Here is a 144,179-nt window from a genome sequence, read left to right as displayed (position 1 = left end):
TTTAAAATTCTACAAATTTGAAAATAAATATACCATACATCTACTATTAATATTATATGAGAATTTACCGTAGGATTATTCAGATAAGAAATGATTAAAAACCATGTTTTTTCTAAAACGATTCTTTTTCGCTGTTAACTTTTTAACTTTGAGCTCTCAAAAACTAATAAACGAAAGTTAAATATTTGAAAAATATTTTCGTCGTTAAAAACAATGAGAAAAACTTAGTTGAAAAAATTATTTTACTAGATGATAAATTGAGGAAACATGGAGGACAGACACCTTGGCAACGCTGCTAGAGACAGCAGTTATTTGGCTCCAATTTTAAAAACATTAGAAATTATAAAAAAATTTTTTTTTAGTAGACTTGAGCGTTTATGTATGTTTACAAACATTTCGACACATATCTATCAAAGAGAACTGTTGCCATATTATTTTAAGTTCTTACTATGAAAGTATTTTAAATATTCTCATTTCTTAACCATGAAGACACGTGTGCAAATAAACTACAAATAATTTTTATGACTGAAAAAATGAATATTAATCATGTTTTTGTCGGCTGAAAAAATTAAAAAGCTTAGTGGCTTTTTTGAGACTTTTTCTAACGCTAGAATCTTCTTAATAACTCAATTTTCTAGCCGATTTTCGTATATATCTTATGTAGTATGAATGCAATTTAAAATATATATTAAAAAAATATCTAAGAATTTATAAAAAATATAATAATGGAAATGTAGAAAAAATATATTTTTACCCGTATATTGTTGTGCAGTATAAGATATATTTTTTAAATACTTCAATTACATTAAAAATATATAAAATATATCCGAGTCGTTCAAAGATTAGTTGATTGAAATTTTTTTTTATACATATTTATATATTTTTATGTTGAGTGGGGGGGGGGGGGCAAATCGGAGTACCTAAGGATATAGTAAGTTTTTGAGGACTAACATACGCTAAATCTTTTTTTTTTCATGATATTCAAGGTAAGTAGACAAGATTTTTAGCTGCCGTTAATAAATAAAATTTTCACTCCTGGCGGGCAAAATGGGGTACCCTGAAAAAAAAAGCTGAAAAATTAACATTTTTGAAATTTGATCAAATTTTATTAAATAAAATTTTTTTTTTATCTAAAATACATGAAGAAAAATTACATTTAACATCATTGGTGGAAACAAAGGCAAATAAATTTTTTTGTGGGACAGAGAGGCCTCCCTCCAAAAAAGTGATAAATTTTTTTTTTTTTTTTTTTTTTTGTAATTGAATTTTTATCAATTAAAAATTAAAATATTATTTTCGAATATTTTTAGTGACCGAATTTGCCCCAGCTACCAAAAATCAGCCAAAAAATGAATTAACACATCAATTGTTTTTAATTTGACGATAAAAATATGAAAGAATCATTTTTCAGGACTTTCGGCTGGTCCATTTTGTCCTAAATGTTATGGGCAGGGCTAAAAATGCGAAAATATATTCAATTTTTTTTTCAATTTAATAATAAAAATTTGAAAGAATTATTTTTTCGATTTTTCGGCTGGACCATTTTGCCCCAGGTGTCACGCGTAAGGCTTAAAATGCGCAAATATATCGGATATACAGTAATTAGACAAAAAAAAATTTTTTTTTGTTTTTTTAACATTTTGGGGGTACTCCGTTTTGCCCGCCTGCCCCGTTTTGCCCCTCCCTCCCCTATTTTCAACATATTTTTTTGGTGTGCAAGTACAATAAGACAATATCTAGGCAAAAAAAATATTTTCATAATACATTTTTATTTATTGTGTCTAAGGATCGGGGATGAGTTTGACGACGTCTGTCCGGTGCTGATTCTAAAACTTTATTTCTCAACTTGATGGATTTAAAATCTGAGTTTCAAGCTCTTCATTAGTAAAATTACTACTTTGAGTATATCTGATTACTATAAATATTTGTTTATGGATTTGAATAGCCGGGTTAATAAAAGGATTACCGATGAAACTACGAAAATACTTCAACTTAAAGAGATCCTAATGACTACAAAAGTACACAGAGATAATAGCAGAATACCTGAACAATACGGGTCAATAAACCTAGCACAACTAGCAAACAATTATAAAAGCAATCATCAGAGTCTAGACGATGGTGTAATAAACTAGAGTCTCGATATTTTAGACTTACTACTTAAAATTATTAACCAAGTCAAATTACTTAGAAATATTAAATAATAATTAACTTGTTTAAGGGTTGGGACTAAATGGAGTACTTACCTGAGTCAGAATATTAACACTACACGAGCCTGTATGGTATTTAACGGGTGTAAAAAAAAAATAGTTGAAAAATGTTGAAAAAGTGTTGACTATTCTAAATTTCAAAACTTTACATAATGATGAATTATTTTTAAACGTTTATTAAATTTTTGAAAATTCAAGAAAAAAATCAATACACATCCTAAAATAATTAAGATAAGGGAGAACGGGGCAAGGTGGCCCCCTAGGGCGAATATCCTCCCTTAAATTTCGATCAAAAAAAAAATTTTTTTTTTCATCTCATTACTATGAATCCGATATATTTGACATTTTTAACCCTACGCATGACGCCTGAGGCAAAATGGACAAGCCAAAACTTGTGAAAAAATAATTTTTTCATATTTTTCGGCTGATTCTCTGACTGGGGCAGATTTGATCACTAAAAATATTCAAAAATAAATTTTTTTTTCTTTGGTTAGTAAATTTTTTAAATAAAGTAAAACTATCTATGATATAAGAAATTAAAAACACGTTTTTGGGTTAAAAATAATGACAATTAATAAATATCGAATTATTTTTTTTTAATAACAACTAGTAATTAATATAATCATGGGGGAACGATTTATTACAATTTTAATAAATTTTTTGAGTAGTATAAAAGTAAGAATAGTTTTCAAAAAAAAAAGAAATACGATCTTAACGTTGAAAAAATTCTGCGAAAAAAAAAAAATATCATTTTTTGGATAAGGGCTTCCTTGTCGAAAAAAAAAAATGTTTTTTTTTTAGTCTCGGCAAAATGTCCATAAACTTGTTCAAAATATGGTAAAAGTAAAGCGATCTGATGTTTAAAAGCCACAAAAAGTAATAATCAACTTAGGAGGGCCGCCCTGCCCTTGTCTCCTCTATGCTTAAACGTAAAATGTTCAGAGATAGTTCAAAATTAATTTCTTTGTCATATCAACCGCGAAAGTTGAATTTTGAAGTAACATGCAAAGGGTGCAAACTATACGATTTCTGGAAATCTATAGTTTAATTAACTTTCCTCGAACTAGTATCGAAAAGTAACTTCTCTCTCCCTATCTGTCTCTACATTCCTACACGACTACTACGCTACTTTCAAGGATAATTTAAAAAAAATCATTTTAACTAGATAGAATAATTATAAAGGAGAATTTGATTTGAGGATTAATATAATAATTTGGAATTATTTGAATCATTTCAAATTAAATTGAATAAGAAAATAATATATTCAGAACTATCAAAAATAATTTAAACTCTCGAATCATATGAAATTAAAATTTGAATTGTACGAGGATCGAGAAATTGCGATATCACTTTCTAATTTGATATAATTCGAGAGTTCAAATCATTTCAAATAATTTCAATTTAGAAAGTAATATTATTTCGTTATTTATTTATTCAATATGATTTAAGATAATTCATTCCAAAATTTATACTCGAAAGCAATATAATTCAAATAATTTCAAACGATTCAAAATAATTAAGAAGTACGTAATCTCGAATCATTTAAAATCAAATTTCTTAATCAGGGCCTGATGAGAAAAGGTCTTATATAACTGTATACTGTTATATATAAATTATATACAATCGTATATAATTCTATATAATAATGCAAAAAAGAATGATAAAATCATATACAAATGTATATATTTGTATACAATTATATAGAATTATATACAAATTATATACACAATATATATAATCCTACCAAAAACAGATTCTCTGTATAAAGTCGCGCCAAGTACACGTTTAAAATTTTTTAAAAGTAAAGAAAAAAATTATTTATTTTTTACAAAAAAAAAAGTCAAATCGAAAAAATACCAAGTACTTAGTATGATGCAAAATCATAATAAACATTTTCATAATATTTAAAAAAAAAATTGTACAACAAAATTTCAATTTACTTGGTGCGCTTACAAAAGAGTAAAAAAAAACATATTTGATTTTATTAGAAATTAATTTTGCTTAAGTACATGTAGTAACGCACACCAAGTACATTAATATTTTGTTATACAATTTTTTTTTGAAATTTTATGAAAATGTTTGTTTTGAATTTGCATCATACTAGGTACTTGGTATTTTTTCGAATTGACTTTTTTTTTTTGTAAAAAATAATTTTTTTTTTTTTACTTTTAAAAAATTTTAAACGTATACTTGGCGCGACTCTATACAGAGAATCTGTTTTTGGTAGGATTCATTTCTTTTTATTGTAGTGTTATTATATTTTTCAATTTTTAGTATTATTTGACTCATAATTCATTGTTTGTCAATAATATAGTAGTAATTAGAGATTTATACATATTTTCAACGCAATTACTAAATAAATATGATAATTTAATTGATCTGTAGATAGCACTAAAATATATATATTTATATATACACTGTAGATCCCTTATTAGAGAGGTAATTTTTAAATATAGACATTGCGGGTAGCTAGATAGAACATAAGAAAGTTAATCACGGATTATATTTTGAAAATTTTTTAAATTATTTGATGCATCATTAATTGTTAGTCAATAATAATTACTGAATTAGAGATAATTATACGTATTTTTGACGCAATTACTACGTAATCATACTTCAACTGACCTACATATATATCTATACATACATATATATACATAGCACTAAGTTGTCCGATTTTCGTACTGTTTAGCGGATATAACTTTATATACAACAGAACGAAATTCAAAATTTTGACGTTATTATTGACTACAAGTTGTTACCAACATTCCTAGAAAGTTGACGATAATCGACTGCCGCAACCTGACGGCAACTTTCTGAGAAAATTGAAGTCAACTTTCTGTCAACCCTGTCAACTAAGAGAATGCCAACTGTTGGCACACATTTTCTCAGAAAATAGGCGACTAATTGCCGTCAACTTATAGAAATGCCAACAATCTATGCGGCCAACTTGATAACAAGGTGCTGTAGTTGGTTGCCACTAGCTCGCTTCCAACTTGATCATCAGAAATCGCTTATGGCTGAAGTTGTATATCTCAGCTCCACTTACTTAACTCCTCATTATAAACCAACTCGATGTAAACCGATCTGATTTATTCTGATTGCAATCGTTTTTTGGTCGTTTGTCGATCAATGTCGGTCTATCAAAGTTGTTTGAGAGTTAATTGCTTAATTATGAAAAAGTAAAGAAAAATTTGCCTTTATTTTTTTCCATTTGACCCCACTACTTCGATATTTTATTAATTTTTCCATTTAAATCACTAGGATATCGTTTGTCGATGATTGCCGGTTAAAACAAAGAAAACAGTAATTTATTTATAGCAAAAATGTAATTAAGAAACTAGATTTGCCATTAGTAGTCTTCAATAAAAATAATATTTTTTTTTTTTTGTATAACGATAATAAATCTTCCGATTAAAAATAATTATATGTTTCCATTCGTTAAAAACACGATTTTAAAATTTTGCTAATAAGGTATTGACAGGTAGCGCCACAATGTTAGATGTACGAAATAACCCTAAAAGCCACCTTAGTTTGAATTTGATAGTAATTTAATATTACTAATTAAAATTATCGAAGTTTCCTGCCCGAATTGGCCAACAATTTGATACCAAAACTTGGAAAAAAAAATTAGCGGTCGATTTTTCCTTAATTTACGGGTCATTTTTTGATTACTAGAAAAAAAACACTAATAAAAGTTCCCATGAAATTTCCGTCAAATGTCTGATAACTTCGGGTTTTTCTGTTTTTGACGGTATTTTGTATACGACTTTTAAAATAAATTTGGATTCGAATTCGGGTAGTAAGTTTACGTCAAATTGTATCGCGAATTTTATGCAAATTCTCGTCAATAACGGAAGAGCCCGAAGTTGACGGACATTTGACGAAAATTTCGAGGAAACTTTCGCAACTTAAATTTTGCTAAGTAAACTGTACAATTAGAGAATATCCTTACAATTAGCATTGATTTTTTATAATATTACTCGATTAATATTATTGTACGAATAATTATTACTGTACGGCTAAGTAAGTAGAGCTGATTTTGGTACGTCCTAGCAAAGATAACTGCAATATCAAAAAGTTTAAATATTTTAAATAGACACCCTAATACCACAATTTGTTTAGCAAAAGTTTCCTGGGAAATTTCATCAAATATCCGTCAACTTCGGACAATTCTGTTTTCGAGGACAATTGATATACAACTTGCTATACAATTTGACGTAAATTTACTACCCGAATTAAAATGCAAATTCATTTCGAAAGCTTACTAGAAAAATTTTTCGTCAATTTCCAGGTAAATTTTTACTCCAATTTATTGTTAATTTCACTTGAAAAATTGTAAACTATTTTTTTATATTCAAGTTGTAGACATTTTTGAGTAAAAATTTGATTGAAATAGTTGTCAAGTTTTTTCTTCTACTTATGACAATTCGCATGCAACTCACAACAATTTCAAGTAAAACTAAAGTAAGATGCATAGTTTTTTCTGTAGTATTTATGCAAAATCGGGAAAAATTGATTGAAATTATAATAATGAACACTGACGTCAAATAAAGAAAATTCATCTTAAATATCAAAACGGCTTTATTTATGAAACGTACTTATTTATGCTCATAAAAAATTTCCGTATGGCGCAATAATTAATCGTTGCTATAAAAAAATTTCAATGTTTTACTCGATCGTGGCTTTTCTTCTAACTTTTTATTCTCTGGCATTGCCCCTAACACATGAAAAAATTTATAAAAGTGTCTAAATTGGGGGTGCTATCCCTGTTTAGAAAATCTTATAGAATCCATTAGTTTCTTATAAATTCCCATAGACATTTTATAAGAATGAATAAGTTCTATGAAAAGTGCTATAGTTAAATATAGGGCCTTATACCTTGGCTATAAGAATCTATCGGATTTTTTAAGCAGGGATAGTTTATGCTGGCTTAATTTCATTATTTAAATTAGTTCTCATTACTAAAATGAATAAAGTTTTATAATTTTAAGACGAAAAATCAACTATCTTTCAAATAGAGAAGGAATTTTCTAAAAATTTATTATTTTAAAAAAGTTTTTAAAAATGAGAGCTAAAAACCACTATGTTTACGGTATAGATATGCGGTAGGCTCGCGCCATGACACTTCACACATATACATGTAATTGAACGTGTACTTGGCGCGAGACACTACCGTGTCTCCTGATTATATACGATTGTATACAATTGTATCGGGCTATTTTTTCTATCCAATTTTATGCAACTGTATAAAATCTTTTTTCATCGAGGGATTCGTCGTTGCGAGTCACGTTTTAAAGATTAAAATATAGTCAACACATTTTTGACCCTTTTTTAATCGATTTTTCCTTACACAAGAAATGATAAAAATCAATTGAGCCGACATTTCAATTCTTTGTTGTATGTAGAGATAAATAATTTTGTCTGTATCTTTTGCCATGACCATCATAAATAAAGAGGATATTCTAGTTTAAAATTATTGAGATGTTGAATTCCGATATTTTTTTTGTTTATCATCAAAAGTTGATACCTCCAAACGATATTTTATAATGGAACTTTAAATTACAATTATTTAAGAAATAATAAACTGCAAAGAAATTTTTTTGTTTTTAGTTTTATTCTCTGTTTTAGTAACTGTATTCTATTTATTAAGCTTTGAACTTTTCATTTTTCAAAACAACAAAGAATCGTAATGCAGGCAGAATTGATTATTTTTATTTATTCATTTATGAAATCGATTAAAAATCATCCTGTAGGGTTATGTAGGTTCATGTAAGCTTATGTAATCTCAATATCCTAATTCGGAAGGGGAATTCCAAGTTATCAGGACCGAAAATACGTTAAATATTTTTTTTTTTTCTGTTAATGATATTTACATAGAATAAAAAACATTTTCAGCCGTCATTAGAACGAAAGATCTGACTATCGGTTGACCCTGCGGCCCAGCCCTACACCGTAAAAAATATTATATATCTGTGTTAAAAACGGTCAGTGTTAAAATTTTTATGTTAATTATTTTGTATCAAATCAACACAATTCTTTGTGTTACTTTAACATTTTTAATCAATTTACTCTTCATCACTTTAAAAGTGTTACTTACACGGAGAGAATTTTATGCTAAAAGTTACCATCACACTCGCGCACACTTACCCACACACATGCGCATACGTGCGCCAAGTTACCCGCACACATACACACACTTACTCGCATACGTGCGTCCACTTATCCACACATTTACGCACACTTACCCACACACATACACACACGTACCCGAACTCATTCACACACACCCTCGCGCACACAAGTACACACCCGCGCACGCTTACCCCTACTTGAAATTCAACACAAATAATCTGTGTTAAAAAATAATACGAACATTGTGTTGATTTTAACACAATATTTTTTACTATGTATACCTTCCCGCCATTTTCGCGCTCCTTGAGCTCGAAAAAATTGTTGTGAATAGATATTCGAGCTCTTCAATTGAATATTTACAGAGCATGAATTTATACAGTTTTATTTTATTCTGTACCTATTGCGTGCGCAGTTTAACCAGTTACATTTGTTGTATTAATTTATAATATTTGTAGTTTCATGTATTTAAGGAATATTACTTGAGAGTATGTAAGTTTGTATTAGGTAAAAAATTTTATAAACAGCCCATGAGAACGTAATGCGCTGCCGATTTTTCATTTGAAAAAATTTTCTTTTTTTCTTTATTTTTTTTTATTTGTAATACAGGTTTTACAATGTTTGCATAGTTTTATTTTGTTCCCGTTTAATAAAAACTAACCAAATACATTTATGTTTTGAATTTTTAGTGTTGATTGATTTATTTTTTTTTTTTGTGATTTAAGGTCGGGTAAAAAATTTAAAAAAGCCCATATATATTTCTTTTATACTTAACATCTAACTTACACACTAACTTAAAACTATTATTTTTATTTACAATATTTACAGTATTTACATGTTTTCTGATATTCTTATAGTAGTAGACTATGAAGTAATTTATGTTTTATCTTAAATGGTGCCGAATTTTTGTCCCATATTCCTACGTTCTTCAGCATCTGGTGGGTTTTAATCCTAACGTTGTAGAAGGTGTTTGTTTGATCATATATGTCTTTTGAAATGTCTTGAATATTTAATTTTTTTTCTAATGCTTTCATTGGTTTCATCTGGTTTGGCTTGGCTTATACTTCCAAGGATTTTGTTTTGCACTGTTATTATTTTATTTATTGAGGTATTACAAGCATTGCTCCAGATGGAAGTTGCATAAAGTAGGATAGGTTTTATTATCATTTTGTACAGAAGTAATTTATTTTTAATTGGTAATTTACTTTCCTATACAAAGTTTGGAAATCGGCCCTGTATCGTGACATTACCGGGCCAAGAATGTCGATTAATGGCTCAGCAATGGCAATTTTTATTGGCCGATAAACGGCGTATAGTCAGAATGATAACCTCGGGCCATTAATGGCGCTCGACTATCGGCCGATTAATGGCAGCCATCAATCAGCCAAGCAAACGAATAAATTAGATTTAAAAAAAAATTTCTTTTTCTAATTTCTTAATAAAATTCATAATCATCAACGTTTAAACTATTCGAGTGGGGTAAATGATGTGAAAAAAACTTGGTGAAAATTCTGCTGGGCTCTGGGCGCAAACTGCCGTTCTTCTGATTGCTGGGCTTGAACGCTGGCTACTGGACAACCTGCTAATGTTAAACTGATACTTTTAAATGATCTACTTATTCATTTTACTACAACTACTCGGTTTTATGGAATGTAAAGAGTAATTCAATTAATATTATCGATTATTTAAAACAAAAATAATTTTGTACTATTTTTATTAAAATTAATAATTTTTTAAAAATAAAACTTACTAAATTTAATGGATTATTTATTCAGAACCCAATGGAATTATTTTGCTCTAGCACCATTATTAAAAATGACATTTACTTATAAAATATATGTCTTAGTTTTTAAGTAAATTAATTTTTATAAGTTAAGTTATAAAATAGCGGTTGTTGATTGCAAATAATAACGAATTAAAAAATGTTTTAATTGTTACTTGTAAATAATTTAAATCGGAAAATTAAAATATTTATTAATTAAGACTTAGTTTCATTAAAAAACAATTATTAATTAAATAAAACTGTAATAATTAGTTATTTGAATGATTAATAATTGATAAGTAGATTCTCTTATTTAACAAGAATCAATCATGGGCCACTGATTCACCAAATAGTGGCCTAACGTTGCGAACCGATAATCGGCCAGTTATAAGTAACCATTCATTGGCCAGCCATCGGCACCATCGTATGACTGTCGTTTCCGGTACGGGAAGTCATATACCGATATGAAGCCAGTAATACCATAACATATACAAATCGTACCAAAACATAACAATACAAATATAAATCGTAATAGTAATAAGAGATTTATAAATTTATTTTAATTTTCTTAGTATTTGAAACACTAATGCGCTTTCGTAATAAGATGTCCCAAGAATTTTTATGTTATCTCCTTGCTTAAAAAATCTGATCGATTCTTATAGCTGTATGTACATGGTCCTATACTTCACTATAGCACTTCTTATATAACTTATTCATTCTCAAAAAATTCTATGGAAATTTATGAGATCTACTGGATTTTATGGGATTTCCTAAATAGGACAAATGCCAAGAAATTTTCGATTTTATCCAGTAAATAAGAAATTTTTTTTTGACATTTTAAGAGTTATTCTATCACTTTATTTCAATGCTATAAATATTCAGTCAAGACAATTACAAATTAAGCTGTAAAACTTTCATTAACTGCCGACATTTTTAAACAAAAGATACTCAATGAATAGTAAACAAAACAAAATCAATTCTGTAACTAAATGTTTTTTTTTATAAATATTGCCGATAAATAAAAATTTTATAAGTCGACGATTTGATCCAGTTTTGTCTTTGCGAATTTTCAGATCTAAAATTTTTTAAAGTTCAAGAATTAATCTAGTTGTGTCTGCCTGTAACGCAATTGTTTTTTTAGAATAACAGGTCGAAAACAGCTTAAAATTATTGTAAAAGATCAAAAACAGGTCAAATAGTCTAAATAGACTGAAATCTGATCAAATTTTTCGAATGGAGTTAAATATAAAAAAAAAAAAAATCGGTCTGTCGATTGACCCTGTGGGCCAGCCCTACAACTTCCCGCCCATTTCGAGCTCCTTCAGATAAAAAAAAACGTGGATACATTTTCGAGTTCAAGAAGTTCGGAAATACTTTTGTATGCCTTTGTTTTCGAAAGATAACGTTTTTTAACATTTTTTCTACAACGATATCTTTCGAGAGAATAATCCGATTGAGACGCTTAAGTTGGCAATCGACGCGATCTATTGAATTCTACAACTGATCGAATTTTGAAATTGATGTATCGAGTTGTTTTTGAGAAATTTCCAAAATACTAGAAATTTTTTTTTTTTTTTTCAATTCTTCCGTTAACGGTTTCTCTTGAACGAATTAACCGATTTCGATTGTTAAGGCGGAATTCGATGCGGCTTACGAAGTTTGGGAGCTGATTAGATTTTGGAATCAATCCATCAAGCGAATTAAAAGTTATTAAAAAAAAAACATTTTCAAAAAAAATTTTATTTTTGAAATATCTCCGAATGTACCCGACCGATTGAGCTAAAATTTTCAGTGTTCATAGTAAATAACAAGCTGCGTCGAATGACACCACGAAAATCAAAATCGGTTTATCCGTTCAAAAGTTACAGAATATTCACATACGTACATACATACATACATACATACATATATACACTCGGACTTCACAAATTTTTGAAAATTTGCAATTTTCTTGGCGGGAAGTTAAAAAATAAAACTGAGTAAATATAAATTAAAATATTTAGTAGATTCAAAAGGAATCAAATTCTTCGAATATTTACTTTGAATATCATTAAAAAAAAGAAAAAAGATTTAGCACATTCAGTGAATTCATATTTTTGAATAAGTGGTGTGATTATTACCCTGAATTTTTAAATATCCACCAACTTTTAGTAATTTACTCTTAGAAATTATCTTTAGCTGAAAATAAAAAATAAATCAATGACAAATAAATAACAATAATAATAATAATAATAATAATGATAATAATGTAAAATTATTTCTCAACTTGAATAGTTGACATACGTTTTGATACATTTTTTGGCCCTGAAAAGGGCCGTTTGATTTTTTGGCTTGATAACTAAAATATTAACTTTTTTATGTGTGGGTTATTCATTTTTTTTGAGCAACATAAGAACGGTATTTTTTGATTTTTCGGGATGGTTTACGAGATTTTATCAGCAATATTTTCTTGCGCACTGCATGACAGCATCTTAATCTCTCCGTCAACGCTTGCGACCTCCACATACACGTCTTGCACTTTAGTTTGTCGTTGAGATGCTTCATGCTGTGGCGACGGAATAATAACTGATGAAAAAACACCCTCTGACATGGCTTAAACTGACACTTGTACTGCACTGGTTTTTGAAAAATATGATCTTGACGAGCCGGACCAGCACGTGAATCTTCCTCCGGTTTTGAAGAGCTACCACAATCGTCGCTATTAACGCTTCCTTCAAAAAAGCCTTCGACAACTTGATTGAACGACCAATCGTCCTCGAAGACTATTCCTGCACTTGGAAGTTCCGTAAAGTCTGTGGGTTCCATTCCCATGGTCTTCATGACATCGTCTACGCTCGCCATTTCAACAAATTCTTCACGTTCTTTTGCACTTTTAACTTTTAAAAATGAGCGTCCGTACTCTGCGGCTTGAGCTTGCACAATAATGTACTGTTACTGACCCTCAGGTATATATAGACATTTACGTAGGTTCTGCCGATAATTTTAGGTCTTAATTATTGTTGGACTGTGGCTTCACCTGATTGGTTCGCCTCAGCCGACATCAAGTGCACCATTGTAAAAACGTAAGTTTTATTTCCCACTTCAGGTATTCTTCTACTTTTCAAGAAAGGTTCATCGTATGCTTGTCTTTATGGAAGCATGAAATAATGATGTATCTAAATATTATATTCAGTTTTACCATCTTCTTTCGAATTTTCAATATTACTGTTTAAAGTAATTTCCATCTCCATATATAAATGTCTAGAAAACTTGATAAAACATAGTAATATAAAATATGTATAAAAAATATATTTTTAAGAAGGCTCACGCGCTCCTAATAGTTGTCAAAAATACCAGCTTTAAGATTTAAAATTCTACAAATTTGAAAATAAATATACCATACATCTACTATTAATATTATATGAGAATTTACCGTAGGATTATTCAGATAAGAAATGATTAAAAACCATGTTTTTTCTAAAACGATTCTTTTTCGCTGTTAACTTTTTAACTTTGAGCTCTCAAAAACTAATAAACGAAAGTTAAATATTTGAAAAATATTTTCGTCGTTAAAAACAATGAGAAAAACTTAGTTGAAAAAATTATTTTACTAGATGATAAATTGAGGAAACATGGAGGACAGACACCTTGGCAACGCTGCTAGAGACAGCAGTTATTTGGCTCCAATTTTAAAAACATTAGAAATTATAAAAAAATTTTTTTTTAGTAGACTTGAGCGTTTATGTATGTTTACAAACATTTCGACACATATCTATCAAAGAGAACTGTTGCCATATTATTTTAAGTTCTTACTATGAAAGTATTTTAAATATTCTCATTTCTTAACCATGAAGACACGTGTGCAAATAAACTACAAATAATTTTTATGACTGAAAAAATGAATATTAATCATGTTTTTGTCGGCTGAAAAAATTAAAAAGCTTAGTGGCTTTTTTGAGACTTTTTCTAACGCTAGAATCTTCTTAATAACTCAATTTTCTAGCCGATTTTCGTATATATCTTATGTAGTATGAATGCAATTTAAAATATATATTAAAAAAATATCTAAGAATTTATAAAAAATATAATAATGGAAATGTAGAAAAAATATATTTTTACCCGTATATTGTTGTGCAGTATAAGATATATTTTTTAAATACTTCAATTACATTAAAAATATATAAAATATATCCGAGTCGTTCAAAGATTAGTTGATTGAAATTTTTTTTTATACATATTTATATATTTTTATGTTGAGTGGGGGGGGGGGGCAAATCGGAGTACCTAAGGATATAGTAAGTTTTTGAGGACTAACATACGCTAAATCTTTTTTTTTTCATGATATTCAAGGTAAGTAGACAAGATTTTTAGCTGCCGTTAATAAATAAAATTTTCACTCCTGGCGGGCAAAATGGGGTACCCTGAAAAAAAAAGCTGAAAAATTAACATTTTTGAAATTTGATCAAATTTTATTAAATAAAATTTTTTTTTTATCTAAAATACATGAAGAAAAATTACATTTAACATCATTGGTGGAAACAAAGGCAAATAAATTTTTTTGTGGGACAGAGAGGCCTCCCTCCGAAAAAGTGTTAAATTTTTTTTTTTTTTTTTTTTTTTTTGTAATTGAATTTTTATCAATTAAAAATTAAAATATTATTTTCGAATATTTTTAGTGACCGAATTTGCCCCAGCTACCAAAAATCAGCCGAAAAATGAATTAACACATCAATTGTTTTTAATTTGACGATAAAAATATGAAAGAATCATTTTTCAGGACTTTCGGCTGGTCCATTTTGTCCTAAATGTTATGGGCAGGGCTAAAAATGCGAAAATATATTCAATTTTTTTTTCAATTTAATAATAAAAATTTGAAAGAATTATTTTTTCGATTTTTCGGCTGGACCATTTTGCCCCAGGTGTCACGCGTAAGGCTTAAAATGCGCAAATATATCGGATATACAGTAATTAGACAAAAAAAAATTTTTTTTTGTTTTTTTAACATTTTGGGGGTACTCCGTTTTGCCCGCCTGCCCCGTTTTGCCCCTCCCTCCCCTATTTTCAACATATTTTTTTGGTGTGCAAGTACAATAAGACAATATCTAGGCAAAAAAAATATTTTCATAATACATTTTTATTTATTGTGTCTAAGGATCGGGGATGAGTTTGACGACGTCTGTCCGGTGCTGATTCTAAAACTTTATTTCTCAACTTGATGGATTTAAAATCTGAGTTTCAAGCTCTTCATTAGTAAAATTACTACTTTGAGTATATCTGATTACTATAAATATTTGTTTATGGATTTGAATAGCCGGGTTAATAAAAGGATTACCGATGAAACTACGAAAATACTTCAACTTAAAGAGATCCTAATGACTACAAAAGTACACAGAGATAATAGCAGAATACCTGAACAATACGGGTCAATAAACCTAGCACAACTAGCAAACAATTATAAAAGCAATCATCAGAGTCTAGACGATGGTGTAATAAACTAGAGTCTCGATATTTTAGACTTACTACTTAAAATTATTAACCAAGTCAAATTACTTAGAAATATTAAATAATAATTAACTTGTTTAAGGGTTGGGACTAAATGGAGTACTTACCTGAGTCAGAATATTAACACTACACGAGCCTGTATGGTATTTAACGGGTGTAAAAAAAAAATAGTTGAAAAATGTTGAAAAAGTGTTGACTATTCTAAATTTCAAAACTTTACATAATGATGAATTATTTTTAAACGTTTATTAAATTTTTGAAAATTCAAGAAAAAAATCAATACACATCCTAAAATAATTAAGATAAGGGAGAACGGGGCAAGGTGGCCCCCTAGGGCGAATATCCTCCCTTAAATTTCGATCAAAAAAAAAATTTTTTTTTTCATCTCATTACTATGAATCCGATATATTTGACATTTTTAACCCTACGCATGACGCCTGAGGCAAAATGGACAAGCCAAAACTTGTGAAAAAATAATTTTTTCATATTTTTCGGCTGATTCTCTGACTGGGGCAGATTTGATCACTAAAAATATTCAAAAATAAATTTTTTTTTCTTTGGTTAGTAAATTTTTTAAATAAAGTAAAACTATCTATGATATAAGAAATTAAAAACACGTTTTTGGGTTAAAAATAATGACAATTAATAAATATCGAATTATTTTTTTTTAATAACAACTAGTAATTAATATAATCATGGGGGGACGATTTATTACAATTTTAATAAATTTTTTGAGTAGTATAAAAGTAAGAATAGTTTTCAAAAAAAAAAGAAATACGATCTTAACGTTGAAAAAATTCTGCGAAAAAAAAAAAATATCATTTTTTGGATAAGGGCTTCCTTGTCGAAAAAAAAAAATGTTTTTTTTTTAGTCTCGGCAAAATGTCCATAAACTTGTTCAAAATATGGTAAAAGTAAAGCGATCTGATGTTTAAAAGCCACAAAAAGTAATAATCAACTTAGGAGGGCCGCCCTGCCCTTGTCTCCTCTATGCTTAAACGTAAAATGTTCAGAGATAGTTCAAAATTAATTTCTTTGTCATATCAACCGCGAAAGTTGAATTTTGAAGTAACATGCAAAGGGTGCAAACTATACGATTTCTGGAAATCTATAGTTTAATTAACTTTCCTCGAACTAGTATCGAAAAGTAACTTCTCTCTCCCTATCTGTCTCTACATTCCTACACGACTACTACGCTACTTTCAAGGATAATTTAAAAAAAATCATTTTAACTAGATAGAATAATTATAAAGGAGAATTTGATTTGAGGATTAATATAATAATTTGGAATTATTTGAATCATTTCAAATTAAATTGAATAAGAAAATAATATATTCAGAACTATCAAAAATAATTTAAACTCTCGAATCATATGAAATTAAAATTTGAATTGTACGAGGATCGAGAAATTGCGATATCACTTTCTAATTTGATATAATTCGAGAGTTCAAATCATTTCAAATAATTTCAATTTAGAAAGTAATATTATTTCGTTATTTATTTATTCAATATGATTTAAGATAATTCATTCCAAAATTTATACTCGAAAGCAATATAATTCAAATAATTTCAAACGATTCAAAATAATTAAGAAGTACGTAATCTCGAATCATTTAAAATCAAATTTCTTAATCAGGGCCTGATGAGAAAAGGTCTTATATAACTGTATACTGTTATATATAAATTATATACAATCGTATATAATTCTATATAATAATGCAAAAAAGAATGATAAAATCATATACAAATGTATATATTTGTATACAATTGTATAGAATTATATACAAATTATATACACAATATATATAATCCTACCAAAAACAGATTCTCTGTATAAAGTCGCGCCAAGTACACGTTTAAAATTTTTTAAAAGTAAAGAAAAAAATTATTTATTTTTTACAAAAAAAAAAGTCAAATCGAAAAAATACCAAGTACTTAGTATGATGCAAAATCATAATAAACATTTTCATAATATTTAAAAAAAAAATTGTACAACAAAATTTCAATTTACTTGGTGCGCTTACAAAAGAGTAAAAAAAAACATATTTGATTTTATTAGAAATTAATTTTGCTTAAGTACATGTAGTAACGCACACCAAGTACATTAATATTTTGTTATACAATTTTTTTTTTTAATTTTATGAAAATGTTTGTTTTGAATTTGCATCATACTAGGTACTTGGTATTTTTTCGAATTGACTTTTTTTTTTTGTAAAAAATAATTTTTTTTTTTTTACTTTTAAAAAATTTTAAACGTATACTTGGCGCGACTCTATACAGAGAATCTGTTTTTGGTAGGATTCATTTCTTTTTATTGTAGTGTTATTATATTTTTCAATTTTTAGTATTATTTGACTCATAATTCATTGTTTGTCAATAATATAGTAGTAATTAGAGATTTATACATATTTTCAACGCAATTACTAAATAAATATGATAATTTAATTGATCTGTAGATAGCACTAAAATATATATATTTATATATACACTGTAGATCCCTTATTAGAGAGGTAATTTTTAAATATAGACATTGCGGGTAGCTAGATAGAACATAAGAAAGTTAATCACGGATTATATTTTGAAAATTTTTAAAATTATTTGATGCATCATTAATTGTTAGTCAATAATAATTACTGAATTAGAGATAATTATACGTATTTTTGACGCAATTACTACGTAATCATACTTCAACTGACCTACATATATATCTATACATACATATATATACATAGCACTAAGTTGTCCGATTTTCGTACTGTTTAGCGGATATAACTTTATATACAACAGAACGAAATTCAAAATTTTGACGTTATTATTGACTACAAGTTGTTACCAACATTCCTAGAAAGTTGACGATAATCGACTGCCGCAACCTGACGGCAACTTTCTGAGAAAATTGAAGTCAACTTTCTGTCAACCCTGTCAACTAAGAGAATGCCAACTGTTGGCACACATTTTCTCAGAAAATAGGCGACTAATTGCCGTCAACTTATAGAAATGCCAACAATCTATGCGGCCAACTTGATAACAAGGTGCTGTAGTTGGTTGCCACTAGCTCGCTTCCAACTTGATCATCAGAAATCGCTTATGGCTGAAGTTGTATATCTCAGCTCCACTTACTTAACTCCTCATTATAAACCAACTCGATGTAAACCGATCTGATTTATTCTGATTGCAATCGTTTTTTGGTCGTTTGTCGATCAATGTCGGTCTATCAAAGTTGTTTGAGAGTTAATTGCTTAATTATGAAAAAGTAAAGAAAAATTTGCCTTTATTTTTTTCCATTTGACCCCACTACTTCGATATTTTATTAATTTTTCCATTTAAATCACTAGGATATCGTTTGTCGATGATTGCCGGTTAAAACAAAGAAAACAGTAATTTATTTATAGCAAAAATGTAATTAAGAAACTAGATTTGCCATTAGTAGTCTTCAATAAAAATAATATTTTTTTTTTTTTGTATAACGATAATAAATCTTCCGATTAAAAATAATTATATGTTTCCATTCGTTAAAAACACGATTTTAAAATTTTGCTAATAAGGTATTGACAGGTAGCGCCACAATGTTAGATGTACGAAATAACCCTAAAAGCCACCTTAGTTTGAATTTGATAGTAATTTAATATTACTAATTAAAATTATCGAAGTTTCCTGCCCGAATTGGCCAACAATTTGATACCAAAACTTGGAAAAAAAAATTAGCGGTCGATTTTTCCTTAATTTACGGGTCATTTTTTGATTACTAGAAAAAAAACACTAATAAAAGTTCCCATGAAATTTCCGTCAAATGTCTGATAACTTCGGGTTTTTCTGTTTTTGACGGTATTTTGTATACGACTTTTAAAATAAATTTGGATTCGAATTCGGGTAGTAAGTTTACGTCAAATTGTATCGCGAATTTTATGCAAATTCTCGTCAATAACGGAAGAGCCCGAAGTTGACGGACATTTGACGAAAATTTCGAGGAAACTTTCGCAACTTAAATTTTGCTAAGTAAACTGTACAATTAGAGAATATCCTTACAATTAGCATTGATTTTTTATAATATTACTCGATTAATATTATTGTACGAATAATTATTACTGTACGGCTAAGTAAGTAGAGCTGATTTTGGTACGTCCTAGCAAAGATAACTGCAATATCAAAAAGTTTAAATATTTTAAATAGACACCCTAATACCACAATTTGTTTAGCAAAAGTTTCCTGGGAAATTTCATCAAATATCCGTCAACTTCGGACAATTCTGTTTTCGAGGACAATTGATATACAACTTGCTATACAATTTGACGTAAATTTACTACCCGAATTAAAATGCAAATTCATTTCGAAAGCTTACTAGAAAAATTTTTCGTCAATTTCCAGGTAAATTTTTACTCCAATTTATTGTTAATTTCACTTGAAAAATTGTAAACTATTTTTTTATATTCAAGTTGTAGACATTTTTGAGTAAAAATTTGATTGAAATAGTTGTCAAGTTTTTTCTTCTACTTATGACAATTCGCATGCAACTCACAACAATTTCAAGTAAAACTAAAGTAAGATGCATAGTTTTTTCTGTAGTATTTATGCAAAATCGGGAAAAATTGATTGAAATTATAATAATGAACACTGACGTCAAATAAAGAAAATTCATCTTAAATATCAAAACGGCTTTATTTATGAAACGTACTTATTTATGCTCATAAAAAATTTCCGTATGGCGCAATAATTAATCGTTGCTATAAAAAAATTTCAATGTTTTACTCGATCGTGGCTTTTCTTCTAACTTTTTATTCTCTGGCATTGCCCCTAACACATGAAAAAATTTATAAAAGTGTCTAAATTGGGGGTGCTATCCCTGTTTAGAAAATCTTATAGAATCCATTAGTTTCTTATAAATTCCCATAGACATTTTATAAGAATGAATAAGTTCTATGAAAAGTGCTATAGTTAAATATAGGGCCTTATACCTTGGCTATAAGAATCTATCGGATTTTTTAAGCAGGGATAGTTTATGCTGGCTTAATTTCATTATTTAAATTAGTTCTCATTACTAAAATGAATAAACTTTTATAATTTTAAGACGAAAAATCAACTATCTTTCAAATAGAGAAGGAATTTTCTAAAAATTTATTATTTTAAAAAAGTTTTTAAAAATGAGAGCTAAAAACCACTATGTTTACGGTATAGATATGCGGTAGGCTCGCGCCATGACACTTCACACATATACATGTAATTGAACGTGTACTTGGCGCGAGACACTACCGTGTCTCCTGATTATATACGATTGTATACAATTGTATCGGGCTATTTTTTCTATCCAATTTTATGCAACTGTATAAAATCTTTTTTCATCGAGGGATTCGTCGTTGCGAGTCACGTTTTAAAGATTAAAATATAGTCAACACATTTTTGACCCTTTTTTAATCGATTTTTCCTTACACAAGAAATGATAAAAATCAATTGAGCCGACATTTCAATTCTTTGTTGTATGTAGAGATAAATAATTTTGTCTGTATCTTTTGCCATGACCATCATAAATAAAGAGGATATTCTAGTTTAAAATTATTGAGATGTTGAATTCCGATATTTTTTTTGTTTATCATCAAAAGTTGATACCTCCAAACGATATTTTATAATGGAACTTTAAATTACAATTATTTAAGAAATAATAAACTGCAAAGAAATTTTTTTGTTTTTAGTTTTATTCTCTGTTTTAGTAACTGTATTCTATTTATTAAGCTTTGAACTTTTCATTTTTCAAAACAACAAAGAATCGTAATGCAGGCAGAATTGATTATTTTTATTTATTCATTTATGAAATCGATTAAAAATCATCCTGTAGGGTTATGTAGGTTCATGTAAGCTTATGTAATCTCAATATCCTAATTCGGAAGGGGAATTCCAAGTTATCAGGACCGAAAATACGTTAAATATTTTTTTTTTTTCTGTTAATGATATTTACATAGAATAAAAAACATTTTCAGCCGTCATTAGAACGAAAGATCTGACTATCGGTTGACCCTGCGGCCCAGCCCTACACCGTAAAAAATATTATATATCTGTGTTAAAAACGGTCAGTGTTAAAATTTTTATGTTAATTATTTTGTATCAAATCAACACAATTCTTTGTGTTACTTTAACATTTTTAATCAATTTACTCTTCATCACTTTAAAAGTGTTACTTACACGGAGAGAATTTTATGCTAAAAGTTACCATCACACTCGCGCACACTTACCCACACACATGCGCATACGTGCGCCAAGTTACCCGCACACATACACACACTTACTCGCATACGTGCGTCCACTTATCCACACATTTACGCACACTTACCCACACACATACACACACGTACCCGAACTCATTCACACACACCCTCGCGCACACAAGTACACACCCGCGCACGCTTACCCCTACTTGAAATTCAACACAAATAATCTGTGTTAAAAAATAATACGAACATTGTGTTGATTTTAACACAATATTTTTTACTATGTATACCTTCCCGCCATTTTCGCGCTCCTTGAGCTCGAAAAAATTGTTGTGAATAGATATTCGAGCTCTTCAATTGAATATTTACAGAGCATGAATTTATACAGTTTTATTTTATTCTGTACCTATTGCGTGCGCAGTTTAACCAGTTACATTTGTTGTATTAATTTATAATATTTGTAGTTTCATGTATTTAAGGAATATTACTTGAGAGTATGTAAGTTTGTATTAGGTAAAAAATTTTATAAACAGCCCATGAGAACGTAATGCGCTGCCGATTTTTCATTTGAAAAAATTTTCTTTTTTTCTTTATTTTTTTTTATTTGTAATACAGGTTTTACAATGTTTGCATAGTTTTATTTTGTTCCCGTTTAATAAAAACTAACCAAATACATTTATGTTTTGAATTTTTAGTGTTGATTGATTTATTTTTTTTTTTTGTGATTTAAGGTCGGGTAAAAAATTTAAAAAAGCCCATATATATTTCTTTTATACTTAACATCTAACTTACACACTAACTTAAAACTATTATTTTTATTTACAATATTTACAGTATTTACATGTTTTCTGATATTCTTATAGTAGTAGACTATGAAGTAATTTATGTTTTATCTTAAATGGTGCCGAATTTTTGTCCCATATTCCTACGTTCTTCAGCATCTGGTGGGTTTTAATCCTAACGTTGTAGAAGGTGTTTGTTTGATCATATATGTCTTTTGAAATGTCTTGAATATTTAATTTTTTTTCTAATGCTTTCATTGGTTTCATCTGGTTTGGCTTGGCTTATACTTCCAAGGATTTTGTTTTGCACTGTTATTATTTTATTTATTGAGGTATTACAAGCATTGCTCCAGATGGAAGTTGCATAAAGTAGGATAGGTTTTATTATCATTTTGTACAGAAGTAATTTATTTTTAATTGGTAATTTACTTTCCTATACAAAGTTTGGAAATCGGCCCTGTATCGTGACATTACCGGGCCAAGAATGTCGATTAATGGCTCAGCAATGGCAATTTTTATTGGCCGATAAACGGCGTATAGTCAGAATGATAACCTCGGGCCATTAATGGCGCTCGACTATCGGCCGATTAATGGCAGCCATCAATCAGCCAAGCAAACGAATAAATTAGATTTAAAAAAAAATTTCTTTTTCTAATTTCTTAATAAAATTCATAATCATCAACGTTTAAACTATTCGAGTGGGGTAAATGATGTGAAAAAAACTTGGTGAAAATTCTGCTGGGCTCTGGGCGCAAACTGCCGTTCTTCTGATTGCTGGGCTTGAACGCTGGCTACTGGACAACCTGCTAATGTTAAACTGATACTTTTAAATGATCTACTTATTCATTTTACTACAACTACTCGGTTTTATGGAATGTAAAGAGTAATTCAATTAATATTATCGATTATTTAAAACAAAAATAATTTTGTACTATTTTTATTAAAATTAATAATTTTTTAAAAATAAAACTTACTAAATTTAATGGATTATTTATTCAGAACCCAATGGAATTATTTTGCTCTAGCACCATTATTAAAAATGACATTTACTTATAAAATATATGTCTTAGTTTTTAAGTAAATTAATTTTTATAAGTTAAGTTATAAAATAGCGGTTGTTGATTGCAAATAATAACGAATTAAAAAATGTTTTAATTGTTACTTGTAAATAATTTAAATCGGAAAATTAAAATATTTATTAATTAAGACTTAGTTTCATTAAAAAACAATTATTAATTAAATAAAACTGTAATAATTAGTTATTTGAATGATTAATAATTGATAAGTAGATTCTCTTATTTAACAAGAATCAATCATGGGCCACTGATTCACCAAATAGTGGCCTAACGTTGCGAACCGATAATCGGCCAGTTATAAGTAACCATTCATTGGCCAGCCATCGGCACCATCGTATGACTGTCGTTTCCGGTACGGGAAGTCATATACCGATATGAAGCCAGTAATACCATAACATATACAAATCGTACCAAAACATAACAATACAAATATAAATCGTAATAGTAATAAGAGATTTATAAATTTATTTTAATTTTCTTAGTATTTGAAACACTAATGCGCTTTCGTAATAAGATGTCCCAAGAATTTTTATGTTATCTCCTTGCTTAAAAAATCTGATCGATTCTTATAGCTGTATGTACATGGTCCTATACTTCACTATAGCACTTCTTATATAACTTATTCATTCTCAAAAAATTCTATGGAAATTTATGAGATCTACTGGATTTTATGGGATTTCCTAAATAGGACAAATGCCAAGAAATTTTCGATTTTATCCAGTAAATAAGAAATTTTTTTTTGACATTTTAAGAGTTATTCTATCACTTTATTTCAATGCTATAAATATTCAGTCAAGACAATTACAAATTAAGCTGTAAAACTTTCATTAACTGCCGACATTTTTAAACAAAAGATACTCAATGAATAGTAAACAAAACAAAATCAATTCTGTAACTAAATGTTTTTTTTTATAAATATTGCCGATAAATAAAAATTTTATAAGTCGACGATTTGATCCATTTTTGTCTTTGCGAATTTTCAGATCTAAAATTTTTTAAAGTTCAAGAATTAATCTAGTTGTGTCTGCCTGTAACGCAATTGTTTTTTTAGAATAACAGGTCGAAAACAGCTTAAAATTATTGTAAAAGATCAAAAACAGGTCAAATAGTCTAAATAGACTGAAATCTGATCAAATTTTTCGAATGGAGTTAAATATAAAAAAAAAAAAAATCGGTCTGTCGATTGACCCTGTGGGCCAGCCCTACAACTTCCCGCCCATTTCGAGCTCCTTCAGATAAAAAAAAACGTGGATACATTTTCGAGTTCAAGAAGTTCGGAAATACTTTTGTATGCCTTTGTTTTCGAAAGATAACGTTTTTTAACATTTTTTCTACAACGATATCTTTCGAGAGAATAATCCGATTGAGACGCTTAAGTTGGCAATCGACGCGATCTATTGAATTCTACAACTGATCGAATTTTGAAATTGATGTATCGAGTTGTTTTTGAGAAATTTCCAAAATACTAGAAATTTTTTTTTTTTTTTTCAATTCTTCCGTTAACGGTTTCTCTTGAACGAATTAACCGATTTCGATTGTTAAGGCGGAATTCGATGCGGCTTACGAAGTTTGGGAGCTGATTAGATTTTGGAATCAATCCATCAAGCGAATTAAAAGTTATTAAAAAAAAAACATTTTCAAAAAAAATTTTATTTTTGAAATATCTCCGAATGTACCCGACCGATTGAGCTAAAATTTTCAGTGTTCATAGTAAATAACAAGCTGCGTCGAATGACACCACGAAAATCAAAATCGGTTTATCCGTTCAAAAGTTACAGAATATTCACATACGTACATACATACATACATACATACATATATACACTCGGACTTCACAAATTTTTGAAAATTTGCAATTTTCTTGGCGGGAAGTTAAAAAATAAAACTGAGTAAATATAAATTAAAATATTTAGTAGATTCAAAAGGAATCAAATTCTTCGAATATTTACTTTGAATATCATTAAAAAAAAGAAAAAAGATTTAGCACATTCAGTGAATTCATATTTTTGAATAAGTGGTGTGATTATTACCCTGAATTTTTAAATATCCACCAACTTTTAGTAATTTACTCTTAGAAATTATCTTTAGCTGAAAATAAAAAATAAATCAATGACAAATAAATAACAATAATAATAATAATAATAATAATAATAATAATAATAATAATGATAATAATGTAAAATTATTTCTCAACTTGAATAGTTGACATACGTTTTGATACATTTTTTGGCCCTGAAAAGGGCCGTTTGATTTTTTGGCTTGATAACTAAAATATTAACTTTTTTATGTGTGGGTTATTCATTTTTTTTGAGCAACATAAGAACGGTATTTTTTGATTTTTCGGGATGGTTTACGAGATTTTATCAGCAATATTTTCTTGCGCACTGCATGACAGCATCTTAATCTCTCCGTCAACGCTTGCGACCTCCACATACACGTCTTGCACTTTAGTTTGTCGTTGAGATGCTTCATGCTGTGGCGACGGAATAATAACTGATGAAAAAACACCCTCTGACATGGCTTAAACTGACACTTGTACTGCACTGGTTTTTGAAAAATATGATCTTGACGAGCCGGACCAGCACGTGAATCTTCCTCCGGTTTTGAAGAGCTACCACAATCGTCGCTATTAACGCTTCCTTCAAAAAAGCCTTCGACAACTTGATTGAACGACCAATCGTCCTCGAAGACTATTCCTGCACTTGGAAGTTCCGTAAAGTCTGTGGGTTCCATTCCCATGGTCTTCATGACATCGTCTACGCTCGCCATTTCAACAAATTCTTCACGTTCTTTTGCACTTTTAACTTTTAAAAATGAGCGTCCGTACTCTGCGGCTTGAGCTTGCACAATAATGTACTGTTACTGACCCTCAGGTATATATAGACATTTACGTAGGTTCTGCCGATAATTTTAGGTCTTAATTATTGTTGGACTGTGGCTTCACCTGATTGGTTCGCCTCAGCCGACATCAAGTGCACCATTGTAAAAACGTAAGTTTTATTTCCCACTTCAGGTATTCTTCTACTTTTCAAGAAAGGTTCATCGTATGCTTGTCTTTATGGAAGCATGAAATAATGATGTATCTAAATATTATATTCAGTTTTACCATCTTCTTTCGAATTTTCAATATTACTGTTTAAAGTAATTTCCATCTCCATATATAAATGTCTAGAAAACTTGATAAAACATAGTAATATAAAATATGTATAAAAAATATATTTTTAAGAAGGCTCACGCGCTCCTAATAGTTGTCAAAAATACCAGCTTTAAGATTTAAAATTCTACAAATTTGAAAATAAATATACCATACATCTACTATTAATATTATATGAGAATTTACCGTAGGATTATTCAGATAAGAAATGATTAAAAACCATGTTTTTTCTAAAACGATTCTTTTTCGCTGTTAACTTTTTAACTTTGAGCTCTCAAAAACTAATAAACGAAAGTTAAATATTTGAAAAATATTTTCGTCGTTAAAAACAATGAGAAAAACTTAGTTGAAAAAATTATTTTACTAGATGATAAATTGAGGAAACATGGAGGACAGACACCTTGGCAACGCTGCTAGAGACAGCAGTTATTTGGCTCCAATTTTAAAAACATTAGAAATTATAAAAAAATTTTTTTTTAGTAGACTTGAGCGTTTATGTATGTTTACAAACATTTCGACACATATCTATCAAAGAGAACTGTTGCCATATTATTTTAAGTTCTTACTATGAAAGTATTTTAAATATTCTCATTTCTTAACCATGAAGACACGTGTGCAAATAAACTACAAATAATTTTTATGACTGAAAAAATGAATATTAATCATGTTTTTGTCGGCTGAAAAAATTAAAAAGCTTAGTGGCTTTTTTGAGACTTTTTCTAACGCTAGAATCTTCTTAATAACTCAATTTTCTAGCCGATTTTCGTATATATCTTATGTAGTATGAATGCAATTTAAAATATATATTAAAAAAATATCTAAGAATTTATAAAAAATATAATAATGGAAATGTAGAAAAAATATATTTTTACCCGTATATTGTTGTGCAGTATAAGATATATTTTTTAAATACTTCAATTACATTAAAAATATATAAAATATATCCGAGTCGTTCAAAGATTAGTTGATTGAAATTTTTTTTTATACATATTTATATATTTTTATGTTGAGTGGGGGGGGGGGGGGCAAATCGGAGTACCTAAGGATATAGTAAGTTTTTGAGGACTAACATACGCTAAATCTTTTTTTTTTCATGATATTCAAGGTAAGTAGACAAGATTTTTAGCTGCCGTTAATAAATAAAATTTTCACTCCTGGCGGGCAAAATGGGGTACCCTGAAAAAAAAAGCTGAAAAATTAACATTTTTGAAATTTGATCAAATTTTATTAAATAAAATTTTTTTTTTATCTAAAATACATGAAGAAAAATTACATTTAACATCATTGGTGGAAACAAAGGCAAATAAATTTTTTTGTGGGACAGAGAGGCCTCCCTCCGAAAAAGTGTTAAATTTTTTTTTTTTTTTTTTTTTTTTTGTAATTGAATTTTTATCAATTAAAAATTAAAATATTATTTTCGAATATTTTTAGTGACCGAATTTGCCCCAGCTACCAAAAATCAGCCGAAAAATGAATTAACACATCAATTGTTTTTAATTTGACGATAAAAATATGAAAGAATCATTTTTCAGGACTTTCGGCTGGTCCATTTTGTCCTAAATGTTATGGGCAGGGCTAAAAATGCGAAAATATATTCAATTTTTTTTTCAATTTAATAATAAAAATTTGAAAGAATTATTTTTTCGATTTTTCGGCTGGACCATTTTGCCCCAGGTGTCACGCGTAAGGCTTAAAATGCGCAAATATATCGGATATACAGTAATTAGACAAAAAAAAATTTTTTTTTGTTTTTTTAACATTTTGGGGGTACTCCGTTTTGCCCGCCTGCCCCGTTTTGCCCCTCCCTCCCCTATTTTCAACATATTTTTTTGGTGTGCAAGTACAATAAGACAATATCTAGGCAAAAAAAATATTTTCATAATACATTTTTATTTATTGTGTCTAAGGATCGGGGATGAGTTTGACGACGTCTGTCCGGTGCTGATTCTAAAACTTTATTTCTCAACTTGATGGATTTAAAATCTGAGTTTCAAGCTCTTCATTAGTAAAATTACTACTTTGAGTATATCTGATTACTATAAATATTTGTTTATGGATTTGAATAGCCGGGTTAATAAAAGGATTACCGATGAAACTACGAAAATACTTCAACTTAAAGAGATCCTAATGACTACAAAAGTACACAGAGATAATAGCAGAATACCTGAACAATACGGGTCAATAAACCTAGCACAACTAGCAAACAATTATAAAAGCAATCATCAGAGTCTAGACGATGGTGTAATAAACTAGAGTCTCGATATTTTAGACTTACTACTTAAAATTATTAACCAAGTCAAATTACTTAGAAATATTAAATAATAATTAACTTGTTTAAGGGTTGGGACTAAATGGAGTACTTACCTGAGTCAGAATATTAACACTACACGAGCCTGTATGGTATTTAACGGGTGTAAAAAAAAAATAGTTGAAAAATGTTGAAAAAGTGTTGACTATTCTAAATTTCAAAACTTTACATAATGATGAATTATTTTTAAACGTTTATTAAATTTTTGAAAATTCAAGAAAAAAATCAATACACATCCTAAAATAATTAAGATAAGGGAGAACGGGGCAAGGTGGCCCCCTAGGGCGAATATCCTCCCTTAAATTTCGATCAAAAAAAAAATTTTTTTTTTCATCTCATTACTATGAATCCGATATATTTGACATTTTTAACCCTACGCATGACGCCTGAGGCAAAATGGACAAGCCAAAACTTGTGAAAAAATAATTTTTTCATATTTTTCGGCTGATTCTCTGACTGGGGCAGATTTGATCACTAAAAATATTCAAAAATAAATTTTTTTTTCTTTGGTTAGTAAATTTTTTAAATAAAGTAAAACTATCTATGATATAAGAAATTAAAAACACGTTTTTGGGTTAAAAATAATGACAATTAATAAATATCGAATTATTTTTTTTTAATAACAACTAGTAATTAATATAATCATGGGGGGACGATTTATTACAATTTTAATAAATTTTTTGAGTAGTATAAAAGTAAGAATAGTTTTCAAAAAAAAAAGAAATACGATCTTAACGTTGAAAAAATTCTGCGAAAAAAAAAAAATATCATTTTTTGGATAAGGGCTTCCTTGTCGAAAAAAAAAAATGTTTTTTTTTTAGTCTCGGCAAAATGTCCATAAACTTGTTCAAAATATGGTAAAAGTAAAGCGATCTGATGTTTAAAAGCCACAAAAAGTAATAATCAACTTAGGAGGGCCGCCCTGCCCTTGTCTCCTCTATGCTTAAACGTAAAATGTTCAGAGATAGTTCAAAATTAATTTCTTTGTCATATCAACCGCGAAAGTTGAATTTTGAAGTAACATGCAAAGGGTGCAAACTATACGATTTCTGGAAATCTATAGTTTAATTAACTTTCCTCGAACTAGTATCGAAAAGTAACTTCTCTCTCCCTATCTGTCTCTACATTCCTACACGACTACTACGCTACTTTCAAGGATAATTTAAAAAAAATCATTTTAACTAGATAGAATAATTATAAAGGAGAATTTGATTTGAGGATTAATATAATAATTTGGAATTATTTGAATCATTTCAAATTAAATTGAATAAGAAAATAATATATTCAGAACTATCAAAAATAATTTAAACTCTCGAATCATATGAAATTAAAATTTGAATTGTACGAGGATCGAGAAATTGCGATATCACTTTCTAATTTGATATAATTCGAGAGTTCAAATCATTTCAAATAATTTCAATTTAGAAAGTAATATTATTTCGTTATTTATTTATTCAATATGATTTAAGATAATTCATTCCAAAATTTATACTCGAAAGCAATATAATTCAAATAATTTCAAACGATTCAAAATAATTAAGAAGTACGTAATCTCGAATCATTTAAAATCAAATTTCTTAATCAGGGCCTGATGAGAAAAGGTCTTATATAACTGTATACTGTTATATATAAATTATATACAATCGTATATAATTCTATATAATAATGCAAAAAAGAATGATAAAATCATATACAAATGTATATATTTGTATACAATTATATAGAATTATATACAAATTATATACACAATATATATAATCCTACCAAAAACAGATTCTCTGTATAAAGTCGCGCCAAGTACACGTTTAAAATTTTTTAAAAGTAAAGAAAAAAATTATTTATTTTTTACAAAAAAAAAAGTCAAATCGAAAAAATACCAAGTACTTAGTATGATGCAAAATCATAATAAACATTTTCATAATATTTAAAAAAAAAATTGTACAACAAAATTTCAATTTACTTGGTGCGCTTACAAAAGAGTAAAAAAAAACATATTTGATTTTATTAGAAATTAATTTTGCTTAAGTACATGTAGTAACGCACACCAAGTACATTAATATTTTGTTATACAATTTTTTTTTGAAATTTTATGAAAATGTTTGTTTTGAATTTGCATCATACTAGGTACTTGGTATTTTTTCGAATTGACTTTTTTTTTTTGTAAAAAATAATTTTTTTTTTTTTACTTTTAAAAAATTTTAAACGTATACTTGGCGCGACTCTATACAGAGAATCTGTTTTTGGTAGGATTCATTTCTTTTTATTGTAGTGTTATTATATTTTTCAATTTTTAGTATTATTTGACTCATAATTCATTGTTTGTCAATAATATAGTAGTAATTAGAGATTTATACATATTTTCAACGCAATTACTAAATAAATATGATAATTTAATTGATCTGTAGATAGCACTAAAATATATATATTTATATATACACTGTAGATCCCTTATTAGAGAGGTAATTTTTAAATATAGACATTGCGGGTAGCTAGATAGAACATAAGAAAGTTAATCACGGATTATATTTTGAAAATTTTTAAAATTATTTGATGCATCATTAATTGTTAGTCAATAATAATTACTGAATTAGAGATAATTATACGTATTTTTGACGCAATTACTACGTAATCATACTTCAACTGACCTACATATATATCTATACATACATATATATACATAGCACTAAGTTGTCCGATTTTCGTACTGTTTAGCGGATATAACTTTATATACAACAGAACGAAATTCAAAATTTTGACGTTATTATTGACTACAAGTTGTTACCAACATTCCTAGAAAGTTGACGATAATCGACTGCCGCAACCTGACGGCAACTTTCTGAGAAAATTGAAGTCAACTTTCTGTCAACCCTGTCAACTAAGAGAATGCCAACTGTTGGCACACATTTTCTCAGAAAATAGGCGACTAATTGCCGTCAACTTATAGAAATGCCAACAATCTATGCGGCCAACTTGATAACAAGGTGCTGTAGTTGGTTGCCACTAGCTCGCTTCCAACTTGATCATCAGAAATCGCTTATGGCTGAAGTTGTATATCTCAGCTCCACTTACTTAACTCCTCATTATAAACCAACTCGATGTAAACCGATCTGATTTATTCTGATTGCAATCGTTTTTTGGTCGTTTGTCGATCAATGTCGGTCTATCAAAGTTGTTTGAGAGTTAATTGCTTAATTATGAAAAAGTAAAGAAAAATTTGCCTTTATTTTTTTCCATTTGACCCCACTACTTCGATATTTTATTAATTTTTCCATTTAAATCACTAGGATATCGTTTGTCGATGATTGCCGGTTAAAACAAAGAAAACAGTAATTTATTTATAGCAAAAATGTAATTAAGAAACTAGATTTGCCATTAGTAGTCTTCAATAAAAATAATATTTTTTTTTTTTTGTATAACGATAATAAATCTTCCGATTAAAAATAATTATATGTTTCCATTCGTTAAAAACACGATTTTAAAATTTTGCTAATAAGGTATTGACAGGTAGCGCCACAATGTTAGATGTACGAAATAACCCTAAAAGCCACCTTAGTTTGAATTTGATAGTAATTTAATATTACTAATTAAAATTATCGAAGTTTCCTGCCCGAATTGGCCAACAATTTGATACCAAAACTTGGAAAAAAAAATTAGCGGTCGATTTTTCCTTAATTTACGGGTCATTTTTTGATTACTAGAAAAAAAACACTAATAAAAGTTCCCATGAAATTTCCGTCAAATGTCTGATAACTTCGGGTTTTTCTGTTTTTGACGGTATTTTGTATACGACTTTTAAAATAAATTTGGATTCGAATTCGGGTAGTAAGTTTACGTCAAATTGTATCGCGAATTTTATGCAAATTCTCGTCAATAACGGAAGAGCCCGAAGTTGACGGACATTTGACGAAAATTTCGAGGAAACTTTCGCAACTTAAATTTTGCTAAGTAAACTGTACAATTAGAGAATATCCTTACAATTAGCATTGATTTTTTATAATATTACTCGATTAATATTATTGTACGAATAATTATTACTGTACGGCTAAGTAAGTAGAGCTGATTTTGGTACGTCCTAGCAAAGATAACTGCAATATCAAAAAGTTTAAATATTTTAAATAGACACCCTAATACCACAATTTGTTTAGCAAAAGTTTCCTGGGAAATTTCATCAAATATCCGTCAACTTCGGACAATTCTGTTTTCGAGGACAATTGATATACAACTTGCTATACAATTTGACGTAAATTTACTACCCGAATTAAAATGCAAATTCATTTCGAAAGCTTACTAGAAAAATTTTTCGTCAATTTCCAGGTAAATTTTTACTCCAATTTATTGTTAATTTCACTTGAAAAATTGTAAACTATTTTTTTATATTCAAGTTGTAGACATTTTTGAGTAAAAATTTGATTGAAATAGTTGTCAAGTTTTTTCTTCTACTTATGACAATTCGCATGCAACTCACAACAATTTCAAGTAAAACTAAAGTAAGATGCATAGTTTTTTCTGTAGTATTTATGCAAAATCGGGAAAAATTGATTGAAATTATAATAATGAACACTGACGTCAAATAAAGAAAATTCATCTTAAATATCAAAACGGCTTTATTTATGAAACGTACTTATTTATGCTCATAAAAAATTTCCGTATGGCGCAATAATTAATCGTTGCTATAAAAAAATTTCAATGTTTTACTCGATCGTGGCTTTTCTTCTAACTTTTTATTCTCTGGCATTGCCCCTAACACATGAAAAAATTTATAAAAGTGTCTAAATTGGGGGTGCTATCCCTGTTTAGAAAATCTTATAGAATCCATTAGTTTCTTATAAATTCCCATAGACATTTTATAAGAATGAATAAGTTCTATGAAAAGTGCTATAGTTTAATATAGGGCCTTATACCTTGGCTATAAGAATCTATCGGATTTTTTAAGCAGGGATAGTTTATGCTGGCTTAATTTCATTATTTAAATTAGTTCTCATTACTAAAATGAATAAAGTTTTATAATTTTAAGACGAAAAATCAACTATCTTTCAAATAGAGAAGGAATTTTCTAAAAATTTATTATTTTAAAAAAGTTTTTAAAAATGAGAGCTAAAAACCACTATGTTTACGGTATAGATATGCGGTAGGCTCGCGCCATGACACTTCACACATATACATGTAATTGAACGTGTACTTGGCGCGAGACACTACCGTGTCTCCTGATTATATACGATTGTATACAATTGTATCGGGCTATTTTTTCTATCCAATTTTATGCAACTGTATAAAATCTTTTTTCATCGAGGGATTCGTCGTTGCGAGTCACGTTTTAAAGATTAAAATATAGTCAACACATTTTTGACCCTTTTTTAATCGATTTTTCCTTACACAAGAAATGATAAAAATCAATTGAGCCGACATTTCAATTCTTTGTTGTATGTAGAGATAAATAATTTTGTCTGTATCTTTTGCCATGACCATCATAAATAAAGAGGATATTCTAGTTTAAAATTATTGAGATGTTGAATTCCGATATTTTTTTTGTTTATCATCAAAAGTTGATACCTCCAAACGATATTTTATAATGGAACTTTAAATTACAATTATTTAAGAAATAATAAACTGCAAAGAAATTTTTTTGTTTTTAGTTTTATTCTCTGTTTTAGTAACTGTATTCTATTTATTAAGCTTTGAACTTTTCATTTTTCAAAACAACAAAGAATCGTAATGCAGGCAGAATTGATTATTTTTATTTATTCATTTATGAAATCGATTAAAAATCATCCTGTAGGGTTATGTAGGTTCATGTAAGCTTATGTAATCTCAATATCCTAATTCGGAAGGGGAATTCCAAGTTATCAGGACCGAAAATACGTTAAATATTTTTTTTTTTTCTGTTAATGATATTTACATAGAATAAAAAACATTTTCAGCCGTCATTAGAACGAAAGATCTGACTATCGGTTGACCCTGCGGCCCAGCCCTACACCGTAAAAAATATTATATATCTGTGTTAAAAACGGTCAGTGTTAAAATTTTTATGTTAATTATTTTGTATCAAATCAACACAATTCTTTGTGTTACTTTAACATTTTTAATCAATTTACTCTTCATCACTTTAAAAGTGTTACTTACACGGAGAGAATTTTATGCTAAAAGTTACCATCACACTCGCGTACACTTACCCACACACATGCGCATACGTGCGCCAAGTTACCCGCACACATACACACACTTACCCGCATACGTGCGTCCACTTATCCACACATTTACGCACACTTACCCACACACATACACACACGTACCCGAACTCATTCACACACACCCTCGCGCACACAAGTACACACCCGCGCACGCTTACCCCTACTTGAAATTCAGATGGAAGTTGCATAAAGTAGGATAGGTTTTATTATCATTTTGTACAGAAGTAATTTATTTTTAATTGGTAATTTACTTTCCTATACAAAGTTTGGAAATCGGCCCTGTATCGTGACATTACCGGGCCAAGAATGTCGATTAATGGCTCAGCAATGGCAATTTTTATTGGCCGATAAACGGCGTATAGTCAGAATGATAACCTCGGGCCATTAATGGCGCTCGACTATCGGCCGATTAATGGCAGCCATCAATCAGCCAAGCAAACGAATAAATTAGATTTAAAAAAAAATTTCTTTTTCTAATTTCTTAATAAAATTCATAATCATCAACGTTTAAACTATTCGAGTGGGGTAAATGATGTGAAAAAAACTTGGTGAAAATTCTGCTGGGCTCTGGGCGCAAACTGCCGTTCTTCTGATTGCTGGGCTTGAACGCTGGCTACTGGACAACCTGCTAATGTTAAACTGATACTTTTAAATGATCTACTTATTCATTTTACTACAACTACTCGGTTTTATGGAATGTAAAGAGTAATTCAATTAATATTATCGATTATTTAAAACAAAAATAATTTTGTACTATTTTTATTAAAATTAATAATTTTTTAAAAATAAAACTTACTAAATTTAATGGATTATTTATTCAGAACCCAATGGAATTATTTTGCTCTAGCACCATTATTAAAAATGACATTTACTTATAAAATATATGTCTTAGTTTTTAAGTAAATTAATTTTTATAAGTTAAGTTATAAAATAGCGGTTGTTGATTGCAAATAATAACGAATTAAAAAATGTTTTAATTGTTACTTGTAAATAATTTAAATCGGAAAATTAAAATATTTATTAATTAAGACTTAGTTTCATTAAAAAACAATTATTAATTAAATAAAACTGTAATAATTAGTTATTTGAATGATTAATAATTGATAAGTAGATTCTCTTATTTAACAAGAATCAATCATGGGCCACTGATTCACCAAATAGTGGCCTAACGTTGCGAACCGATAATCGGCCAGTTATAAGTAACCATTCATTGGCCAGCCATCGGCACCATCGTATGACTGTCGTTTCCGGTACGGGAAGTCATATACCGATATGAAGCCAGTAATACCATAACATATACAAATCGTACCAAAACATAACAATACAAATATAAATCGTAATAGTAATAAGAGATTTATAAATTTATTTTAATTTTCTTAGTATTTGAAACACTAATGCGCTTTCGTAATAAGATGTCCCAAGAATTTTTATGTTATCTCCTTGCTTAAAAAATCTGATCGATTCTTATAGCTGTATGTACATGGTCCTATACTTCACTATAGCACTTCTTATATAACTTATTCATTCTCAAAAAATTCTATGGAAATTTATGAGATCTACTGGATTTTATGGGATTTCCTAAATAGGACAAATGCCAAGAAATTTTCGATTTTATCCAGTAAATAAGAAATTTTTTTTTGACATTTTAAGAGTTATTCTATCACTTTATTTCAATGCTATAAATATTCAGTCAAGACAATTACAAATTAAGCTGTAAAACTTTCATTAACTGCCGACATTTTTAAACAAAAGATACTCAATGAATAGTAAACAAAACAAAATCAATTCTGTAACTAAATGTTTTTTTTTATAAATATTGCCGATAAATAAAAATTTTATAAGTCGACGATTTGATCCAGTTTTGTCTTTGCGAATTTTCAGATCTAAAATTTTTTAAAGTTCAAGAATTAATCTAGTTGTGTCTGCCTGTAACGCAATTGTTTTTTTAGAATAACAGGTCGAAAACAGCTTAAAATTATTGTAAAAGATCAAAAACAGGTCAAATAGTCTAAATAGACTGAAATCTGATCAAATTTTTCGAATGGAGTTAAATATAAAAAAAAAAAAAATCGGTCTGTCGATTGACCCTGTGGGCCAGCCCTACAACTTCCCGCCCATTTCGAGCTCCTTCAGATAAAAAAAAACGTGGATACATTTTCGAGTTCAAGAAGTTCGGAAATACTTTTGTATGCCTTTGTTTTCGAAAGATAACGTTTTTTAACATTTTTTCTACAACGATATCTTTCGAGAGAATAATCCGATTGAGACGCTTAAGTTGGCAATCGACGCGATCTATTGAATTCTACAACTGATCGAATTTTGAAATTGATGTATCGAGTTGTTTTTGAGAAATTTCCAAAATACTAGAAATTTTTTTTTTTTTTTTCAATTCTTCCGTTAACGGTTTCTCTTGAACGAATTAACCGATTTCGATTGTTAAGGCGGAATTCGATGCGGCTTACGAAGTTTGGGAGCTGATTAGATTTTGGAATCAATCCATCAAGCGAATTAAAAGTTATTAAAAAAAAAACATTTTCAAAAAAAATTTTATTTTTGAAATATCTCCGAATGTACCCGACCGATTGAGCTAAAATTTTCAGTGTTCATAGTAAATAACAAGCTGCGTCGAATGACACCACGAAAATCAAAATCGGTTTATCCGTTCAAAAGTTACAGAATATTCACATACGTACATACATACATACATACATACATATATACACTCGGACTTCACAAATTTTTGAAAATTTGCAATTTTCTTGGCGGGAAGTTAAAAAATAAAACTGAGTAAATATAAATTAAAATATTTAGTAGATTCAAAAGGAATCAAATTCTTCGAATATTTACTTTGAATATCATTAAAAAAAAGAAAAAAGATTTAGCACATTCAGTGAATTCATATTTTTGAATAAGTGGTGTGATTATTACCCTGAATTTTTAAATATCCACCAACTTTTAGTAATTTACTCTTAGAAATTATCTTTAGCTGAAAATAAAAAATAAATCAATGACAAATAAATAACAATAATAATAATAATAATAATAATGATAATAATGTAAAATTATTTCTCAACTTGAATAGTTGACATACGTTTTGATACATTTTTTGGCCCTGAAAAGGGCCGTTTGATTTTTTGGCTTGATAACTAAAATATTAACTTTTTTATGTGTGGGTTATTCATTTTTTTTGAGCAACATAAGAACGGTATTTTTTGATTTTTCGGGATGGTTTACGAGATTTTATCAGCAATATTTTCTTGCGCACTGCATGACAGCATCTTAATCTCTCCGTCAACGCTTGCGACCTCCACATACACGTCTTGCACTTTAGTTTGTCGTTGAGATGCTTCATGCTGTGGCGACGGAATAATAACTGATGAAAAAACACCCTCTGACATGGCTTAAACTGACACTTGTACTGCACTGGTTTTTGAAAAATATGATCTTGACGAGCCGGACCAGCACGTGAATCTTCCTCCGGTTTTGAAGAGCTACCACAATCGTCGCTATTAACGCTTCCTTCAAAAAAGCCTTCGACAACTTGATTGAACGACCAATCGTCCTCGAAGACTATTCCTGCACTTGGAAGTTCCGTAAAGTCTGTGGGTTCCATTCCCATGGTCTTCATGACATCGTCTACGCTCGCCATTTCAACAAATTCTTCACGTTCTTTTGCACTTTTAACTTTTAAAAATGAGCGTCCGTACTCTGCGGCTTGAGCTTGCACAATAATGTACTGTTACTGACCCTCAGGTATATATAGACATTTACGTAGGTTCTGCCGATAATTTTAGGTCTTAATTATTGTTGGACTGTGGCTTCACCTGATTGGTTCGCCTCAGCCGACATCAAGTGCACCATTGTAAAAACGTAAGTTTTATTTCCCACTTCAGGTATTCTTCTACTTTTCAAGAAAGGTTCATCGTATGCTTGTCTTTATGGAAGCATGAAATAATGATGTATCTAAATATTATATTCAGTTTTACCATCTTCTTTCGAATTTTCAATATTACTGTTTAAAGTAATTTCCATCTCCATATATAAATGTCTAGAAAACTTGATAAAACATAGTAATATAAAATATGTATAAAAAATATATTTTTAAGAAGGCTCACGCGCTCCTAATAGTTGTCAAAAATACCAGCTTTAAGATTTAAAATTCTACAAATTTGAAAATAAATATACCATACATCTACTATTAATATTATATGAGAATTTACCGTAGGATTATTCAGATAAGAAATGATTAAAAACCATGTTTTTTCTAAAACGATTCTTTTTCGCTGTTAACTTTTTAACTTTGAGCTCTCAAAAACTAATAAACGAAAGTTAAATATTTGAAAAATATTTTCGTCGTTAAAAACAATGAGAAAAACTTAGTTGAAAAAATTATTTTACTAGATGATAAATTGAGGAAACATGGAGGACAGACACCTTGGCAACGCTGCTAGAGACAGCAGTTATTTGGCTCCAATTTTAAAAACATTAGAAATTATAAAAAAATTTTTTTTTAGTAGACTTGAGCGTTTATGTATGTTTACAAACATTTCGACACATATCTATCAAAGAGAACTGTTGCCATATTATTTTAAGTTCTTACTATGAAAGTATTTTAAATATTCTCATTTCTTAACCATGAAGACACGTGTGCAAATAAACTACAAATAATTTTTATGACTGAAAAAATGAATATTAATCATGTTTTTGTCGGCTGAAAAAATTAAAAAGCTTAGTGGCTTTTTTGAGACTTTTTCTAACGCTAGAATCTTCTTAATAACTCAATTTTCTAGCCGATTTTCGTATATATCTTATGTAGTATGAATGCAATTTAAAATATATATTAAAAAAATATCTAAGAATTTATAAAAAATATAATAATGGAAATGTAGAAAAAATATATTTTTACCCGTATATTGTTGTGCAGTATAAGATATATTTTTTAAATACTTCAATTACATTAAAAATATATAAAATATATCCGAGTCGTTCAAAGATTAGTTGATTGAAATTTTTTTTTATACATATTTATATATTTTTATGTTGAGTGGGGGGGGGGGGCAAATCGGAGTACCTAAGGATATAGTAAGTTTTTGAGGACTAACATACGCTAAATCTTTTTTTTTTCATGATATTCAAGGTAAGTAGACAAGATTTTTAGCTGCCGTTAATAAATAAAATTTTCACTCCTGGCGGGCAAAATGGGGTACCCTGAAAAAAAAAGCTGAAAAATTAACATTTTTGAAATTTGATCAAATTTTATTAAATAAAATTTTTTTTTTATCTAAAATACATGAAGAAAAATTACATTTAACATCATTGGTGGAAACAAAGGCAAATAAATTTTTTTGTGGGACAGAGAGGCCTCCCTCCGAAAAAGTGTTAAATTTTTTTTTTTTTTTTTTTTTTTGTAATTGAATTTTTATCAATTAAAAATTAAAATATTATTTTCGAATATTTTTAGTGACCGAATTTGCCCCAGCTACCAAAAATCAGCCGAAAAATGAATTAACACATCAATTGTTTTTAATTTGACGATAAAAATATGAAAGAATCATTTTTCAGGACTTTCGGCTGGTCCATTTTGTCCTAAATGTTATGGGCAGGGCTAAAAATGCGAAAATATATTCAATGTTTTTTTCAATTTAATAATAAAAATTTGAAAGAATTATTTTTTCGATTTTTCGGCTGGACCATTTTGCCCCAGGTGTCACGCGTAAGGCTTAAAATGCGCAAATATATCGGATATACAGTAATTAGACAAAAAAAAATTTTTTTTTGTTTTTTTAACATTTTGGGGGTACTCCGTTTTGCCCGCCTGCCCCGTTTTGCCCCTCCCTCCCCTATTTTCAACATATTTTTTTGGTGTGCAAGTACAATAAGACAATATCTAGGCAAAAAAAATATTTTCATAATACATTTTTATTTATTGTGTCTAAGGATCGGGGATGAGTTTGACGACGTCTGTCCGGTGCTGATTCTAAAACTTTATTTCTCAACTTGATGGATTTAAAATCTGAGTTTCAAGCTCTTCATTAGTAAAATTACTACTTTGAGTATATCTGATTACTATAAATATTTGTTTATGGATTTGAATAGCCGGGTTAATAAAAGGATTACCGATGAAACTACGAAAATACTTCAACTTAAAGAGATCCTAATGACTACAAAAGTACACAGAGATAATAGCAGAATACCTGAACAATACGGGTCAATAAACCTAGCACAACTAGCAAACAATTATAAAAGCAATCATCAGAGTCTAGACGATGGTGTAATAAACTAGAGTCTCGATATTTTAGACTTACTACTTAAAATTATTAACCAAGTCAAATTACTTAGAAATATTAAATAATAATTAACTTGTTTAAGGGTTGGGACTAAATGGAGTACTTACCTGAGTCAGAATATTAACACTACACGAGCCTGTATGGTATTTAACGGGTGTAAAAAAAAAAATAGTTGAAAAATGTTGAAAAAGTGTTGACTATTCTAAATTTCAAAACTTTACATAATGATGAATTATTTTTAAACGTTTATTAAATTTTTGAAAATTCAAGAAAAAAATCAATACACATCCTAAAATAATTAAGATAAGGGAGAACGGGGCAAGGTGGCCCCCTAGGGCGAATATCCTCCCTTAAATTTCGATCAAAAAAAAAAATTTTTTTTTTCATCTCATTACTATGAATCCGATATATTTGACATTTTTAACCCTACGCATGACGCCTGAGGCAAAATGGACAAGCCAAAACTTGTGAAAAAATAATTTTTTTTATATTTTTCGGCTGATTCTCTGACTGGGGCAGATTTGATCACTAAAAATATTCAAAAATAAATTTTTTTTTCTTTGGTTAGTAAATTTTTTAAATAAAGTAAAACTATCTATGATATAAGAAATTAAAAACACGTTTTTGGGTTAAAAATAATGACAATTAATAAATATCGAATTATTTTTTTTTAATAACAACTAGTAATTAATATAATCATGGGGGGACGATTTATTACAATTTTAATAAATTTTTTGAGTAGTATAAAAGTAAGAATAGTTTTCAAAAAAAAAAGAAATACGATCTTAACGTTGAAAAAATTCTGCGAAAAAAAAAAAATATCATTTTTTGGATAAGGGCTTCCTTGTCGAAAAAAAAAAATGTTTTTTTTTTAGTCTCGGCAAAATGTCCATAAACTTGTTCAAAATATGGTAAAAGTAAAGCGATCTGATGTTTAAAAGCCACAAAAAGTAATAATCAACTTAGGAGGGCCGCCCTGCCCTTGTCTCCTCTATGCTTAAACGTAAAATGTTCAGAGATAGTTCAAAATTAATTTCTTTGTCATATCAACCGCGAAAGTTGAATTTTGAAGTAACATGCAAAGGGTGCAAACTATACGATTTCTGGAAATCTATAGTTTAATTAACTTTCCTCGAACTAGTATCGAAAAGTAACTTCTCTCTCCCTATCTGTCTCTACATTCCTACACGACTACTACGCTACTTTCAAGGATAATTTAAAAAAAATCATTTTAACTAGATAGAATAATTATAAAGGAGAATTTGATTTGAGGATTAATATAATAATTTGGAATTATTTGAATCATTTCAAATTAAATTGAATAAGAAAATAATATATTCAGAACTATCAAAAATAATTTAAACTCTCGAATCATATGAAATTAAAATTTGAATTGTACGAGGATCGAGAAATTGCGATATCACTTTCTAATTTGATATAATTCGAGAGTTCAAATCATTTCAAATAATTTCAATTTAGAAAGTAATATTATTTCGTTATTTATTTATTCAATATGATTTAAGATAATTCATTCCAAAATTTATACTCGAAAGCAATATAATTCAAATAATTTCAAACGATTCAAAATAATTAAGAAGTACGTAATCTCGAATCATTTAAAATCAAATTTCTTAATCAGGGCCTGATGAGAAAAGGTCTTATATAACTGTATACTGTTATATATAAATTATATACAATCGTATATAATTCTATATAATAATGCAAAAAAGAATGATAAAATCATATACAAATGTATATATTTGTATACAATTATATAGAATTATATACAAATTATATACACAATATATATAATCCTACCAAAAACAGATTCTCTGTATAAAGTCGCGCCAAGTACACGTTTAAAATTTTTTAAAAGTAAAGAAAAAAATTATTTATTTTTTACAAAAAAAAAAGTCAAATCGAAAAAATACCAAGTACTTAGTATGATGCAAAATCATAATAAACATTTTCATAATATTTAAAAAAAAAATTGTACAACAAAATTTCAATTTACTTGGTGCGCTTACAAAAGAGTAAAAAAAAACATATTTGATTTTATTAGAAATTAATTTTGCTTAAGTACATGTAGTAACGCACACCAAGTACATTAATATTTTGTTATACAATTTTTTTTTGAAATTTTATGAAAATGTTTGTTTTGAATTTGCATCATACTAGGTACTTGGTATTTTTTCGAATTGACTTTTTTTTTTTGTAAAAAATAATTTTTTTTTTTTTACTTTTAAAAAATTTTAAACGTATACTTGGCGCGACTCTATACAGAGAATCTGTTTTTGGTAGGATTCATTTCTTTTTATTGTAGTGTTATTATATTTTTCAATTTTTAGTATTATTTGACTCATAATTCATTGTTTGTCAATAATATAGTAGTAATTAGAGATTTATACATATTTTCAACGCAATTACTAAATAAATATGATAATTTAATTGATCTGTAGATAGCACTAAAATATATATATTTATATATACACTGTAGATCCCTTATTAGAGAGGTAATTTTTAAATATAGACATTGCGGGTAGCTAGATAGAACATAAGAAAGTTAATCACGGATTATATTTTGAAAATTTTTTAAATTATTTGATGCATCATTAATTGTTAGTCAATAATAATTACTGAATTAGAGATAATTATACGTATTTTTGACGCAATTACTACGTAATCATACTTCAACTGACCTACATATATATCTATACATACATATATATACATAGCACTAAGTTGTCCGATTTTCGTACTGTTTAGCGGATATAACTTTATATACAACAGAACGAAATTCAAAATTTTGACGTTATTATTGACTACAAGTTGTTACCAACATTCCTAGAAAGTTGACGATAATCGACTGCCGCAACCTGACGGCAACTTTCTGAGAAAATTGAAGTCAACTTTCTGTCAACCCTGTCAACTAAGAGAATGCCAACTGTTGGCACACATTTTCTCAGAAAATAGGCGACTAATTGCCGTCAACTTATAGAAATGCCAACAATCTATGCGGCCAACTTGATAACAAGGTGCTGTAGTTGGTTGCCACTAGCTCGCTTCCAACTTGATCATCAGAAATCGCTTATGGCTGAAGTTGTATATCTCAGCTCCACTTACTTAACTCCTCATTATAAACCAACTCGATGTAAACCGATCTGATTTATTCTGATTGCAATCGTTTTTTGGTCGTTTGTCGATCAATGTCGGTCTATCAAAGTTGTTTGAGAGTTAATTGCTTAATTATGAAAAAGTAAAGAAAAATTTGCCTTTATTTTTTTCCATTTGACCCCACTACTTCGATATTTTATTAATTTTTCCATTTAAATCACTAGGATATCGTTTGTCGATGATTGCCGGTTAAAACAAAGAAAACAGTAATTTATTTATAGCAAAAATGTAATTAAGAAACTAGATTTGCCATTAGTAGTCTTCAATAAAAATAATATTTTTTTTTTTTTGTATAACGATAATAAATCTTCCGATTAAAAATAATTATATGTTTCCATTCGTTAAAAACACGATTTTAAAATTTTGCTAATAAGGTATTGACAGGTAGCGCCACAATGTTAGATGTACGAAATAACCCTAAAAGCCACCTTAGTTTGAATTTGATAGTAATTTAATATTACTAATTAAAATTATCGAAGTTTCCTGCCCGAATTGGCCAACAATTTGATACCAAAACTTGGAAAAAAAAATTAGCGGTCGATTTTTCCTTAATTTACGGGTCATTTTTTGATTACTAGAAAAAAAACACTAATAAAAGTTCCCATGAAATTTCCGTCAAATGTCTGATAACTTCGGGTTTTTCTGTTTTTGACGGTATTTTGTATACGACTTTTAAAATAAATTTGGATTCGAATTCGGGTAGTAAGTTTACGTCAAATTGTATCGCGAATTTTATGCAAATTCTCGTCAATAACGGAAGAGCCCGAAGTTGACGGACATTTGACGAAAATTTCGAGGAAACTTTCGCAACTTAAATTTTGCTAAGTAAACTGTACAATTAGAGAATATCCTTACAATTAGCATTGATTTTTTATAATATTACTCGATTAATATTATTGTACGAATAATTATTACTGTACGGCTAAGTAAGTAGAGCTGATTTTGGTACGTCCTAGCAAAGATAACTGCAATATCAAAAAGTTTAAATATTTTAAATAGACACCCTAATACCACAATTTGTTTAGCAAAAGTTTCCTGGGAAATTTCATCAAATATCCGTCAACTTCGGACAATTCTGTTTTCGAGGACAATTGATATACAACTTGCTATACAATTTGACGTAAATTTACTACCCGAATTAAAATGCAAATTCATTTCGAAAGCTTACTAGAAAAATTTTTCGTCAATTTCCAGGTAAATTTTTACTCCAATTTATTGTTAATTTCACTTGAAAAATTGTAAACTATTTTTTTATATTCAAGTTGTAGACATTTTTGAGTAAAAATTTGATTGAAATAGTTGTCAAGTTTTTTCTTCTACTTATGACAATTCGCATGCAACTCACAACAATTTCAAGTAAAACTAAAGTAAGATGCATAGTTTTTTCTGTAGTATTTATGCAAAATCGGGAAAAATTGATTGAAATTATAATAATGAACACTGACGTCAAATAAAGAAAATTCATCTTAAATATCAAAACGGCTTTATTTATGAAACGTACTTATTTATGCTCATAAAAAATTTCCGTATGGCGCAATAATTAATCGTTGCTATAAAAAAATTTCAATGTTTTACTCGATCGTGGCTTTTCTTCTAACTTTTTATTCTCTGGCATTGCCCCTAACACATGAAAAAATTTATAAAAGTGTCTAAATTGGGGGTGCTATCCCTGTTTAGAAAATCTTATAGAATCCATTAGTTTCTTATAAATTCCCATAGACATTTTATAAGAATGAATAAGTTCTATGAAAAGTGCTATAGTTTAATATAGGGCCTTATACCTTGGCTATAAGAATCTATCGGATTTTTTAAGCAGGGATAGTTTATGCTGGCTTAATTTCATTATTTAAATTAGTTCTCATTACTAAAATGAATAAAGTTTTATAATTTTAAGACGAAAAATCAACTATCTTTCAAATAGAGAAGGAATTTTCTAAAAATTTATTATTTTAAAAAAGTTTTTAAAAATGAGAGCTAAAAACCACTATGTTTACGGTATAGATATGCGGTAGGCTCGCGCCATGACACTTCACACATATACATGTAATTGAACGTGTACTTGGCGCGAGACACTACCGTGTCTCCTGATTATATACGATTGTATACAATTGTATCGGGCTATTTTTTCTATCCAATTTTATGCAACTGTATAAAATCTTTTTTCATCGAGGGATTCGTCGTTGCGAGTCACGTTTTAAAGATTAAAATATAGTCAACACATTTTTGACCCTTTTTTAATCGATTTTTCCTTACACAAGAAATGATAAAAATCAATTGAGCCGACATTTCAATTCTTTGTTGTATGTAGAGATAAATAATTTTGTCTGTATCTTTTGCCATGACCATCATAAATAAAGAGGATATTCTAGTTTAAAATTATTGAGATGTTGAATTCCGATATTTTTTTTGTTTATCATCAAAAGTTGATACCTCCAAACGATATTTTATAATGGAACTTTAAATTACAATTATTTAAGAAATAATAAACTGCAAAGAAATTTTTTTGTTTTTAGTTTTATTCTCTGTTTTAGTAACTGTATTCTATTTATTAAGCTTTGAACTTTTCATTTTTCAAAACAACAAAGAATCGTAATGCAGGCAGAATTGATTATTTTTATTTATTCATTTATGAAATCGATTAAAAATCATCCTGTAGGGTTATGTAGGTTCATGTAAGCTTATGTAATCTCAATATCCTAATTCGGAAGGGGAATTCCAAGTTATCAGGACCGAAAATACGTTAAATATTTTTTTTTTTTCTGTTAATGATATTTACATAGAATAAAAAACATTTTCAGCCGTCATTAGAACGAAAGATCTGACTATCGGTTGACCCTGCGGCCCAGCCCTACACCGTAAAAAATATTATATATCTGTGTTAAAAACGGTCAGTGTTAAAATTTTTATGTTAATTATTTTGTATCAAATCAACACAATTCTTTGTGTTACTTTAACATTTTTAATCAATTTACTCTTCATCACTTTAAAAGTGTTACTTACACGGAGAGAATTTTATGCTAAAAGTTACCATCACACTCGCGCACACTTACCCACACACATGCGCATACGTGCGCCAAGTTACCCGCACACATACACACACTTACTCGCATACGTGCGTCCACTTATCCACACATTTACGCACACTTACCCACACACATACACACACGTACCCGAACTCATTCACACACACCCTCGCGCACACAAGTACACACCCGCGCACGCTTACCCCTACTTGAAATTCAACACAAATAATCTGTGTTAAAAAATAATACGAACATTGTGTTGATTTTAACACAATATTTTTTACTATGTATACCTTCCCGCCATTTTCGCGCTCCTTGAGCTCGAAAAAATTGTTGTGAATAGATATTCGAGCTCTTCAATTGAATATTTACAGAGCATGAATTTATACAGTTTTATTTTATTCTGTACCTATTGCGTGCGCAGTTTAACCAGTTACATTTGTTGTATTAATTTATAATATTTGTAGTTTCATGTATTTAAGGAATATTACTTGAGAGTATGTAAGTTTGTATTAGGTAAAAAATTTTATAAACAGCCCATGAGAACGTAATGCGCTGCCGATTTTTCATTTGAAAAAATTTTCTTTTTTTCTTTATTTTTTTTTATTTGTAATACAGGTTTTACAATGTTTGCATAGTTTTATTTTGTTCCCGTTTAATAAAAACTAACCAAATACATTTATGTTTTGAATTTTTAGTGTTGATTGATTTATTTTTTTTTTTTGTGATTTAAGGTCGGGTAAAAAATTTAAAAAAGCCCATATATATTTCTTTTATACTTAACATCTAACTTACACACTAACTTAAAACTATTATTTTTATTTACAATATTTACAGTATTTACATGTTTTCTGATATTCTTATAGTAGTAGACTATGAAGTAATTTATGTTTTATCTTAAATGGTGCCGAATTTTTGTCCCATATTCCTACGTTCTTCAGCATCTGGTGGGTTTTAATCCTAACGTTGTAGAAGGTGTTTGTTTGATCATATATGTCTTTTGAAATGTCTTGAATATTTAATTTTTTTTCTAATGCTTTCATTGGTTTCATCTGGTTTGGCTTGGCTTATACTTCCAAGGATTTTGTTTTGCACTGTTATTATTTTATTTATTGAGGTATTACAAGCATTGCTCCAGATGGAAGTTGCATAAAGTAGGATAGGTTTTATTATCATTTTGTACAGAAGTAATTTATTTTTAATTGGTAATTTACTTTCCTATACAAAGTTTGGAAATCGGCCCTGTATCGTGACATTACCGGGCCAAGAATGTCGATTAATGGCTCAGCAATGGCAATTTTTATTGGCCGATAAACGGCGTATAGTCAGAATGATAACCTCGGGCCATTAATGGCGCTCGACTATCGGCCGATTAATGGCAGCCATCAATCAGCCAAGCAAACGAATAAATTAGATTTAAAAAAAAATTTCTTTTTCTAATTTCTTAATAAAATTCATAATCATCAACGTTTAAACTATTCGAGTGGGGTAAATGATGTGAAAAAAACTTGGTGAAAATTCTGCTGGGCTCTGGGCGCAAACTGCCGTTCTTCTGATTGCTGGGCTTGAACGCTGGCTACTGGACAACCTGCTAATGTTAAACTGATACTTTTAAATGATCTACTTATTCATTTTACTACAACTACTCGGTTTTATGGAATGTAAAGAGTAATTCAATTAATATTATCGATTATTTAAAACAAAAATAATTTTGTACTATTTTTATTAAAATTAATAATTTTTTAAAAATAAAACTTACTAAATTTAATGGATTATTTATTCAGAACCCAATGGAATTATTTTGCTCTAGCACCATTATTAAAAATGACATTTACTTATAAAATATATGTCTTAGTTTTTAAGTAAATTAATTTTTATAAGTTAAGTTATAAAATAGCGGTTGTTGATTGCAAATAATAACGAATTAAAAAATGTTTTAATTGTTACTTGTAAATAATTTAAATCGGAAAATTAAAATATTTATTAATTAAGACTTAGTTTCATTAAAAAACAATTATTAATTAAATAAAACTGTAATAATTAGTTATTTGAATGATTAATAATTGATAAGTAGATTCTCTTATTTAACAAGAATCAATCATGGGCCACTGATTCACCAAATAGTGGCCTAACGTTGCGAACCGATAATCGGCCAGTTATAAGTAACCATTCATTGGCCAGCCATCGGCACCATCGTATGACTGTCGTTTCCGGTACGGGAAGTCATATACCGATATGAAGCCAGTAATACCATAACATATACAAATCGTACCAAAACATAACAATACAAATATAAATCGTAATAGTAATAAGAGATTTATAAATTTATTTTAATTTTCTTAGTATTTGAAACACTAATGCGCTTTCGTAATAAGATGTCCCAAGAATTTTTATGTTATCTCCTTGCTTAAAAAATCTGATCGATTCTTATAGCTGTATGTACATGGTCCTATACTTCACTATAGCACTTCTTATATAACTTATTCATTCTCAAAAAATTCTATGGAAATTTATGAGATCTACTGGATTTTATGGGATTTCCTAAATAGGACAAATGCCAAGAAATTTTCGATTTTATCCAGTAAATAAGAAATTTTTTTTTGACATTTTAAGAGTTATTCTATCACTTTATTTCAATGCTATAAATATTCAGTCAAGACAATTACAAATTAAGCTGTAAAACTTTCATTAACTGCCGACATTTTTAAACAAAAGATACTCAATGAATAGTAAACAAAACAAAATCAATTCTGTAACTAAATGTTTTTTTTTATAAATATTGCCGATAAATAAAAATTTTATAAGTCGACGATTTGATCCAGTTTTGTCTTTGCGAATTTTCAGATCTAAAATTTTTTAAAGTTCAAGAATTAATCTAGTTGTGTCTGCCTGTAACGCAATTGTTTTTTTAGAATAACAGGTCGAAAACAGCTTAAAATTATTGTAAAAGATCAAAAACAGGTCAAATAGTCTAAATAGACTGAAATCTGATCAAATTTTTCGAATGGAGTTAAATATAAAAAAAAAAAAAATCGGTCTGTCGATTGACCCTGTGGGCCAGCCCTACAACTTCCCGCCCATTTCGAGCTCCTTCAGATAAAAAAAAACGTGGATACATTTTCGAGTTCAAGAAGTTCGGAAATACTTTTGTATGCCTTTGTTTTCGAAAGATAACGTTTTTTAACATTTTTTCTACAACGATATCTTTCGAGAGAATAATCCGATTGAGACGCTTAAGTTGGCAATCGACGCGATCTATTGAATTCTACAACTGATCGAATTTTGAAATTGATGTATCGAGTTGTTTTTGAGAAATTTCCAAAATACTAGAAATTTTTTTTTTTTTTTTCAATTCTTCCGTTAACGGTTTCTCTTGAACGAATTAACCGATTTCGATTGTTAAGGCGGAATTCGATGCGGCTTACGAAGTTTGGGAGCTGATTAGATTTTGGAATCAATCCATCAAGCGAATTAAAAGTTATTAAAAAAAAAACATTTTCAAAAAAAATTTTATTTTTGAAATATCTCCGAATGTACCCGACCGATTGAGCTAAAATTTTCAGTGTTCATAGTAAATAACAAGCTGCGTCGAATGACACCACGAAAATCAAAATCGGTTTATCCGTTCAAAAGTTACAGAATATTCACATACGTACATACATACATACATACATACATATATACACTCGGACTTCACAAATTTTTGAAAATTTGCAATTTTCTTGGCGGGAAGTTAAAAAATAAAACTGAGTAAATATAAATTAAAATATTTAGTAGATTCAAAAGGAATCAAATTCTTCGAATATTTACTTTGAATATCATTAAAAAAAAGAAAAAAGATTTAGCACATTCAGTGAATTCATATTTTTGAATAAGTGGTGTGATTATTACCCTGAATTTTTAAATATCCACCAACTTTTAGTAATTTACTCTTAGAAATTATCTTTAGCTGAAAATAAAAAATAAATCAATGACAAATAAATAACAATAATAATAATAATAATAATAATAATAATGATAATAATGTAAAATTATTTCTCAACTTGAATAGTTGACATACGTTTTGATACATTTTTTGGCCCTGAAAAGGGCCGTTTGATTTTTTGGCTTGATAACTAAAATATTAACTTTTTTATGTGTGGGTTATTCATTTTTTTTGAGCAACATAAGAACGGTATTTTTTGATTTTTCGGGATGGTTTACGAGATTTTATCAGCAATATTTTCTTGCGCACTGCATGACAGCATCTTAATCTCTCCGTCAACGCTTGCGACCTCCACATACACGTCTTGCACTTTAGTTTGTCGTTGAGATGCTTCATGCTGTGGCGACGGAATAATAACTGATGAAAAAACACCCTCTGACATGGCTTAAACTGACACTTGTACTGCACTGGTTTTTGAAAAATATGATCTTGACGAGCCGGACCAGCACGTGAATCTTCCTCCGGTTTTGAAGAGCTACCACAATCGTCGCTATTAACGCTTCCTTCAAAAAAGCCTTCGACAACTTGATTGAACGACCAATCGTCCTCGAAGACTATTCCTGCACTTGGAAGTTCCGTAAAGTCTGTGGGTTCCATTCCCATGGTCTTCATGACATCGTCTACGCTCGCCATTTCAACAAATTCTTCACGTTCTTTTGCACTTTTAACTTTTAAAAATGAGCGTCCGTACTCTGCGGCTTGAGCTTGCACAATAATGTACTGTTACTGACCCTCAGGTATATATAGACATTTACGTAGGTTCTGCCGATAATTTTAGGTCTTAATTATTGTTGGACTGTGGCTTCACCTGATTGGTTCGCCTCAGCCGACATCAAGTGCACCATTGTAAAAACGTAAGTTTTATTTCCCACTTCAGGTATTCTTCTACTTTTCAAGAAAGGTTCATCGTATGCTTGTCTTTATGGAAGCATGAAATAATGATGTATCTAAATATTATATTCAGTTTTACCATCTTCTTTCGAATTTTCAATATTACTGTTTAAAGTAATTTCCATCTCCATATATAAATGTCTAGAAAACTTGATAAAACATAGTAATATAAAATATGTATAAAAAATATATTTTTAAGAAGGCTCACGCGCTCCTAATAGTTGTCAAAAATACCAGCTTTAAGATTTAAAATTCTACAAATTTGAAAATAAATATACCATACATCTACTATTAATATTATATGAGAATTTACCGTAGGATTATTCAGATAAGAAATGATTAAAAACCATGTTTTTTATAAAACGATTCTTTTTCGCTGTTAACTTTTTAACTTTGAGCTCTCAAAAACTAATAAACGAAAGTTAAATATTTGAAAAATATTTTCGTCGTTAAAAACAATGAGAAAAACTTAGTTGAAAAAATTATTTTACTAGATGATAAATTGAGGAAACATGGAGGACAGACACCTTGGCAACGCTGCTAGAGACAGCAGTTATTTGGCTCCAATTTTAAAAACATTAGAAATTATAAAAAAATTTTTTTTTAGTAGACTTGAGCGTTTATGTATGTTTACAAACATTTCGACACATATCTATCAAAGAGAACTGTTGCCATATTATTTTAAGTTCTTACTATGAAAGTATTTTAAATATTCTCATTTCTTAACCATGAAGACACGTGTGCAAATAAACTACAAATAATTTTTATGACTGAAAAAATGAATATTAATCATGTTTTTGTCGGCTGAAAAAATTAAAAAGCTTAGTGGCTTTTTTGAGACTTTTTCTAACGCTAGAATCTTCTTAATAACTCAATTTTCTAGCCGATTTTCGTATATATCTTATGTAGTATGAATGCAATTTAAAATATATATTAAAAAAATATCTAAGAATTTATAAAAAATATAATAATGGAAATGTAGAAAAAATATATTTTTACCCGTATATTGTTGTGCAGTATAAGATATATTTTTTAAATACTTCAATTACATTAAAAATATATAAAATATATCCGAGTCGTTCAAAGATTAGTTGATTGAAATTTTTTTTTATACATATTTATATATTTTTATGTTGAGTGGGGGGGGGGGGGGCAAATCGGAGTACCTAAGGATATAGTAAGTTTTTGAGGACTAACATACGCTAAATCTTTTTTTTTTCATGATATTCAAGGTAAGTAGACAAGATTTTTAGCTGCCGTTAATAAATAAAATTTTCACTCCTGGCGGGCAAAATGGGGTACCCTGAAAAAAAAAGCTGAAAAATTAACATTTTTGAAATTTGATCAAATTTTATTAAATAAAATTTTTTTTTTATCTAAAATACATGAAGAAAAATTACATTTAACATCATTGGTGGAAACAAAGGCAAATAAATTTTTTTGTGGGACAGAGAGGCCTCCCTCCGAAAAAGTGTTAAATTTTTTTTTTTTTTTTTTTTTTTTTGTAATTGAATTTTTATCAATTAAAAATTAAAATATTATTTTCGAATATTTTTAGTGACCGAATTTGCCCCAGCTACCAAAAATCAGCCGAAAAATGAATTAACACATCAATTGTTTTTAATTTGACGATAAAAATATGAAAGAATCATTTTTCAGGACTTTCGGCTGGTCCATTTTGTCCTAAATGTTATGGGCAGGGCTAAAAATGCGAAAATATATTCAATTTTTTTTTCAATTTAATAATAAAAATTTGAAAGAATTATTTTTTCGATTTTTCGGCTGGACCATTTTGCCCCAGGTGTCACGCGTAAGGCTTAAAATGCGCAAATATATCGGATATACAGTAATTAGACAAAAAAAAATTTTTTTTTGTTTTTTTAACATTTTGGGGGTACTCCGTTTTGCCCGCCTGCCCCGTTTTGCCCCTCCCTCCCCTATTTTCAACATATTTTTTTGGTGTGCAAGTACAATAAGACAATATCTAGGCAAAAAAAATATTTTCATAATACATTTTTATTTATTGTGTCTAAGGATCGGGGATGAGTTTGACGACGTCTGTCCGGTGCTGATTCTAAAACTTTATTTCTCAACTTGATGGATTTAAAATCTGAGTTTCAAGCTCTTCATTAGTAAAATTACTACTTTGAGTATATCTGATTACTATAAATATTTGTTTATGGATTTGAATAGCCGGGTTAATAAAAGGATTACCGATGAAACTACGAAAATACTTCAACTTAAAGAGATCCTAATGACTACAAAAGTACACAGAGATAATAGCAGAATACCTGAACAATACGGGTCAATAAACCTAGCACAACTAGCAAACAATTATAAAAGCAATCATCAGAGTCTAGACGATGGTGTAATAAACTAGAGTCTCGATATTTTAGACTTACTACTTAAAATTATTAACCAAGTCAAATTACTTAGAAATATTAAATAATAATTAACTTGTTTAAGGGTTGGGACTAAATGGAGTACTTACCTGAGTCAGAATATTAACACTACACGAGCCTGTATGGTATTTAACGGGTGTAAAAAAAAAATAGTTGAAAAATGTTGAAAAAGTGTTGACTATTCTAAATTTCAAAACTTTACATAATGATGAATTATTTTTAAACGTTTATTAAATTTTTGAAAATTCAAGAAAAAAATCAATACACATCCTAAAATAATTAAGATAAGGGAGAACGGGGCAAGGTGGCCCCCTAGGGCGAATATCCTCCCTTAAATTTCGATCAAAAAAAAAATTTTTTTTTTCATCTCATTACTATGAATCCGATATATTTGACATTTTTAACCCTACGCATGACGCCTGAGGCAAAATGGACAAGCCAAAACTTGTGAAAAAATAATTTTTTCATATTTTTCGGCTGATTCTCTGACTGGGGCAGATTTGATCACTAAAAATATTCAAAAATAAATTTTTTTTTCTTTGGTTAGTAAATTTTTTAAATAAAGTAAAACTATCTATGATATAAGAAATTAAAAACACGTTTTTGGGTTAAAAATAATGACAATTAATAAATATCGAATTATTTTTTTTTAATAACAACTAGTAATTAATATAATCATGGGGGGACGATTTATTACAATTTTAATAAATTTTTTGAGTAGTATAAAAGTAAGAATAGTTTTCAAAAAAAAAAGAAATACGATCTTAACGTTGAAAAAATTCTGCGAAAAAAAAAAAATATCATTTTTTGGATAAGGGCTTCCTTGTCGAAAAAAAAAAATGTTTTTTTTTTAGTCTCGGCAAAATGTCCATAAACTTGTTCAAAATATGGTAAAAGTAAAGCGATCTGATGTTTAAAAGCCACAAAAAGTAATAATCAACTTAGGAGGGCCGCCCTGCCCTTGTCTCCTCTATGCTTAAACGTAAAATGTTCAGAGATAGTTCAAAATTAATTTCTTTGTCATATCAACCGCGAAAGTTGAATTTTGAAGTAACATGCAAAGGGTGCAAACTATACGATTTCTGGAAATCTATAGTTTAATTAACTTTCCTCGAACTAGTATCGAAAAGTAACTTCTCTCTCCCTATCTGTCTCTACATTCCTACACGACTACTACGCTACTTTCAAGGATAATTTAAAAAAAATCATTTTAACTAGATAGAATAATTATAAAGGAGAATTTGATTTGAGGATTAATATAATAATTTGGAATTATTTGAATCATTTCAAATTAAATTGAATAAGAAAATAATATATTCAGAACTATCAAAAATAATTTAAACTCTCGAATCATATGAAATTAAAATTTGAATTGTACGAGGATCGAGAAATTGCGATATCACTTTCTAATTTGATATAATTCGAGAGTTCAAATCATTTCAAATAATTTCAATTTAGAAAGTAATATTATTTCGTTATTTATTTATTCAATATGATTTAAGATAATTCATTCCAAAATTTATACTCGAAAGCAATATAATTCAAATAATTTCAAACGATTCAAAATAATTAAGAAGTACGTAATCTCGAATCATTTAAAATCAAATTTCTTAATCAGGGCCTGATGAGAAAAGGTCTTATATAACTGTATACTGTTATATATAAATTATATACAATCGTATATAATTCTATATAATAATGCAAAAAAGAATGATAAAATCATATACAAATGTATATATTTGTATACAATTGTATAGAATTATATACAAATTATATACACAATATATATAATCCTACCAAAAACAGATTCTCTGTATAAAGTCGCGCCAAGTACACGTTTAAAATTTTTTAAAAGTAAAGAAAAAAATTATTTATTTTTTACAAAAAAAAAAGTCAAATCGAAAAAATACCAAGTACTTAGTATGATGCAAAATCATAATAAACATTTTCATAATATTTAAAAAAAAAATTGTACAACAAAATTTCAATTTACTTGGTGCGCTTACAAAAGAGTAAAAAAAAACATATTTGATTTTATTAGAAATTAATTTTGCTTAAGTACATGTAGTAACGCACACCAAGTACATTAATATTTTGTTATACAATTTTTTTTTTTAATTTTATGAAAATGTTTGTTTTGAATTTGCATCATACTAGGTACTTGGTATTTTTTCGAATTGACTTTTTTTTTTTGTAAAAAATAATTTTTTTTTTTTTACTTTTAAAAAATTTTAAACGTATACTTGGCGCGACTCTATACAGAGAATCTGTTTTTGGTAGGATTCATTTCTTTTTATTGTAGTGTTATTATATTTTTCAATTTTTAGTATTATTTGACTCATAATTCATTGTTTGTCAATAATATAGTAGTAATTAGAGATTTATACATATTTTCAACGCAATTACTAAATAAATATGATAATTTAATTGATCTGTAGATAGCACTAAAATATATATATTTATATATACACTGTAGATCCCTTATTAGAGAGGTAATTTTTAAATATAGACATTGCGGGTAGCTAGATAGAACATAAGAAAGTTAATCACGGATTATATTTTGAAAATTTTTAAAATTATTTGATGCATCATTAATTGTTAGTCAATAATAATTACTGAATTAGAGATAATTATACGTATTTTTGACGCAATTACTACGTAATCATACTTCAACTGACCTACATATATATCTATACATACATATATATACATAGCACTAAGTTGTCCGATTTTCGTACTGTTTAGCGGATATAACTTTATATACAACAGAACGAAATTCAAAATTTTGACGTTATTATTGACTACAAGTTGTTACCAACATTCCTAGAAAGTTGACGATAATCGACTGCCGCAACCTGACGGCAACTTTCTGAGAAAATTGAAGTCAACTTTCTGTCAACCCTGTCAACTAAGAGAATGCCAACTGTTGGCACACATTTTCTCAGAAAATAGGCGACTAATTGCCGTCAACTTATAGAAATGCCAACAATCTATGCGGCCAACTTGATAACAAGGTGCTGTAGTTGGTTGCCACTAGCTCGCTTCCAACTTGATCATCAGAAATCGCTTATGGCTGAAGTTGTATATCTCAGCTCCACTTACTTAACTCCTCATTATAAACCAACTCGATGTAAACCGATCTGATTTATTCTGATTGCAATCGTTTTTTGGTCGTTTGTCGATCAATGTCGGTCTATCAAAGTTGTTTGAGAGTTAATTGCTTAATTATGAAAAAGTAAAGAAAAATTTGCCTTTATTTTTTTCCATTTGACCCCACTACTTCGATATTTTATTAATTTTTCCATTTAAATCACTAGGATATCGTTTGTCGATGATTGCCGGTTAAAACAAAGAAAACAGTAATTTATTTATAGCAAAAATGTAATTAAGAAACTAGATTTGCCATTAGTAGTCTTCAATAAAAATAATATTTTTTTTTTTTTGTATAACGATAATAAATCTTCCGATTAAAAATAATTATATGTTTCCATTCGTTAAAAACACGATTTTAAAATTTTGCTAATAAGGTATTGACAGGTAGCGCCACAATGTTAGATGTACGAAATAACCCTAAAAGCCACCTTAGTTTGAATTTGATAGTAATTTAATATTACTAATTAAAATTATCGAAGTTTCCTGCCCGAATTGGCCAACAATTTGATACCAAAACTTGGAAAAAAAAATTAGCGGTCGATTTTTCCTTAATTTACGGGTCATTTTTTGATTACTAGAAAAAAAACACTAATAAAAGTTCCCATGAAATTTCCGTCAAATGTCTGATAACTTCGGGTTTTTCTGTTTTTGACGGTATTTTGTATACGACTTTTAAAATAAATTTGGATTCGAATTCGGGTAGTAAGTTTACGTCAAATTGTATCGCGAATTTTATGCAAATTCTCGTCAATAACGGAAGAGCCCGAAGTTGACGGACATTTGACGAAAATTTCGAGGAAACTTTCGCAACTTAAATTTTGCTAAGTAAACTGTACAATTAGAGAATATCCTTACAATTAGCATTGATTTTTTATAATATTACTCGATTAATATTATTGTACGAATAATTATTACTGTACGGCTAAGTAAGTAGAGCTGATTTTGGTACGTCCTAGCAAAGATAACTGCAATATCAAAAAGTTTAAATATTTTAAATAGACACCCTAATACCACAATTTGTTTAGCAAAAGTTTCCTGGGAAATTTCATCAAATATCCGTCAACTTCGGACAATTCTGTTTTCGAGGACAATTGATATACAACTTGCTATACAATTTGACGTAAATTTACTACCCGAATTAAAATGCAAATTCATTTCGAAAGCTTACTAGAAAAATTTTTCGTCAATTTCCAGGTAAATTTTTACTCCAATTTATTGTTAATTTCACTTGAAAAATTGTAAACTATTTTTTTATATTTAAGTTGTAGACATTTTTGAGTAAAAATTTGATTGAAATAGTTGTCAAGTTTTTTCTTCTACTTATGACAATTCGCATGCAACTCACAACAATTTCAAGTAAAACTAAAGTAAGATGCATAGTTTTTTCTGTAGTATTTATGCAAAATCGGGAAAAATTGATTGAAATTATAATAATGAACACTGACGTCAAATAAAGAAAATTCATCTTAAATATCAAAACGGCTTTATTTATGAAACGTACTTATTTATGCTCATAAAAAATTTCCGTATGGCGCAATAATTAATCGTTGCTATAAAAAAATTTCAATGTTTTACTCGATCGTGGCTTTTCTTCTAACTTTTTATTCTCTGGCATTGCCCCTAACACATGAAAAAATTTATAAAAGTGTCTAAATTGGGGGTGCTATCCCTGTTTAGAAAATCTTATAGAATCCATTAGTTTCTTATAAATTCCCATAGACATTTTATAAGAATGAATAAGTTCTATGAAAAGTGCTATAGTTAAATATAGGGCCTTATACCTTGGCTATAAGAATCTATCGGATTTTTTAAGCAGGGATAGTTTATGCTGGCTTAATTTCATTATTTAAATTAGTTCTCATTACTAAAATGAATAAAGTTTTATAATTTTAAGACGAAAAATCAACTATCTTTCAAATAGAGAAGGAATTTTCTAAAAATTTATTATTTTAAAAAAGTTTTTAAAAATGAGAGCTAAAAACCACTATGTTTACGGTATAGATATGCGGTAGGCTCGCGCCATGACACTTCACACATATACATGTAATTGAACGTGTACTTGGCGCGAGACACTACCGTGTCTCCTGATTATATACGATTGTATACAATTGTATCGGGCTATTTTTTCTATCCAATTTTATGCAACTGTATAAAATCTTTTTTCATCGAGGGATTCGTCGTTGCGAGTCACGTTTTAAAGATTAAAATATAGTCAACACATTTTTGACCATTTTTTAATCGATTTTTCCTTACACAAGAAATGATAAAAATCAATTGAGCCGACATTTCAATTCTTTGTTGTATGTAGAGATAAATAATTTTGTCTGTATCTTTTGCCATGACCATCATAAATAAAGAGGATATTCTAGTTTAAAATTATTGAGATGTTGAATTCCGATATTTTTTTTGTTTATCATCAAAAGTTGATACCTCCAAACGATATTTTATAATGGAACTTTAAATTACAATTATTTAAGAAATAATAAACTGCAAAGAAATTTTTTTGTTTTTAGTTTTATTCTCTGTTTTAGTAACTGTATTCTATTTATTAAGCTTTGAACTTTTCATTTTTCAAAACAACAAAGAATCGTAATGCAGGCAGAATTGATTATTTTTATTTATTCATTTATGAAATCGATTAAAAATCATCCTGTAGGGTTATGTAGGTTCATGTAAGCTTATGTAATCTCAATATCCTAATTCGGAAGGGGAATTCCAAGTTATCAGGACCGAAAATACGTTAAATATTTTTTTTTTTTCTGTTAATGATATTTACATAGAATAAAAAACATTTTCAGCCGTCATTAGAACGAAAGATCTGACTATCGGTTGACCCTGCGGCCCAGCCCTACACCGTAAAAAATATTATATATCTGTGTTAAAAACGGTCAGTGTTAAAATTTTTATGTTAATTATTTTGTATCAAATCAACACAATTCTTTGTGTTACTTTAACATTTTTAATCAATTTACTCTTCATCACTTTAAAAGTGTTACTTACACGGAGAGAATTTTATGCTAAAAGTTACCATCACACTCGCGCACACTTACCCACACACATGCGCATACGTGCGCCAAGTTACCCGCACACATACACACACTTACTCGCATACGTGCGTCCACTTATCCACACATTTACGCACACTTACCCACACACATACACACACGTACCCGAACTCATTCACACACACCCTCGCGCACACAAGTACACACCCGCGCACGCTTACCCCTACTTGAAATTCAACACAAATAATCTGTGTTAAAAAATAATACGAACATTGTGTTGATTTTAACACAATATTTTTTACTATGTATACCTTCCCGCCATTTTCGCGCTCCTTGAGCTCGAAAAAATTGTTGTGAATAGATATTCGAGCTCTTCAATTGAATATTTACAGAGCATGAATTTATACAGTTTTATTTTATTCTGTACCTATTGCGTGCGCAGTTTAACCAGTTACATTTGTTGTATTAATTTATAATATTTGTAGTTTCATGTATTTAAGGAATATTACTTGAGAGTATGTAAGTTTGTATTAGGTAAAAAATTTTATAAACAGCCCATGAGAACGTAATGCGCTGCCGATTTTTCATTTGAAAAAATTTTCTTTTTTTCTTTATTTTTTTTTATTTGTAATACAGGTTTTACAATGTTTGCATAGTTTTATTTTGTTCCCGTTTAATAAAAACTAACCAAATACATTTATGTTTTGAATTTTTAGTGTTGATTGATTTATTTTTTTTTTTTGTGATTTAAGGTCGGGTAAAAAATTTAAAAAAGCCCATATATATTTCTTTTATACTTAACATCTAACTTACACACTAACTTAAAACTATTATTTTTATTTACAATATTTACAGTATTTACATGTTTTCTGATATTCTTATAGTAGTAGACTATGAAGTAATTTATGTTTTATCTTAAATGGTGCCGAATTTTTGTCCCATATTCCTACGTTCTTCAGCATCTGGTGGGTTTTAATCCTAACGTTGTAGAAGGTGTTTGTTTGATCATATATGTCTTTTGAAATGTCTTGAATATTTAATTTTTTTTCTAATGCTTTCATTGGTTTCATCTGGTTTGGCTTGGCTTATACTTCCAAGGATTTTGTTTTGCACTGTTATTATTTTATTTATTGAGGTATTACAAGCATTGCTCCAGATGGAAGTTGCATAAAGTAGGATAGGTTTTATTATCATTTTGTACAGAAGTAATTTATTTTTAATTGGTAATTTACTTTCCTATACAAAGTTTGGAAATCGGCCCTGTATCGTGACATTACCGGGCCAAGAATGTCGATTAATGGCTCAGCAATGGCAATTTTTATTGGCCGATAAACGGCGTATAGTCAGAATGATAACCTCGGGCCATTAATGGCGCTCGACTATCGGCCGATTAATGGCAGCCATCAATCAGCCAAGCAAACGAATAAATTAGATTTAAAAAAAAATTTCTTTTTCTAATTTCTTAATAAAATTCATAATCATCAACGTTTAAACTATTCGAGTGGGGTAAATGATGTGAAAAAAACTTGGTGAAAATTCTGCTGGGCTCTGGGCGCAAACTGCCGTTCTTCTGATTGCTGGGCTTGAACGCTGGCTACTGGACAACCTGCTAATGTTAAACTGATACTTTTAAATGATCTACTTATTCATTTTACTACAACTACTCGGTTTTATGGAATGTAAAGAGTAATTCAATTAATATTATCGATTATTTAAAACAAAAATAATTTTGTACTATTTTTATTAAAATTAATAATTTTTTAAAAATAAAACTTACTAAATTTAATGGATTATTTATTCAGAACCCAATGGAATTATTTTGCTCTAGCACCATTATTAAAAATGACATTTACTTATAAAATATATGTCTTAGTTTTTAAGTAAATTAATTTTTATAAGTTAAGTTATAAAATAGCGGTTGTTGATTGCAAATAATAACGAATTAAAAAATGTTTTAATTGTTACTTGTAAATAATTTAAATCGGAAAATTAAAATATTTATTAATTAAGACTTAGTTTCATTAAAAAACAATTATTAATTAAATAAAACTGTAATAATTAGTTATTTGAATGATTAATAATTGATAAGTAGATTCTCTTATTTAACAAGAATCAATCATGGGCCACTGATTCACCAAATAGTGGCCTAACGTTGCGAACCGATAATCGGCCAGTTATAAGTAACCATTCATTGGCCAGCCATCGGCACCATCGTATGACTGTCGTTTCCGGTACGGGAAGTCATATACCGATATGAAGCCAGTAATACCATAACATATACAAATCGTACCAAAACATAACAATACAAATATAAATCGTAATAGTAATAAGAGATTTATAAATTTATTTTAATTTTCTTAGTATTTGAAACACTAATGCGCTTTCGTAATAAGATGTCCCAAGAATTTTTATGTTATCTCCTTGCTTAAAAAATCTGATCGATTCTTATAGCTGTATGTACATGGTCCTATACTTCACTATAGCACTTCTTATATAACTTATTCATTCTCAAAAAATTCTATGGAAATTTATGAGATCTACTGGATTTTATGGGATTTCCTAAATAGGACAAATGCCAAGAAATTTTCGATTTTATCCAGTAAATAAGAAATTTTTTTTTGACATTTTAAGAGTTATTCTATCACTTTATTTCAATGCTATAAATATTCAGTCAAGACAATTACAAATTAAGCTGTAAAACTTTCATTAACTGCCGACATTTTTAAACAAAAGATACTCAATGAATAGTAAACAAAACAAAATCAATTCTGTAACTAAATGTTTTTTTTTATAAATATTGCCGATAAATAAAAATTTTATAAGTCGACGATTTGATCCAGTTTTGTCTTTGCGAATTTTCAGATCTAAAATTTTTTAAAGTTCAAGAATTAATCTAGTTGTGTCTGCCTGTAACGCAATTGTTTTTTTAGAATAACAGGTCGAAAACAGCTTAAAATTATTGTAAAAGATCAAAAACAGGTCAAATAGTCTAAATAGACTGAAATCTGATCAAATTTTTCGAATGGAGTTAAATATAAAAAAAAAAAAAATCGGTCTGTCGATTGACCCTGTGGGCCAGCCCTACAACTTCCCGCCCATTTCGAGCTCCTTCAGATAAAAAAAAACGTGGATACATTTTCGAGTTCAAGAAGCTCGGAAATACTTTTGTATGCCTTTGTTTTCGAAAGATAACGTTTTTTAACATTTTTTCTACAACGATATCTTTCGAGAGAATAATCCGATTGAGACGCTTAAGTTGGCAATCGACGCGATCTATTGAATTCTACAACTGATCGAATTTTGAAATTGATGTATCGAGTTGTTTTTGAGAAATTTCCAAAATACTAGAAATTTTTTTTTTTTTTTTCAATTCTTCCGTTAACGGTTTCTCTTGAACGAATAAACCGATTTCGATTGTTAAGGCGGAATTCGATGCGGCTTACGAAGTTTGGGAGCTGATTAGATTTTGGAATCAATCCATCAAGCGAATTAAAAGTTATTAAAAAAAAAACATTTTCAAAAAAAATTTTATTTTTGAAATATCTCCGAATGTACCCGACCGATTGAGCTAAAATTTTCAGTGTTCATAGTAAATAACAAGCTGCGTCGAATGACACCACGAAAATCAAAATCGGTTTATCCGTTCAAAAGTTACAGAATATTCACATACGTACATACATACATACATACATACATATATACACTCGGACTTCACAAATTTTTGAAAATTTGCAATTTTCTTGGCGGGAAGTTAAAAAATAAAACTGAGTAAATATAAATTAAAATATTTAGTAGATTCAAAAGGAATCAAATTCTTCGAATATTTACTTTGAATATCATTAAAAAAAAGAAAAAAGATTTAGCACATTCAGTGAATTCATATTTTTGAATAAGTGGTGTGATTATTACCCTGAATTTTTAAATATCCACCAACTTTTAGTAATTTACTCTTAGAAATTATCTTTAGCTGAAAATAAAAAATAAATCAATGACAAATAAATAACAATAATAATAATAATAATAATAATAATAATAATGATAATAATGTAAAATTATTTCTCAACTTGAATAGTTGACATACGTTTTGATACATTTTTTGGCCCTGAAAAGGGCCGTTTGATTTTTTGGCTTGATAACTAAAATATTAACTTTTTTATGTGTGGGTTATTCATTTTTTTTGAGCAACATAAGAACGGTATTTTTTGATTTTTCGGGATGGTTTACGAGATTTTATCAGCAATATTTTCTTGCGCACTGCATGACAGCATCTTAATCTCTCCGTCAACGCTTGCGACCTCCACATACACGTCTTGCACTTTAGTTTGTCGTTGAGATGCTTCATGCTGTGGCGACGGAATAATAACTGATGAAAAAACACCCTCTGACATGGCTTAAACTGACACTTGTACTGCACTGGTTTTTGAAAAATATGATCTTGACGAGCCGGACCAGCACGTGAATCTTCCTCCGGTTTTGAAGAGCTACCACAATCGTCGCTATTAACGCTTCCTTCAAAAAAGCCTTCGACAACTTGATTGAACGACCAATCGTCCTCGAAGACTATTCCTGCACTTGGAAGTTCCGTAAAGTCTGTGGGTTCCATTCCCATGGTCTTCATGACATCGTCTACGCTCGCCATTTCAACAAATTCTTCACGTTCTTTTGCACTTTTAACTTTTAAAAATGAGCGTCCGTACTCTGCGGCTTGAGCTTGCACAATAATGTACTGTTACTGACCCTCAGGTATATATAGACATTTACGTAGGTTCTGCCGATAATTTTAGGTCTTAATTATTGTTGGACTGTGGCTTCACCTGATTGGTTCGCCTCAGCCGACATCAAGTGCACCATTGTAAAAACGTAAGTTTTATTTCCCACTTCAGGTATTCTTCTACTTTTCAAGAAAGGTTCATCGTATGCTTGTCTTTATGGAAGCATGAAATAATGATGTATCTAAATATTATATTCAGTTTTACCATCTTCTTTCGAATTTTCAATATTACTGTTTAAAGTAATTTCCATCTCCATATATAAATGTCTAGAAAACTTGATAAAACATAGTAATATAAAATATGTATAAAAAATATATTTTTAAGAAGGCTCACGCGCTCCTAATAGTTGTCAAAAATACCAGCTTTAAGATTTAAAATTCTACAAATTTGAAAATAAATATACCATACATCTACTATTAATATTATATGAGAATTTACCGTAGGATTATTCAGATAAGAAATGATTAAAAACCATGTTTTTTATAAAACGATTCTTTTTCGCTGTTAACTTTTTAACTTTGAGCTCTCAAAAACTAATAAACGAAAGTTAAATATTTGAAAAATATTTTCGTCGTTAAAAACAATGAGAAAAACTTAGTTGAAAAAATTATTTTACTAGATGATAAATTGAGGAAACATGGAGGACAGACACCTTGGCAACGCTGCTAGAGACAGCAGTTATTTGGCTCCAATTTTAAAAACATTAGAAATTATAAAAAAATTTTTTTTTAGTAGACTTGAGCGTTTATGTATGTTTACAAACATTTCGACACATATCTATCAAAGAGAACTGTTGCCATATTATTTTAAGTTCTTACTATGAAAGTATTTTAAATATTCTCATTTCTTAACCATGAAGACACGTGTGCAAATAAACTACAAATAATTTTTATGACTGAAAAAATGAATATTAATCATGTTTTTGTCGGCTGAAAAAATTAAAAAGCTTAGTGGCTTTTTTGAGACTTTTTCTAACGCTAGAATCTTCTTAATAACTCAATTTTCTAGCCGATTTTCGTATATATCTTATGTAGTATGAATGCAATTTAAAATATATATTAAAAAAATATCTAAGAATTTATAAAAAATATAATAATGGAAATGTAGAAAAAATATATTTTTACCCGTATATTGTTGTGCAGTATAAGATATATTTTTTAAATACTTCAATTACATTAAAAATATATAAAATATATCCGAGTCGTTCAAAGATTAGTTGATTGAAATTTTTTTTTATACATATTTATATATTTTTATGTTGAGTGGGGGGGGGGGGGGCAAATCGGAGTACCTAAGGATATAGTAAGTTTTTGAGGACTAACATACGCTAAATCTTTTTTTTTTCATGATATTCAAGGTAAGTAGACAAGATTTTTAGCTGCCGTTAATAAATAAAATTTTCACTCCTGGCGGGCAAAATGGGGTACCCTGAAAAAAAAAGCTGAAAAATTAACATTTTTGAAATTTGATCAAATTTTATTAAATAAAATTTTTTTTTTATCTAAAATACATGAAGAAAAATTACATTTAACATCATTGGTGGAAACAAAGGCAAATAAATTTTTTTGTGGGACAGAGAGGCCTCCCTCCGAAAAAGTGTTAAATTTTTTTTTTTTTTTTTTTTTTTTTTGTAATTGAATTTTTATCAATTAAAAATTAAAATATTATTTTCGAATATTTTTAGTGACCGAATTTGCCCCAGCTACCAAAAATCAGCCGAAAAATGAATTAACACATCAATTGTTTTTAATTTGACGATAAAAATATGAAAGAATCATTTTTCAGGACTTTCGGCTGGTCCATTTTGTCCTAAATGTTATGGGCAGGGCTAAAAATGCGAAAATATATTCAATTTTTTTTTCAATTTAATAAAAAAAATTTGAAAGAATTATTTTTTCGATTTTTCGGCTGGACCATTTTGCCCCAGGTGTCACGCGTAAGGCTTAAAATGCGCAAATATATCGGATATACAGTAATTAGACAAAAAAAAATTTTTTTTTGTTTTTTTAACATTTTGGGGGTACTCCGTTTTGCCCGCCTGCCCCGTTTTGCCCCTCCCTCCCCTATTTTCAACATATTTTTTTGGTGTGCAAGTACAATAAGACAATATCTAGGCAAAAAAAATATTTTCATAATACATTTTTATTTATTGTGTCTAAGGATCGGGGATGAGTTTGACGACGTCTGTCCGGTGCTGATTCTAAAACTTTATTTCTCAACTTGATGGATTTAAAATCTGAGTTTCAAGCTCTTCATTAGTAAAATTACTACTTTGAGTATATCTGATTACTATAAATATTTGTTTATGGATTTGAATAGCCGGGTTAATAAAAGGATTACCGATGAAACTACGAAAATACTTCAACTTAAAGAGATCCTAATGACTACAAAAGTACACAGAGATAATAGCAGAATACCTGAACAATACGGGTCAATAAACCTAGCACAACTAGCAAACAATTATAAAAGCAATCATCAGAGTCTAGACGATGGTGTAATAAACTAGAGTCTCGATATTTTAGACTTACTACTTAAAATTATTAACCAAGTCAAATTACTTAGAAATATTAAATAATAATTAACTTGTTTAAGGGTTGGGACTAAATGGAGTACTTACCTGAGTCAGAATATTAACACTACACGAGCCTGTATGGTATTTAACGGGTGTAAAAAAAAAATAGTTGAAAAATGTTGAAAAAGTGTTGACTATTCTAAATTTCAAAACTTTACATAATGATGAATTATTTTTAAACGTTTATTAAATTTTTGAAAATTCAAGAAAAAAATCAATACACATCCTAAAATAATTAAGATAAGGGAGAACGGGGCAAGGTGGCCCCCTAGGGCGAATATCCTCCCTTAAATTTCGATCAAAAAAAAAATTTTTTTTTTCATCTCATTACTATGAATCCGATATATTTGACATTTTTAACCCTACGCATGACGCCTGAGGCAAAATGGACAAGCCAAAACTTGTGAAAAAATAATTTTTTCATATTTTTCGGCTGATTCTCTGACTGGGGCAGATTTGATCACTAAAAATATTCAAAAATAAATTTTTTTTTCTTTGGTTAGTAAATTTTTTAAATAAAGTAAAACTATCTATGATATAAGAAATTAAAAACACGTTTTTGGGTTAAAAATAATGACAATTAATAAATATCGAATTATTTTTTTTTAATAACAACTAGTAATTAATATAATCATGGGGGGACGATTTATTACAATTTTAATAAATTTTTTGAGTAGTATAAAAGTAAAAATAGTTTTCAAAAAAAAAAGAAATACGATCTTAACGTTGAAAAAATTCTGCGAAAAAAAAAAAATATCATTTTTTGGATAAGGGCTTCCTTGTCGAAAAAAAAAAATGTTTTTTTTTTAGTCTCGGCAAAATGTCCATAAACTTGTTCAAAATATGGTAAAAGTAAAGCGATCTGATGTTTAAAAGCCACAAAAAGTAATAATCAACTTAGGAGGGCCGCCCTGCCCTTGTCTCCTCTATGCTTAAACGTAAAATGTTCAGAGATAGTTCAAAATTAATTTCTTTGTCATATCAACCGCGAAAGTTGAATTTTGAAGTAACATGCAAAGGGTGCAAACTATACGATTTCTGGAAATCTATAGTTTAATTAACTTTCCTCGAACTAGTATCGAAAAGTAACTTCTCTCTCCCTATCTGTCTCTACATTCCTACACGACTACTACGCTACTTTCAAGGATAATTTAAAAAAAATCATTTTAACTAGATAGAATAATTATAAAGGAGAATTTGATTTGAGGATTAATATAATAATTTGGAATTATTTGAATCATTTCAAATTAAATTGAATAAGAAAATAATATATTCAGAACTATCAAAAATAATTTAAACTCTCGAATCATATGAAATTAAAATTTGAATTGTACGAGGATCGAGAAATTGCGATATCACTTTCTAATTTGATATAATTCGAGAGTTCAAATCATTTCAAATAATTTCAATTTAGAAAGTAATATTATTTCGTTATTTATTTATTCAATATGATTTAAGATAATTCATTCCAAAATTTATACTCGAAAGCAATATAATTCAAATAATTTCAAACGATTCAAAATAATTAAGAAGTACGTAATCTCGAATCATTTAAAATCAAATTTCTTAATCAGGGCCTGATGAGAAAAGGTCTTATATAACTGTATACTGTTATATATAAATTATATACAATCGTATATAATTCTATATAATAATGCAAAAAAGAATGATAAAATCATATACAAATGTATATATTTGTATACAATTATATAGAATTATATACAAATTATATACACAATATATATAATCCTACCAAAAACAGATTCTCTGTATAAAGTCGCGCCAAGTACACGTTTAAAATTTTTTAAAAGTAAAGAAAAAAATTATTTATTTTTTACAAAAAAAAAAGTCAAATCGAAAAAATACCAAGTACTTAGTATGATGCAAAATCATAATAAACATTTTCATAATATTTAAAAAAAAAATTGTACAACAAAATTTCAATTTACTTGGTGCGCTTACAAAAGAGTAAAAAAAAACATATTTGATTTTATTAGAAATTAATTTTGCTTAAGTACATGTAGTAACGCACACCAAGTACATTAACATTTTGTTATACAATTTTTTTTTGAAATTTTATGAAAATGTTTGTTTTGAATTTGCATCATACTAGGTACTTGGTATTTTTTCGAATTGACTTTTTTTTTTTGTAAAAAATAATTTTTTTTTTTTTACTTTTAAAAAATTTTAAACGTATACTTGGCGCGACTCTATACAGAGAATCTGTTTTTGGTAGGATTCATTTCTTTTTATTGTAGTGTTATTATATTTTTCAATTTTTAGTATTATTTGACTCATAATTCATTGTTTGTCAATAATATAGTAGTAATTAGAGATTTATACATATTTTCAACGCAATTACTAAATAAATATGATAATTTAATTGATCTGTAGATAGCACTAAAATATATATATTTATATATACACTGTAGATCCCTTATTAGAGAGGTAATTTTTAAATATAGACATTGCGGGTAGCTAGATAGAACATAAGAAAGTTAATCACGGATTATATTTTGAAAATTTTTAAAATTATTTGATGCATCATTAATTGTTAGTCAATAATAATTACTGAATTAGAGATAATTATACGTATTTTTGACGCAATTACTACGTAATCATACTTCAACTGACCTACATATATATCTATACATACATATATATACATAGCACTAAGTTGTCCGATTTTCGTACTGTTTAGCGGATATAACTTTATATACAACAGAACGAAATTCAAAATTTTGACGTTATTATTGACTACAAGTTGTTACCAACATTCCTAGAAAGTTGACGATAATCGACTGCCGCAACCTGACGGCAACTTTCTGAGAAAATTGAAGTCAACTTTCTGTCAACCCTGTCAACTAAGAGAATGCCAACTGTTGGCACACATTTTCTCAGAAAATAGGCGACTAATTGCCGTCAACTTATAGAAATGCCAACAATCTATGCGGCCAACTTGATAACAAGGTGCTGTAGTTGGTTGCCACTAGCTCGCTTCCAACTTGATCATCAGAAATCGCTTATGGCTGAAGTTGTATATCTCAGCTCCACTTACTTAACTCCTCATTATAAACCAACTCGATGTAAACCGATCTGATTTATTCTGATTGCAATCGTTTTTTGGTCGTTTGTCGATCAATGTCGGTCTATCAAAGTTGTTTGAGAGTTAATTGCTTAATTATGAAAAAGTAAAGAAAAATTTGCCTTTATTTTTTTCCATTTGACCCCACTACTTCGATATTTTATTAATTTTTCCATTTAAATCACTAGGATATCGTTTGTCGATGATTGCCGGTTAAAACAAAGAAAACAGTAATTTATTTATAGCAAAAATGTAATTAAGAAACTAGATTTGCCATTAGTAGTCTTCAATAAAAATAATATTTTTTTTTTTTTGTATAACGATAATAAATCTTCCGATTAAAAATAATTATATGTTTCCATTCGTTAAAAACACGATTTTAAAATTTTGCTAATAAGGTATTGACAGGTAGCGCCACAATGTTAGATGTACGAAATAACCCTAAAAGCCACCTTAGTTTGAATTTGATAGTAATTTAATATTACTAATTAAAATTATCGAAGTTTCCTGCCCGAATTGGCCAACAATTTGATACCAAAACTTGGAAAAAAAAATTAGCGGTCGATTTTTCCTTAATTTACGGGTCATTTTTTGATTACTAGAAAAAAAACACTAATAAAAGTTCCCATGAAATTTCCGTCAAATGTCTGATAACTTCGGGTTTTTCTGTTTTTGACGGTATTTTGTATACGACTTTTAAAATAAATTTGGATTCGAATTCGGGTAGTAAGTTTACGTCAAATTGTATCGCGAATTTTATGCAAATTCTCGTCAATAACGGAAGAGCCCGAAGTTGACGGACATTTGACGAAAATTTCGAGGAAACTTTCGCAACTTAAATTTTGCTAAGTAAACTGTACAATTAGAGAATATCCTTACAATTAGCATTGATTTTTTATAATATTACTCGATTAATATTATTGTACGAATAATTATTACTGTACGGCTAAGTAAGTAGAGCTGATTTTGGTACGTCCTAGCAAAGATAACTGCAATATCAAAAAGTTTAAATATTTTAAATAGACACCCTAATACCACAATTTGTTTAGCAAAAGTTTCCTGGGAAATTTCATCAAATATCCGTCAACTTCGGACAATTCTGTTTTCGAGGACAATTGATATACAACTTGCTATACAATTTGACGTAAATTTACTACCCGAATTAAAATGCAAATTCATTTCGAAAGCTTACTAGAAAAATTTTTCGTCAATTTCCAGGTAAATTTTTACTCCAATTTATTGTTAATTTCACTTGAAAAATTGTAAACTATTTTTTTATATTCAAGTTGTAGACATTTTTGAGTAAAAATTTGATTGAAATAGTTGTCAAGTTTTTTCTTCTACTTATGACAATTCGCATGCAACTCACAACAATTTCAAGTAAAACTAAAGTAAGATGCATAGTTTTTTCTGTAGTATTTATGCAAAATCGGGAAAAATTGATTGAAATTATAATAATGAACACTGACGTCAAATAAAGAAAATTCATCTTAAATATCAAAACGGCTTTATTTATGAAACGTACTTATTTATGCTCATAAAAAATTTCCGTATGGCGCAATAATTAATCGTTGCTATAAAAAAATTTCAATGTTTTACTCGATCGTGGCTTTTCTTCTAACTTTTTATTCTCTGGCATTGCCCCTAACACATGAAAAAATTTATAAAAGTGTCTAAATTGGGGGTGCTATCCCTGTTTAGAAAATCTTATAGAATCCATTAGTTTCTTATAAATTCCCATAGACATTTTATAAGAATGAATAAGTTCTATGAAAAGTGCTATAGTTAAATATAGGGCCTTATACCTTGGCTATAAGAATCTATCGGATTTTTTAAGCAGGGATAGTTTATGCTGGCTTAATTTCATTATTTAAATTAGTTCTCATTACTAAAATGAATAAAGTTTTATAATTTTAAGACGAAAAATCAACTATCTTTCAAATAGAGAAGGAATTTTCTAAAAATTTATTATTTTAAAAAAGTTTTTAAAAATGAGAGCTAAAAACCACTATGTTTACGGTATAGATATGCGGTAGGCTCGCGCCATGACACTTCACACATATACATGTAATTGAACGTGTACTTGGCGCGAGACACTACCGTGTCTCCTGATTATATACGATTGTATACAATTGTATCGGGCTATTTTTTCTATCCAATTTTATGCAACTGTATAAAATCTTTTTTCATCGAGGGATTCGTCGTTGCGAGTCACGTTTTAAAGATTAAAATATAGTCAACACATTTTTGACCCTTTTTTAATCGATTTTTCCTTACACAAGAAATGATAAAAATCAATTGAGCCGACATTTCAATTCTTTGTTGTATGTAGAGATAAATAATTTTGTCTGTATCTTTTGCCATGACCATCATAAATAAAGAGGATATTCTAGTTTAAAATTATTGAGATGTTGAATTCCGATATTTTTTTTGTTTATCATCAAAAGTTGATACCTCCAAACGATATTTTATAATGGAACTTTAAATTACAATTATTTAAGAAATAATAAACTGCAAAGAAATTTTTTTGTTTTTAGTTTTATTCTCTGTTTTAGTAACTGTATTCTATTTATTAAGCTTTGAACTTTTCATTTTTCAAAACAACAAAGAATCGTAATGCAGGCAGAATTGATTATTTTTATTTATTCATTTATGAAATCGATTAAAAATCATCCTGTAGGGTTATGTAGGTTCATGTAAGCTTATGTAATCTCAATATCCTAATTCGGAAGGGGAATTCCAAGTTATCAGGACCGAAAATACGTTAAATATTTTTTTTTTTTCTGTTAATGATATTTACATAGAATAAAAAACATTTTCAGCCGTCATTAGAACGAAAGATCTGACTATCGGTTGACCCTGCGGCCCAGCCCTACACCGTAAAAAATATTATATATCTGTGTTAAAAACGGTCAGTGTTAAAATTTTTATGTTAATTATTTTGTATCAAATCAACACAATTCTTTGTGTTACTTTAACATTTTTAATCAATTTACTCTTCATCACTTTAAAAGTGTTACTTACACGGAGAGAATTTTATGCTAAAAGTTACCATCACACTCGCGTACACTTACCCACACACATGCGCATACGTGCGCCAAGTTACCCGCACACATACACACACTTACCCGCATACGTGCGTCCACTTATCCACACATTTACGCACACTTACCCACACACATACACACACGTACCCGAACTCATTCACACACACCCTCGCGCACACAAGTACACACCCGCGCACGCTTACCCCTACTTGAAATTCAGATGGAAGTTGCATAAAGTAGGATAGGTTTTATTATCATTTTGTACAGAAGTAATTTATTTTTAATTGGTAATTTACTTTCCTATACAAAGTTTGGAAATCGGCCCTGTATCGTGACATTACCGGGCCAAGAATGTCGATTAATGGCTCAGCAATGGCAATTTTTATTGGCCGATAAACGGCGTATAGTCAGAATGATAACCTCGGGCCATTAATGGCGCTCGACTATCGGCCGATTAATGGCAGCCATCAATCAGCCAAGCAAACGAATAAATTAGATTTAAAAAAAAATTTCTTTTTCTAATTTCTTAATAAAATTCATAATCATCAACGTTTAAACTATTCGAGTGGGGTAAATGATGTGAAAAAAACTTGGTGAAAATTCTGCTGGGCTCTGGGCGCAAACTGCCGTTCTTCTGATTGCTGGGCTTGAACGCTGGCTACTGGACAACCTGCTAATGTTAAACTGATACTTTTAAATGATCTACTTATTCATTTTACTACAACTACTCGGTTTTATGGAATGTAAAGAGTAATTCAATTAATATTATCGATTATTTAAAACAAAAATAATTTTGTACTATTTTTATTAAAATTAATAATTTTTTAAAAATAAAACTTACTAAATTTAATGGATTATTTATTCAGAACCCAATGGAATTATTTTGCTCTAGCACCATTATTAAAAATGACATTTACTTATAAAATATATGTCTTAGTTTTTAAGTAAATTAATTTTTATAAGTTAAGTTATAAAATAGCGGTTGTTGATTGCAAATAATAACGAATTAAAAAATGTTTTAATTGTTACTTGTAAATAATTTAAATCGGAAAATTAAAATATTTATTAATTAAGACTTAGTTTCATTAAAAAACAATTATTAATTAAATAAAACTGTAATAATTAGTTATTTGAATGATTAATAATTGATAAGTAGATTCTCTTATTTAACAAGAATCAATCATGGGCCACTGATTCACCAAATAGTGGCCTAACGTTGCGAACCGATAATCGGCCAGTTATAAGTAACCATTCATTGGCCAGCCATCGGCACCATCGTATGACTGTCGTTTCCGGTACGGGAAGTCATATACCGATATGAAGCCAGTAATACCATAACATATACAAATCGTACCAAAACATAACAATACAAATATAAATCGTAATAGTAATAAGAGATTTATAAATTTATTTTAATTTTCTTAGTATTTGAAACACTAATGCGCTTTCGTAATAAGATGTCCCAAGAATTTTTATGTTATCTCCTTGCTTAAAAAATCTGATCGATTCTTATAGCTGTATGTACATGGTCCTATACTTCACTATAGCACTTCTTATATAACTTATTCATTCTCAAAAAATTCTATGGAAATTTATGAGATCTACTGGATTTTATGGGATTTCCTAAATAGGACAAATGCCAAGAAATTTTCGATTTTATCCAGTAAATAAGAAATTTTTTTTTGACATTTTAAGAGTTATTCTATCACTTTATTTCAATGCTATAAATATTCAGTCAAGACAATTACAAATTAAGCTGTAAAACTTTCATTAACTGCCGACATTTTTAAACAAAAGATACTCAATGAATAGTAAACAAAACAAAATCAATTCTGTAACTAAATGTTTTTTTTTATAAATATTGCCGATAAATAAAAATTTTATAAGTCGACGATTTGATCCAGTTTTGTCTTTGCGAATTTTCAGATCTAAAATTTTTTAAAGTTCAAGAATTAATCTAGTTGTGTCTGCCTGTAACGCAATTGTTTTTTTAGAATAACAGGTCGAAAACAGCTTAAAATTATTGTAAAAGATCAAAAACAGGTCAAATAGTCTAAATAGACTGAAATCTGATCAAATTTTTCGAATGGAGTTAAATATAAAAAAAAAAAAAATCGGTCTGTCGATTGACCCTGTGGGCCAGCCCTACAACTTCCCGCCCATTTCGAGCTCCTTCAGATAAAAAAAAACGTGGATACATTTTCGAGTTCAAGAAGCTCGGAAATACTTTTGTATGCCTTTGTTTTCGAAAGATAACGTTTTTTAACATTTTTTCTACAACGATATCTTTCGAGAGAATAATCCGATTGAGACGCTTAAGTTGGCAATCGACGCGATCTATTGAATTCTACAACTGATCGAATTTTGAAATTGATGTATCGAGTTGTTTTTGAGAAATTTCCAAAATACTAGAAATTTTTTTTTTTTTTTTCAATTCTTCCGTTAACGGTTTCTCTTGAACGAATTAACCGATTTTGATTGTTAAGGCGGAATTCGATGCGGCTTACGAAGTTTGGGAGCTGATTAGATTTTGGAATCAATCCATCAAGCGAATCAAAAGTTATTAAAAAAAAAACATTTTCAAAAAAAATTTTATTTTTGAAATATCTCCGAATGTACCCGACCGATTGAGCTAAAATTTTCAGTGTTCATAGTAAATAACAAGCTGCGTCGAATGACACCACGAAAATCAAAATCGGTTTATCCGTTCAAAAGTTACAGAATATTCACATACGTACATACATACATACATACATACATATATACACTCGGACTTCACAAATTTTTGAAAATTTGCAATTTTCTTGGCGGGAAGTTAAAAAATAAAACTGAGTAAATATAAATTAAAATATTTAGTAGATTCAAAAGGAATCAAATTCTTCGAATATTTACTTTGAATATCATTAAAAAAAAGAAAAAAGATTTAGCACATTCAGTGAATTCATATTTTTGAATAAGTGGTGTGATTATTACCCTGAATTTTTAAATATCCACCAACTTTTAGTAATTTACTCTTAGAAATTATCTTTAGCTGAAAATAAAAAATAAATCAATGACAAATAAATAACAATAATAATAATAATAATAATAATAATAATGATAATAATGTAAAATTATTTCTCAACTTGAATAGTTGACATACGTTTTGATACATTTTTTGGCCCTGAAAAGGGCCGTTTGATTTTTTGGCTTGATAACTAAAATATTAACTTTTTTATGTGTGGGTTATTCATTTTTTTTGAGCAACATAAGAACGGTATTTTTTGATTTTTCGGGATGGTTTACGAGATTTTATCAGCAATATTTTCTTGCGCACTGCATGACAGCATCTTAATCTCTCCGTCAACGCTTGCGACCTCCACATACACGTCTTGCACTTTAGTTTGTCGTTGAGATGCTTCATGCTGTGGCGACGGAATAATAACTGATGAAAAAACACCCTCTGACATGGCTTAAACTGACACTTGTACTGCACTGGTTTTTGAAAAATATGATCTTGACGAGCCGGACCAGCACGTGAATCTTCCTCCGGTTTTGAAGAGCTACCACAATCGTCGCTATTAACGCTTCCTTCAAAAAAGCCTTCGACAACTTGATTGAACGACCAATCGTCCTCGAAGACTATTCCTGCACTTGGAAGTTCCGTAAAGTCTGTGGGTTCCATTCCCATGGTCTTCATGACATCGTCTACGCTCGCCATTTCAACAAATTCTTCACGTTCTTTTGCACTTTTAACTTTTAAAAATGAGCGTCCGTACTCTGCGGCTTGAGCTTGCACAATAATGTACTGTTACTGACCCTCAGGTATATATAGACATTTACGTAGGTTCTGCCGATAATTTTAGGTCTTAATTATTGTTGGACTGTGGCTTCACCTGATTGGTTCGCCTCAGCCGACATCAAGTGCACCATTGTAAAAACGTAAGTTTTATTTCCCACTTCAGGTATTCTTCTACTTTTCAAGAAAGGTTCATCGTATGCTTGTCTTTATGGAAGCATGAAATAATGATGTATCTAAATATTATATTCAGTTTTACCATCTTCTTTCGAATTTTCAATATTACTGTTTAAAGTAATTTCCATCTCCATATATAAATGTCTAGAAAACTTGATAAAACATAGTAATATAAAATATGTATAAAAAATATATTTTTAAGAAGGCTCACGCGCTCCTAATAGTTGTCAAAAATACCAGCTTTAAGATTCAAAATTCTACAAATTTGAAAATAAATATACCATACATCTACTATTAATATTATATGAGAATTTACCGTAGGATTATTCAGATAAGAAATGATTAAAAACCATGTTTTTTCTAAAACGATTCTTTTTCGCTGTTAACTTTTTAACTTTGAGCTCTCAAAAACTAATAAACGAAAGTTAAATATTTGAAAAATATTTTCGTCGTTAAAAACAATGAGAAAAACTTAGTTGAAAAAATTATTTTACTAGATGATAAATTGAGGAAACATGGAGGACAGACACCTTGGCAACGCTGCTAGAGACAGCAGTTATTTGGCTCCAATTTTAAAAACATTAGAAATTATAAAAAAATTTTTTTTTAGTAGACTTGAGCGTTTATGTATGTTTACAAACATTTCGACACATATCTATCAAAGAGAACTGTTGCCATATTATTTTAAGTTCTTACTATGAAAGTATTTTAAATATTCTCATTTCTTAACCATGAAGACACGTGTGCAAATAAACTACAAATAATTTTTATGACTGAAAAAATGAATATTAATCATGTTTTTGTCGGCTGAAAAAATTAAAAAGCTTAGTGGCTTTTTTGAGACTTTTTCTAACGCTAGAATCTTCTTAATAACTCAATTTTCTAGCCGATTTTCGTATATATCTTATGTAGTATGAATGCAATTTAAAATATATATTAAAAAAATATCTAAGAATTTATAAAAAATATAATAATGGAAATGTAGAAAAAATATATTTTTACCCGTATATTGTTGTGCAGTATAAGATATATTTTTTAAATACTTCAATTACATTAAAAATATATAAAATATATCCGAGTCGTTCAAAGATTAGTTGATTGAAATTTTTTTTTATACATATTTATATATTTTTATGTTGAGTGGGGGGGGGGGGCAAATCGGAGTACCTAAGGATATAGTAAGTTTTTGAGGACTAACATACGCTAAATCTTTTTTTTTTCATGATATTCAAGGTAAGTAGACAAGATTTTTAGCTGCCGTTAATAAATAAAATTTTCACTCCTGGCGGGCAAAATGGGGTACCCTGAAAAAAAAAGCTGAAAAATTAACATTTTTGAAATTTGATCAAATTTTATTAAATAAAATTTTTTTTTTATCTAAAATACATGAAGAAAAATTACATTTAACATCATTGGTGGAAACAAAGGCAAATAAATTTTTTTGTGGGACAGAGAGGCCTCCCTCCGAAAAAGTGTTAAATTTTTTTTTTTTTTTTTTTTTTTTTTTGTAATTGAATTTTTATCAATTAAAAATTAAAATATTATTTTCGAATATTTTTAGTGACCGAATTTGCCCCAGCTACCAAAAATCAGCCGAAAAATGAATTAACACATCAATTGTTTTTAATTTGACGATAAAAATATGAAAGAATCATTTTTCAGGACTTTCGGCTGGTCCATTTTGTCCTAAATGTTATGGGCAGGGCTAAAAATGCGAAAATATATTCAATTTTTTTTTCAATTTAATAATAAAAATTTGAAAGAATTATTTTTTCGATTTTTCGGCTGGACCATTTTGCCCCAGGTGTCACGCGTAAGGCTTAAAATGCGCAAATATATCGGATATACAGTAATTAGACAAAAAAAAATTTTTTTTTGTTTTTTTAACATTTTGGGGGTACTCCGTTTTGCCCGCCTGCCCCGTTTTGCCCCTCCCTCCCCTATTTTCAACATATTTTTTTGGTGTGCAAGTACAATAAGACAATATCTAGGCAAAAAAAATATTTTCATAATACATTTTTATTTATTGTGTCTAAGGATCGGGGATGAGTTTGACGACGTCTGTCCGGTGCTGATTCTAAAACTTTATTTCTCAACTTGATGGATTTAAAATCTGAGTTTCAAGCTCTTCATTAGTAAAATTACTACTTTGAGTATATCTGATTACTATAAATATTTGTTTATGGATTTGAATAGCCGGGTTAATAAAAGGATTACCGATGAAACTACGAAAATACTTCAACTTAAAGAGATCCTAATGACTACAAAAGTACACAGAGATAATAGCAGAATACCTGAACAATACGGGTCAATAAACCTAGCACAACTAGCAAACAATTATAAAAGCAATCATCAGAGTCTAGACGATGGTGTAATAAACTAGAGTCTCGATATTTTAGACTTACTACTTAAAATTATTAACCAAGTCAAATTACTTAGAAATATTAAATAATAATTAACTTGTTTAAGGGTTGGGACTAAATGGAGTACTTACCTGAGTCAGAATATTAACACTACACGAGCCTGTATGGTATTTAACGGGTGTAAAAAAAAAATAGTTGAAAAATGTTGAAAAAGTGTTGACTATTCTAAATTTCAAAACTTTACATAATGATGAATTATTTTTAAACGTTTATTAAATTTTTGAAAATTCAAGAAAAAAATCAATACACATCCTAAAATAATTAAGATAAGGGAGAACGGGGCAAGGTGGCCCCCTAGGGCGAATATCCTCCCTTAAATTTCGATCAAAAAAAAAATTTTTTTTTTCATCTCATTACTATGAATCCGATATATTTGACATTTTTAACCCTACGCATGACGCCTGAGGCAAAATGGACAAGCCAAAACTTGTGAAAAAATAATTTTTTCATATTTTTCGGCTGATTCTCTGACTGGGGCAGATTTGATCACTAAAAATATTCAAAAATAAATTTTTTTTTCTTTGGTTAGTAAATTTTTTAAATAAAGTAAAACTATCTATGATATAAGAAATTAAAAACACGTTTTTGGGTTAAAAATAATGACAATTAATAAATATCGAATTATTTTTTTTTAATAACAACTAGTAATTAATATAATCATGGGGGGACGATTTATTACAATTTTAATAAATTTTTTGAGTAGTATAAAAGTAAGAATAGTTTTCAAAAAAAAAAGAAATACGATCTTAACGTTGAAAAAATTCTGCGAAAAAAAAAAAATATCATTTTTTGGATAAGGGCTTCCTTGTCGAAAAAAAAAAATGTTTTTTTTTTAGTCTCGGCAAAATGTCCATAAACTTGTTCAAAATATGGTAAAAGTAAAGCGATCTGATGTTTAAAAGCCACAAAAAGTAATAATCAACTTAGGAGGGCCGCCCTGCCCTTGTCTCCTCTATGCTTAAACGTAAAATGTTCAGAGATAGTTCAAAATTAATTTCTTTGTCATATCAACCGCGAAAGTTGAATTTTGAAGTAACATGCAAAGGGTGCAAACTATACGATTTCTGGAAATCTATAGTTTAATTAACTTTCCTCGAACTAGTATCGAAAAGTAACTTCTCTCTCCCTATCTGTCTCTACATTCCTACACGACTACTACGCTACTTTCAAGGATAATTTAAAAAAAATCATTTTAACTAGATAGAATAATTATATAACTGTATACTGTTATATATAAATTATATACAATCGTATATAATTCTATATAATAATGCAAAAAAGAATGATAAAATCATATACAAATGTATATATTTGTATACAATTATATAGAATTATATACAAATTATATACACAATATATATAATCCTACCAAAAACAGATTCTCTGTATAAAGTCGCGCCAAGTACACGTTTAAAATTTTTTAAAAGTAAAGAAAAAAATTATTTATTTTTTACAAAAAAAAAAGTCAAATCGAAAAAATACCAAGTACTTAGTATGATGCAAAATCATAATAAACATTTTCATAATATTTAAAAAAAAAATTGTACAACAAAATTTCAATTTACTTGGTGCGCTTACAAAAGAGTAAAAAAAAACATATTTGATTTTATTAGAAATTAATTTTGCTTAAGTACATGTAGTAACGCACACCAAGTACATTAATATTTTGTTATACAATTTTTTTTTGAAATTTTATGAAAATGTTTGTTTTGAATTTGCATCATACTAGGTACTTGGTATTTTTTCGAATTGACTTTTTTTTTTTGTAAAAAATAATTTTTTTTTTTTTACTTTTAAAAAATTTTAAACGTATACTTGGCGCGACTCTATACAGAGAATCTGTTTTTGGTAGGATTCATTTCTTTTTATTGTAGTGTTATTATATTTTTCAATTTTTAGTATTATTTGACTCATAATTCATTGTTTGTCAATAATATAGTAGTAATTAGAGATTTATACATATTTTCAACGCAATTACTAAATAAATATGATAATTTAATTGATCTGTAGATAGCACTAAAATATATATATTTATATATACACTGTAGATCCCTTATTAGAGAGGTAATTTTTAAATATAGACATTGCGGGTAGCTAGATAGAACATAAGAAAGTTAATCACGGATTATATTTTGAAAATTTTTTAAATTATTTGATGCATCATTAATTGTTAGTCAATAATAATTACTGAATTAGAGATAATTATACGTATTTTTGACGCAATTACTACGTAATCATACTTCAACTGACCTACATATATATCTATACATACATATATATACATAGCACTAAGTTGTCCGATTTTCGTACTGTTTAGCGGATATAACTTTATATACAACAGAACGAAATTCAAAATTTTGACGTTATTATTGACTACAAGTTGTTACCAACATTCCTAGAAAGTTGACGATAATCGACTGCCGCAACCTGACGGCAACTTTCTGAGAAAATTGAAGTCAACTTTCTGTCAACCCTGTCAACTAAGAGAATGCCAACTGTTGGCACACATTTTCTCAGAAAATAGGCGACTAATTGCCGTCAACTTATAGAAATGCCAACAATCTATGCGGCCAACTTGATAACAAGGTGCTGTAGTTGGTTGCCACTAGCTCGCTTCCAACTTGATCATCAGAAATCGCTTATGGCTGAAGTTGTATATCTCAGCTCCACTTACTTAACTCCTCATTATAAACCAACTCGATGTAAACCGATCTGATTTATTCTGATTGCAATCGTTTTTTGGTCGTTTGTCGATCAATGTCGGTCTATCAAAGTTGTTTGAGAGTTAATTGCTTAATTATGAAAAAGTAAAGAAAAATTTGCCTTTATTTTTTTCCATTTGACCCCACTACTTCGATATTTTATTAATTTTTCCATTTAAATCACTAGGATATCGTTTGTCGATGATTGCCGGTTAAAACAAAGAAAACAGTAATTTATTTATAGCAAAAATGTAATTAAGAAACTAGATTTGCCATTAGTAGTCTTCAATAAAAATAATATTTTTTTTTTTTTGTATAACGATAATAAATCTTCCGATTAAAAATAATTATATGTTTCCATTCGTTAAAAACACGATTTTAAAATTTTGCTAATAAGGTATTGACAGGTAGCGCCACAATGTTAGATGTACGAAATAACCCTAAAAGCCACCTTAGTTTGAATTTGATAGTAATTTAATATTACTAATTAAAATTATCGAAGTTTCCTGCCCGAATTGGCCACCAATTTGATACCAAAACTTGGAAAAAAAATTAGCGGTTGATTTTTCCTTAATTTACGGGTCATTTTTTGATTACTAGAAAAAAAACACTAATAAAAGTTCCCATGAAATTTCCGTCAAATGTCTGATAACTTCGGGTTTTTCTGTTTTTGACGGTATTTTGTATACGACTTTTGAAATAAATTTGGATTCGAATTCGGGTAGTAAGTTTACGTCAAATTGTATCGCGAATTTTATGCAAATTCTCGTCAATAACGGAAGAGCCCGAAGTTGACGGACATTTGACGAAAATTTCGAGGAAACTTTCGCAACTTAAATTTTGCTAAGTAAACTGTACAATTAGAGAATATCCTTACAATTAGCATTGATTTTTTATAATATTACTCGATTAATATTATTGTACGAATAATTATTACTGTACGGCTAAGTAAGTAGAGCTGATTTTGGTACGTCCTAGCAAAGATAACTGCAATATCAAAAAGTTTAAATATTTTAAATAGACACCCTAATACCACAATTTGTTTAGCAAAAGTTTCCTGGGAAATTTCATCAAATATCCGTCAACTTCGGACAATTCTGTTTTCGAGGACAATTGATATACAACTTGCTATACAATTTGACGTAAATTTACTACCCGAATTAAAATGCAAATTCATTTCGAAAGCTTACTAGAAAAATTTTTCGTCAATTTCCAGGTAAATTTTTACTCCAATTTATTGTTAATTTCACTTGAAAAATTGTAAACTATTTTTTTATATTCAAGTTGTAGACATTTTTGAGTAAAAATTTGATTGAAATAGTTGTCAAGTTTTTTCTTCTACTTATGACAATTCGCATGCAACTCACAACAATTTCAAGTAAAACTAAAGTAAGATGCATAGTTTTTTCTGTAGTATTTATGCAAAATCGGGAAAAATTGATTGAAATTATAATAATGAACACTGACGTCAAATAAAGAAAATTCATCTTAAATATCAAAACGGCTTTATTTATGAAACGTACTTATTTATGCTCATAAAAAATTTCCGTATGGCGCAATAATTAATCGTTGCTATAAAAAAATTTCAATGTTTTACTCGATCGTGGCTTTTCTTCTAACTTTTTATTCTCTGGCATTGCCCCTAACACATGAAAAAATTTATAAAAGTGTCTAAATTGGGGGTGCTATCCCTGTTTAGAAAATCTTATAGAATCCATTAGTTTCTTATAAATTCCCATAGACATTTTATAAGAATGAATAAGTTCTATGAAAAGTGCTATAGTTAAATATAGGGCCTTATACCTTGGCTATAAGAATCTATCGGATTTTTTAAGCAGGGATAGTTTATGCTGGCTTAATTTCATTATTTAAATTAGTTCTCATTACTAAAATGAATAAAGTTTTATAATTTTAAGACGAAAAATCAACTATCTTTCAAATAGAGAAGGAATTTTCTAAACATTTATTATTTTAAAAAAGTTTTTAAAAATGAGAGCTAAAAACCACTATGTTTACGGTATAGATATGCGGTAGGCTCGCGCCATGACACTTCACACATATACATGTAATTGAACGTGTACTTGGCGCGAGACACTACCGTGTCTCCTGATTATATACGATTGTATACAATTGTATCGGGCTATTTTTTCTATCCAATTTTATGCAACTGTATAAAATCTTTTTTCATCGAGGGATTCGTCGTTGCGAGTCACGTTTTAAAGATTAAAATATAGTCAACACATTTTTGACCCTTTTTTAATCGATTTTTCCTTACACAAGAAATGATAAAAATCAATTGAGCCGACATTTCAATTCTTTGTTGTATGTAGAGATAAATAATTTTGTCTGTATCTTTTGCCATGACCATCATAAATAAAGAGGATATTCTAGTTTAAAATTATTGAGATGTTGAATTCCGATATTTTTTTTGTTTATCATCAAAAGTTGATACCTCCAAACGATATTTTATAATGGAACTTTAAATTACAATTATTCAAGAAATAATAAACTGCAAAGAAATTTTTTTGTTTTTAGTTTTATTCTCTGTTTTAGTAACTGTATTCTATTTATTAAGCTTTGAACTTTTCATTTTTCAAAACAACAAAGAATCGTAATGCAGGCAGAATTGATTATTTTTATTTATTCATTTATGAAATCGATTAAAAATCATCCTGTAGGGTTATGTAGGTTCATGTAAGCTTATGTAATCTCAATATCCTAATTCGGAAGGGGAATTCCAAGTTATCAGGACCGAAAATACGTTAAATATTTTTTTTTTTTCTGTTAATGATATTTACATAGAATAAAAAACATTTTCAGCCGTCATTAGAACGAAAGATCTGACTATCGGTTGACCCTGCGGCCCAGCCCTACACCGTAAAAAATATTATATATCTGTGTTAAAAACGGTCAGTGTTAAAATTTTTATGTTAATTATTTTGTATCAAATCAACACAATTCTTTGTGTTACTTTAACATTTTTAATCAATTTACTCTTCATCACTTTAAAAGTGTTACTTACACGGAGAGAATTTTATGCTAAAAGTTACCATCACACTCGCGCACACTTACCCACACACATGCGCATACGTGCGCCAAGTTACCCGCACACATACACACACTTACTCGCATACGTGCGTCCACTTATCCACACATTTACGCACACTTACCCACACACATACACACACGTACCCGAACTCATTCACACACACCCTCGCGCACACAAGTACACACCCGCGCACGCTTACCCCTACTTGAAATTCAACACAAATAATCTGTGTTAAAAAATAATACGAACATTGTGTTGATTTTAACACAATATTTTTTACTATGTATACCTTCCCGCCATTTTCGCGCTCCTTGAGCTCGAAAAAATTGTTGTGAATAGATATTCGAGCTCTTCAATTGAATATTTACAGAGCATGAATTTATACAGTTTTATTTTATTCTGTACCTATTGCGTGCGCAGTTTAACCAGTTACATTTGTTGTATTAATTTATAATATTTGTAGTTTCATGTATTTAAGGAATATTACTTGAGAGTATGTAAGTTTGTATTAGGTAAAAAATTTTATAAAAAGCCCATGAGAACGTAATGCGCTGCCGATTTTTCATTTGAAAAAATTTTCTTTTTTTCTTTATTTTTTTTTATTTGTAATACAGGTTTTACAATGTTTGCATAGTTTTATTTTGTTCCCGTTTAATAAAAACTAACCAAATACATTTATGTTTTGAATTTTTAGTGTTGATTGATTTATTTTTTTTTTTTGTGATTTAAGGTCGGGTAAAAAATTTAAAAAAGCCCATATATATTTCTTTTATACTTAACATCTAACTTACACACTAACTTAAAACTATTATTTTTATTTACAATATTTACAGTATTTACATGTTTTCTGATATTCTTATAGTAGTAGACTATGAAGTAATTTATGTTTTATCTTAAATGGTGCCGAATTTTTGTCCCATATTCCTACGTTCTTCAGCATCTGGTGGGTTTTAATCCTAACGTTGTAGAAGGTGTTTGTTTGATCATATATGTCTTTTGAAATGTCTTGAATATTTAATTTTTTTTCTAATGCTTTCATTGGTTTCATCTGGTTTGGCTTGGCTTATACTTCCAAGGATTTTGTTTTGCACTGTTATTATTTTATTTATTGAGGTATTACAAGCATTGCTCCAGATGGAAGTTGCATAAAGTAGGATAGGTTTTATTATCATTTTGTACAGAAGTAATTTATTTTTAATTGGTAATTTACTTTCCTATACAAAGTTTGGAAATCGGCCCTGTATCGTGACATTACCGGGCCAAGAATGTCGATTAATGGCTCAGCAATGGCAATTTTTATTGGCCGATAAACGGCGTATAGTCAGAATGATAACCTCGGGCCATTAATGGCGCTCGACTATCGGCCGATTAATGGCAGCCATCAATCAGCCAAGCAAACGAATAAATTAGATTTAAAAAAAAATTTCTTTTTCTAATTTCTTAATAAAATTCATAATCATCAACGTTTAAACTATTCGAGTGGGGTAAATGATGTGAAAAAAACTTGGTGAAAATTCTGCTGGGCTCTGGGCGCAAACTGCCGTTCTTCTGATTGCTGGGCTTGAACGCTGGCTACTGGACAACCTGCTAATGTTAAACTGATACTTTTAAATGATCTACTTATTCATTTTACTACAACTACTCGGTTTTATGGAATGTAAAGAGTAATTCAATTAATATTATCGATTATTTAAAACAAAAATAATTTTGTACTATTTTTATTAAAATTAATAATTTTTTAAAAATAAAACTTACTAAATTTAATGGATTATTTATTCAGAACCCAATGGAATTATTTTGCTCTACCACCATTATTAAAAATGACATTTACTTATAAAATATATGTCTTAGTTTTTAAGTAAATTAATTTTTATAAGTTAAGTTATAAAATAGCGGTTGTTGATTGCAAATAATAACGAATTAAAAAATGTTTTAATTGTTACTTGTAAATAATTTAAATCGGAAAATTAAAATATTTATTAAGTAAGACTTAGTTTCATTAAAAAACAATTATTAATTAAATAAAACTGTAATAATTAGTTATTTGAATGATTAATAATTGATAAGTAGATTCTTTTATTTAACAAGAATCAATCATGGGCCACTGATTCACCAAATAGTGGCCTAACGTTGCGAACCGATAATCGGCCAGTTATAAGTAACCATTCATTGGCCAGCCATCGGCACCATCGTATGACTGTCGTTTCCGGTACGGGAAGTCATATACCGATATGAAGCCAGTAATACCATAACATATACAAATCGTACCAAAACATAACAATACAAATATAAATCGTAATAGTAATAAGAGATTTATAAATTTATTTTAATTTTCTTAGTATTTGAAACACTAATGCGCTTTCGTAATAAGATGTCCCAAGAATTTTTATGTTATCTCCTTGCTTAAAAAATCTGATCGATTCTTATAGCTGTATGTACATGGTCCTATACTTCACTATAGCACTTCTTATATAACTTATTCATTCTCAAAAAATTCTATGGAAATTTATGAGATCTACTGGATTTTATGGGATTTCCTAAATAGGACAAATGCCAAGAAATTTTCGATTTTATCCAGTAAATAAGAAATTTTTTTTTGACATTTTAAGAGTTATTCTATCACTTTATTTCAATGCTATAAATATTCAGTCAAGACAATTACAAATTAAGCTGTAAAACTTTCATTAACTGCCGACATTTTTAAACAAAAGATACTCAATGAATAGTAAACAAAACAAAATCAATTCTGTAACTAAATGTTTTTTTTTATAAATATTGCCGATAAATAAAAATTTTATAAGTCGACGATTTGATCCAGTTTTGTCTTTGCGAATTTTCAGATCTAAAATTTTTTAAAGTTCAAGAATTAATCTAGTTGTGTCTGCCTGTAACGCAATTGTTTTTTTAGAATAACAGGTCGAAAACAGCTTAAAATTATTGTAAAAGATCAAAAACAGGTCAAATAGTCTAAATAGACTGAAATCTGATCAAATTTTTCGAATGGAGTTAAATATAAAAAAAAAAAAAATCGGTCTGTCGATTGACCCTGTGGGCCAGCCCTACAACTTCCCGCCCATTTCGAGCTCCTTCAGATAAAAAAAAACGTGGATACATTTTCGAGTTCAAGAAGTTCGGAAATACTTTTGTATGCCTTTGTTTTCGAAAGATAACGTTTTTTAACATTTTTTCTACAACGATATCTTTCGAGAGAATAATCCGATTGAGACGCTTAAGTTGGCAATCGACGCGATCTATTGAATTCTACAACTGATCGAATTTTGAAATTGATGTATCGAGTTGTTTTTGAGAAATTTCCAAAATACTAGAAATTTTTTTTTTTTTTTTCAATTCTTCCGTTAACGGTTTCTCTTGAACGAATTAACCGATTTCGATTGTTAAGGCGGAATTCGATGCGGCTTACGAAGTTTGGGAGCTGATTAGATTTTGGAATCAATCCATCAAGCGAATTAAAAGTTATTAAAAAAAAAACATTTTCAAAAAAAATTTTATTTTTGAAATATCTCCGAATGTACCCGACCGATTGAGCTAAAATTTTCAGTGTTCATAGTAAATAACAAGCTGCGTCGAATGACACCACGAAAATCAAAATCGGTTTATCCGTTCAAAAGTTACAGAATATTCACATACGTACATACATACATACATACATACATATATACACTCGGACTTCACAAATTTTTGAAAATTTGCAATTTTCTTGGCGGGAAGTTAAAAAATAAAACTGAGTAAATATAAATTAAAATATTTAGTAGATTCAAAAGGAATCAAATTCTTCGAATATTTACTTTGAATATCATTAAAAAAAAGAAAAAAGATTTAGCACATTCAGTGAATTCATATTTTTGAATAAGTGGTGTGATTATTACCCTGAATTTTTAAATATCCACCAACTTTTAGTAATTTACTCTTAGAAATTATCTTTAGCTGAAAATAAAAAATAAATCAATGACAAATAAATAACAATAATAATAATAATAATAATAATGATAATAATGTAAAATTATTTCTCAACTTGAATAGTTGACATACGTTTTGATACATTTTTTGGCCCTGAAAAGGGCCGTTTGATTTTTTGGCTTGATAACTAAAATATTAACTTTTTTATGTGTGGGTTATTCATTTTTTTTGAGCAACATAAGAACGGTATTTTTTGATTTTTCGGGATGGTTTACGAGATTTTATCAGCAATATTTTCTTGCGCACTGCATGACAGCATCTTAATCTCTCCGTCAACGCTTGCGACCTCCACATACACGTCTTGCACTTTAGTTTGTCGTTGAGATGCTTCATGCTGTGGCGACGGAATAATAACTGATGAAAAAACACCCTCTGACATGGCTTAAACTGACACTTGTACTGCACTGGTTTTTGAAAAATATGATCTTGACGAGCCGGACCAGCACGTGAATCTTCCTCCGGTTTTGAAGAGCTACCACAATCGTCGCTATTAACGCTTCCTTCAAAAAAGCCTTCGACAACTTGATTGAACGACCAATCGTCCTCGAAGACTATTCCTGCACTTGGAAGTTCCGTAAAGTCTGTGGGTTCCATTCCCATGGTCTTCATGACATCGTCTACGCTCGCCATTTCAACAAATTCTTCACGTTCTTTTGCACTTTTAACTTTTAAAAATGAGCGTCCGTACTCTGCGGCTTGAGCTTGCACAATAATGTACTGTTACTGACCCTCAGGTATATATAGACATTTACGTAGGTTCTGCCGATAATTTTAGGTCTTAATTATTGTTGGACTGTGGCTTCACCTGATTGGTTCGCCTCAGCCGACATCAAGTGCACCATTGTAAAAACGTAAGTTTTATTTCCCACTTCAGGTATTCTTCTACTTTTCAAGAAAGGTTCATCGTATGCTTGTCTTTATGGAAGCATGAAATAATGATGTATCTAAATATTATATTCAGTTTTACCATCTTCTTTCGAATTTTCAATATTACTGTTTAAAGTAATTTCCATCTCCATATATAAATGTCTAGAAAACTTGATAAAACATAGTAATATAAAATATGTATAAAAAATATATTTTTAAGAAGGCTCACGCGCTCCTAATAGTTGTCAAAAATACCAGCTTTAAGATTTAAAATTCTACAAATTTGAAAATAAATATACCATACATCTACTATTAATATTATATGAGAATTTACCGTAGGATTATTCAGATAAGAAATGATTAAAAACCATGTTTTTTCTAAAACGATTCTTTTTCGCTGTTAACTTTTTAACTTTGAGCTCTCAAAAACTAATAAACGAAAGTTAAATATTTGAAAAATATTTTCGTCGTTAAAAACAATGAGAAAAACTTAGTTGAAAAAATTATTTTACTAGATGATAAATTGAGGAAACATGGAGGACAGACACCTTGGCAACGCTGCTAGAGACAGCAGTTATTTGGCTCCAATTTTAAAAACATTAGAAATTATAAAAAAATTTTTTTTTAGTAGACTTGAGCGTTTATGTATGTTTACAAACATTTCGACACATATCTATCAAAGAGAACTGTTGCCATATTATTTTAAGTTCTTACTATGAAAGTATTTTAAATATTCTCATTTCTTAACCATGAAGACACGTGTGCAAATAAACTACAAATAATTTTTATGACTGAAAAAATGAATATTAATCATGTTTTTGTCGGCTGAAAAAATTAAAAAGCTTAGTGGCTTTTTTGAGACTTTTTCTAACGCTAGAATCTTCTTAATAACTCAATGTTCTAGCCGATTTTCGTATATATCTTATGTAGTATGAATGCAATTTAAAATATATATTAAAAAAATATCTAAGAATTTATAAAAAATATAATAATGGAAATGTAGAAAAAATATATTTTTACCCGTATATTGTTGTGCAGTATAAGATATATTTTTTAAATACTTCAATTACATTAAAAATATATAAAATATATCCGAGTCGTTCAAAGATTAGTTGATTGAAATTTTTTTTTATACATATTTATATATTTTTATGTTGAGTGGGGGGGGGGGGGGCAAATCGGAGTACCTAAGGATATAGTAAGTTTTTGAGGACTAACATACGCTAAATCTTTTTTTTTTCATGATATTCAAGGTAAGTAGACAAGATTTTTAGCTGCCGTTAATAAATAAAATTTTCACTCCTGGCGGGCAAAATGGGGTACCCTGAAAAAAAAAGCTGAAAAATTAACATTTTTGAAATTTGATCAAATTTTATTAAATAAAATTTTTTTTTTATCTAAAATACATGAAGAAAAATTACATTTAACATCATTGGTGGAAACAAAGGCAAATAAATTTTTTTGTGGGACAGAGAGGCCTCCCTCCGAAAAAGTGTTAAATTTTTTTTTTTTTTTTTTTTTTTTTTGTAATTGAATTTTTATCAATTAAAAATTAAAATATTATTTTCGAATATTTTTAGTGACCGAATTTGCCCCAGCTACCAAAAATCAGCCGAAAAATGAATTAACACATCAATTGTTTTTAATTTGACGATAAAAATATGAAAGAATCATTTTTCAGGACTTTCGGCTGGTCCATTTTGTCCTAAATGTTATGGGCAGGGCTAAAAATGCGAAAATATATTCAATTTTTTTTTCAATTTAATAATAAAAATTTGAAAGAATTATTTTTTCGATTTTTCGGCTGGACCATTTTGCCCCAGGTGTCACGCGTAAGGCTTAAAATGCGCAAATATATCGGATATACAGTAATTAGACAAAAAAAAATTTTTTTTTGTTTTTTTAACATTTTGGGGGTACTCCGTTTTGCCCGCCTGCCCCGTTTTGCCCCTCCCTCCCCTATTTTCAACATATTTTTTTGGTGTGCAAGTACAATAAGACAATATCTAGGCAAAAAAAATATTTTCATAATACATTTTTATTTATTGTGTCTAAGGATCGGGGATGAGTTTGACGACGTCTGTCCGGTGCTGATTCTAAAACTTTATTTCTCAACTTGATGGATTTAAAATCTGAGTTTCAAGCTCTTCATTAGTAAAATTACTACTTTGAGTATATCTGATTACTATAAATATTTGTTTATGGATTTGAATAGCCGGGTTAATAAAAGGATTACCGATGAAACTACGAAAATACTTCAACTTAAAGAGATCCTAATGACTACAAAAGTACACAGAGATAATAGCAGAATACCTGAACAATACGGGTCAATAAACCTAGCACAACTAGCAAACAATTATAAAAGCAATCATCAGAGTCTAGACGATGGTGTAATAAACTAGAGTCTCGATATTTTAGACTTACTACTTAAAATTATTAACCAAGTCAAATTACTTAGAAATATTAAATAATAATTAACTTGTTTAAGGGTTGGGACTAAATGGAGTACTTACCTGAGTCAGAATATTAACACTACACGAGCCTGTATGGTATTTAACGGGTGTAAAAAAAAAATAGTTGAAAAATGTTGAAAAAGTGTTGACTATTCTAAATTTCAAAACTTTACATAATGATGAATTATTTTTAAACGTTTATTAAATTTTTGAAAATTCAAGAGAAAAATCAATACACATCCTAAAATTATTAAGATAAGGAAGACCGGGGCAAAGTGGCCCCCTAGGGCGAAGATCCTCCCTTAAATTTCGATCAAAAAAAAAATTTTTTTTTTCATCTCATTACTATGAATCCGATATATTTGACATTTTTAACCCTACGCATGACGCCTGAGGCAAAATGGACAAGCCAAAACTTGTGAAAAAATAATTTTTTCATATTTTTCGGCTGATTCTCTGACTGGGGCAGATTTGATCACTAAAAATATTCAAAAATAAATTTTTTTTTCTTTGGTTAGTAAATTTTTTAAATAAAGTAAAACTATCTATGATATAAGAAATTAAAAACACGTTTTTGGGTTAAAAATAATGACAATTAATAAATATCGAATTATTTTTTTTTAATAACAACTAGTAATTAATATAATCATGGGGGGACGATTTATTACAATTTTAATAAATTTTTTGAGTAGTATAAAAGTAAGAATAGTTTTCAAAAAAAAAAGAAATACGATCTTAACGTTGAAAAAATTCTGCGAAAAAAAAAAAATATCATTTTTTGGATAAGGGCTTCCTTGTCGAAAAAAAAAAATGTTTTTTTTTTAGTCTCGGCAAAATGTCCATAAACTTGTTCAAAATATGGTAAAAGTAAAGCGATCTGATGTTTAAAAGCCACAAAAAGTAATAATCAACTTAGGAGGGCCGCCCTGCCCTTGTCTCCTCTATGCTTAAACGTAAAATGTTCAGAGATAGTTCAAAATTAATTTCTTTGTCATATCAACCGCGAAAGTTGAATTTTGAAGTAACATGCAAAGGGTGCAAACTATACGATTTCTGGAAATCTATAGTTTAATTAACTTTCCTCGAACTAGTATCGAAAAGTAACTTCTCTCTCCCTATCTGTCTCTACATTCCTACACGACTACTACGCTACTTTCAAGGATAATTTAAAAAAAATCATTTTAACTAGATAGAATAATTATAAAGGAGAATTTGATTTGAGGATTAATATAATAATTTGGAATTATTTGAATCATTTCAAATTAAATTGAATAAGAAAATAATATATTCAGAACTATCAAAAATAATTTAAACTCTCGAATCATATGAAATTAAAATTTGAATTGTACGAGGATCGAGAAATTGCGATATCACTTTCTAATTTGATATAATTCGAGAGTTCAAATCATTTCAAATAATTTCAATTTAGAAAGTAATATTATTTCGTTATTTATTTATTCAATATGATTTAAGATAATTCATTCCAAAATTTATACTCGAAAGCAATATAATTCAAATAATTTCAAACGATTCAAAATAATTAAGAAGTACGTAATCTCGAATCATTTAAAATCAAATTTCTTAATCAGGGCCTGATGAGAAAAGGTCTTATATAACTGTATACTGTTATATATAAATTATATACAATCGTATATAATTCTATATAATAATGCAAAAAAGAATGATAAAATCATATACAAATGTATATATTTGTATACAATTATATAGAATTATATACAAATTATATACACAATATATATAATCCTACCAAAAACAGATTCTCTGTATAAAGTCGCGCCAAGTACACGTTTAAAATTTTTTAAAAGTAAAGAAAAAAATTATTTATTTTTTACAAAAAAAAAAGTCAAATCGAAAAAATACCAAGTACTTAGTATGATGCAAAATCATAATAAACATTTTCATAATATTTAAAAAAAAAATTGTACAACAAAATTTCAATTTACTTGGTGCGCTTACAAAAGAGTAAAAAAAAACATATTTGATTTTATTAGAAATTAATTTTGCTTAAGTACATGTAGTAACGCACACCAAGTACATTAATATTTTGTTATACAATTTTTTTTTGAAATTTTATGAAAATGTTTGTTTTGAATTTGCATCATACTAGGTACTTGGTATTTTTTCGAATTGACTTTTTTTTTTGTAAAAAATAATTTTTTTTTTTTTACTTTTAAAAAATTTTAAACGTATACTTGGCGCGACTCTATACAGAGAATCTGTTTTTGGTAGGATTCATTTCTTTTTATTGTAGTGTTATTATATTTTTCAATTTTTAGTATTATTTGACTCATAATTCATTGTTTGTCAATAATATAGTAGTAATTAGAGATTTATACATATTTTCAACGCAATTACTAAATAAATATGATAATTTAATTGATCTGTAGATAGCACTAAAATATATATATTTATATATACACTGTAGATCCCTTATTAGAGAGGTAATTTTTAAATATAGACATTGCGGGTAGCTAGATAGAACATAAGAAAGTTAATCACGGATTATATTTTGAAAATTTTTTAAATTATTTGATGCATCATTAATTGTTAGTCAATAATAATTACTGAATTAGAGATAATTATACGTATTTTTGACGCAATTACTACGTAATCATACTTCAACTGACCTACATATATATCTATACATACATATATATACATAGCACTAAGTTGTCCGATTTTCGTACTGTTTAGCGGATATAACTTTATATACAACAGAACGAAATTCAAAATTTTGACGTTATTATTGACTACAAGTTGTTACCAACATTCCTAGAAAGTTGACGATAATCGACTGCCGCAACCTGACGGCAACTTTCTGAGAAAATTGAAGTCAACTTTCTGTCAACCCTGTCAACTAAGAGAATGCCAACTGTTGGCACACATTTTCTCAGAAAATAGGCGACTAATTGCCGTCAACTTATAGAAATGCCAACAATCTATGCGGCCAACTTGATAACAAGGTGCTGTAGTTGGTTGCCACTAGCTCGCTTCCAACTTGATCATCAGAAATCGCTTATGGCTGAAGTTGTATATCTCAGCTCCACTTACTTAACTCCTCATTATAAACCAACTCGATGTAAACCGATCTGATTTATTCTGATTGCAATCGTTTTTTGGTCGTTTGTCGATCAATGTCGGTCTATCAAAGTTGTTTGAGAGTTAATTGCTTAATTATGAAAAAGTAAAGAAAAATTTGCCTTTATTTTTTTCCATTTGACCCCACTACTTCGATATTTTATTAATTTTTCCATTTAAATCACTAGGATATCGTTTGTCGATGATTGCCGGTTAAAACAAAGAAAACAGTAATTTATTTATAGCAAAAATGTAATTAAGAAACTAGATTTGCCATTAGTAGTCTTCAATAAAAATAATATTTTTTTTTTTTTGTATAACGATAATAAATCTTCCGATTAAAAATAATTATATGTTTCCATTCGTTAAAAACACGATTTTAAAATTTTGCTAATAAGGTATTGACAGGTAGCGCCACAATGTTAGATGTACGAAATAACCCTAAAAGCCACCTTAGTTTGAATTTGATAGTAATTTAATATTACTAATTAAAATTATCGAAGTTTCCTGCCCGAATTGGCCAACAATTTGATACCAAAACTTGGAAAAAAAAATTAGCGGTCGATTTTTCCTTAATTTACGGGTCATTTTTTGATTACTAGAAAAAAAACACTAATAAAAGTTCCCATGAAATTTCCGTCAAATGTCTGATAACTTCGGGTTTTTCTGTTTTTGACGGTATTTTGTATACGACTTTTAAAATAAATTTGGATTCGAATTCGGGTAGTAAGTTTACGTCAAATTGTATCGCGAATTTTATGCAAATTCTCGTCAATAACGGAAGAGCCCGAAGTTGACGGACATTTGACGAAAATTTCGAGGAAACTTTCGCAACTTAAATTTTGCTAAGTAAACTGTACAATTAGAGAATATCCTTACAATTAGCATTGATTTTTTATAATATTACTCGATTAATATTATTGTACGAATAATTATTACTGTACGGCTAAGTAAGTAGAGCTGATTTTGGTACGTCCTAGCAAAGATAACTGCAATATCAAAAAGTTTAAATATTTTAAATAGACACCCTAATACCACAATTTGTTTAGCAAAAGTTTCCTGGGAAATTTCATCAAATATCCGTCAACTTCGGACAATTCTGTTTTCGAGGACAATTGATATACAACTTGCTATACAATTTGACGTAAATTTACTACCCGAATTAAAATGCAAATTCATTTCGAAAGCTTACTAGAAAAATTTTTCGTCAATTTCCAGGTAAATTTTTACTCCAATTTATTGTTAATTTCACTTGAAAAATTGTAAACTATTTTTTTATATTCAAGTTGTAGACATTTTTGAGTAAAAATTTGATTGAAATAGTTGTCAAGTTTTTTCTTCTACTTATGACAATTCGCATGCAACTCACAACAATTTCAAGTAAAACTAAAGTAAGATGCATAGTTTTTTCTGTAGTATTTATGCAAAATCGGGAAAAATTGATTGAAATTATAATAATGAACACTGACGTCAAATAAAGAAAATTCATCTTAAATATCAAAACGGCTTTATTTATGAAACGTACTTATTTATGCTCATAAAAAATTTCCGTATGGCGCAATAATTAATCGTTGCTATAAAAAAATTTCAATGTTTTACTCGATCGTGGCTTTTCTTCTAACTTTTTATTCTCTGGCATTGCCCCTAACACATGAAAAAATTTATAAAAGTGTCTAAATTGGGGGTGCTATCCCTGTTTAGAAAATCTTATAGAATCCATTAGTTTCTTATAAATTCCCATAGACATTTTATAAGAATGAATAAGTTCTATGAAAAGTGCTATAGTTAAATATAGGGCCTTATACCTTGGCTATAAGAATCTATCGGATTTTTTAAGCAGGGATAGTTTATGCTGGCTTAATTTCATTATTTAAATTAGTTCTCATTACTAAAATGAATAAAGTTTTATAATTTTAAGACGAAAAATCAACTATCTTTCAAATAGAGAAGGAATTTTCTAAAAATTTATTATTTTAAAAAAGTTTTTAAAAATGAGAGCTAAAAACCACTATGTTTACGGTATAGATATGCGGTAGGCTCGCGCCATGACACTTCACACATATACATGTAATTGAACGTGTACTTGGCGCGAGACACTACCGTGTCTCCTGATTATATACGATTGTATACAATTGTATCGGGCTATTTTTTCTATCCAATTTTATGCAACTGTATAAAATCTTTTTTCATCGAGGGATTCGTCGTTGCGAGTCACGTTTTAAAGATTAAAATATAGTCAACACATTTTTGACCATTTTTTAATCGATTTTTCCTTACACAAGAAATGATAAAAATCAATTGAGCCGACATTTCAATTCTTTGTTGTATGTAGAGATAAATAATTTTGTCTGTATCTTTTGCCATGACCATCATAAATAAAGAGGATATTCTAGTTTAAAATTATTGAGATGTTGAATTCCGATATTTTTTTTGTTTATCATCAAAAGTTGATACCTCCAAACGATATTTTATAATGGAACTTTAAATTACAATTATTTAAGAAATAATAAACTGCAAAGAAATTTTTTTGTTTTTAGTTTTATTCTCTGTTTTAGTAACTGTATTCTATTTATTAAGCTTTGAACTTTTCATTTTTCAAAACAACAAAGAATCGTAATGCAGGCAGAATTGATTATTTTTATTTATTCATTTATGAAATCGATTAAAAATCATCCTGTAGGGTTATGTAGGTTCATGTAAGCTTATGTAATCTCAATATCCTAATTCGGAAGGGGAATTCCAAGTTATCAGGACCGAAAATACGTTAAATATTTTTTTTTTTTCTGTTAATGATATTTACATAGAATAAAAAACATTTTCAGCCGTCATTAGAACGAAAGATCTGACTATCGGTTGACCCTGCGGCCCAGCCCTACACCGTAAAAAATATTATATATCTGTGTTAAAAACGGTCAGTGTTAAAATTTTTATGTTAATTATTTTGTATCAAATCAACACAATTCTTTGTGTTACTTTAACATTTTTAATCAATTTACTCTTCATCACTTTAAAAGTGTTACTTACACGGAGAGAATTTTATGCTAAAAGTTACCATCACACTCGCGCACACTTACCCACACACATGCGCATACGTGCGCCAAGTTACCCGCACACATACACACACTTACTCGCATACGTGCGTCCACTTATCCACACATTTACGCACACTTACCCACACACATACACACACGTACCCGAACTCATTCACACACACCCTCGCGCACACAAGTACACACCCGCGCACGCTTACCCCTACTTGAAATTCAACACAAATAATCTGTGTTAAAAAATAATACGAACATTGTGTTGATTTTAACACAATATTTTTTACTATGTATACCTTCCCGCCATTTTCGCGCTCCTTGAGCTCGAAAAAATTGTTGTGAATAGATATTCGAGCTCTTCAATTGAATATTTACAGAGCATGAATTTATACAGTTTTATTTTATTCTGTACCTATTGCGTGCGCAGTTTAACCAGTTACATTTGTTGTATTAATTTATAATATTTGTAGTTTCATGTATTTAAGGAATATTACTTGAGAGTATGTAAGTTTGTATTAGGTAAAAAATTTTATAAAAAGCCCATGAGAACGTAATGCGCTGCCGATTTTTCATTTGAAAAAATTTTCTTTTTTTCTTTATTTTTTTTTATTTGTAATACAGGTTTTACAATGTTTGCATAGTTTTATTTTGTTCCCGTTTAATAAAAACTAACCAAATACATTTATGTTTTGAATTTTTAGTGTTGATTGATTTATTTTTTTTTTTTGTGATTTAAGGTCGGGTAAAAAATTTAAAAAAGCCCATATATATTTCTTTTATACTTAACATCTAACTTACACACTAACTTAAAACTATTATTTTTATTTACAATATTTACAGTATTTACATGTTTTCTGATATTCTTATAGTAGTAGACTATGAAGTAATTTATGTTTTATCTTAAATGGTGCCGAATTTTTGTCCCATATTCCTACGTTCTTCAGCATCTGGTGGGTTTTAATCCTAACGTTGTAGAAGGTGTTTGTTTGATCATATATGTCTTTTGAAATGTCTTGAATATTTAATTTTTTTTCTAATGCTTTCATTGGTTTCATCTGGTTTGGCTTGGCTTATACTTCCAAGGATTTTGTTTTGCACTGTTATTATTTTATTTATTGAGGTATTACAAGCATTGCTCCAGATGGAAGTTGCATAAAGTAGGATAGGTTTTATTATCATTTTGTACAGAAGTAATTTATTTTTAATTGGTAATTTACTTTCCTATACAAAGTTTGGAAATCGGCCCTGTATCGTGACATTACCGGGCCAAGAATGTCGATTAATGGCTCAGCAATGGCAATTTTTATTGGCCGATAAACGGCGTATAGTCAGAATGATAACCTCGGGCCATTAATGGCGCTCGACTATCGGCCGATTAATGGCAGCCATCAATCAGCCAAGCAAACGAATAAATTAGATTTAAAAAAAAATTTCTTTTTCTAATTTCTTAATAAAATTCATAATCATCAACGTTTAAACTATTCGAGTGGGGTAAATGATGTGAAAAAAACTTGGTGAAAATTCTGCTGGGCTCTGGGCGCAAACTGCCGTTCTTCTGATTGCTGGGCTTGAACGCTGGCTACTGGACAACCTGCTAATGTTAAACTGATACTTTTAAATGATCTACTTATTCATTTTACTACAACTACTCGGTTTTATGGAATGTAAAGAGTAATTCAATTAATATTATCGATTATTTAAAACAAAAATAATTTTGTACTATTTTTATTAAAATTAATAATTTTTTAAAAATAAAACTTACTAAATTTAATGGATTATTTATTCAGAACCCAATGGAATTATTTTGCTCTAGCACCATTATTAAAAATGACATTTACTTATAAAATATATGTCTTAGTTTTTAAGTAAATTAATTTTTATAAGTTAAGTTATAAAATAGCGGTTGTTGATTGCAAATAATAACGAATTAAAAAATGTTTTAATTGTTACTTGTAAATAATTTAAATCGGAAAATTAAAATATTTATTAATTAAGACTTAGTTTCATTAAAAAACAATTATTAATTAAATAAAACTGTAATAATTAGTTATTTGAATGATTAATAATTGATAAGTAGATTCTTTTATTTAACAAGAATCAATCATGGGCCACTGATTCACCAAATAGTGGCCTAACGTTGCGAACCGATAATCGGCTAGTTATAAGTAACCATTCATTGGCCAGCCATCGGCACCATCGTATGACTGTCGTTTCCGGTACGGGAAGTCATATACCGATATGAAGCCAGTAATACCATAACATATACATCCAAAAATTTAAATAAAAATTGACTACCCTATCTTGATGAAAAATTAATCGGCTGCTTGTAGTTAATCAGGTTTGGGCCATTACTAATTGCCAATGCTTGGCCGAGCGACTGAAGTCAGACATCGGCCAACCTACGGCATTTTTTCCATTAACGGCAACTTTCTATGGGTTTGGCACATATGAGTGAATATAGGAAATTTTTAATTTGATACGCTTTTTTGCAGGTTTTTCAGACGTCAAATTTGATTTTTACTCGGAAACAAACTAAATTTAGTCTGTTATTAACCGCTTGTAGATCTAACACGGGATTTTTTTGAAAATATAAATCGTAGTAGTAATAAGAGATTTATAAATTTATTTTAATTTTCTTAGTATTTGAAACACTAATGCGCTTTCGTAATAAGATGTCCCAAGAATTTTTATGTTATCTCCTTGCTTAAAAAATCTGATCGATTCTTATAGCTGTATGTACATGGTCCTATACTTCACTATAGCACTTCTAATATAACTTATTCATTCTCAAAAAATTCTATGAAAATTTATGAGATCTACTGGATTTTATGGGATTTCCTAAACAGGACAAATGCCAAGAAATTTTCGATTTTATCCAGTAAATAAGAAAATTTTGTTTTGACATTTTAAGAGTTATTCTATCACTTTATTTCAATGCTATAAATATTCAGTCAAGACAATTACAAATTAAGCTGTAAAACTTTCATTAACTGCCGACATTTTTAAACAAAAGATACTGAATGAATAGTAAACAAAACAAAATCAATTCTGTAACTAAATGTTTTTTTTTATAAATATTGCCGATAAATAAAAATTTTATAAGTCGACGATTTGATCCAGTTTTGTCTTTGCGAATTTTCAGATCTAAAATTTTTTAAAGTTCAAGAATTAATCTAGTTGTGTCTGCCTGTAACGCAATTGTTTTTTTAGAATAACAGGTCGAAAACAGCTTAAAATTATTGTAAAAGATCAAAAACAGGTCAAATAGTCTAAATAGACTGAAATCTGATCAAATTTTTCGAATGGAGTTAAATATAAAAAAAAAAAAATCGGTCTGTCGATTGACCCTGTGGGCCAGCCCTACAACTTCCCGCCCATTTCGAGCTCCTTCAGATAAAAAAAAACGTGGATACATTTTCGAGTTCAAGAAGCTCGGAAATACTTTTGTATGCCTTTGTTTTCGAAAGATAACGTTTTTTAACATTTTTTCTACAACGATATCTTTCGAGAGAATAATCCGATTGAGACGCTTAAGTTGGCAATCGACGCGATCTATTGAATTCTACAACTGATCGAATTTTGAAATTGATGTATCGAGTTGTTTTTGAGAAATTTCCAAAATACTAGAAATTTTTTTTTTTTTTTTTCAATTCTTCCGTTAACGGTTTCTCTTGAACGAATAAACCGATTTTGATTGTTAAGGCGGAATTCGAAGCGGCTTACGAAGTTTGGGAGCTGATTAGATTTTGGAATCAATCCATCAAGCGAATTAAAAGTTATTAAAAAAAAAACATTTTCAAAAAAATTTTTATTTTTGAAATATCTCCGAATGTACCCGACCGATTGAGCTAAAATTTTCAGTGTTCATAGTAAATAACAAGCTGCGTCGAATGACACCACGAAAATCAAAATCGGTTTATCCGTTCAAAAGTTACAGAATATTTACATACGTACGTACATACATACATACATACATACATATATACACTCGGACTTCACAAATTTTTGAAAATTTGCAATTTTCTTGGCGGAAAGTTAAAAAATAAAATTGAGTAAATATAAATTAAAATATTTAGTTGATTCAAAAGGAATCAAATTTTTCGAATATTTACTTTGAATATCATTAAAAAAAAGAAAAAAGATTTAGCATATTCAGTGAATTCATATTTTTGAATAAGTGGTGTAATTATTACTCTGAATTTTTGAATATCCACCAACTTTTAGTAATTCACTCTTAGAAATTATCTTTAGCTGAAAATAAAAAATAAATCAATGACAAATGAATAACAATAATAATAATAATAATAATAATGATAATAATGTAAAATTATTTTTCAACTTGAATAGTTGACATACGTTTTGATATATTTGGTGGCCCTGAAAAGGGCCGTTTGATTTTTTGGCTTAATAACTAAAATATTAACTTTTTTATGTGTGGGTTTTTTATTTTTTTTTGTGCATCATAAGAACGGTATTTTTTTTTTTTTTGAGATGGTTTACGGGATTTTATGAGCAATATTTTTTTGCGCACTGCATGACAGCATCTTAATCTCTCCGTCAACGATTGCGACCTCCACATACACGTCTTGCACTTTAGTTTGTCGTTGAGATGCTTCATGCTGTGGCGACGAAATAATAACTGATGAAAAAACACCCTCTGACATGGTTCAAACTGACACTTGTACAGCACTGGTTTTTGAAAAATGTGATCTTCACGAGCCGGACCAGCACGTGAATCTTCCTCCGGTTTTGTAGAGCTACCACAATCGTCGCTATTAACGCTTCCTTCAAAAAAGCCTTCGACAACTTGATTAAACGACCAATCGTCCTCGAAGACTATTCCTGCGCTTGGAAGTTCCGTAAAGGCTGTGGGTTCCATTCCCATGGTCTTCATAAAATCGTTTACGCTCGCCATTTCAACAAATTCTTCACGTTCTTTGGCACTTTTAACTTTTGAAAATGAGCGTCCGTACTCTGCGGCTGGAGCTTGCACAATAACGTACTGTAATTGACCCTCAGGTATATATAGACATTTACGTAGTTACTGCAGATAATTTTAGGTCTTAATTACTGTTGGAATGTGGCTTCACCTGATTGGTTTGCCTCAGCCGACATCAAGTGCACCATTGTAAAGACGTAAGTTTTATTTCCCACTTCAGGTATTCTTTTACTTTTCAAGAAAGGTCCATCGTATGCATGTCTTTATGGAAGTATGAAATAATCATGTATCTAAATATTATATTCACTTTTACCATCTTCTTCCGAATTCTCAATATTACTGTTGAAAGTAATTTCTATTTCCATGTATAAATGTCTAGAAAACTTGATAAAATTTAGTAATATAAAATATCTATGAATAATATAATTTTAAGAAGTCTCACGCATTTTTAATAGTTGTCAAAATACTAGCTTTAAGATTTCAAATTCTACAAATTTGAAAATAAATATACCATGCATCTACTATTAAAATTATATGCGAATTTGCCGTAGGATTATTCATATACGAAATGATTAAAAACCATTTTTTTTTCTAAAACCTTACATATGAGCTCTTATAACAGGAACACTATGCCCCTAGCAATATGATTTTTTTTCGCTGTTAACTTTTTAACTTTGAGCTCTCAAAAACTAATAAACGAAAGTTAAATAAATGTAGACTCAAGTTAAATATTTGAAAAATATTTTCGTCGTTAAAAACAATGAGAAAAACTTAGTTGAAAAAATTATTTTAGTAGATGATAAATTGAGGAAACATGGAGGACAGACACCTTGGCAACGCTGCTAGAGACAGCAGTTATTTGGTTCCAATTTTAAAAACATTAGAAATAATAAAAAGATTTTTTTTTAGTGGACTTGAGCGTTTATGTACGTTTACAAACATTCCCACACATATCTATTAAAGAGAACTGTAGCCATCTTATATTAAGTTCTTACTACGAAAGTATTTTAAATATTTTCATTTCTTAACTATGAAGAAAAGTGTGCAAATGAACTAGAAATAATTATTATAATCGAAAAAATGAATATTAATCATATTTTTGTCAGCTAAAAAAATTAAAAAGCTTAGTTGCTTTTTTGAGTCTTTTAATAACTCTAGAATCTTCTTAATAACTCAATTTTCTGGCCGATTTTCGTAAATATATTATATAGTATAAATGTAATTTATAAATATATATTCAAAAAATATCTTAGAATTTATAAAAAATACATCTATGATAATCTACAAAAACTATAATAATGGAAATGTAAAAAATCTATTTTTACCCGTATATTGTTATGCAGTCTAAGTAATATTTTTTATATATTTCAATTACATTAAAAATATATAAAATATATGCGAGTCGTCCAAAGATTAGTTTATTGAAATTTTTTTTTTATACATATTTATATATTTTTATGTAGAGAAAGGGGATGGGGGCATATCGGAGTACCTAAGGATATACTAAGTTTTTGAGGACTAAAATACGCTATATCTTTTTTTTATCATGATATTTAAGGTACATAGACAAGATTTTTAGCTGCCGTTAATAAATAAAATTTTTACTCTTGGCGGGCAAAATGGGGTACCCTGAAAAAAAAAAGTTGAAAAAAAAAACATCTCCGAAATTTGATCAAATTCCATTAAATAAAATTTATTTTATCTGAAATACATGAAAAAAAATTACATTTAACATCTTTGGTGGATACAAAGGCAGAAAATTTTTTTTTTTGTGGGACAGAGAGGCCTCCCTTCAAAAAATGATAATTTTTTTTTTTTTTTTTTTTTTTGTTATTGAATTGTTATCAATTAAAAATTAAAATATTATTGTTGAATATTTTTAGTGGCCGAATTCGCCCCAGCTAGCAAAAATCAGCCGAAAAATGAATTAACATATTTTTTTTTTTTAATTTGACAATAAAAATATGAAAGAATCATTTTCGAGGACTTTCAGCTGGTTCATTTTGCCCCAGGTATTATGCTTAGAGCTTAAAATGCGCAAATATATCAGATATACAGTAATTAGACAAAAAACAAATTTTTTTTTTTATAAAATTTTGGGGGTACCCCGTTTTGCCCTTCCCTCCCCTATTTTTAACATATTTTTTTGATGTGCAAGTACAATAAGACAATATCTAGGCAAAAAAATATTCTTATAATACATTTTTATTTATTGCGTCAAATGATCGGGGATGAGGTTGACGACGTCTGTCCGGTGCTGATTCTAAAATTTTATTTCTTAACTTGATGGATTTAAAATTTTAGTTTCAAGCTCTTCGAAAGTAGAATTATTACGTTGAGTTTATCTGATTACTATAAATATTTGTTTATGGATTTGAATAGCCGGGTCAATAAAAGGATTACCGATGAAACTACGGAAATACTTCAACTTAAAGAGATCCTAATGACTACAAAAGTACACAGAGATAATAGCAGAATACCTGAACAATAAGGGTCAATGAACCTAGCACAACTGTCGCACAATTTGGATTATGACTAATGATCGTACCGAAATATTTTCAGATAATTTGTCTATTAGAATAATTCCATTCGTCAGACTCATCAAATATAAAAGCAATCATCAGAGTCTAGACGATGGAATAATAAACTAGAGTCTCGATACTTCAGACTTACTACTTAAAATTATTAACAAAGTCAAATTACTTAGAAATATTAAATAATAATTAACTCGTTTAAGGGTTATGACTAAATGGAGAACTTTCCTGAGTCAGAATATTGAGACTACATGAGCCTGTATGGTATTTAACCGGTGTAAAAAAAAAATTGTTGAAAAATGTTGAAAAAGTGTTGACTATTCTAAATTTAAAAACTTTACATAATGATGAATTATTTTTAGACGTTTATTAAATTTTTGAAAATTCAAGAGAAAAATCAATACACATCCTAAAATTATTAAGATAAGGAAGACCGGGGCAAAGTGGCCCCCTAGGGCGAAGATCCTCCCTTAAATTTCGATCAAAAAAAAAATTTTTTTTTTTCATCTCATTACTATAAATCCGATAAATTTGACAATTTTAGCCCTACGCATGACGCTTGAGGCAAAATGGCCAAGCCAAAACTTCTGAAAAAATAATTTTTTCATATTTTTCGGCTGATTCTCTGACTGGAACAGATTTGATCACTGAAAATATTCAAAAATAAAATTTTTTTTCTTTGGTTAGTAAATTTTTGAAATAAAGTAAAACTATCTATGATATAAGAAATGAGAAACACGTTTTTGGGTTAAAAATAATGACAATTAATAAATATCGAATTATTTTTTTTTAATAACAACTAGTAATTAATATAATCATGGGGGAACGATTTATTACAATTTTAATAAATTTTTTGAGTAGTATAAAAGTAAGAATAGTTTTCAAAAAAAAAAGAAATACAATCTTAACGTTGAAAAAATTCTACGAAAAAAAAAAAATATCATTTTTTGGATAAGGGCTTCCTTGTCGAAAAAAAAAAATGTTTTTTTTTTAGTCTCGGCAAAATGTCCATAAACTTGTTCAAAATATGGTAAAAATAAAGTGATCTGATGTTTAAAAGCCACAAAAAGTAATAATCAACTTAGGAGGGCCGCCCGGCCCTTGTCTCCTCTATGCTTAAACGTAAAATGTTGCTTACAAAAGAGAAAAAAAAAACATATTTGATTTTATTAGAAATTAATTTTGCTCAAGTACATGTAGTAACGCACACCAAGTACATTGAAATTTTGTTATACAATTTCTTTTTGAAATTTTATGAAAATGTTTGTTTTGATTTTGCATCATACTAGGTACTTGGTATTTTTTCGAATTGACTTTTTTTTTTTTTGTGAAAAATAATTTTTTTTTTTACTTTTAAAGAATTTTAAACGTGTACTTAGCGCGACTGTATACAGAGAATCTGTTTTTGTTAGTATTTATTTTTTTTTTTTGTAGTGTTATTATATTTTTCAATTTTTAGTATTATTTGACTCATAATTCATTGTTTGTCAATAATATAGTAGTAATTAGAGATTTATACATATTTTCAACGCAATTACTAAATAAATATGATAATTTAATTGATCTGTAGATAGCACTAAAATATATATATTTATATATACACTGTAGATTCCTTATTAGAGAGGTAATTTTTAAATATAGACATTGCGGGTAGCTAGATAGAACATAAGAAAGTTAATCACGGATCATATTTTGAAAATTTTTTTAATTATTTGATGCATCATTAATTGTTAGTCAATAATAATTACTGAATTAGAGATAATTATACGTATTTTTGACGCAATTACTACGTAATCATACTTCAACTGACCTACATATATATCTATACATACATATATATACATAGCACTAAGTTGTCCGATTTTCGTACTGTTTAGCGGATATAACTTTATATACAACAGAACGAAATTCAAAATTTTGACGTTATTATTGACTACAAGTTGTTACCAACATTCCTAGAAAGTTGACGATAATCGACTGCCGCAACCTGACGGCAACTTTCTGAGAAAATTGAAGTCAACTTTCTGTCAACCCTGTCAACTAAGAGAATGCCAACTGTTGGCACACATTTTCTCAGAAAATAGGCGACTAATTGCCGTCAACTTATAGAAATGCCAACAATCTATGCGGCCAACTTGATAACAAGGTGCTGTAGTTGGTTGCCACTAGCTCGCTTCCAACTTGATCATCAGAAATCGCTTATGGCTGAAGTTGTATATCTCAGCTCCACTTACTTAACTCCTCATTATAAACCAACTCGATGTAAACCGATCTGATTTATTCTGATTGCAATCGTTTTTTGGTCGTTTGTCGATCAATGTCGGTCTATCAAAGTTGTTTGAGAGTTAATTGCTTAATTATGAAAAAGTAAAGAAAAATTTGCCTTTATTTTTTTCCATTTGACCCCACTACTTCGATATTTTATTAATTTTTCCATTTAAATCACTAGGATATCGTTTGTCGATGATTGCCGGTTAAAACAAAGAAAACAGTAATTTATTTATAGCAAAAATGTAATTAAGAAACTAGATTTGCCATTAGTAGTCTTCAATAAAAATAATATTTTTTTTTTTTTGTATAACGATAATAAATCTTCCGATTAAAAATAATTATATGTTTCCATTCGTTAAAAACACGATTTTAAAATTTTGCTAATAAGGTATTGACAGGTAGCGCCACAATGTTAGATGTACGAAATAACCCTAAAAGCCACCTTAGTTTGAATTTGATAGTAATTTAATATTACTAATTAAAATTATCGAAGTTTCCTGCCCGAATTGGCCAACAATTTGATACCAAAACTTGGAAAAAAAAATTAGCGGTCGATTTTTCCTTAATTTACGGGTCATTTTTTGATTACTAGAAAAAAAACACTAATAAAAGTTCCCATGAAATTTCCGTCAAATGTCTGATAACTTCGGGTTTTTCTGTTTTTGACGGTATTTTGTATACGACTTTTAAAATAAATTTGGATTCGAATTCGGGTAGTAAGTTTACGTCAAATTGTATCGCGAATTTTATGCAAATTCTCGTCAATAACGGAAGAGCCCGAAGTTGACGGACATTTGACGAAAATTTCGAGGAAACTTTCGCAACTTAAATTTTGCTAAGTAAACTGTACAATTAGAGAATATCCTTACAATTAGCATTGATTTTTTATAATATTACTCGATTAATATTATTGTACGAATAATTATTACTGTACGGCTAAGTAAGTAGAGCTGATTTTGGTACGTCCTAGCAAAGATAACTGCAATATCAAAAAGTTTAAATATTTTAAATAGACACCCTAATACCACAATTTGTTTAGCAAAAGTTTCCTGGGAAATTTCATCAAATATCCGTCAACTTCGGACAATTCTGTTTTCGAGGACAATTGATATACAACTTGCTATACAATTTGACGTAAATTTACTACCCGAATTAAAATGCAAATTCATTTCGAAAGCTTACTAGAAAAATTTTTCGTCAATTTCCAGGTAAATTTTTACTCCAATTTATTGTTAATTTCACTTGAAAAATTGTAAACTATTTTTTTATATTTAAGTTGTAGACATTTTTGAGTAAAAATTTGATTGAAATAGTTGTCAAGTTTTTTCTTCTACTTATGACAATTCGCATGCAACTCACAACAATTTCAAGTAAAACTAAAGTAAGATGCATAGTTTTTTCTGTAGTATTTATGCAAAATCGGGAAAAATTGATTGAAATTATAATAATGAACACTGACGTCAAATAAAGAAAATTCATCTTAAATATCAAAACGGCTTTATTTATGAAACGTACTTATTTATGCTCATAAAAAATTTCCGTATGGCGCAATAATTAATCGTTGCTATAAAAAAATTTCAATGTTTTACTCGATCGTGGCTTTTCTTCTAACTTTTTATTCTCTGGCATTGCCCCTAACACATGAAAAAATTTATAAAAGTGTCTAAATTGGGGGTGCTATCCCTGTTTAGAAAATCTTATAGAATCCATTAGTTTCTTATAAATTCCCATAGACATTTTATAAGAATGAATAAGTTCTATGAAAAGTGCTATAGTTAAATATAGGGCCTTATACCTTGGCTATAAGAATCTATCGGATTTTTTAAGCAGGGATAGTTTATGCTGGCTTAATTTCATTATTTAAATTAGTTCTCATTACTAAAATGAATAAAGTTTTATAATTTTAAGACGAAAAATCAACTATCTTTCAAATAGAGAAGGAATTTTCTAAAAATTTATTATTTTAAAAAAGTTTTTAAAAATGAGAGCTAAAAACCACTATGTTTACGGTATAGATATGCGGTAGGCTCGCGCCATGACACTTCACACATATACATGTAATTGAACGTGTACTTGGCGCGAGACACTACCGTGTCTCCTGATTATATACGATTGTATACAATTGTATCGGGCTATTTTTTCTATCCAATTTTATGCAACTGTATAAAATCTTTTTTCATCGAGGGATTCGTCGTTGCGAGTCACGTTTTAAAGATTAAAATATAGTCAACACATTTTTGACCCTTTTTTAATCGATTTTTCCTTACACAAGAAATGATAAAAATCAATTGAGCCGACATTTCAATTCTTTGTTGTATGTAGAGATAAATAATTTTGTCTGTATCTTTTGCCATGACCATCATAAATAAAGAGGATATTCTAGTTTAAAATTATTGAGATGTTGAATTCCGATATTTTTTTTGTTTATCATCAAAAGTTGATACCTCCAAACGATATTTTATAATGGAACTTTAAATTACAATTATTTAAGAAATAATAAACTGCAAAGAAATTTTTTTGTTTTTAGTTTTATTCTCTGTTTTAGTAACTGTATTCTATTTATTAAGCTTTGAACTTTTCATTTTTCAAAACAACAAAGAATCGTAATGCAGGCAGAATTGATTATTTTTATTTATTCATTTATGAAATCGATTAAAAATCATCCTGTAGGGTTATGTAGGTTCATGTAAGCTTATGTAATCTCAATATCCTAATTCGGAAGGGGAATTCCAAGTTATCAGGACCGAAAATACGTTAAATATTTTTTTTTTTTCTGTTAATGATATTTACATAGAATAAAAAACATTTTCAGCCGTCATTAGAACGAAAGATCTGACTATCGGTTGACCCTGCGGCCCAGCCCTACACCGTAAAAAATATTATATATCTGTGTTAAAAACGGTCAGTGTTAAAATTTTTATGTTAATTATTTTGTATCAAATCAACACAATTCTTTGTGTTACTTTAACATTTTTAATCAATTTACTCTTCATCACTTTAAAAGTGTTACTTACACGGAGAGAATTTTATGCTAAAAGTTACCATCACACTCGCGCACACTTACCCACACACATGCGCATACGTGCGCCAAGTTACCCGCACACATACACACACTTACTCGCATACGTGCGTCCACTTATCCACACATTTACGCACACTTACCCACACACATACACACACGTACCCGAACTCATTCACACACACCCTCGCGCACACAAGTACACACCCGCGCACGCTTACCCCTACTTGAAATTCAACACAAATAATCTGTGTTAAAAAATAATACGAACATTGTGTTGATTTTAACACAATATTTTTTACTATGTATACCTTCCCGCCATTTTCGCGCTCCTTGAGCTCGAAAAAATTGTTGTGAATAGATATTCGAGCTCTTCAATTGAATATTTACAGAGCATGAATTTATACAGTTTTATTTTATTCTGTACCTATTGCGTGCGCAGTTTAACCAGTTACATTTGTTGTATTAATTTATAATATTTGTAGTTTCATGTATTTAAGGAATATTACTTGAGAGTATGTAAGTTTGTATTAGGTAAAAAATTTTATAAAAAGCCCATGAGAACGTAATGCGCTGCCGATTTTTCATTTGAAAAAATTTTCTTTTTTTCTTTATTTTTTTTTATTTGTAATACAGGTTTTACAATGTTTGCATAGTTTTATTTTGTTCCCGTTTAATAAAAACTAACCAAATACATTTATGTTTTGAATTTTTAGTGTTGATTGATTTATTTTTTTTTTTTGTGATTTAAGGTCGGGTAAAAAATTTAAAAAAGCCCATATATATTTCTTTTATACTTAACATCTAACTTACACACTAACTTAAAACTATTATTTTTATTTACAATATTTACAGTATTTACATGTTTTCTGATATTCTTATAGTAGTAGACTATGAAGTAATTTATGTTTTATCTTAAATGGTGCCGAATTTTTGTCCCATATTCCTACGTTCTTCAGCATCTGGTGGGTTTTAATCCTAACGTTGTAGAAGGTGTTTGTTTGATCATATATGTCTTTTGAAATGTCTTGAATATTTAATTTTTTTTCTAATGCTTTCATTGGTTTCATCTGGTTTGGCTTGGCTTATACTTCCAAGGATTTTGTTTTGCACTGTTATTATTTTATTTATTGAGGTATTACAAGCATTGCTCCAGATGGAAGTTGCATAAAGTAGGATAGGTTTTATTATCATTTTGTACAGAAGTAATTTATTTTTAATTGGTAATTTACTTTCCTATACAAAGTTTGGAAATCGGCCCTGTATCGAGACATTACCGGGCCAAGAATGTCGATTAATGGCTCAGCAATGGCAATTTTTATTGGCCGATAAACGGCGTATAGTCAGAATGATAACCTCGGGCCATTAATGGCGCTCGACTATCGGCCGATTAATGGCAGCCATCAATCAGCCAAGCAAACGAATAAATTAGATTTAAAAAAAAATTTCTTTTTCTAATTTCTTAATAAAATTCATAATCATCAACGTTTAAACTATTCGAGTGGGGTAAATGATGTGAAAAAAACTTGGTGAAAATTCTGCTGGGCTCTGGGCGCAAACTGCCGTTCTTCTGATTGCTGGGCTTGAACGCTGGCTACTGGACAACCTGCTAATGTTAAACTGATACTTTTAAATGATCTACTTATTCATTTTACTACAACTACTCGGTTTTATGGAATGTAAAGAGTAATTCAATTAATATTATCGATTATTTAAAACAAAAATAATTTTGTACTATTTTTATTAAAATTAATAATTTTTTAAAAATAAAACTTACTAAATTTAATGGATTATTTATTCAGAACCCAATGGAATTATTTTGCTCTACCACCATTATTAAAAATGACATTTACTTATAAAATATATGTCTTAGTTTTTAAGTAAATTAATTTTTATAAGTTAAGTTATAAAATAGCGGTTGTTGATTGCAAATAATAACGAATTAAAAAATGTTTTAATTGTTACTTGTAAATAATTTAAATCGGAAAATTAAAATATTTATTAATTAAGACTTAGTTTCATTAAAAAACAATTATTAATTAAATAAAACTGTAATAATTAGTTATTTGAATGATTAATAATTGATAAGTAGATTCTTTTATTTAACAAGAATCAATCATGGGCCACTGATTCACCAAATAGTGGCCTAACGTTGCGAACCGATAATCGGCCAGTTATAAGTAACCATTCATTGGCCAGCCATCGGCACCATCGTATGACTGTCGTTTCCGGTACGGGAAGTCATATACCGATATGAAGCCAGTAATACCATAACATATACAAATCGTAATCAAAACATATACAAATCGTACCAAAACATAACAATACAAATATAAATCGTAATAGTAATAAGAGATTTATAAATTTATTTTAATTTTCTTAGTATTTGAAACACTAATGCGCTTTCGTAATAAGATGTCCCAAGAATTTTTATGTTATCTCCTTGCTTAAAAAATCTGATCGATTCTTATAGCTGTATGTACATGGTCCTATACTTCACTATAGCACTTCTTATATAACTTATTCATTCTCAAAAAATTCTATGGAAATTTATGAGATCTACTGGATTTTATGGGATTTCCTAAATAGGACAAATGCCAAGAAATTTTCGATTTTATCCAGTAAATAAGAAATTTTTTTTTGACATTTTAAGAGTTATTCTATCACTTTATTTCAATGCTATAAATATTCAGTCAAGACAATTACAAATTAAGCTGTAAAACTTTCATTAACTGCCGACATTTTTAAACAAAAGATACTCAATGAATAGTAAACAAAACAAAATCAATTCTGTAACTAAATGTTTTTTTTTATAAATATTGCCGATAAATAAAAATTTTATAAGTCGACGATTTGATCCAGTTTTGTCTTTGCGAATTTTCAGATCTAAAATTTTTTAAAGTTCAAGAATTAATCTAGTTGTGTCTGCCTGTAACGCAATTGTTTTTTTAGAATAACAGGTCGAAAACAGCTTAAAATTATTGTAAAAGATCAAAAACAGGTCAAATAGTCTAAATAGACTGAAATCTGATCAAATTTTTCGAATGGAGTTAAATATAAAAAAAAAAAAAATCGGTCTGTCGATTGACCCTGTGGGCCAGCCCTACAACTTCCCGCCCATTTCGAGCTCCTTCAGATAAAAAAAAACGTGGATACATTTTCGAGTTCAAGAAGCTCGGAAATACTTTTGTATGCCTTTGTTTTCGAAAGATAACGTTTTTTAACATTTTTTCTACAACGATATCTTTCGAGAGAATAATCCGATTGAGACGCTTAAGTTGGCAATCGACGCGATCTATTGAATTCTACAACTGATCGAATTTTGAAATTGATGTATCGAGTTGTTTTTGAGAAATTTCCAAAATACTAGAAATTTTTTTTTTTTTTTTTCAATTCTTCCGTTAACGGTTTCTCTTGAACGAATAAACCGATTTCGATTGTTAAGGCGGAATTCGATGCGGCTTACGAAGTTTGGGAGCTGATTAGATTTTGGAATCAATCCATCAAGCGAATTAAAAGTTATTAAAAAAAAAACATTTTCAAAAAAATTTTTATTTTTGAAATATCTCCGAATGTACCCGACCGATTGAGCTAAAATTTTCAGTGTTCATAGTAAATAACAAGCTGCGTCGAATGACACCACGAAAATCAAAATCGGTTTATCCGTTCAAAAGTTACAGAATATTCACATACGTACATACATACATACATACATACATATATACACTCGGACTTCACAAATTTTTGAAAATTTGCAATTTTCTTGGCGGGAAGTTAAAAAATAAAACTGAGTAAATATAAATTAAAATATTTAGTAGATTCAAAAGGAATCAAATTCTTCGAATATTTACTTTGAATATCATTAAAAAAAAGAAAAAAGATTTAGCACATTCAGTGAATTCATATTTTTGAATAAGTGGTGTGATTATTACCCTGAATTTTTAAATATCCACCAACTTTTAGTAATTTACTCTTAGAAATTATCTTTAGCTGAAAATAAAAAATAAATCAATGACAAATAAATAACAATAATAATAATAATAATAATAATGATAATAATGTAAAATTATTTCTCAACTTGAATAGTTGACATACGTTTTGATACATTTTTTGGCCCTGAAAAGGGCCGTTTGATTTTTTGGCTTGATAACTAAAATATTAACTTTTTTATGTGTGGGTTATTCATTTTTTTTGAGCAACATAAGAACGGTATTTTTTGATTTTTCGGGATGGTTTACGAGATTTTATCAGCAATATTTTCTTGCGCACTGCATGACAGCATCTTAATCTCTCCGTCAACGCTTGCGACCTCCACATACACGTCTTGCACTTTAGTTTGTCGTTGAGATGCTTCATGCTGTGGCGACGGAATAATAACTGATGAAAAAACACCCTCTGACATGGCTTAAACTGACACTTGTACTGCACTGGTTTTTGAAAAATATGATCTTGACGAGCCGGACCAGCACGTGAATCTTCCTCCGGTTTTGAAGAGCTACCACAATCGTCGCTATTAACGCTTCCTTCAAAAAAGCCTTCGACAACTTGATTGAACGACCAATCGTCCTCGAAGACTATTCCTGCACTTGGAAGTTCCGTAAAGTCTGTGGGTTCCATTCCCATGGTCTTCATGACATCGTCTACGCTCGCCATTTCAACAAATTCTTCACGTTCTTTTGCACTTTTAACTTTTAAAAATGAGCGTCCGTACTCTGCGGCTTGAGCTTGCACAATAATGTACTGTTACTGACCCTCAGGTATATATAGACATTTACGTAGGTTCTGCCGATAATTTTAGGTCTTAATTATTGTTGGACTGTGGCTTCACCTGATTGGTTCGCCTCAGCCGACATCAAGTGCACCATTGTAAAAACGTAAGTTTTATTTCCCACTTCAGGTATTCTTCTACTTTTCAAGAAAGGTTCATCGTATGCTTGTCTTTATGGAAGCATGAAATAATGATGTATCTAAATATTATATTCAGTTTTACCATCTTCTTTCGAATTTTCAATATTACTGTTTAAAGTAATTTCCATCTCCATATATAAATGTCTAGAAAACTTGATAAAACATAGTAATATAAAATATGTATAAAAAATATATTTTTAAGAAGGCTCACGCGCTCCTAATAGTTGTCAAAAATACCAGCTTTAAGATTTAAAATTCTACAAATTTGAAAATAAATATACCATACATCTACTATTAATATTATATGAGAATTTACCGTAGGATTATTCAGATAAGAAATGATTAAAAACCATGTTTTTTCTAAAACGATTCTTTTTCGCTGTTAACTTTTTAACTTTGAGCTCTCAAAAACTAATAAACGAAAGTTAAATATTTGAAAAATATTTTCGTCGTTAAAAACAATGAGAAAAACTTAGTTGAAAAAATTATTTTACTAGATGATAAATTGAGGAAACATGGAGGACAGACACCTTGGCAACGCTGCTAGAGACAGCAGTTATTTGGCTCCAATTTTAAAAACATTAGAAATTATAAAAAAATTTTTTTTTAGTAGACTTGAGCGTTTATGTCTGTTTACAAACATTTCGACACATATCTATCAAAGAGAACTGTTGCCATATTATTTTAAGTTCTTACTATGAAAGTATTTTAAATATTCTCATTTCTTAACCATGAAGACACGTGTGCAAATAAACTACAAATAATTTTTATGACTGAAAAAATGAATATTAATCATGTTTTTGTCGGCTGAAAAAATTAAAAAGCTTAGTGGCTTTTTTGAGACTTTTTCTAACGCTAGAATCTTCTTAATAACTCAATTTTCTAGCCGATTTTCGTATATATCTTATGTAGTATGAATGCAATTTAAATTATATATTAAAAAAATATCTAAGAATTTATAAAAAATATAATAATGGAAATGTAGAAAAAATATATTTTTACCCGTATATTGTTGTGCAGTATAAGATATATTTTTTAAATACTTCAATTACATTAAAAATATATAAAATATATCCGAGTCGTTCAAAGATTAGTTGATTGAAATTTTTTTTTATACATATTTATATATTTTTATGTTGAGTGGGGGGGGGGGGCAAATCGGAGTACCTAAGGATATAGTAAGTTTTTGAGGACTAACATACGCTAAATCTTTTTTTTTTCATGATATTCAAGGTAAGTAGACAAGATTTTTAGCTGCCGTTAATAAATAAAATTTTCACTCCTGGCGGGCAAAATGGGGTACCCTGAAAAAAAAAGCTGAAAAATTAACATTTTTGAAATTTGATCAAATTTTATTAAATAAAATTTTTTTTTTATCTAAAATACATGAAGAAAAATTACATTTAACATCATTGGTGGAAACAAAGGCAAATAAATTTTTTTGTGGGACAGAGAGGCCTCCCTCCAAAAAAGTGATAAATTTTTTTTTTTTTTTTTTTTTTTTTTGTAATTGAATTTTTATCAATTAAAAATTAAAATATTGTTTTCGAATATTTTTAGTGACCGAATTTGCCCCAGCTACCAAAAATCAGCCGAAAAATGAATTAACACATCAATTGTTTTTAATTTGACGATAAAAATATGAAAGAATCATTTTTCAGGACTTTCGGCTGGTCCATTTTGTCCTAAATGTTATGGGCAGGGCTAAAAATGCGAAAATATATTCAATTTTTTTTTCAATTTAATAATAAAAATTTGAAAGAATTATTTTTTCGATTTTTCGGCTGGACCATTTTGCCCCAGGTGTCACGCGTAAGGCTTAAAATGCGCAAATATATCGGATATACAGTAATTAGACAAAAAAAAATTTTTTTTTGTTTTTTTAACATTTTGGGGGTACTCCGTTTTGCCCGCCTGCCCCGTTTTGCCCCTCCCTCCCCTATTTTCAACATATTTTTTTGGTGTGCAAGTACAATAAGACAATATCTAGGCAAAAAAAATATTTTCATAATACATTTTTATTTATTGTGTCTAAGGATCGGGGATGAGGTTGACGACGTCTGTCCGGTGCTGATTCTAAAACTTTATTTCTCAACTTGATGGATTTAAAATCTGAGTTTCAAGCTCTTCATTAGTAAAATTACTACTTTGAGTATATCTGATTACTATAAATATTTGTTTATGGATTTGAATAGCCGGGTTAATAAAAGGATTACCGATGAAACTACGAAAATACTTCAACTTAAAGAGATCCTAATGACTACAAAAGTACACAGAGATAATAGCAGAATACCTGAACAATACGGGTCAATAAACCTAGCACAACTAGCAAACAATTATAAAAGCAATCATCAGAGTCTAGACGATGGTGTAATAAACTAGAGTCTCGATATTTTAGACTTACTACTTAAAATTATTAACCAAGTCAAATTACTTAGAAATATTAAATAATAATTAACTTGTTTAAGGGTTGGGACTAAATGGAGTACTTACCTGAGTCAGAATATTAACACTACACGAGCCTGTATGGTATTTAACGGGTGTAAAAAAAAAATAGTTGAAAAATGTTGAAAAAGTGTTGACTATTCTAAATTTCAAAACTTTACATAATGATGAATTATTTTTAAACGTTTATTAAATTTTTGAAAATTCAAGAAAAAAATCAATACACATCCTAAAATAATTAAGATAAGGGAGAACGGGGCAAGGTGGCCCCCTAGGGCGAATATCCTCCCTTAAATTTCGATCAAAAAAAAAATTTTTTTTTTCATCTCATTACTATGAATCCGATATATTTGACATTTTTAACCCTACGCATGACGCCTGAGGCAAAATGGACAAGCCAAAACTTGTGAAAAAATAATTTTTTCATATTTTTCGGCTGATTCTCTGACTGGGGCAGATTTGATCACTAAAAATATTCAAAAATAAATTTTTTTTTCTTTGGTTAGTAAATTTTTTAAATAAAGTAAAACTATCTATGATATAAGAAATTAAAAACACGTTTTTGGGTTAAAAATAATGACAATTAATAAATATCGAATTATTTTTTTTTAATAACAACTAGTAATTAATATAATCATGGGGGGACGATTTATTACAATTTTAATAAATTTTTTGAGTAGTATAAAAGTAAGAATAGTTTTCAAAAAAAAAAGAAATACGATCTTAACGTTGAAAAAATTCTGCGAAAAAAAAAAAATATCATTTTTTGGATAAGGGCTTCCTTGTCGAAAAAAAAAAATGTTTTTTTTTTAGTCTCGGCAAAATGTCCATAAACTTGTTCAAAATATGGTAAAAGTAAAGCGATCTGATGTTTAAAAGCCACAAAAAGTAATAATCAACTTAGGAGGGCCGCCCTGCCCTTGTCTCCTCTATGCTTAAACGTAAAATGTTCAGAGATAGTTCAAAATTAATTTCTTTGTCATATCAACCGCGAAAGTTGAATTTTGAAGTAACATGCAAAGGGTGCAAACTATACGATTTCTGGAAATCTATAGTTTAATTAACTTTCCTCGAACTAGTATCGAAAAGTAACTTCTCTCTCCCTATCTGTCTCTACATTCCTACACGACTACTACGCTACTTTCAAGGATAATTTAAAAAAAATCATTTTAACTAGATAGAATAATTATAAAGGAGAATTTGATTTGAGGATTAATATAATAATTTGGAATTATTTGAATCATTTCAAATTAAATTGAATAAGAAAATAATATATTCAGAACTATCAAAAATAATTTAAACTCTCGAATCATATGAAATTAAAATTTGAATTGTACGAGGATCGAGAAATTGCGATATCACTTTCTAATTTGATATAATTCGAGAGTTCAAATCATTTCAAATAATTTCAATTTAGAAAGTAATATTATTTCGTTATTTATTTATTCAATATGATTTAAGATAATTCATTCCAAAATTTATACTCGAAAGCAATATAATTCAAATAATTTCAAACGATTCAAAATAATTAAGAAGTACGTAATCTCGAATCATTTAAAATCAAATTTCTTAATCAGGGCCTGATGAGAAAAGGTCTTATATAACTGTATACTGTTATATATAAATTATATACAATCGTATATAATTCTATATAATAATGCAAAAAAGAATGATAAAATCATATACAAATGTATATATTTGTATACAATTATATAGAATTATATACAAATTATATACACAATATATATAATCCTACCAAAAACAGATTCTCTGTATAAAGTCGCGCCAAGTACACGTTTAAAATTTTTTAAAAGTAAAGAAAAAAATTATTTATTTTTTACAAAAAAAAAAGTCAAATCGAAAAAATACCAAGTACTTAGTATGATGCAAAATCATAATAAACATTTTCATAATATTTAAAAAAAAAATTGTACAACAAAATTTCAATTTACTTGGTGCGCTTACAAAAGAGTAAAAAAAAACATATTTGATTTTATTAGAAATTAATTTTGCTTAAGTACATGTAGTAACGCACACCAAGTACATTAATATTTTGTTATACAATTTTTTTTTGAAATTTTATGAAAATGTTTGTTTTGAATTTGCATCATACTAGGTACTTGGTATTTTTTCGAATTGACTTTTTTTTTTTGTAAAAAATAATTTTTTTTTTTTTACTTTTAAAAAATTTTAAACGTATACTTGGCGCGACTCTATACAGAGAATCTGTTTTTGGTAGGATTCATTTCTTTTTATTGTAGTGTTATTATATTTTTCAATTTTTAGTATTATTTGACTCATAATTCATTGTTTGTCAATAATATAGTAGTAATTAGAGATTTATACATATTTTCAACGCAATTACTAAATAAATATGATAATTTAATTGATCTGTAGATAGCACTAAAATATATATATTTATATATACACTGTAGATCCCTTATTAGAGAGGTAATTTTTAAATATAGACATTGCGGGTAGCTAGATAGAACATAAGAAAGTTAATCACGGATTATATTTTGAAAATTTTTAAAATTATTTGATGCATCATTAATTGTTAGTCAATAATAATTACTGAATTAGAGATAATTATACGTATTTTTGACGCAATTACTACGTAATCATACTTCAACTGACCTACATATATATCTATACATACATATATATACATAGCACTAAGTTGTCCGATTTTCGTACTGTTTAGCGGATATAACTTTATATACAACAGAACGAAATTCAAAATTTTGACGTTATTATTGACTACAAGTTGTTACCAACATTCCTAGAAAGTTGACGATAATCGACTGCCGCAACCTGACGGCAACTTTCTGAGAAAATTGAAGTCAACTTTCTGTCAACCCTGTCAACTAAGAGAATGCCAACTGTTGGCACACATTTTCTCAGAAAATAGGCGACTAATTGCCGTCAACTTATAGAAATGCCAACAATCTATGCGGCCAACTTGATAACAAGGTGCTGTAGTTGGTTGCCACTAGCTCGCTTCCAACTTGATCATCAGAAATCGCTTATGGCTGAAGTTGTATATCTCAGCTCCACTTACTTAACTCCTCATTATAAACCAACTCGATGTAAACCGATCTGATTTATTCTGATTGCAATCGTTTTTTGGTCGTTTGTCGATCAATGTCGGTCTATCAAAGTTGTTTGAGAGTTAATTGCTTAATTATGAAAAAGTAAAGAAAAATTTGCCTTTATTTTTTTCCATTTGACCCCACTACTTCGATATTTTATTAATTTTTCCATTTAAATCACTAGGATATCGTTTGTCGATGATTGCCGGTTAAAACAAAGAAAACAGTAATTTATTTATAGCAAAAATGTAATTAAGAAACTAGATTTGCCATTAGTAGTCTTCAATAAAAATAATATTTTTTTTTTTTTGTATAACGATAATAAATCTTCCGATTAAAAATAATTATATGTTTCCATTCGTTAAAAACACGATTTTAAAATTTTGCTAATAAGGTATTGACAGGTAGCGCCACAATGTTAGATGTACGAAATAACCCTAAAAGCCACCTTAGTTTGAATTTGATAGTAATTTAATATTACTAATTAAAATTATCGAAGTTTCCTGCCCGAATTGGCCAACAATTTGATACCAAAACTTGGAAAAAAAAATTAGCGGTCGATTTTTCCTTAATTTACGGGTCATTTTTTGATTACTAGAAAAAAAACACTAATAAAAGTTCCCATGAAATTTCCGTCAAATGTCTGATAACTTCGGGTTTTTCTGTTTTTGACGGTATTTTGTATACGACTTTTAAAATAAATTTGGATTCGAATTCGGGTAGTAAGTTTACGTCAAATTGTATCGCGAATTTTATGCAAATTCTCGTCAATAACGGAAGAGCCCGAAGTTGACGGACATTTGACGAAAATTTCGAGGAAACTTTCGCAACTTAAATTTTGCTAAGTAAACTGTACAATTAGAGAATATCCTTACAATTAGCATTGATTTTTTATAATATTACTCGATTAATATTATTGTACGAATAATTATTACTGTACGGCTAAGTAAGTAGAGCTGATTTTGGTACGTCCTAGCAAAGATAACTGCAATATCAAAAAGTTTAAATATTTTAAATAGACACCCTAATACCACAATTTGTTTAGCAAAAGTTTCCTGGGAAATTTCATCAAATATCCGTCAACTTCGGACAATTCTGTTTTCGAGGACAATTGATATACAACTTGCTATACAATTTGACGTAAATTTACTACCCGAATTAAAATGCAAATTCATTTCGAAAGCTTACTAGAAAAATTTTTCGTCAATTTCCAGGTAAATTTTTACTCCAATTTATTGTTAATTTCACTTGAAAAATTGTAAACTATTTTTTTATATTTAAGTTGTAGACATTTTTGAGTAAAAATTTGATTGAAATAGTTGTCAAGTTTTTTCTTCTACTTATGACAATTCGCATGCAACTCACAACAATTTCAAGTAAAACTAAAGTAAGATGCATAGTTTTTTCTGTAGTATTTATGCAAAATCGGGAAAAATTGATTGAAATTATAATAATGAACACTGACGTCAAATAAAGAAAATTCATCTTAAATATCAAAACGGCTTTATTTATGAAACGTACTTATTTATGCTCATAAAAAATTTCCGTATGGCGCAATAATTAATCGTTGCTATAAAAAAATTTCAATGTTTTACTCGATCGTGGCTTTTCTTCTAACTTTTTATTCTCTGGCATTGCCCCTAACACATGAAAAAATTTATAAAAGTGTCTAAATTGGGGGTGCTATCCCTGTTTAGAAAATCTTATAGAATCCATTAGTTTCTTATAAATTCCCATAGACATTTTATAAGAATGAATAAGTTCTATGAAAAGTGCTATAGTTAAATATAGGGCCTTATACCTTGGCTATAAGAATCTATCGGATTTTTTAAGCAGGGATAGTTTATGCTGGCTTAATTTCATTATTTAAATTAGTTCTCATTACTAAAATGAATAAAGTTTTATAATTTTAAGACGAAAAATCAACTATCTTTCAAATAGAGAAGGAATTTTCTAAAAATTTATTATTTTAAAAAAGTTTTTAAAAATGAGAGCTAAAAACCACTATGTTTACGGTATAGATATGCGGTAGGCTCGCGCCATGACACTTCACACATATACATGTAATTGAACGTGTACTTGGCGCGAGACACTACCGTGTCTCCTGATTATATACGATTGTATACAATTGTATCGGGCTATTTTTTCTATCCAATTTTATGCAACTGTATAAAATCTTTTTTCATCGAGGGATTCGTCGTTGCGAGTCACGTTTTAAAGATTAAAATATAGTCAACACATTTTTGACCCTTTTTTAATCGATTTTTCCTTACACAAGAAATGATAAAAATCAATTGAGCCGACATTTCAATTCTTTGTTGTATGTAGAGATAAATAATTTTGTCTGTATCTTTTGCCATGACCATCATAAATAAAGAGGATATTCTAGTTTAAAATTATTGAGATGTTGAATTCCGATATTTTTTTTGTTTATCATCAAAAGTTGATACCTCCAAACGATATTTTATAATGGAACTTTAAATTACAATTATTTAAGAAATAATAAACTGCAAAGAAATTTTTTTGTTTTTAGTTTTATTCTCTGTTTTAGTAACTGTATTCTATTTATTAAGCTTTGAACTTTTCATTTTTCAAAACAACAAAGAATCGTAATGCAGGCAGAATTGATTATTTTTATTTATTCATTTATGAAATCGATTAAAAATCATCCTGTAGGGTTATGTAGGTTCATGTAAGCTTATGTAATCTCAATATCCTAATTCGGAAGGGGAATTCCAAGTTATCAGGACCGAAAATACGTTAAATATTTTTTTTTTTTCTGTTAATGATATTTACATAGAATAAAAAACATTTTCAGCCGTCATTAGAACGAAAGATCTGACTATCGGTTGACCCTGCGGCCCAGCCCTACACCGTAAAAAATATTATATATCTGTGTTAAAAACGGTCAGTGTTAAAATTTTTATGTTAATTATTTTGTATCAAATCAACACAATTCTTTGTGTTACTTTAACATTTTTAATCAATTTACTCTTCATCACTTTAAAAGTGTTACTTACACGGAGAGAATTTTATGCTAAAAGTTACCATCACACTCGCGCACACTTACCCACACACATGCGCATACGTGCGCCAAGTTACCCGCACACATACACACACTTACTCGCATACGTGCGTCCACTTATCCACACATTTACGCACACTTACCCACACACATACACACACGTACCCGAACTCATTCACACACACCCTCGCGCACACAAGTACACACCCGCGCACGCTTACCCCTACTTGAAATTCAACACAAATAATCTGTGTTAAAAAATAATACGAACATTGTGTTGATTTTAACACAATATTTTTTACTATGTATACCTTCCCGCCATTTTCGCGCTCCTTGAGCTCGAAAAAATTGTTGTGAATAGATATTCGAGCTCTTCAATTGAATATTTACAGAGCATGAATTTATACAGTTTTATTTTATTCTGTACCTATTGCGTGCGCAGTTTAACCAGTTACATTTGTTGTATTAATTTATAATATTTGTAGTTTCATGTATTTAAGGAATATTACTTGAGAGTATGTAAGTTTGTATTAGGTAAAAAATTTTATAAAAAGCCCATGAGAACGTAATGCGCTGCCGATTTTTCATTTGAAAAAATTTTCTTTTTTTCTTTATTTTTTTTTATTTGTAATACAGGTTTTACAATGTTTGCATAGTTTTATTTTGTTCCCGTTTAATAAAAACTAACCAAATACATTTATGTTTTGAATTTTTAGTGTTGATTGATTTATTTTTTTTTTTTGTGATTTAAGGTCGGGTAAAAAATTTAAAAAAGCCCATATATATTTCTTTTATACTTAACATCTAACTTACACACTAACTTAAAACTATTATTTTTATTTACAATATTTACAGTATTTACATGTTTTCTGATATTCTTATAGTAGTAGACTATGAAGTAATTTATGTTTTATCTTAAATGGTGCCGAATTTTTGTCCCATATTCCTACGTTCTTCAGCATCTGGTGGGTTTTAATCCTAACGTTGTAGAAGGTGTTTGTTTGATCATATATGTCTTTTGAAATGTCTTGAATATTTAATTTTTTTTCTAATGCTTTCATTGGTTTCATCTGGTTTGGCTTGGCTTATACTTCCAAGGATTTTGTTTTGCACTGTTATTATTTTATTTATTGAGGTATTACAAGCATTGCTCCAGATGGAAGTTGCATAAAGTAGGATAGGTTTTATTATCATTTTGTACAGAAGTAATTTATTTTTAATTGGTAATTTACTTTCCTATACAAAGTTTGGAAATCGGCCCTGTATCGAGACATTACCGGGCCAAGAATGTCGATTAATGGCTCAGCAATGGCAATTTTTATTGGCCGATAAACGGCGTATAGTCAGAATGATAACCTCGGGCCATTAATGGCGCTCGACTATCGGCCGATTAATGGCAGCCATCAATCAGCCAAGCAAACGAATAAATTAGATTTAAAAAAAAATTTCTTTTTCTAATTTCTTAATAAAATTCATAATCATCAACGTTTAAACTATTCGAGTGGGGTAAATGATGTGAAAAAAACTTGGTGAAAATTCTGCTGGGCTCTGGGCGCAAACTGCCGTTCTTCTGATTGCTGGGCTTGAACGCTGGCTACTGGACAACCTGCTAATGTTAAACTGATACTTTTAAATGATCTACTTATTCATTTTACTACAACTACTCGGTTTTATGGAATGTAAAGAGTAATTCAATTAATATTATCGATTATTTAAAACAAAAATAATTTTGTACTATTTTTATTAAAATTAATAATTTTTTAAAAATAAAACTTACTAAATTTAATGGATTATTTATTCAGAACCCAATGGAATTATTTTGCTCTACCACCATTATTAAAAATGACATTTACTTATAAAATATATGTCTTAGTTTTTAAGTAAATTAATTTTTATAAGTTAAGTTATAAAATAGCGGTTGTTGATTGCAAATAATAACGAATTAAAAAATGTTTTAATTGTTACTTGTAAATAATTTAAATCGGAAAATTAAAATATTTATTAATTAAGACTTAGTTTCATTAAAAAACAATTATTAATTAAATAAAACTGTAATAATTAGTTATTTGAATGATTAATAATTGATAAGTAGATTCTTTTATTTAACAAGAATCAATCATGGGCCACTGATTCACCAAATAGTGGCCTAACGTTGCGAACCGATAATCGGCCAGTTATAAGTAACCATTCATTGGCCAGCCATCGGCACCATCGTATGACTGTCGTTTCCGGTACGGGAAGTCATATACCGATATGAAGCCAGTAATACCATAACATATACAAATCGTAATCAAAACATATACAAATCGTACCAAAACATAACAATACAAATATAAATCGTAATAGTAATAAGAGATTTATAAATTTATTTTAATTTTCTTAGTATTTGAAACACTAATGCGCTTTCGTAATAAGATGTCCCAAGAATTTTTATGTTATCTCCTTGCTTAAAAAATCTGATCGATTCTTATAGCTGTATGTACATGGTCCTATACTTCACTATAGCACTTCTTATATAACTTATTCATTCTCAAAAAATTCTATGGAAATTTATGAGATCTACTGGATTTTATGGGATTTCCTAAATAGGACAAATGCCAAGAAATTTTCGATTTTATCCAGTAAATAAGAAATTTTTTTTTGACATTTTAAGAGTTATTCTATCACTTTATTTCAATGCTATAAATATTCAGTCAAGACAATTACAAATTAAGCTGTAAAACTTTCATTAACTGCCGACATTTTTAAACAAAAGATACTCAATGAATAGTAAACAAAACAAAATCAATTCTGTAACTAAATGTTTTTTTTTATAAATATTGCCGATAAATAAAAATTTTATAAGTCGACGATTTGATCCAGTTTTGTCTTTGCGAATTTTCAGATCTAAAATTTTTTAAAGTTCAAGAATTAATCTAGTTGTGTCTGCCTGTAACGCAATTGTTTTTTTAGAATAACAGGTCGAAAACAGCTTAAAATTATTGTAAAAGATCAAAAACAGGTCAAATAGTCTAAATAGACTGAAATCTGATCAAATTTTTCGAATGGAGTTAAATATAAAAAAAAAAAAAATCGGTCTGTCGATTGACCCTGTGGGCCAGCCCTACAACTTCCCGCCCATTTCGAGCTCCTTCAGATAAAAAAAAACGTGGATACATTTTCGAGTTCAAGAAGCTCGGAAATACTTTTGTATGCCTTTGTTTTCGAAAGATAACGTTTTTTAACATTTTTTCTACAACGATATCTTTCGAGAGAATAATCCGATTGAGACGCTTAAGTTGGCAATCGACGCGATCTATTGAATTCTACAACTGATCGAATTTTGAAATTGATGTATCGAGTTGTTTTTGAGAAATTTCCAAAATACTAGAAATTTTTTTTTTTTTTTTCAATTCTTCCGTTAACGGTTTCTCTTGAACGAATAAACCGATTTCGATTGTTAAGGCGGAATTCGATGCGGCTTACGAAGTTTGGGAGCTGATTAGATTTTGGAATCAATCCATCAAGCGAATTAAAAGTTATTAAAAAAAAAACATTTTCAAAAAAAATTTTATTTTTGAAATATCTCCGAATGTACCCGACCGATTGAGCTAAAATTTTCAGTGTTCATAGTAAATAACAAGCTGCGTCGAATGACACCACGAAAATCAAAATCGGTTTATCCGTTCAAAAGTTACAGAATATTCACATACGTACATACATACATACATACATACATATATACACTCGGACTTCACAAATTTTTGAAAATTTGCAATTTTCTTGGCGGGAAGTTAAAAAATAAAACTGAGTAAATATAAATTAAAATATTTAGTAGATTCAAAAGGAATCAAATTCTTCGAATATTTACTTTGAATATCATTAAAAAAAAGAAAAAAGATTTAGCACATTCAGTGAATTCATATTTTTGAATAAGTGGTGTGATTATTACCCTGAATTTTTAAATATCCACCAACTTTTAGTAATTTACTCTTAGAAATTATCTTTAGCTGAAAATAAAAAATAAATCAATGACAAATAAATAACAATAATAATAATAATAATAATAATGATAATAATGTAAAATTATTTCTCAACTTGAATAGTTGACATACGTTTTGATACATTTTTTGGCCCTGAAAAGGGCCGTTTGATTTTTTGGCTTGATAACTAAAATATTAACTTTTTTATGTGTGGGTTATTCATTTTTTTTGAGCAACATAAGAACGGTATTTTTTGATTTTTCGGGATGGTTTACGAGATTTTATCAGCAATATTTTCTTGCGCACTGCATGACAGCATCTTAATCTCTCCGTCAACGCTTGCGACCTCCACATACACGTCTTGCACTTTAGTTTGTCGTTGAGATGCTTCATGCTGTGGCGACGGAATAATAACTGATGAAAAAACACCCTCTGACATGGCTTAAACTGACACTTGTACTGCACTGGTTTTTGAAAAATATGATCTTGACGAGCCGGACCAGCACGTGAATCTTCCTCCGGTTTTGAAGAGCTACCACAATCGTCGCTATTAACGCTTCCTTCAAAAAAGCCTTCGACAACTTGATTGAACGACCAATCGTCCTCGAAGACTATTCCTGCACTTGGAAGTTCCGTAAAGTCTGTGGGTTCCATTCCCATGGTCTTCATGACATCGTCTACGCTCGCCATTTCAACAAATTCTTCACGTTCTTTTGCACTTTTAACTTTTAAAAATGAGCGTCCGTACTCTGCGGCTTGAGCTTGCACAATAATGTACTGTTACTGACCCTCAGGTATATATAGACATTTACGTAGGTTCTGCCGATAATTTTAGGTCTTAATTATTGTTGGACTGTGGCTTCACCTGATTGGTTCGCCTCAGCCGACATCAAGTGCACCATTGTAAAAACGTAAGTTTTATTTCCCACTTCAGGTATTCTTCTACTTTTCAAGAAAGGTTCATCGTATGCTTGTCTTTATGGAAGCATGAAATAATGATGTATCTAAATATTATATTCAGTTTTACCATCTTCTTTCGAATTTTCAATATTACTGTTTAAAGTAATTTCCATCTCCATATATAAATGTCTAGAAAACTTGATAAAACATAGTAATATAAAATATGTATAAAAAATATATTTTTAAGAAGGCTCACGCGCTCCTAATAGTTGTCAAAAATACCAGCTTTAAGATTTAAAATTCTACAAATTTGAAAATAAATATACCATACATCTACTATTAATATTATATGAGAATTTACCGTAGGATTATTCAGATAAGAAATGATTAAAAACCATGTTTTTTCTAAAACGATTCTTTTTCGCTGTTAACTTTTTAACTTTGAGCTCTCAAAAACTAATAAACGAAAGTTAAATATTTGAAAAATATTTTCGTCGTTAAAAACAATGAGAAAAACTTAGTTGAAAAAATTATTTTACTAGATGATAAATTGAGGAAACATGGAGGACAGACACCTTGGCAACGCTGCTAGAGACAGCAGTTATTTGGCTCCAATTTTAAAAACATTAGAAATTATAAAAAAATTTTTTTTTAGTAGACTTGAGCGTTTATGTCTGTTTACAAACATTTCGACACATATCTATCAAAGAGAACTGTTGCCATATTATTTTAAGTTCTTACTATGAAAGTATTTTAAATATTCTCATTTCTTAACCATGAAGACACGTGTGCAAATAAACTACAAATAATTTTTATGACTGAAAAAATGAATATTAATCATGTTTTTGTCGGCTGAAAAAATTAAAAAGCTTAGTGGCTTTTTTGAGACTTTTTCTAACGCTAGAATCTTCTTAATAACTCAATTTTCTAGCCGATTTTCGTATATATCTTATGTAGTATGAATGCAATTTAAATTATATATTAAAAAAATATCTAAGAATTTATAAAAAATATAATAATGGAAATGTAGAAAAAATATATTTTTACCCGTATATTGTTGTGCAGTATAAGATATATTTTTTAAATACTTCAATTACATTAAAAATATATAAAATATATCCGAGTCGTTCAAAGATTAGTTGATTGAAATTTTTTTTTATACATATTTATATATTTTTATGTTGAGTGGGGGGGGGGGGGCAAATCGGAGTACCTAAGGATATAGTAAGTTTTTGAGGACTAACATACGCTAAATCTTTTTTTTTTCATGATATTCAAGGTAAGTAGACAAGATTTTTAGCTGCCGTTAATAAATAAAATTTTCACTCCTGGCGGGCAAAATGGGGTACCCTGAAAAAAAAAGCTGAAAAATTAACATTTTTGAAATTTGATCAAATTTTATTAAATAAAATTTTTTTTTTATCTAAAATACATGAAGAAAAATTACATTTAACATCATTGGTGGAAACAAAGGCAAATAAATTTTTTTGTGGGACAGAGAGGCCTCCCTCCAAAAAAGTGATAAATTTTTTTTTTTTTTTTTTTTTTTTTGTAATTGAATTTTTATCAATTAAAAATTAAAATATTATTTTCGAATATTTTTAGTGACCGAATTTGCCCCAGCTACCAAAAATCAGCCGAAAAATGAATTAACACATCAATTGTTTTTAATTTGACGATAAAAATATGAAAGAATCATTTTTCAGGACTTTCGGCTGGTCCATTTTGTCCTAAATGTTATGGGCAGGGCTAAAAATGCGAAAATATATTCAATTTTTTTTTCAATTTAATAATAAAAATTTGAAAGAATTATTTTTTCGATTTTTCGGCTGGACCATTTTGCCCCAGGTGTCACGCGTAAGGCTTAAAATGCGCAAATATATCGGATATACAGTAATTAGACAAAAAAAAATTTTTTTTTGTTTTTTTAACATTTTGGGGGTACTCCGTTTTGCCCGCCTGCCCCGTTTTGCCCCTCCCTCCCCTATTTTCAACATATTTTTTTGGTGTGCAAGTACAATAAGACAATATCTAGGCAAAAAAAATATTTTCATAATACATTTTTATTTATTGTGTCTAAGGATCGGGGATGAGTTTGACGACGTCTGTCCGGTGCTGATTCTAAAACTTTATTTCTCAACTTGATGGATTTAAAATCTGAGTTTCAAGCTCTTCATTAGTAAAATTACTACTTTGAGTATATCTGATTACTATAAATATTTGTTTATGGATTTGAATAGCCGGGTTAATAAAAGGATTACCGATGAAACTACGAAAATACTTCAACTTAAAGAGATCCTAATGACTACAAAAGTACACAGAGATAATAGCAGAATACCTGAACAATACGGGTCAATAAACCTAGCACAACTAGCAAACAATTATAAAAGCAATCATCAGAGTCTAGACGATGGTGTAATAAACTAGAGTCTCGATATTTTAGACTTACTACTTAAAATTATTAACCAAGTCAAATTACTTAGAAATATTAAATAATAATTAACTTGTTTAAGGGTTGGGACTAAATGGAGTACTTACCTGAGTCAGAATATTAACACTACACGAGCCTGTATGGTATTTAACGGGTGTAAAAAAAAAATAGTTGAAAAATGTTGAAAAAGTGTTGACTATTCTAAATTTCAAAACTTTACATAATGATGAATTATTTTTAAACGTTTATTAAATTTTTGAAAATTCAAGAAAAAAATCAATACACATCCTAAAATAATTAAGATAAGGGAGAACGGGGCAAGGTGGCCCCCTAGGGCGAATATCCTCCCTTAAATTTCGATCAAAAAAAAAATTTTTTTTTTCATCTCATTACTATGAATCCGATATATTTGACATTTTTAACCCTACGCATGACGCCTGAGGCAAAATGGACAAGCCAAAACTTGTGAAAAAATAATTTTTTCATATTTTTCGGCTGATTCTCTGACTGGGGCAGATTTGATCACTAAAAATATTCAAAAATAAATTTTTTTTTCTTTGGTTAGTAAATTTTTTAAATAAAGTAAAACTATCTATGATATAAGAAATTAAAAACACGTTTTTGGGTTAAAAATAATGACAATTAATAAATATCGAATTATTTTTTTTTAATAACAACTAGTAATTAATATAATCATGGGGGGACGATTTATTACAATTTTAATAAATTTTTTGAGTAGTATAAAAGTAAGAATAGTTTTCAAAAAAAAAAGAAATACGATCTTAACGTTGAAAAAATTCTGCGAAAAAAAAAAAATATCATTTTTTGGATAAGGGCTTCCTTGTCGAAAAAAAAAAATGTTTTTTTTTTAGTCTCGGCAAAATGTCCATAAACTTGTTCAAAATATGGTAAAAGTAAAGCGATCTGATGTTTAAAAGCCACAAAAAGTAATAATCAACTTAGGAGGGCCGCCCTGCCCTTGTCTCCTCTATGCTTAAACGTAAAATGTTCAGAGATAGTTCAAAATTAATTTCTTTGTCATATCAACCGCGAAAGTTGAATTTTGAAGTAACATGCAAAGGGTGCAAACTATACGATTTCTGGAAATCTATAGTTTAATTAACTTTCCTCGAACTAGTATCGAAAAGTAACTTCTCTCTCCCTATCTGTCTCTACATTCCTACACGACTACTACGCTACTTTCAAGGATAATTTAAAAAAAATCATTTTAACTAGATAGAATAATTATAAAGGAGAATTTGATTTGAGGATTAATATAATAATTTGGAATTATTTGAATCATTTCAAATTAAATTGAATAAGAAAATAATATATTCAGAACTATCAAAAATAATTTAAACTCTCGAATCATATGAAATTAAAATTTGAATTGTACGAGGATCGAGAAATTGCGATATCACTTTCTAATTTGATATAATTCGAGAGTTCAAATCATTTCAAATAATTTCAATTTAGAAAGTAATATTATTTCGTTATTTATTTATTCAATATGATTTAAGATAATTCATTCCAAAATTTATACTCGAAAGCAATATAATTCAAATAATTTCAAACGATTCAAAATAATTAAGAAGTACGTAATCTCGAATCATTTAAAATCAAATTTCTTAATCAGGGCCTGATGAGAAAAGGTCTTATATAACTGTATACTGTTATATATAAATTATATACAATCGTATATAATTCTATATAATAATGCAAAAAAGAATGATAAAATCATATACAAATGTATATATTTGTATACAATTATATAGAATTATATACAAATTATATACACAATATATATAATCCTACCAAAAACAGATTCTCTGTATAAAGTCGCGCCAAGTACACGTTTAAAATTTTTTAAAAGTAAAGAAAAAAATTATTTATTTTTTACAAAAAAAAAAGTCAAATCGAAAAAATACCAAGTACTTAGTATGATGCAAAATCATAATAAACATTTTCATAATATTTAAAAAAAAAATTGTACAACAAAATTTCAATTTACTTGGTGCGCTTACAAAAGAGTAAAAAAAAACATATTTGATTTTATTAGAAATTAATTTTGCTTAAGTACATGTAGTAACGCACACCAAGTACATTAATATTTTGTTATACAATTTTTTTTTGAAATTTTATGAAAATGTTTGTTTTGAATTTGCATCATACTAGGTACTTGGTATTTTTTCGAATTGACTTTTTTTTTTTGTAAAAAATAATTTTTTTTTTTTTACTTTTAAAAAATTTTAAACGTATACTTGGCGCGACTCTATACAGAGAATCTGTTTTTGGTAGGATTCATTTCTTTTTATTGTAGTGTTATTATATTTTTCAATTTTTAGTATTATTTGACTCATAATTCATTGTTTGTCAATAATATAGTAGTAATTAGAGATTTATACATATTTTCAACGCAATTACTAAATAAATATGATAATTTAATTGATCTGTAGATAGCACTAAAATATATATATTTATATATACACTGTAGATCCCTTATTAGAGAGGTAATTTTTAAATATAGACATTGCGGGTAGCTAGATAGAACATAAGAAAGTTAATCACGGATTATATTTTGAAAATTTTTAAAATTATTTGATGCATCATTAATTGTTAGTCAATAATAATTACTGAATTAGAGATAATTATACGTATTTTTGACGCAATTACTACGTAATCATACTTCAACTGACCTACATATATATCTATACATACATATATATACATAGCACTAAGTTGTCCGATTTTCGTACTGTTTAGCGGATATAACTTTATATACAACAGAACGAAATTCAAAATTTTGACGTTATTATTGACTACAAGTTGTTACCAACATTCCTAGAAAGTTGACGATAATCGACTGCCGCAACCTGACGGCAACTTTCTGAGAAAATTGAAGTCAACTTTCTGTCAACCCTGTCAACTAAGAGAATGCCAACTGTTGGCACACATTTTCTCAGAAAATAGGCGACTAATTGCCGTCAACTTATAGAAATGCCAACAATCTATGCGGCCAACTTGATAACAAGGTGCTGTAGTTGGTTGCCACTAGCTCGCTTCCAACTTGATCATCAGAAATCGCTTATGGCTGAAGTTGTATATCTCAGCTCCACTTACTTAACTCCTCATTATAAACCAACTCGATGTAAACCGATCTGATTTATTCTGATTGCAATCGTTTTTTGGTCGTTTGTCGATCAATGTCGGTCTATCAAAGTTGTTTGAGAGTTAATTGCTTAATTATGAAAAAGTAAAGAAAAATTTGCCTTTATTTTTTTCCATTTGACCCCACTACTTCGATATTTTATTAATTTTTCCATTTAAATCACTAGGATATCGTTTGTCGATGATTGCCGGTTAAAACAAAGAAAACAGTAATTTATTTATAGCAAAAATGTAATTAAGAAACTAGATTTGCCATTAGTAGTCTTCAATAAAAATAATATTTTTTTTTTTTTGTATAACGATAATAAATCTTCCGATTAAAAATAATTATATGTTTCCATTCGTTAAAAACACGATTTTAAAATTTTGCTAATAAGGTATTGACAGGTAGCGCCACAATGTTAGATGTACGAAATAACCCTAAAAGCCACCTTAGTTTGAATTTGATAGTAATTTAATATTACTAATTAAAATTATCGAAGTTTCCTGCCCGAATTGGCCAACAATTTGATACCAAAACTTGGAAAAAAAAATTAGCGGTCGATTTTTCCTTAATTTACGGGTCATTTTTTGATTACTAGAAAAAAAACACTAATAAAAGTTCCCATGAAATTTCCGTCAAATGTCTGATAACTTCGGGTTTTTCTGTTTTTGACGGTATTTTGTATACGACTTTTAAAATAAATTTGGATTCGAATTCGGGTAGTAAGTTTACGTCAAATTGTATCGCGAATTTTATGCAAATTCTCGTCAATAACGGAAGAGCCCGAAGTTGACGGACATTTGACGAAAATTTCGAGGAAACTTTCGCAACTTAAATTTTGCTAAGTAAACTGTACAATTAGAGAATATCCTTACAATTAGCATTGATTTTTTATAATATTACTCGATTAATATTATTGTACGAATAATTATTACTGTACGGCTAAGTAAGTAGAGCTGATTTTGGTACGTCCTAGCAAAGATAACTGCAATATCAAAAAGTTTAAATATTTTAAATAGACACCCTAATACCACAATTTGTTTAGCAAAAGTTTCCTGGGAAATTTCATCAAATATCCGTCAACTTCGGACAATTCTGTTTTCGAGGACAATTGATATACAACTTGCTATACAATTTGACGTAAATTTACTACCCGAATTAAAATGCAAATTCATTTCGAAAGCTTACTAGAAAAATTTTTCGTCAATTTCCAGGTAAATTTTTACTCCAATTTATTGTTAATTTCACTTGAAAAATTGTAAACTATTTTTTTATATTTAAGTTGTAGACATTTTTGAGTAAAAATTTGATTGAAATAGTTGTCAAGTTTTTTCTTCTACTTATGACAATTCGCATGCAACTCACAACAATTTCAAGTAAAACTAAAGTAAGATGCATAGTTTTTTCTGTAGTATTTATGCAAAATCGGGAAAAATTGATTGAAATTATAATAATGAACACTGACGTCAAATAAAGAAAATTCATCTTAAATATCAAAACGGCTTTATTTATGAAACGTACTTATTTATGCTCATAAAAAATTTCCGTATGGCGCAATAATTAATCGTTGCTATAAAAAAATTTCAATGTTTTACTCGATCGTGGCTTTTCTTCTAACTTTTTATTCTCTGGCATTGCCCCTAACACATGAAAAAATTTATAAAAGTGTCTAAATTGGGGGTGCTATCCCTGTTTAGAAAATCTTATAGAATCCATTAGTTTCTTATAAATTCCCATAGACATTTTATAAGAATGAATAAGTTCTATGAAAAGTGCTATAGTTAAATATAGGGCCTTATACCTTGGCTATAAGAATCTATCGGATTTTTTAAGCAGGGATAGTTTATGCTGGCTTAATTTCATTATTTAAATTAGTTCTCATTACTAAAATGAATAAAGTTTTATAATTTTAAGACGAAAAATCAACTATCTTTCAAATAGAGAAGGAATTTTCTAAAAATTTATTATTTTAAAAAAGTTTTTAAAAATGAGAGCTAAAAACCACTATGTTTACGGTATAGATATGCGGTAGGCTCGCGCCATGACACTTCACACATATACATGTAATTGAACGTGTACTTGGCGCGAGACACTACCGTGTCTCCTGATTATATACGATTGTATACAATTGTATCGGGCTATTTTTTCTATCCAATTTTATGCAACTGTATAAAATCTTTTTTCATCGAGGGATTCGTCGTTGCGAGTCACGTTTTAAAGATTAAAATATAGTCAACACATTTTTGACCCTTTTTTAATCGATTTTTCCTTACACAAGAAATGATAAAAATCAATTGAGCCGACATTTCAATTCTTTGTTGTATGTAGAGATAAATAATTTTGTCTGTATCTTTTGCCATGACCATCATAAATAAAGAGGATATTCTAGTTTAAAATTATTGAGATGTTGAATTCCGATATTTTTTTTGTTTATCATCAAAAGTTGATACCTCCAAACGATATTTTATAATGGAACTTTAAATTACAATTATTTAAGAAATAATAAACTGCAAAGAAATTTTTTTGTTTTTAGTTTTATTCTCTGTTTTAGTAACTGTATTCTATTTATTAAGCTTTGAACTTTTCATTTTTCAAAACAACAAAGAATCGTAATGCAGGCAGAATTGATTATTTTTATTTATTCATTTATGAAATCGATTAAAAATCATCCTGTAGGGTTATGTAGGTTCATGTAAGCTTATGTAATCTCAATATCCTAATTCGGAAGGGGAATTCCAAGTTATCAGGACCGAAAATACGTTAAATATTTTTTTTTTTTCTGTTAATGATATTTACATAGAATAAAAAACATTTTCAGCCGTCATTAGAACGAAAGATCTGACTATCGGTTGACCCTGCGGCCCAGCCCTACACCGTAAAAAATATTATATATCTGTGTTAAAAACGGTCAGTGTTAAAATTTTTATGTTAATTATTTTGTATCAAATCAACACAATTCTTTGTGTTACTTTAACATTTTTAATCAATTTACTCTTCATCACTTTAAAAGTGTTACTTACACGGAGAGAATTTTATGCTAAAAGTTACCATCACACTCGCGCACACTTACCCACACACATGCGCATACGTGCGCCAAGTTACCCGCACACATACACACACTTACTCGCATACGTGCGTCCACTTATCCACACATTTACGCACACTTACCCACACACATACACACACGTACCCGAACTCATTCACACACACCCTCGCGCACACAAGTACACACCCGCGCACGCTTACCCCTACTTGAAATTCAACACAAATAATCTGTGTTAAAAAATAATACGAACATTGTGTTGATTTTAACACAATATTTTTTACTATGTATACCTTCCCGCCATTTTCGCGCTCCTTGAGCTCGAAAAAATTGTTGTGAATAGATATTCGAGCTCTTCAATTGAATATTTACAGAGCATGAATTTATACAGTTTTATTTTATTCTGTACCTATTGCGTGCGCAGTTTAACCAGTTACATTTGTTGTATTAATTTATAATATTTGTAGTTTCATGTATTTAAGGAATATTACTTGAGAGTATGTAAGTTTGTATTAGGTAAAAAATTTTATAAAAAGCCCATGAGAACGTAATGCGCTGCCGATTTTTCATTTGAAAAAATTTTCTTTTTTTCTTTATTTTTTTTTATTTGTAATACAGGTTTTACAATGTTTGCATAGTTTTATTTTGTTCCCGTTTAATAAAAACTAACCAAATACATTTATGTTTTGAATTTTTAGTGTTGATTGATTTATTTTTTTTTTTTGTGATTTAAGGTCGGGTAAAAAATTTAAAAAAGCCCATATATATTTCTTTTATACTTAACATCTAACTTACACACTAACTTAAAACTATTATTTTTATTTACAATATTTACAGTATTTACATGTTTTCTGATATTCTTATAGTAGTAGACTATGAAGTAATTTATGTTTTATCTTAAATGGTGCCGAATTTTTGTCCCATATTCCTACGTTCTTCAGCATCTGGTGGGTTTTAATCCTAACGTTGTAGAAGGTGTTTGTTTGATCATATATGTCTTTTGAAATGTCTTGAATATTTAATTTTTTTTCTAATGCTTTCATTGGTTTCATCTGGTTTGGCTTGGCTTATACTTCCAAGGATTTTGTTTTGCACTGTTATTATTTTATTTATTGAGGTATTACAAGCATTGCTCCAGATGGAAGTTGCATAAAGTAGGATAGGTTTTATTATCATTTTGTACAGAAGTAATTTATTTTTAATTGGTAATTTACTTTCCTATACAAAGTTTGGAAATCGGCCCTGTATCGAGACATTACCGGGCCAAGAATGTCGATTAATGGCTCAGCAATGGCAATTTTTATTGGCCGATAAACGGCGTATAGTCAGAATGATAACCTCGGGCCATTAATGGCGCTCGACTATCGGCCGATTAATGGCAGCCATCAATCAGCCAAGCAAACGAATAAATTAGATTTAAAAAAAAATTTCTTTTTCTAATTTCTTAATAAAATTCATAATCATCAACGTTTAAACTATTCGAGTGGGGTAAATGATGTGAAAAAAACTTGGTGAAAATTCTGCTGGGCTCTGGGCGCAAACTGCCGTTCTTCTGATTGCTGGGCTTGAACGCTGGCTACTGGACAACCTGCTAATGTTAAACTGATACTTTTAAATGATCTACTTATTCATTTTACTACAACTACTCGGTTTTATGGAATGTAAAGAGTAATTCAATTAATATTATCGATTATTTAAAACAAAAATAATTTTGTACTATTTTTATTAAAATTAATAATTTTTTAAAAATAAAACTTACTAAATTTAATGGATTATTTATTCAGAACCCAATGGAATTATTTTGCTCTACCACCATTATTAAAAATGACATTTACTTATAAAATATATGTCTTAGTTTTTAAGTAAATTAATTTTTATAAGTTAAGTTATAAAATAGCGGTTGTTGATTGCAAATAATAACGAATTAAAAAATGTTTTAATTGTTACTTGTAAATAATTTAAATCGGAAAATTAAAATATTTATTAATTAAGACTTAGTTTCATTAAAAAACAATTATTAATTAAATAAAACTGTAATAATTAGTTATTTGAATGATTAATAATTGATAAGTAGATTCTTTTATTTAACAAGAATCAATCATGGGCCACTGATTCACCAAATAGTGGCCTAACGTTGCGAACCGATAATCGGCCAGTTATAAGTAACCATTCATTGGCCAGCCATCGGCACCATCGTATGACTGTCGTTTCCGGTACGGGAAGTCATATACCGATATGAAGCCAGTAATACCATAACATATACAAATCGTAATCAAAACATATACAAATCGTACCAAAACATAACAATACAAATATAAATCGTAATAGTAATAAGAGATTTATAAATTTATTTTAATTTTCTTAGTATTTGAAACACTAATGCGCTTTCGTAATAAGATGTCCCAAGAATTTTTATGTTATCTCCTTGCTTAAAAAATCTGATCGATTCTTATAGCTGTATGTACATGGTCCTATACTTCACTATAGCACTTCTTATATAACTTATTCATTCTCAAAAAATTCTATGGAAATTTATGAGATCTACTGGATTTTATGGGATTTCCTAAATAGGACAAATGCCAAGAAATTTTCGATTTTATCCAGTAAATAAGAAATTTTTTTTTGACATTTTAAGAGTTATTCTATCACTTTATTTCAATGCTATAAATATTCAGTCAAGACAATTACAAATTAAGCTGTAAAACTTTCATTAACTGCCGACATTTTTAAACAAAAGATACTCAATGAATAGTAAACAAAACAAAATCAATTCTGTAACTAAATGTTTTTTTTTAAAAATATTGCCGATAAATAAAAATTTTATAAGTCGACGATTTGATCCAGTTTTGTCTTTGCGAATTTTCAGATCTAAAATTTTTTAAAGTTCAAGAATTAATCTAGTTGTGTCTGCCTGTAACGCAATTGTTTTTTTAGAATAACAGGTCGAAAACAGCTTAAAATTATTGTAAAAGATCAAAAACAGGTCAAATAGTCTAAATAGACTGAAATCTGATCAAATTTTTCGAATGGAGTTAAATATAAAAAAAAAAAAAATCGGTCTGTCGATTGACCCTGTGGGCCAGCCCTACAACTTCCCGCCCATTTCGAGCTCCTTCAGATAAAAAAAAACGTGGATACATTTTCGAGTTCAAGAAGCTCGGAAATACTTTTGTATGCCTTTGTTTTCGAAAGATAACGTTTTTTAACATTTTTTCTACAACGATATCTTTCGAGAGAATAATCCGATTGAGACGCTTAAGTTGGCAATCGACGCGATCTATTGAATTCTACAACTGATCGAATTTTGAAATTGATGTATCGAGTTGTTTTTGAGAAATTTCCAAAATACTAGAAATTTTTTTTTTTTTTTTTCAATTCTTCCGTTAACGGTTTCTCTTGAACGAATAAACCGATTTCGATTGTTAAGGCGGAATTCGATGCGGCTTACGAAGTTTGGGAGCTGATTAGATTTTGGAATCAATCCATCAAGCGAATTAAAAGTTATTAAAAAAAAAACATTTTCAAAAAAAATTTTATTTTTGAAATATCTCCGAATGTACCCGACCGATTGAGCTAAAATTTTCAGTGTTCATAGTAAATAACAAGCTGCGTCGAATGACACCACGAAAATCAAAATCGGTTTATCCGTTCAAAAGTTACAGAATATTCACATACGTACATACATACATACATACATACATATATACACTCGGACTTCACAAATTTTTGAAAATTTGCAATTTTCTTGGCGGGAAGTTAAAAAATAAAACTGAGTAAATATAAATTAAAATATTTAGTAGATTCAAAAGGAATCAAATTCTTCGAATATTTACTTTGAATATCATTAAAAAAAAGAAAAAAGATTTAGCACATTCAGTGAATTCATATTTTTGAATAAGTGGTGTGATTATTACCCTGAATTTTTAAATATCCACCAACTTTTAGTAATTTACTCTTAGAAATTATCTTTAGCTGAAAATAAAAAATAAATCAATGACAAATAAATAACAATAATAATAATAATAATAATAATGATAATAATGTAAAATTATTTCTCAACTTGAATAGTTGACATACGTTTTGATACATTTTTTGGCCCTGAAAAGGGCCGTTTGATTTTTTGGCTTGATAACTAAAATATTAACTTTTTTATGTGTGGGTTATTCATTTTTTTTGAGCAACATAAGAACGGTATTTTTTGATTTT

The sequence above is a fragment of the Microplitis demolitor genome, chromosome 9, assembly GCF_026212275.2.
Source record: "Microplitis demolitor isolate Queensland-Clemson2020A chromosome 9, iyMicDemo2.1a, whole genome shotgun sequence".
Lineage (NCBI taxonomy): Eukaryota > Metazoa > Arthropoda > Insecta > Hymenoptera > Braconidae > Microplitis > Microplitis demolitor.
Note: the sequence above shows the minus strand (reverse complement) of the source record.